This window comes from Tyto alba, unplaced genomic scaffold (assembly GCF_018691265.1).
Source record: "Tyto alba isolate M040663 unplaced genomic scaffold, T.alba_DEE_v4.0 Super-Scaffold_1000006, whole genome shotgun sequence".
NCBI lineage: Eukaryota > Metazoa > Chordata > Aves > Strigiformes > Tytonidae > Tyto > Tyto alba.
This window is the reverse complement of record NW_024881272.1, coordinates 2488913-2610808: the sequence shown is the minus strand read 5'-3', so window position 1 is coordinate 2610808 and position 121896 is coordinate 2488913. Positions and strand designations below refer to the sequence as shown.

General features: G+C 39.0%; 4 protein-coding genes across 7 annotated transcripts; 2 read left to right on the top strand and 2 right to left on the bottom strand.

The window, feature by feature from the left end:
- The first annotated feature begins 4943 nt into the window (after positions 1–4943).
- PRG4 (proteoglycan 4) lies at positions 4944–24292 on the top strand. Its single transcript, XM_042805757.1, has 12 exons — positions 4944–5037; positions 7364–7486; positions 9813–9932; positions 13493–13612; positions 15568–18476; positions 18525–19257; positions 20348–20434; positions 20716–20855; positions 21675–21831; positions 22650–22829; positions 23034–23159; positions 24189–24292. The coding sequence occupies exons 1-12, from the start codon at positions 4944–4946 to the stop codon at positions 24290–24292; spliced, it is 4893 nt and encodes a 1630-aa protein (XP_042661691.1).
- A 38-nt stretch (positions 24293–24330) lies between these two features.
- Positions 24331–65634, bottom strand: TPR (translocated promoter region, nuclear basket protein). 2 transcript variants are annotated; one of them, XM_042806098.1, is made up of 51 exons: positions 65449–65634; positions 63618–63722; positions 63095–63168; positions 61656–61752; positions 61194–61297; positions 60399–60563; positions 59584–59676; positions 59381–59461; positions 57822–57909; positions 57165–57305; positions 56090–56181; positions 55091–55288; positions 54455–54562; positions 53710–53936; positions 52856–53019; positions 52346–52485; positions 52115–52263; positions 51681–51843; positions 51264–51398; positions 50427–50567; positions 50088–50256; positions 49435–49601; positions 48320–48472; positions 47457–47573; positions 46168–46371; positions 45894–46078; positions 45318–45465; positions 44785–44922; positions 43951–44082; positions 43557–43687; positions 42975–43185; positions 42491–42637; positions 41875–42073; positions 40992–41197; positions 40208–40269; positions 39084–39292; positions 38500–38772; positions 37526–37674; positions 36575–36658; positions 34443–34643; positions 32994–33125; positions 32370–32460; positions 31719–31903; positions 30801–30869; positions 29524–29618; positions 29072–29178; positions 28207–28302; positions 27838–27994; positions 26137–26255; positions 25510–25608; positions 24331–24533 (listed from the first exon to the last, which is right to left on the bottom strand). In XM_042806098.1, the coding sequence occupies exons 1-51, from the start codon at positions 65597–65599 to the stop codon at positions 24478–24480; spliced, it is 7107 nt and encodes a 2368-aa protein (XP_042662032.1). In that variant the 5' UTR covers positions 65600–65634; the 3' UTR covers positions 24331–24477. The 2 variants fall into 2 exon arrangements, with proteins under 2 accessions (XP_042662032.1, XP_042662039.1); XM_042806105.1 differs by having other exon boundaries at positions 29524–29615.
- A 143-nt stretch (positions 65635–65777) lies between these two features.
- On the top strand, positions 65778–83450 carry ODR4 (odr-4 GPCR localization factor homolog). Of its 3 annotated transcripts, none has more exons than XM_032995172.2 (14): positions 65778–66207; positions 66963–67097; positions 67536–67664; positions 68051–68146; positions 69275–69381; positions 70103–70139; positions 70442–70450; positions 71074–71169; positions 71691–71756; positions 73116–73244; positions 73869–73959; positions 75606–75791; positions 80967–81059; positions 82257–83450. In XM_032995172.2, the coding sequence occupies exons 2-14, from the start codon at positions 66999–67001 to the stop codon at positions 82322–82324; spliced, it is 1206 nt and encodes a 401-aa protein (XP_032851063.1). In that variant the 5' UTR covers positions 65778–66207; positions 66963–66998; the 3' UTR covers positions 82325–83450. The 3 variants fall into 3 exon arrangements, with proteins under 3 accessions (XP_032851063.1, XP_032851062.1, XP_032851061.1); XM_032995170.2 differs by having other exon boundaries at positions 65779–66207; positions 70310–70450; XM_032995171.2 differs by lacking the exons at positions 80967–81059; positions 82257–83450 and adding an exon at positions 80002–80858 and having other exon boundaries at positions 70310–70450.
- A 3767-nt stretch (positions 83451–87217) lies between these two features.
- On the bottom strand, positions 87218–107458 carry PDC (phosducin). Its single transcript, XM_032995174.2, has 4 exons — positions 107323–107458; positions 91050–91133; positions 89150–89310; positions 87218–88480 (listed from the first exon to the last, which is right to left on the bottom strand). The coding sequence occupies exons 2-4, from the start codon at positions 91108–91110 to the stop codon at positions 87953–87955; spliced, it is 750 nt and encodes a 249-aa protein (XP_032851065.1). The 5' UTR covers positions 91111–91133; positions 107323–107458; the 3' UTR covers positions 87218–87952.
- Positions 107459–121896: the final 14438 nt, after the last annotated feature.

Genomic DNA, 121896 nt, shown 5'->3' with positions numbered 1-121896 from the left:
ATGAATATTTCTGCCAGACATTCTACGAAAGATTTTCCCCTGTAACTTTCTGTCACTAAAATTCTGCCCTGTTGTATGAATCAGAGCACTCATTCAACACAAAATGAGATTCCAGCCTAGTTCAAATAAGTCCATGCTCTACCTCTGGGAAATTGTTAGGACACACTGAGAATTACTGTGATAGCTATAAAGTGATGGTCTTAGGTCCAGCACTTCAGAGGAAGAGTAACATCTGCAGCTGTACTGAGTTTAAAGGCTTTTCTGGAATAAAAATATTTCCCTTACTGATTTTGGTAGTACTATAAAAACACAAACAGATTCTGTCTTTCATCTCCCACCTATTAGTATGGGCTTATCTCTTATCTCCGTGAAGACAAATAATTTCTAAGTCATATCTTTCCCTCTACTTACTTTTAAACAATTTTCTCAGCTTTTTAGGAATTGGAAAAGCAGTAAGTCTGTATTTACATCAACTGGATGATGCATGTGACCATCTAACCCTTATTACAGCAGCTTGTTACAAAAGAATTAATTGCAATACTACTGCTACCCATACTACTCATAAATTACAGAAAAGCAATGGTATTAATATTCGTGTTTTAAAAGTCAGCATATTTAAGTGTTCTTCAAAGTTAACTTTTTTTTTTGCTATAATCAAATAAAATATGCCAATAAAAAGTAGCCAGTTCTGGCATGGAAGAAAGTGATTGATTGTGGAAGGCAATAGAGGGAAGTGTCCTTCGATCACTTATCAGATGTCCCAAAAGAATTCATTGTAATCCCATGCCCTTCCTGTATTCCTTTTACCTCCTCTACGTCATTCTCCTTCCTTGCTCTGCCAAGACCATAAGACTGAAAGTCTGCCAGTCCCTCCTGCAAGAGCAAAAGTTTTCTGTGTTTTTTCATAATTTTTATTAGCAACTCATTTAATGAGACTTCCAACACTGTTACTTACCTTTCAATTAAATTCCTTCTATGATTTCTTCTAGGTACACTAATTGGTGAGTGTGTAGCAGAGCAATACTATTCTAAATACATGTTCTTTTGTTTTCTGTTCACTTTCTTCACTCTCACTCAGCTCAGTTTCTCTATATAACTTTTGCTGAGACACCCCAGCTGCTCTTACAGTCAACTGAATTCTCACAAGGATTCAAATCACTTCAGATGTAACTTAGTTTTTATATGAAAATTACATGATAATTTGAGGATACTGATGGGTTAACAATGGGGATCAATGATGGGACTGAAAAAGCAGTAGGGCATCTGTCAGATCAGACCCAGATTAAAACAAAAACTGTTTTCTTGGATTTCACTGGCTTACATTTTCCATGTGATCTCCATGAACACATCCCAAAACCACTATCATAAATGTGACTGTTTGATGAGCGTCTGAAAAAGCCAAGACCTGAAAAGGCATAAGAATACATCTGAGTCATGGGCATTGACATAAGGAATCCATTAATCCATAAATAAAAGATAACAACAATAGTGCTGTAACTGTGATGATCTCAGTATATAAGCAAAGCAGGGTTTGTAGGAAAGGCCTTTTTTTTTTTTTTTCCTTTTTTTAAAAATTACAATCAACTAATGAAGTCAGAAAATACAGGTGAGGTTTTGGATACACATGACAAGACTCAGTGAAGGGTTTACACTGCCTGAAACCCTTGCCAGTTGCTATCTAACTGAAGCAATGATGTATCAGATAAAAAATAATGTTATCTCTTTCCAATTGGAGTGGCTAACCACAGTATTAGGTCCCATACATTGCTCCAAGATGAAGAAAAATGGTGGTGAGGCCATGTATTTTTATTTACTCATCAGGAATACGAGTCCTGTTTCCCTAAATGCAGTAGAAATGAAAATAAGGAAATGAAACATTTTGTACTTTCCCTTTTTTTCATACCTCCAAGCCCATTTCAGATGGAGCTCAACCTAAAAATGATTGAGATGTGTCCCCACTTCACCCTCCCCTACCCACGCAGCTCCTTGCTTGCTGTTTCACTGTTACTCTTATGGCCCTTTTCACTGGCACACAAACCTTTGCATAACAATAGCAAGTAAATTCTGCCCATCATGAGTGCCCTGGCTGTGTCCATATTTGAGCATATTTCTTACCTCCTCCCAGAAATCATAACAAGAATTTCAAGCAGGATTTCAAAGTCCAGCTCTGAAAATAAAGGGAAGAGCAGAAGCTGGTCAGGATACAAACCCCACCCCACTGCTGTCTAATCACTCACTGCGAAGTGCCTGTACTTCAATGCAACTGAGACACTACAGTTTAACGGTGTCTCAAAGTGCCTTTTACATCCTGCCAATACACTGATGGAATTATTATCATCATTCAAACTTCGCAACTTCATGTCACCTCTGATGATCCAAAAACTTAATTCATAAGAGAAATGAAACAATATAACCCTACCAAAATGAACATAGCTTTAACACATAATAAATGTAGCAGCCAATCATGACTACCCGTATTTTCAAGTTGTGTATGTACCTAATTGTCTTCATATGACTTAATTGAATACTGGCATGTTAATAGAAGCATGATAATAATTTTGATCTTCTGTTACTTTTTATTTACTACTTTATGTAAATATTTTTCCACTGGCTAGGTAGCTAGTCAGTATTAACTGGAACGCACAGCTGTACTGGATATGAAACGATGGAAGAGTCAACAAGCCTCCTCCATATCACGGATATGAATTCAATGAAGTACTCAGTAAATGTTTTGCTTGATCAAATTGTAAATTATTTAAGTTATGAGGATTTTAGTACTTTTCTAGAAAACCTGTCTCATCATGCTGATCCTCTTTATCTACCCTAATAACTACTTTTTCCCTAGGCTTTAAATATCCATACACAGGTACCTTTCTTCTCAAACCAGAGAGTTTCTTTATCAAGCTTATACTCGGCTCCACTAAAGACAGAACTGAAGTTCTTGTTGTAAAACAGGTAATATATATTTCCTTCTGTGCATTGCTTCAAATAAACTCCATAAAAACCTCAGAGCCTCGAGTGCCCTTTTCCACAAAGTAGAGTAATAACTACCTGATAAGTAGGTTGGCAGTGGGCAGAGAACCTTGAACAGCAAATCAACACTATGTAAGTGCTCCCACTTAACACTTGTCTAAATAGCTCTATAAGCCTCTGCAATATTATATGTGTTCCTAGAGCAATGAAAAAAAACCACTTTCATTGACTGGAATCAATTAATTGAAGGGTGGGTGTGATATGAAAGCAATTAGAAGCATCCATAATGCAGAAAGATTGAATGAAACTGCCTCTATGGTCACAATACAGAAATTAGAAAGAAACCCTAGCATAAAAATACTAAAGCTGCATAACCATTGAACTAAGTGAGGAAAAAATTCAAGCACATGTCTAAACCTGCTCCTTTTCAGACGTGTCTACATTATTTTCCTTAAGAGACTCAAGATCATTTTAAGTGCTTTCCTCAGTTGGGAACAATGCATATTATACCATTTTTTTTTTTTATTTTGGGATAACAGAATTACTTTGGGATTCAATTAATATCACAAGATGGAAGTATCAGAATTCCCTGGCCTTCAGGATAGTTTCTGAATAAAAAATCCTTCCCAAACCCTGAGAGTCAGGACCATTAAAAGTTTCAGTGGGAACCTCCTTTAGCTCTGAGAGTTACAAATAACCATTTCCAGTATCCTGAATCTGAAACCAATAAACATGAAGACCATTGAAACAATTTAGGTCTCTCATTCTTTTTTGATGCTTTACGTATAATATATTTAGTACATTTGTGATTTGACTAAATTCTTTGCTTTCTAGCCAATACCTTGGCACAATTTCCATTAATTTCAGGGAAAACTACTATATATTCAGTGCAGAACTGGTGAATTACTTATGACTGTATGAATCAGATCTCAAAACTTTTGGGAGAAGATACACCATCAGTAGCAGATAATACTGCATAATTTTAGGCTACTGTCACCTAAGCTACATTTGACAAGAAAGAAAAATATTCAGCATTTGCCTATAATGATTTTTTTATTGCTATGCAATAATATCTAATGACTTCCAGATGCATTCAGGACAATTTGTTCATTTCACTCAGTAATCAAAATGTGTTTTGACTAGTAAGTCCCTATTTAGTTTTTTCTGTAATCATTTTTCTTAATGGGAGTATTTTCCAGATGTTGTGTTAGTCTAGTCATCTGGGATCTCTCCCAACTCATGTGGAAAGTTTGCTGTCATAAGCTGTCATTGGCGGTTTTGTTTAACAAGCTGTCTAATTAGTTAACCCCAGCATAGTTACAAAGCAATATATAAGGCATCTGAAACATCCCTGAGAGCAGACATATTCTTTATTAGGTAAGTGTTGTACCTATCTCTACTCAGAGCATTTTGATCAAAGTGCTGTTCTTCAAAAGGAAAATTATGAACTGGAACAGAAAACCCAGATAAGTTTTCCTTTTGAAAGAAGATTTATTTTTATCCTACATTTCCATTTGACATATTTAAACATTAATATTTCAATGATAGATTATGGTTTATAAAATTATGTTGTTTAAAAACTAATGTTTTGACAGTATTTTTTTTTTTACTTTACATTTATAAGTATTATAACCTTAGAAACTGTTGTACTGAAGTGCATCCATGTTAAAAAGAAAAGACTGTGACTGTAGTTTTCACATAATAGATTCTGCAAAAAATTACTTCAGTTATTTGTTAATAACGAAATTTCTTACTCTTACTACAAAATTTAACAGCTAATCAACTAAAAGCCAAGAAAGAATTTATGAAGCAATTCTAAATTAAAAATTTGTCCTTGAATAATTTTAGTATTAATTTTATGTTATTAAACTAGTATTATGTATAAAGCTATACACTGCAATTTTTTTGAAATTATGAACTGCTTAATTGAATTGCCTGTAGTGATGTGAGATTATTTCTTTTTAGGGATGATGTCGTATCTGAAAGTAATGATCATAAGGAACACACTTTGCATATCCCTGGTGATCCTTTCACTGTCCTTGGTTCAAGAAGTGTCTTCTGCAGGTACTGTAACAGATAAAGACGAAGGGAGGGTGTCTAGGATAGCTGACAAATACTAAGAATGCTTCAAATGCATCTTCATAAAAATACCAAGTTCTAGAACTTTATATTTATTCAGACAGGCATTATGATTCAGTTTTATCATCAATTAATATCTTCATAAATATTTTTTAGTACAGCATGATCCTCTTTTTTGAGGAATAATATATAAATATGAATATAATGCAAAATACCTGTGAAAGTACTTTTTCTGTAGACATATTCTACAGATCCTGTTGCCCTCAGGCTGACATATTTAACCTTAGTGATTTGCAGTATGATTCAAGGAAGAAACTAAAATTACAATATCCACATAATTTGGTTAGAAATATTTATACACAATATGCTTGGGGAAAGGAATGTCTGTACTGTGATAAGTGCTCTGCCATTAAATGCACTGTCATTACCAGTACCAAGGGAATTATTTGTCTAATACTATAGATTTTTATTTACTCTCAAAGCTCTGTAATAGATTTCTAACTAAAGTAGCACGGTGATGAAGAAACTGAAGAACTTGCAGCCTGGCAAGTCTTGTGCTATTAAATTGTTATAGTGATAACATTGTGTTTCACTTGCTGGTAGAAAACAATTCATTACTATTTGACAGTAGAAGACATAACACTTGCATTTCTGAGCGGCTCATCGGGGCACAGCAGATGTCAGGTTTGACCTACAGGGCAGAGCAGCCTGGCACTGCACTCTCTAGAGCTGCTGAAAGCCTTCCCACTATTTCCAGCAAAAGTCAAGACTCTTACCAACAACAACTCGAATAGTTTAGGAATTTTCCTTAGAAATAACTTCTTAACCTACAAGTCATAAACTTTAAACAAATAAATGAATGAAAAATGTTACTTTTTGGACTTATTTTCTTCCCATAAGATGGATGCAATATATTGGGCACGTATCCATAAAGGAAGATGTTAATTTATCTTTTCAACTCCAGTATTAAGAGTCCATTAACTTAGGTCCATTAACTTCTCCATTTATTCCCTTGTCCCGCTTCATTATTTGTAAAGAAGTGGTAACAAACACTATACCTACCTGCTGAAAATCACAATATATGTAATTATTTGTTATCCCAGGGTCTTCCTTCATACACACACACATGGAGTGTGTGCTGTTAGAAATTGTCTTTGCTGTTGTGTTGTGTTACATGTTATTTCTTGTTATTTTCTTGTTGTTGCTCAATGTTTCAGCTGATTATCTTAACTCTGTTTTAGCTTGCTGATTGTTCAGCTTCTTTGTTTGTATTTAGGGATGCTTCACTTGTGGTCCTACATGTTTCATTTCCCGAAGAAGCTGTTAGCGTGTTACATTAGTAGAGATTTCACATAGGAAGGAGAATTGTTGCAGGGTGAATATCTGATCTGGGAGTAGAAGTTAACCGCTGCCAAGCTTGAATGCTTGCAGTTTGAAAGCAGACCTCCCAATGTCTTGCTTACCACCTGTAATCTGCAGCATTTATTATTATCTAGCATTTTCCAATGCTACAGCAGTTTAGCAGTAAAGCCATTGTGGGATGAGCTTTTATGTTAGTCTGCTAATAAGTAATCTCCTAATTAGTAAACAGAATGTACTTTATAGAAGATTTCAGGACTAGATCCCAACTGTTCCTAGTCTCATATTTGATACTAAATTCCTCTCTGACCTCAGGGAAAAAAATAATGTAGACAGCAGGCAGATTTTGAAAACTTCCAATAAAAATGGCTCCAGGGACCTGTATTCATTATGACAGTGCTCACCAGTTTGCAAATTAAACTGATTTTATTTGGTTATTATGAAGAACATCACCAAAAGTAAAAATCAGACAGACCTAATGGGTCTGTCAGGTACAGTTGTGCAGATGCACATCTATAACCATATGTAGGGTGAATTAAGATGGAGAATAAATCTGCAAAACAATATAGTACCTGGCTGACATACTGCCTAAGTTAAATCTGCACGGGCTAGTTTGAATGCCATAACTGCTGTGGTTGTACTTCTGAATCAGGCCTCAGAGCTTCATTAATATTCAGGAGAAACAGGCTACTTTAGCCTCAGCAGAACACCCCTCTAATTTGAGCGGGTGCTGCTGCTAGTCCTCTGGCTGGCTCAGAGCAAACCTCTGATCCGCAGACCTTCAGGAGGGGTTTCACTGGGCCCACAGTTTCTGCAATAATGAGTGAAAAAATGGCATTCTGTAGGGAAAAAAAAAAAAAAAAAAAGATAAATCTCACTACTTTGCCATTCAGCATTTCCTTATATACCATTTTGGTTTGGCAATGTTTACACCAGTGTTGTGTGATTTTAGATTTATCAAGCTGTACAGGGAGATGTGGGGAAGGGTATTCTAGAGAGCATGACTGCCACTGTGATTTTAACTGTCAACACTACATGGAGTGCTGCCCTGACTTCAAGAAATTCTGCACAGTGGGTAAGTTCCCAAACACAGCCAGTTCCTATCGACAAGACTTCCCCCACCCCATTTGCTCCAACTCCCTACCACACCAGTGTCTCTCCTCTGAACGCTTATATGTCTCTCTCAGTTTGCTGCATCCTTGTTCTCCTCTCATACATGTATTGTTCTCCCCCTCAAAACCTCAGTGATAACCTCTTGCGACCCATTCAAAGAAAATTGCGTATCCAAGGTTAACACTGAGAAAAGGATTTTGCTTTTCAGAAGAGCAGAAGTAGGCAAGAGGGGGTGAAACAATTTTCCTGCTACTTGTTTTCTTGTCCTTAAATGCATTTGTACTGTATCTGTTTGTCTCTTCTACAAAAAAATGGTAAAAGCAAATTCAGGGTTTTCCAGGAAGAAATTCTGGGACATTCCAACTCAATTATAAGAACTCTGGAAGCTGTAGGGTCTAATCCAAAGTCAGAGGGTGTCCTTCCATGGATAGAAATTGACTCTGGATCAGAACCATGTCCAGAGTTTGATGGAAAAGATTGTTGGATGAGTATTATTTTTTATGCTTTATTTGTATGCAAAACTGTATAGTGTAAATAAATACAGGTATTTCAAACTCTTCTACTGAGAGTTAAAAAATATTTTCTTATAAATCACCAATGTCAAAAATATCAGTGATCTGGATAACTGCAGTTTGTTACATGACACTGTAGTTCCAGTAAGGTTACAGGTGTAAGGTAAGACTTCTTAGATCCAGCAACACAGGCCAAGTGTTGCTCAAAATGCAAACACAGCACTCCCCAAAATGTTAATTCTGCTGCTCTAACACGCACACTGGAAACACTTGCACTTCAGTCTTCCCCATCCTGATTTTGATTTGTGAGGGGACGTCAACATTTTTCAAAACTAAAAGTATATACTGAGACATTTTAATTATGTAGGCTATTTATTTATTGTGGGCCATATTCAGTTATTCTGGCATCTACATAACATTAAATAAATTTTTTAAGGCTAGACGAAGTCTATCCTACCCTAGATCACTGAATTCAGGCAAGCACAATAGGTGCCACTGTTAAAGCATGCAGGCAGTCTGACGAAGGACTGTGGCCCAGCTAGCATGTGACCAATGCTGACTAAATTAGAGAAATGCCAGACATTGGTTTATGAGTAAACACTGCCCTAATGTCATAAAATAAAAATAATTCTCACATGTGAATGTGGCACGAATCCACTGGCATCGACTCACTTCACATCTACATTGGCCAAGATGTTCATAATCTGCCTATAAAGTAATCCTGATTTTGCTAGATAGTGATTTAATTATAAAATATGATTTTATGCCCTGCATGACACAAAGACAATGACTTCAAAAGAGACTTATGTACAGAAAAGATACAGGACAAGAATAACACACCATATGGCAAATTCTGGAAATACCAAATGATAGCTAATTGTTGGCTTAATTCTGTGAGATGCTAAGCATCCTCCAGAAATATCCACTTCAGGTCTAACATAATCACTTCAGTTTAACTGTTGACTAACTACCTATTAAAGGTACTACTGAATGTTAATAAATGTAAATGTGATGTGAATGTTCAGGGTCAAATTTTGTTCTTGAAAAATACAGCAAACATATTTTGCTGAAGTCTCCAATAGCTGTGCATGCACTTTCCAGAACAATTTGGTCATTATTTGATATGAAACAGAAGTGTTTCTGTAGTGACTGAAGTTGTCAGAAGTTAACCAATAATGAAATATTACAAGCATGTGGTTATTAATCATGTCAAAACATGGTAGATACTCCTTGAGTACTAATAATTAAAAAACTGTATTAAATAGACTAGGATAACTTTTCAGAAATAGTTACTCTGTGTAACTGTTAACTCATTTACACAATGAAGTTGCAGTATTTGCCCAGAGACATCAGGTGGACCTTTAGGCAAATTACTTTTCAGAAATGCTTTGGTAGACACATCACTCCTGATACAAAGTGGTACATTGATGAATACCTTTTGAAAACCCAACCCAGAATTTAAATAGCATTCTTGACACAACTGCTATTTCATTAAGGAAACCAAAACCTTCTATGATGGGACCTAGCTAAAGTGAATGCTTTAACTGTAAGTTCTAAATGGTCTCAATATACTGCAATGGCAAAATACAGCTCTGGTTGTATGGCCTGATCTAAAACATGCAATTACACAAACAAGTTCTAGATCAGACCAGAATAACCACCTGATTTTGTGAAGCTGTTCTTTACATCAGCTTAAGCAAATGACTTCACTATAGAGAGGTCCCAGCATTAAATGTGAGCTAGCCAAAAATACTAATGCTCTTGTGCCTTATGCAGAAGTCTCCTGCAGAGGACGTTGCTTTGAAATCTTTGAAAGAGGAAGAGAGTGTGACTGTGATGCAGACTGTGAAAGATATGGCAAATGCTGCCCAGACTACACGGAACACTGTAAAGAGGGTAAGAAATTTCTTTGTCACTGTATTTTTCCTGGATATATTTAAACAGAGATACTTTGCATTATCATAAAACATTCACTGTGCAAGCTTCTTAGGACACAAGAAGTTAACTACTAGACAAAAGAAACCAAAACAAGAATAACAGAAATCTGATTAACAGAAATCTGATTTTAAAAATAAAATGGCCATTTTCTCAAGCATGAACAGCTTCTTGACACATACAGGTAGATACACCGAAAGCCATCACCAAGAGATGAATTCTGAGGATAAAGTTTTATTTTGTGTTAGCCTCTTTTGGTACTAGCCATACTCTAATTTACTATCAGAATTGTCACCCAGATTAATATTTGTGTAAGGCCAGGTTTTGCATGTGCACTTCCACTTATGCTACTTAAGTTACATCAGCAATAGAATTCAAGGACAGAAGCTTGGGAGAATTGTTGTGGTTTGAGCCTGGTCGGCAGCCAACCATTGCAGCCGGTCACCCACCCTTCCCCCACCAACATGGGAATGGGGGAGGGAATTGGAAGAGTAAATAAAGGGAGACTCGCAGGCTGAGATAGGCACAGTTTAATAATGGTAATAAAATAAAAACAATGACAGTAATAGAAAAAAAATATAAACAGGCAAGCCACAATGTAATTGCTCACCACCCGCTGACCAATCCCCAGCCTGTTCCCGGCCAGCGACCCCGAGATACCAAGATCCCGCAATCGCAATCCCGGAAGCGAGAGAGCTCCTTCCCAACCACCCCTCCTCTATACAGTGAGCATGACGTGCCATGACATGGAATGTTTCATTGGCCAATTTGGGTCTGGTGCTCTGGCAGTGCTCCCTCCCTGCCTCCTGTGCACCTGCGCACGGGCAGAACATGGGGAATCGTAGAGCCCTTGAAATCTCAACAACAGCTGAAAACATCAGTATGCTATCAGCATTCTTCTCATACCAAACCCAAAGCTAAATCCAAAACACAGCACTATTCTAGTTCCCAAAAAGGAATATTAACTCTATTTCAGCCCAAACCAGGACAAGAACGAAAGACACATTGCAATAGAAATCCTAGTTCATCTTACAAAAAAAGTAGTAATGAAGGAAGGTCCAACTTTCTTAAACTTGCCACCCATCCAAAAGTGGAGAATATCTACTCCGTGCCTTGGGATAACACTACTTAAAGCTCCAGACTACTTGCTTTGGGTTACTGCCATCACTGGCAGCATATAGAGACAGATGTCCTACATCCTCCCCCACCTCAAATCCAAGATGGGAAGAGAAGTCCAACACAGAAACCCAACCTCTGGGGCATGTGGGAGGAACTGCAGGATCTGCCTGGTTAGAAGTGGTTACACATTCACACTGCAGCAAGAGGAATTTCAAGAAAATGCACATTTAACCTTTAGGCTGTGTTGTGGTTTGAGCTGGGTTGGCAACCCCTATAGCCCCCTCCCCTGCTACCAAAAAACCCCACCACTCACTCAAACCCCGGACAGGCTGCAAATTCAGTTCAGGGGAGAATTACACTGACCCACAGTCACTTTTGTTTATTTTGTCCTTCACTGCAGAACCTGATAGGCTTTTGTTAGTTGAGCACAAGGGCACAGATCTGGAGGTACAGTTTCACCTTCATGTAGCTTTCATAACACTATCGATTGAATTCTAGTCTAGAAAACACTGACAGATTATGTATAGTTTCATCCTGTCCTTAATTTTTCTGATACTTGTGGACCTAAATTCATTTCTGTGAACACACTTGGCAAATATAACTTGGCACTGAGTTGCTGCATTCACAGACCAGACAACCTGCAAGGCAGCCAACTTCCAAAGCGTGCAGTTTAACAAACAAGATGAGTTATGGATTATCATTTGGTTCACTTTACCAACCACTCCCAGTCCCCAAGTGCTGGTATAACAGCTTGGGTTTGCCACTCCGTTCCACAATAATTTATACTGAAATAGACTCTGTATTCAGCAATTTTTGACTCTATGTCTAGAGGAGGATAAATATCTTGGAAGTATCTTGGGGTGAACTTGCTGCTTCCTCTTGCTGCTGAGTTTAGCATGCATGAACACTTACAAGAGTTAGTTAGCCATTTCACTTGCTCTTCAGTTCAAATATAAAGAAAAGTTAACCAACTGCTCATAATTTTAGAGAGTTTCTTCTAGTATTTTAGTTACTTAGATTTGATATTAGTTTTTGTCAAAAAAACCCAACAAAAAAATCCCCAGAACCCATCCTACCACTGTACTCAGTATTTTAGTTTTTTGTTATGTGTAAGTAACTGAGCAACCTGTTAAACCTCTTGGAATAATTGTGCTGTTTATGCATCTTCTGAACACTTTGTTCTGTACAGTGAAGCTAAGTTTGCGATGTATATCAAGAGATCATTTTTACCTTTCTTATCCTCCAGAAGCCCTATATCCCTGAATACACACACACGCACAGGTAAGGACTGATCAAACATTCCACACACACCCCCCACCACTACTGACTCTTCTGAAAGGTGACTCACCTCCCAAAGTGATTTTATTCAACAATTACAATTACTCTCTCTTTCTCAATAAAAGCATCAGAATATAATCCAACCCCCAACCTTACTTACTTTGAGTACTAGCTTGCTATGAAAGTAAATCCTTTGATACCACGGTCATCATCTTATGAGACAAAAACACTGCTCTTTTGTAAAAAGCTGATTACACATACTTATGGCACCTACTGGGTCCTTCAGTTGGATCAAAGATTTCTGCAGGTTCCCTGAGCTCCATCATGCTTTTTTCACAACTAACAAGATCCTTTTACAAGGCTATGTTGATGGGAAAAGAGGGTCTTACTTCCAATTGTACAGTCTGACCCAAGAATGAATTAAAAAGTATCTTCTGGCTCTTACTGGATGCAAGTGAAATTCCATGCAATCTTCAGAGTTGGAAAAGCTGAACAGAAACTTCTAGTTTCACCTAAAACTTAGCCTGCTGGAAGTTAGCTTAATACTTAGATCTTGTGTTGTTTCTTTGGTCCCTGTCTACTTTGTCACTCCTGTCTTTTTCAAGGAAACTATTGCTTTTAAGATGTCTCCCCAAAATGATCACTTATGTAGAATTATCATGTCTGAAGAACTACAATATAACTAAAACTTCAGGGGATTATGAAAGTAAATGCTTGGCTAATATGATAGCTCTCAGAGATCCATTATAGTGAGTTAGTCCCAAGTCATCTGTAGTCAGAAGAACGAGATGACAAAAAAATTAGACAAATTTTCAGAACATAGAACTCCACTCAGAATTAATCTTTTTCCCACCTCAAAATTGCCATTAGCAAAGAATGCCTCACCTCCAGCTTCTGGGAAAAACACTTCTCCCATCTGTGATGAAACACTTGGGGATGCAAAGGATATATTTGCTCTTTTTCCCTTGAATAATATTGTAAAAAATCTTACAGGTAGCAAGAAGTGTAGATTTATATGGAAGATGGTAACTGAAATTTTGCAATCACTTTCTTCTTATACAGATGACACCAAGCACCTATAAAGAAAAATACTCCCAATTCACAGATTATTTTATTTCTTTCAGCACATGCAGAAAAGCCATCACCAAAGACTCCTCCAGCAAACAAACCAACATCTAAAAGGTCATCCAAAAATGAGGAAAAGAAGCCAGAGGAAGTAACGCAGCCCCATGAAGTTATGGAAGGTAGGAAAGTATACGAATGAAACAGGATGGGTGTTACCTGAAGGAAACATTAAAGACCATTTTCCTGCTTTGAAAATAGAAAGCTGATGCGAGACATTACCAGACAGTTACCAAGCTTGGAACCGCTCAGTTTATAAACTAATTACCTCACCTAGACCTCAGGATACTGATTTTGGAGAGTACACTTAGCACAGATGTTGGAGGGTGGCGATGTCTCCTGTGTCTACACTGGATTTTCACACGTATCTTCCAAAAATATGTTACACACCGGTGTCAGTTTTGGACAATGTCCATTGCTGGAACAGGAAGGGTGTTGTATTTTGGGACAGTGATGAATTGGCAGGAACAAGACAGGAAAATCTCCTAGCAGGTTTCTCTAGCTTTAATCAATCCAGGACTCATGCAGCTTCAGAAAACACATAATCTATTTTATCTCAATGGAAAATACTTTGCTTTCATGTGTTCTTTGTTATTCTGTTCCAGCATTTTAAGTGATAATTCAGGAGATCATTTTGAAGTTGAAAATTGAAGTAACAAGAATGAAATGAGACTAGAAGTCAATTTTGGCCAATATTTTAACCCTTACTTACAAAAAAAAAAAAAAAAAAAAAGAAAAAAGAGTACTTAATTTTCTGCTGTGGCAATTTCCTATTACAGAAAAATCAATATAGTGGGTTAAGGGAAACAAAATTAAGGAAATTCAAATAACCATCAACAGAACCCTACTTGGCTTATGGCATTTCAAACAAACTGGATGGCGGGAAAACCTATTCTGTAAAAATCTGCTCATACTGCACCTTTTCTACTATACATTTACACAGGGATTATTTCTCACACTGCAGTATTACAAGTTCTTTCAGTCTGCTGGGAGAGTCACTGCATCAGTGCCACTAACAGTCACCAGACGGTGACCATCAACAATAGCTCAGATCTTTTTATATTTTTAGATTTATAGAAAATCTGAACAACAACGTCACAAAACACATGATGCTGCACTTGATTTTCTTCAGGTTTTGAAGAAACAAATGCCAATTCAGTTGTACTGGAACAGGGCAACACAGCAGGGATCATAGAATTAAAAAAAAAAAAAACCACCACAGGACATATGTGAAAACAGAACTAAATTGCAAAACTTCAGAGAGATAACACTTAGTAAGAGATTAAAATGCAGAAGCATTTGCTGTTACTTTTTACTAAATATAGGTTTATTAACAATTTGACTCAGGTCAATGTAATTATATATACAAGTAAAGAGAGTCTTAAAGCCATAAATCACAAAGAGAAAAACCATTCAAGATGTAAAGATACAGTAGGAAATGCTGTCAGGTGTCTGCATTCAGAAAGTTTATTTTCCTCCCATTTTCCTACCTCTCTCCTTCAAGTCCAGGCCATTGGTGCAGGTTATGTTATAATTAAGGTCAGAGGAATAAATCTAAAGAACAAACTGAGAAGTGTCTCATCAGAAGGACTATATTTTATAGTGTGGTTCCCCTTCCATGAAAAAGGGTGGAAATACCAATTGGCCTCACCTTCAAACACCAAAGTAAAATATGCCATGCTGTACTCAGAGTTGCAGTAAGTTAGCCAAAAGGTTTACTTAAAATTTAGATGAGCTGCTGCAAAGTCCCACGCAGAAAAAAGGAATTCAAATTTAACCCACTTCAGGTTAGTTTTCCTCTTCTAAATGGTTTATCTTTTGACAGGTACCTAAGTCCATAAAGTGGCATTTATCAATTTATGTCAGGTTTCACATAACTTTTTTTTTCTCCTGTTTAAATAAATGTATCAACAATTTCAAGCTAATTAAGTGCAATCTTACAAAGAAAGCATTTAGAGCAAAGATCATAAAACCAACTTGCTATTCAAAAGATAAACAGCTATTTCTAATCTGCATTGTAATTTAATATACAGTGGCAATGAAATTCCAGTATCTTAATATATATTTGTTCCCATAGATAATGGCAGCGAACTGGAAAACAAAGTGACCAGTCCTGCTCCAACTACAAAACACTCTGACACAAAAACAACAACCAAAGCAACTACATCTGGTCCAAAACCAAGTTTACCAACTATGATGAGTACTACCACAGAAGCAACAACTACCAAAGAGACCACTACGGCTGAGAAAGAGACCCCTGCAACAACATCATCACCAACAACCAAGGCAGAATCTCCCACCACCCCCAAACCTGAAGACACAACCCCAGAGGCACCAACGACCAAGCCAAACTCTCCCACCACCCCCAAACCTGAAGACACAACCCCAGAGGCACCAACAACCAAGCCAGAGTCTCCCACCACCCCCAAACCCGAAGACACAACCCCAGAGGCACCAACAACCAAGGCTGAATCTCCCACCACCCCCAAACCTGAAGACACAACCCCAGAGGCCACAGAGGCACCAACAACCAAGCCAGAGTCTCCCACCACCCCCAAACCTGAAGACACGACCCCAGAGGCACCAACAACCAAGGCTGAATCTCCCACCACCCCCAAACCTGAAGACACAACCCCAGAGGCCACAGAGGCACCAACGACTGAAGCAGAGTCTCCCACCAGCCCCAAATCTGAAGACACAACCCCAGAGGCCACAGAGGCACCAACAACCAAGGCTGAATCTCCCACCACCCCCAAACCTGAAGACACAACCCCAGAGGCCACAGAGGCACCAACGACCAAGCCTGACTCTCCCACCACCCCCAAACCTGAAGACACAACCCCAGAGGCCACAGAGGCACCAACGACCAAGCCAAACTCTCCCACCACCCCCAAACCTGAAGACACAACCCCAGAGGCCACAGAGGCACCAATGACTGAATCAGACTCTCCCACGATGCCTATGGTTGAAGATATGACCCCTGAGGCCACGGAGGAAGCAATAACTGAAGCAGACTCTCCCACCACCCCCAAACCTGAAGACACAACCCCAGAGGCCACAGAGGCACCAACGACTGAAGCAGAGTCTCCCACCAGCCCCAAATCTGAAGACACAGCCCCAGAGGCCACAGAGGCACCAACGACTGAAGCAGAGACTCCCACCAGCCCCAAATCTGAAGACACAAACCCAGAGGCCACAGAGGCACCAACGACCAAGCCAGACTCTCCCACCACCCCTAAACCTGAAGACACAACCCCAGAGGCCACAGAGGCACCAACGACCAAGCCAGAGTCTCCCACCACCCCCAAACCTGAAGACACAACCCCAGAGGCCACAGAGGCACCAACAACTGAAGCAGAGTCTCCCACCACACCTGAACCTGAAGACACAACTCCAGAGGCCACAGAGGCACAAACAACCAAGCCAGAGTCTCCCACCACCCCCAAACCTGAAGACACGACCCCAGAGGCACCAACAACCAAGGCTGAATCTCCCACCACCCCCAAACCTGAAGACACAACCCCAGAGACCACAGAGGCACCAACAACCAAGGCTGAATCTCCCACCACCCCCAAACCTGAAGACACAACCCCAGAGGCCACAGAGGCACCAATGACCAAGGAAGACTCTCCAACCACCCCCAAACCTGAAGACACAACCCCAGAGGCCACAGAGGCACCAACAACCAAGCCTGACTCTCCCACCACCCCCAAACCTGAAGACACAACCCCAGAGGCACCAACAACCAAGGCTGAATCTCCCACCACCCCCAAACCTGAAGACACAACCCCAGAGGCCACAGAGGCAACAATGACCGAGGAAGACTCTCCAACCACCCCCAAACCTGAAGACACAACCCCAGAGGCCACAGAGGCACCGACAACCAAGCCAGACTCTCCCACCACCCCCAAACCTGAAGACACAACCCCAGAGGCCACAGAGGCACCAACAACCAAGCCAGAGTCTCCCACCACCCCCAAACCTGAAGACACAACCCCAGAGGCACCAACAACCAAGGCTGAATCTCCCACCACCCCCAAACCTGAAGACACAACCCCAGAGGCACCAACAACCAAGCCAGACTCTCCCACCACCCCCAAACCTGAAGATACAACCCCAGAGGCACCAACAACCAAGACTGACTCTCCCACCACCCCCAAACCTGAAGACACAACCCCAGAGGCACCAACAACCAAGACTGACTCTCCCACCACCCCCAAACCTGAAGACACAACCCCAGAGGCACCAACAACCAAGGCTGAATCTCCCACCACCCCCAAACCTGAAGACACAACCCCAGAGGCACCAACAACCAAGGCTGCATCTCCCACCACCCCCAAACCTGAAGATACAACCCCAGAGGCACCGACAACCAAGCCAGAGTCTCCTACCACCCCCAAACCTGAAGACACAACCCCAGAGGCACCAACAACCAAGGCTGACTCTCCTACTACCCCTAAAGTGGAGGAGACAGAAGCAGAATCTCCCACCACCCCTATGGTCAAAGGGCCTACCCCTGAGGCTGACACCGCTGCCATACGAAAAACAACACCTATTGAACCAACAACTACTGTCCCTGGATTAGTAACAACTGCTAAGAAAGACACAACCACTCAAAGCAGTGAGCCAGTCACAAGAAGTAGGAAGGAAACACCCATACCTGAAGCTGACACTATGGTTAGTGAAACAACAGCAGAAGAGAAAATCACAACTCCTGTATCCAAAGAGGCAACCAGCACAACTGCAAAAGACACGACTACCGCAGTACAAAGGATAGTGGTGACAGAAGCTAGTACTACCGAGATTGTAACAACAGCTGACAAAAGAGACAAAACAACAGCTAAAGCCATTATGACTCCTATAACCAAAGAAACAACTAAAATAGAAACAACCACAGTGAACAAAGTGATAACGACACCCAAGAAAGACAAAACTACTGTGCTTAAAGACATTTTAACAGCAACAAGCAGGAAAGACACAACTACTGTAAATGCAGTGATAACAGCTAAACCAGATGACTCTCCCAAAGGTAAGGATGATATTCCAAATACAACTCCTACAACCAAGCCAGCTGTCACTACAGCAGCTGAATCAGAAGCAACTACTACAGACAAAAAGAGTGAAACAACAGCTCCAGAAAAAGAAACTACCCCAGCTAAACAAGACAAGACTCCCATACCGAAAGAGACTTTAACAGCTAAAAAAGAAAGCCCCGTGGGAATAGCAACTGTAACAACAGCAGCCACAACAGCTATAACTTCCTCCACCAAGCCCACTGTGTTGACAGCTGCCAAACCAGATTCAACTCCTAAGCCCAGGGAAATTTTAACAACAAATAAAAAAGACACAACTATGGAAAGTAAGCTGGCTGTAACAGCAGCAGCTAAAGAGAGCACAAGTACTACTTGTGTTGTAGAGACAACAACAGCTGGTAAAAAAGAGGTAACGACCATCAAGGAAACTAGCATCACACCTGAAAAAGAAATGGAAGATGCCATTGAAAAGGTCACTCATATTGACAAAGGAGGGGAAACTACAGTTACCAAAGAGACCACTACAAGAGATAAAAAAGACACAATAGAAGAAATGTTTATTGTTTCCAATGGGACATCCAAGCCAACCATACATTTTCAGGAGGTTACTGACACAAGAGATGAGCCTCATCCAGCTGACCCTGGAACTCTGCCAGTAAAAGAAGAGCCTGAGATCAACAACAAGCCTTTAATACAACCTGCAGACTTGCCAATTTTAACTGGAGAGACACAAGGTAATTGCATTCCAGTAGGTACAAAAGCACCAATAACTCCACTAGAGAGCACAACAAAACATGTGAGCAAATGACACGTAAGACCTTTCTATATTGTGTCACAAGAACATGGCACTCCTGTCCCAGTGGTCAGCCATAACCATGGTGCTACAGCTACCAGCCTCCTGAATACTGATATCTCAGTTTTCAGGTGTGGTGTTAATGAAATTCTCCACGTAGTTTAGAGCGTGATCTTATTTCAGTAATTGATACTGCTGAAAAACATTTGTTGTAAATACTGTAGAAGATGAAAACAGGAAAAAGTCAAGGAAAAAGAAGATAAATTTCTAAGTCCCATGAAAATTTTGCTAGGGAGTCAGGCTGAATATCCAGTTACTCATACCTAACCTGGGATTCTGTAGTCACACACAAAAAATATCACATAAGAGACAACTCTTTTTCTTGCATTACTCTTTCCTCCATGTTTTTTGCCACACTTTTCACGTCCTCACTATCTGTTTTATTCAGATATAGCCTGCAGGTTCTTGGGCATTTTGTTCAATCATATATTGACAGACATTCTGGAGGGGATAAAAAAGGATTTTTCACAGAAATTACTTGGGTATTTGTGCAAAACGGATTCATCCTTCCTTTATATTTAAGTGAAAGTAAATGTAAAGTATTTTTTAAGAAATAAGGAGGGGGAAGGGAACCCACTAGAGCAGCTTGGAGAAACATCAAGTAAACATCCCAGAACATGAATAAATTAAATGCGGGATGTAGCATACAATGCATTTATAGGTCTTTTTCTGAATTACGGGTACTTTGGTAAGCAATGAGCAAAGATATCCATACCTAGTCATGTAAACGGCTGGTCTGGCACTCCTGGGAGCAGAACATGACAGCCAACCTTTCCAAGAATATGTCTCAAATGAGTAACTAAACCCTTTGCAGGACAAGTGCCAGGCGGAGGCCTGAGTGGCAGAGGGCCTTGAACGTCACCCAGCACAAGCGATCACATTTAACAGCCACAGTGCTACTGGCACCGGGCTGGGGAGGTAACGCAATTTGTGTTGAACGTTAAGCAAACCTGAGCCACTGTGTTTTTCAGCAAAGAAGGACGAGAAGGACCTGTGCAGCGGGAAGCCGGCGGACGGCATGGTGGCCCTGCCGAATGGCACCCTGGCTGTCTTCCGAGGTAGGCCAGCCCTGGCCCTCCTCCTCCTCCTCTTCCTCCTCCTCTGCCTCCTCCTCATCCTCCTCCTCTTCAAACCCGACCACCCGACTCCCTCCAACGCTCCGAGGCCCTCACGAACGGTGCAAGGCGGGAGCCACCTTGCCCCCTCAGCCGCACCCTGAGGGCAGGAGCGAGGGAAGAGGGGAGGGGGGAGGTCCTCCTTTCCAGCACCTTTCCCCCTGAGTCTGTCTGTCTGTCTGTCGGCCCACCCACGTTTCACCGTCTCTCCTCCCGCCGCTCAGGTCACTACTACTGGCTGCTGAACGGCAGGAGCCCGCCGACCACCAGCCCCCGCCAGATCAGCGACGGCTGGGGCATCCCGTCCCCCATCGACGCCGTCTTCTCCAGGTGCAACTGCGATGGCAAGACCTTCTTCGTCAAGGTGGGGAGCGAGCGTGGGAGGCAGCCGGGAGGGCACGGGGGCTTTATGAAAAAAAGGGTGCGGGTTTTGAAATGCAGCCCCGCAGAAGTGGAGCCTTGCGTTGCACTGGGGCCATGTTTTACGGAACAAATGGCGTTTTCAAACAGTGTGGTGGGTTTAAAACTCTGTGGGTGAAGTTAAGTGTCTCTTCCCCGCCCACTCCTCGTCTGCCTTGCAAGGGTACTTATCAGGAAAAACCTCAATTCAGTGTTTTTCCCCCTGTAATTGGCTAGGAGACAAAGCATTGACAGAATAACTGATCATTGAGTAACTTTTACTTATGAGCCACACTTCAAAAAAAATTCAACTCTTTAAAATATAAGTATTTTATCATGTCTTTCCCTTGCCCAAATATGGCCTAAATTTGTTCCTAATACATTTCCCTTCCTGAAAGATGATAACAAAATGCACACGCTTCATTAAAGACATTATACAATTTTTTCCCAATTAATCATTCAGTCCTGGAATTCAAGTGGTTTCTCCTAACTGTGAAAATTTAGAGATGTAGAAAGCAAACTGCCTTGTTCACTAACCACTCTTAACAGTTCGTTTCTAAGACACTCTACCTTTACTCAAAGGCATTGTTAAAAGACTGCTGAAAGCATTTTATGAAGTTGTAATATTTTTTTCCTGTTTTTAATGTATGTAGAAGTGGTTCCAGTCAGTTTTACAATACAGTTATCAAAATGCTAGGGTTATGATTATTTTTCAAGTCTGTGCTGAAGCTCAATTACCAAGAATGAATTTCCTCTAAAGTTCCTTTTTTCTTTAAATCATCAGGGTCCCCTATACTGGCGTTTCACTAACGGTGTTATGGATAAAGGCTATCCCAAACCTCTTGCGAATGGATTTGCAGGGCTAAGTGGGAAAATAGTAGCAACCCTCCCCGTGGCAAGATACAACAACAGACCAGAATCTGTTTATTTTATCAAAAAAGGTATGTCTCCTATTTCATAAGTTCACAGATGATCAAAAGGTGCTTGAATTGCCTTAGGAATAAAACAACCTTCTTGACTGAAAGATGCATTTCTTTCAAAAATAGAAACACAAGTGATGTCAGAGGGTGCTAGGTGGTCAAAAAGTAGCCTGAAGCTTTAAAAATTTGTGTTAGTAGTTACAGATCTTTAAGTGCATTTTAAAATAGAAAGGACTGTAAGGGGCAGAATCCAGCAGCGTAGCAGACAAGCATTAAGTTTTATCTGGTGGTAGACCTATTTTAGTCTCAAGTTAATTAGAGAAGGGTAGGTAGGTAGTTCATAACTACATATGGAAATCTCCCTATTTCATATTTTAAATTAATTTCCTCACTTTATGAATGATGTACTGCCACCATAAGAATTGTTACCCAAATTTAAAAAGCAGAGGCTAACAAATTGCAAATCCTTTCCTGGACACTAGCCCTCTTCTCACGCAGCCTAAAATGACGCTCTCACCCTCTCCTTGATAAAGAGGAACGATGGCAGCAAAAGCAGATCCCCTGGACGTGTGCGTAGTACTGTAACTGTAACGAGCCTGCAGAAGGTATCACTACATCTAAAAGCATGTTGGATTTAGAGAGCAAGGCTTTTTTACATCTCAAAATGTAGGAACAGATAGAAAAAGCTGAAGGCTGCCAGAGTTGTAGATGTATTAAAATGATGCTATTGATTTCCTGGGTGTAACACGGGTATCAATGAAGTTTTCTTTTCTCATTGAGCTGGTGGTTTGGTGATGACTTTAGGGTTATTTTAACCAAATGAAACAAATGTGTTTCAGATGGCAACATGCAACAGTACGTGTACAGACAAGAACCAGCCAAGAAGTGTCAAAGGAGAACCCACGTTACCATAAGATACCCAGTTTATGTCCCAAGACTTGTAATAAGGAGACGCTTTCAACGTGCAGTAAGAATGCCAACCATTATTCAGACTGTCAGAATCAACCCATATCCATCTGGTAACTTATGTTTATTAAATTTCTTTTATACAACTGTTTCAATCATAATAGTTTCTGAAACACAACATTCTGTTCCATTTTTTTTTTTTTTAAATAAAGTACTTTTTAATCCAGTAGATCCCGCTTGCTGTAAATTATACAAGCAAATACCTTACAGCAGACACACCGCAATACCTGCTAATTTAAGTTTTCTTTTGCTTGCAGGAGTTTTGCGTAAGGAAATCAAAATGACTGCCTACTGGAAAGGGCTCCCAAAAGTTATTCATTCGACTATCTCACTACCCAACTACAATAAGCCAGATGGCTATGATTATTACGCCTTCTCTTACAGTAAGTGAGAGCTAATGCAAGTTCCTACCTATCGATCTATCTATCTCAAGACACTAGCGGGTAGGGAAGAAAGTAGTCCATGTTATCTCGCAGCTTTCCAAAGCATGAGGTTACTGCTTGTGGTTCTGCAAGACTAATTTTAAGCACTACTGAAAAGTCCTGAGAATTAAAGTGTTGCCTGTAATTGAGATGATTCTATTTAAAAAAAAAAAAAAAAAAAAAATCAAGTTACAGGACAACTAGCAGCAAGAAGGTACAATGATTCCAACTAGCCAGTTGCTGAATGCATTGCCATGAGTTCAGGCTTATAAAGCGACAAAAAACCTGACACTTAAATGCAGTATTACATTAGTGATAGACTGAAATCCTTGGACCACTATACAGATAGCTTTTTCATCGGCTTCCATGGAACTACGTTTCTGACAAAACAGAAAAGGGTGGGACATGAACCATTTTGCTTCACGGGAAAAAAAATTATTATTCCAGATTTGGTAGATCCTTTCCCTCTAGCCAGGATCATGTAAAAGCGTTCCTCAGAATTTTTTGGATTATTCAGAAAAAAAAAAACCAACGCTCTAGGAACTAGCTATACCCAAACACAGGATACTCAAGTAAGTCTCTGCCAGTATGATCTAATTCCTAACCTTAACAGAGACCAACTCACACTTGGGGACCACAGAGTTCCTGCTTTTGTAGTCAGTGTGGGATTGCTTTATTTCCAGCTTGTTTGATTTCCAATTTCTTAAAACTATTCTGTGTTCTAGCAGTATGAGAGTATTCCTCCCTCATCCCTCTTCTTGGGACATATTTATTAGCAGTACTCTAAAATTTAGCTAAACACAAAGGACATGTAAAAAATTGAGGACAAAAATTCATTGTTATACCCTCTGAACTCCATCTATTTAATGTGGAATGAAAAACCTGTTATTCACGTCTAAATGAAATTAAAAGGAAGGCTTTAACTTCAAGATCCTTTCTGTGTACTAAATGTAGTTTCTGGAATTTAATTCTGACATGTCTTCATTTCAGACCGGTACTACAGCTTGGATGTTGGCAAAAGAATAGCAAGACCTGTTACCGCTCTCACAGGGAAGACTGTATCCAAAGATTGGTACAACTGTCCTAGCAAGTGATGCACAGCAGAGGGGTTTAAAAAAAGATGCCATTTGGATGTTGACATTTTGTCTAATTTTATTAATAAAGACATTGAAATGTGTGCACACAAATCTAAGTATAAAATGCAGCTTTAAGCTCTGGCTTCATTACACTAAAGCAACCACAGGCAAACTGGCACTTCCGTATACACAGCTGTAATTCCTTAACTAATATTCCCTCTGTTCAGTCCTCCTCTGCCTCCCATTGCATGAGTTACACCTGCATTGGGAAAGAAAACAAATGCATTAATATCAATCCTTTTCACCCTTTTAATCAACCACTGGTACATGTTCATCCTTCGGTAAGGAATTGCTACTGCAGTGGAGCACTTCCTTTCTCATAAAATTCTGGCTCCCCCCACCCCCCAGAGCCCCGTGGTACAGACACATCGCCCTTCTGCCCTTTACAAGGGTGGTGGTCACCTGTGATCCCAGCAGTGCCCAAAGACCATTCTCACCGTGCCTGAAACCACTTAGTCCCTCCCTTGAGTTATTAAAGAAATGATGATAGACTGGAAAGAAAATATATCAAAGGTCCACCTCCTCACGTTGTTTTTTTTAATTTTCCCCCCTTTAAAATACCAGATACCTATATTTCAATGCTGGTATCAAGTCTTCTACAACGTTAAAATAATGCCAAACCAAACACAATTAATTTAAGGATTTTTCTTAATACAGAAGTTGCAAGCAATAGTATATTGGTGTGATTTAAGTCTATATTGCATTACAAAAATCTGTAATACTTCCACAAACTTTTTGTGTTGATTTTTTTTTTTAAATCAGTGTAAGACATACTCATATAATAACTGGAACCCTTAATGTACCAAAAGGGAAACTGATATGTAACGTTAAAAACAAAGATTTCTAAACTTACTCCTAATGTTATTTTTTTAAATCTTCTTTTAAAACTTTGTGACAGTTATGACTTACTGCTATTTACCTCCATTGGTAAGAACCAAGTGCCACATAAGAAGGAAGTTTGCCTATCTAAAAAATGCTCAGACTAACATATTAAAACAAAACTAGAGATCTCTTAGGGTAACATACTGAAAGCTAGGGCGGGGATGCTGTATTATTCAGTGTCTTACAAGCAAACACAGACATACAAAGTAGTACATCTTACATGGTCCCCACAGGAAGAAAGTACTAAAAACTTTTTCAAACAAGTCTGAATTTGAGCAACCACAAACACTCACCCCTCTGTCTGTTGAACTGACGACCACGAACACCAGTTCTTAATGTTGGTGGCTGAAGTCTGACACGTCGGAATGGCTTAGGCTGATTACTGCTTGTGTCTGTGAGGAAGTGGAAATGCAGGAAAACATGTCTGTGTCTACTACAGTTTCTCACTGCTAACGTTTACATGATTTGGTATGCATTACGCTCTTGAATTTACTTTAAAATTATGAAGGTGCATCCTTATTTCACTGACATCTTCTCTGATATAAATAAAAGCCTCAAAAAAAGTTTAGGACTTGTTTCATCACCTATGCTATAATTCAGTGATTTACTTACTGTTGACGATTTAATTGAATGAAAAAGTATTTTAAAATCTGACATCAAACATAACAGTGGATAGAATCACCAAAGTATGAATAACTTTTGCTACTTGAAGCATTTTCTTACTACAGCCTGTTCTAGTTACTGCAGTCCAAGTAACAATTGTTTGCCATTAAGACTACAGGCATGAAAACAAGACAGAACTCCTAGAGCAAGATCACAAGATACTGCATATCTTGGCTATCAGCAGTGCATGATGCTGGCCCAGTTCCCACCCTTAATGAAATGGTACAAAACAACTGCTTCCAGCAATTAACCCATACCTGCAGATGAACTAGAAGGAGGATCTTGACTAGTTGAAGGAAGATCTGATTCATCAGATGCCTGAACAGATTCTTCTTCTTGCTGGCTATCAATTTCTAGGCCTGCTTCTGAAGTAATTCTACAAGACAAGGAGGGGGAAGAAAAACATGTTGGTGTATTCACGTAGTTTCAAAAAGCTCAGGAAAACAAGCATCATCCTGGAACAGAAAGATTCATATGCAAGTGTCTTTCCCCAGAAATTCTCATCAGTTTTATTCTATTTTGTCACATCCCCCCTGTCTCAATCGTGAGAGATTTATCTGGCTTTTAGAAAAACAACAATGCAACTTCCTTGACATGCAGCCCAACTCCAGGTGCTTATTCAACATACTAATCGTCTCACAGAGAAGGTCACAAAAACTATTTAATAATGATGACTGAAAAACCTAACATGGTGGTGTGTATGTTTAGACAGGGGAAGAACGGAGGGACCACACTGACGGGCTATACCTAAAGATCACTCACTGGTGCAATACCTAAGTTATTTGGACTCCGTTTTCAAAAGATAAAAAGCAAAAAGCAGCTGGAAAAAGCCCCAAACATCCAATTTAGTTTAAATGCAGCTCGCTTTTTGGTATACATTTTCTTTTCCTTGATTAGTATATAAGAACTGTTAGAACATAATAACTAAAACTCATAAACTGTGGGAACTATCTGTTCTCTACTAGCAACAGATTGCCTTGCTCTGCTATCAAGCAAAAAGCCTGTTCCAAACTACAGGTTGATCTGTGAACCACTTAGTTCCTCTATGGATATACATCCAAGTCACTAAAGATTAGATGGTTTTGTCAGAAACAAGTAAGAGACCTTAGTATCAGAATAGCCATCCTATGCTCTGTCTACTCACTGGCAGACTATTTCAGTCCAAGCTGGTGCTGCATCAAGAAAACTGTGTGGCATATTTAACTTGCAGCAGTAACATTTAATTTTCTTATGACCAAACCTCCTACCTCCTGCAATCAGTAGGTAAAAGTTTACCTAAATTGTGAACTACACACCATTTATTATTCTGCAACCAATAAAAACCAAAAGTGAAATACAGCATTAAATGACAACTTTTTAGATTTGGCATGTATTTGACTATAATACAAAATATAGCAATTTTTATAAATATTAAAAATTGCACTTGCAAAGTGGAAGACAAAATCATTTGTCTATCAAACTCTTAAGAACTTATTATTCCTCTCCCTTGTGATTCATCATTTGTACTTGCACTGCCTTCACTGAATGACTTTGTTATATATGCTTGCCTCATAACAAGGAGTGATGTTCTCTATTAACAAACAGGACTGCTTTAGCCTTTATTCTGCAAACCCCAGTCCTTCAAACTGGGGCCTTTACCATCAGTAGGACTACTGCAGAGCCCTCTGCATTCTGAAAAAAATACAGAAATTGTGTGGTGTTTTTTTTTGTTTTGTGTTTTTGTTGTTGTTGTTTTTTTTTTCTGACTTTTATATCAGCTTTGTTAAATCAGAAGAAAATCTCTGGGTTTAGACAAGATCAGATTGTACTACTTCACAGTATCACTACCTCCTGGTTTGAACTGTCCTTCCTGCCTGAACAGGTTAAATTGAAAAGGAATCACAGGCATACTTGGATGAAAATAAATCATTAAAACTAACATGACATCAAGTCTTAGTGACACAAAAAACTCAGTTTACCCTTCAGATTCTGCCTCTGCAAAAACTTCATCCCCATCATCACCCGCTCCAGCCTCTGTAGTGGTGGAGAGATTGCCAGTAGATGTCGTAACCATCGGCACAGACTGAGAAGCGTGCTCTGAAGCGTCCGCTGATGCACTTTCAGTAAAAACTGTCACTGTACAGGAAATGCAGTTTAATAAACATTGAGTTCGTTTAAGTTTCCTACAGGAAATCTATGGAAATCTATGGAAATCTGAGGCAGGTTGGGGAAAGGGCTACTGGAATACTCCTGACGTAGCAACAAGCACCAAAACAATAATCTAATTCTTTTCTGGGAAGTCAAGGTTCGCAGCCTTTACTTCGGCCTGCAAATTCCTTGCCACTTACCTGGTGCTGCTACTTGTAAAGGTGTTGTGGGAACGCTACGACCACCTGATTCTTCCTCATGAGCAAGGAAAAGTGGGGTTTCATACATTCCTAAACCTGCAACACAAAGTTTCAGTGGCAATTAAAACAGCCAGCTAAGAAACAGATTAACTCCTGTCTTCCCTCTGTACACTTGATGAAATCCAGCAAGTTGTGTTTGAATGTGGAAATTTTTGCTATTTTAAGTTGTTTTGACTTACTGTCAGAACTAATTATAATTTATTGAAAGGTAAAACCTTGATGAAAGTATTACTACTTGTTTTGCTTTCATCCTTATGCCATTATTTTGCTGTGAGCTTTCTTCAAAGACTAGTGTACTGTTCCATGCTGCCAGGGATGAAGGGCAACGGGACTGATTCAGGACAACAAAGACCATAGACAAACTGCCTGCCCATCTCGTAGCAGGTAAGGGTACACCCCAAAGGTTTCTTTGCATTTGCTGTTTTCTCCTATTGTTTTACTACAGGAAAGCTACAATCAACAGTAAAATTAAAGGTCATTCCTTCAATATTTAATTTCTCCTTCCATGAAGTATCTTGACCCAGCAGGCAATTTGTCCTACATAAAGTTTCAGCTTCTCTGGTTCACAAGCCTGTTGCTCCTACCAACAGAAACATTGTCCTTTTTAAACCACATTAAAAGTAGAAATGTAGCAGCTTGAAAGAAAAAAATTTTTACTTTCTGTTAGTCTCTCTCTGCTGACAATTATTTAAGTCACAGATTTCCACACTTCAACAACCACCTGAAACAGAATTGAATTTTACTGACTGTATTATTTGTTTTTCACTGTAGCAACTACAGAAAAGGAAGTACAGAAATGGTTTACCTCCTTGTGATGCAAGCTGACCAAGATCAGAGTGACTTGAGCTAGTTTGTGGCATATCTTCAGGGGGTCCAAATCTGAATCTAGGAACTCCAGCTACCTGGGGGGAACTATTGAAATAAACATTTAAGGAACTCTGCAATTTTTCCAATGATCACGGAAGGGGCAGAAGCAGGGAAGGAAATTAAATAGAACCACCTCTTTTTTTTTTTTTTTCTTAATCTTTTCTTAAATCAGTAAATTGCAATACGTTGGAGATTATCTGCCTCCTAATTAGCTGGTAAACTTTATGTCACACAGTTCAAACAATGGTTATTTATTTGGAGATGCAGTCATCTATCATACTACTTAGCACATTTTAGAATGTTACTCCAATCACAAGTTAATTTCATTTGAATTTATTTTCATTCCACTGAAAACCAGAAAGAAATAGATGCCTTTTTACATCTACTTACTGAATGGCTTCTGCAAACCCATCCGTACGATGTGGAACTACAAGAGTTGGTGTGCTTGGGACTGTTCTGTCCTCATCATCAAAGAAGTGTTGCTGCTGGGAAAACAAAAAGAGACTGGTATGAGAGCCTACAATGTACGTCCAGTTTCTATCAAGCCAAGTTAAAGGTTGGTTTGCTTTTCCCATATAGTTCAGTAAAACAAAGGCAGATTTAGCTCTAACAAAACTCTTCTCTAATTTCAGACATCTAAATCTCAGCTGGTTATACAGATTGCCTTTACAGGCAACCAAACCAAAACAAACCCCATACACTTGCAGGGGTGCCATCTTTCAAAGGATTTTCTACCCATCTTTCAAAGGATTTTGAGACATCTATGGTAGGAGGATCTCACGGAAAAGTGCCATACCTCCCTGTGGACTACAAAGGAATCTCAGGGTCACTCATTCATAAATAGATAGGAATCACCTGTCTTAATCTGGATTGCTGTGAAGTACCTAGCATATGGGATTTTCAAAGTGAATCAAATCGTCTGTTCCCTTTAGACTTGTGTCCTTTGTTCCTGCATTGCCTACAAAGCCAGAAACCTCAGCTCCCTCTTCCCTTGCCCTTCATGAGGCATTCTCTTCATCTCCCTGTCCCCCTCTCCTATCTTTCAAACCTTTCTCTCCAAAGTACCCATAAGGTCCCTCCCATGTGCTCAGTTACTGTCCAGGCATAAAGCTGTAGGTACTGAGGCCCGTTCCATGCAGAAATTGCATGACAGATACATGCAAGCCAAGCAGAATCAAAACATCTGAGCTGGTGCCTTTATTCTCAGAAAAGATACTGTTTTAGTCAGTCAGTCTCTCCCCTCCCTCACTGAACCTGCATTCCTTCTGTTGAAATTGAATAAAGGGTTCAAAATTAGCCGAGGAAGACGGACAGAAAGCAATCAATCAGCCTTGTTCCTTTAGGATGAGGATGAAAACATTTTGTTATGTTTTCCAGTAACATACCTACTTTAAAAGACTAATTCTAAACCCAAGTAATTAAAACTGCCTTAGACTAAACCAATTAAACTTATTTAAAAAACCTTTAACTTCCTGGGAGTCTTCTAGTATTTGACTTCCATTAATACATAAATTTTCAGGACTAGGATATTTTCTGCAAGACCACAGAAACCATCCCACCCCTGAAGTCAGTAGCTAGGCTTCTTTAAAAAAAAAAAAAAAAAAAAAAAAAAAGTTATGAGTATTCCCTTAATGCAGGTTTTTACTAGTAGACTTTCATATACTTACCATCCCACCTATACCAGGAGTTAGCTGAAGTCCACGCCCCACTGACTGTCTTCGAGTCATCTGGATTCTCTTTATAGTAAAGAAAAAATGAAGCAGTGTGAATGCTTTCCTGGAATTCTAATAACATACGATTGTGCAGTCAGAGCAGAGGATAGTGGCTAAATGATTAGAGTGTAACAGTTACGTATCAGCATACAACACTGCTCAGTATAGCATCACACCCTCAGAAAGAACAGACCATGACAGCAGCTACTCCACATCTTGAATCTACTGCTGGTCTAACCATGAAAGAGAATCATGGAGGTTTAAGTTCTGGGTAAGTGACATTACTGTTTTATTCAACTTCCTACTGAGGACAGAAAACTTGAACACAGAAATATTGTGGCCTCAAGCGTCAGAACAAGTTAACGGTAAAGGGTAATTTCAGTCAGGATCATTTTGCAAAAGTCACATTGTGACATTTTCAGTTACAAAATCTGTAGGTCTGTATCAAAGCATAAATCATGGGTCAGGCACTGGCTGTGAAAGGTTTAACTTAGAAAACTAATGGCAACATTCCTTTGCCCAATCTACACTGGGGCAGAGACTAGTAAAAACCCCCTCCCGATTTCTCTGAGTTACAACCAGTTCAAGAACAGCTTTTGTAGTGGAAATATCAGCACTCACTGACTGAAACAACACTAGTATAATAATTTCAAGACACAAATCCATCATGAGCACCTTATGGCTTTTAGTGGTCCCTGTCCAGCCATAATCTGCAGGACAAGACTTGTTAAGTCAGTTTACTCAGCTACCATTTTCAAGATGCTAAATAGATGTCATCTATTTTTACACTAGACAGAGTATTTAGGTTTTATTTAGAAGAAATCATACAGTAACTTTTAAAAAGTCTTCTGAAGCACTGGAGATAGCATATACCTGTACTGGTGGACCCAGTTCTTGAGGAGGAGCATGAATAGTTAGTCGTGGGGGCAGTGGATGTGGTGGTCTGCGTGGTGACTGTGGGGGCCGAGGGCCCTGTCTCTCTGAGGCAGATGATGGCTGCTGTTCTCTTGAACTTTCATGAGGAAAAGTGGACTCTGCAGCACTTGTACTCCCTTCTCCTAAAACATACAGAAGTATAGAGGAGTAAACCCATGTCCTCCAAACTGAGTTGAGAACATGAAGGTAAGTCTTCAAATCCTGCTACTGCACTAACAGACATTTTTACCCTTTGAAGAATGTGGACAGCTCAGTACTGTTATCTAAAATCTCTTAAAAGAGGGCTTGTGCCAGCTATGTCAACACCAGCAACAAAACAAACTATTGATTATTCAAGAGCTGATTTAGAGATTAATCTGAGACATCAGCAGCAGTTTCCATAGCAACCAGAGATTGCAGGGGTTTCAAAGGAATGTAGAAAAACTCCAGAAAAGAACACCTCAAAAGAATCTGCATTTCAGGTTAAAATGCTCTTTAGCACTTCACCTTATAGTCTTACTTTTAGGTGCATATTTCAACACATGCAAAACAGCTTCTACATTTTCCCCTCTTACAGACACAGACTGAAGAAACATGGAATAACCATACCACTGTTTTGAGAATCTGCTGCCCTCTGGTTGCTTTCACCTCCTCCCATGCTTTCCTCAGTTTCTGTTCCAGGATCTGTACCATCAGCACCCTAAAAAATCCACACAAACATAATATGACTTAGCACCAAACAACTTCTAGGCTGTAAAGAGAACAAAAAAGCAGTACAAAAATATTCAGAAAGTAAAAAAAAATGAAAATTTTATAATATTTCTGTAAATATCTACAAAGCCATGTAAACTTATATAATTGTATGAAATTTCAGAAGTTTTGCGTATCTGTACATGCACAAAGTGTGAACAACGTAGCCATTATCACTTAATAAAAGACAATGACATATCCAGCCTTTGAAGAAACTGCCTTACTAGGCTTTGCAACTACAGTATTTTTTACTGGCTCCTGTACTTTGTACTTTCATTCAGTCCTCAAACATTCAAAGTTGATTTTTCATGTGAAAACACCCGTTATAACAAAAATTACTATCACCTACTAGCAGCCTCAATTTTCTGGGATGAATTCATACTAAGATTTTCTCTTTCAAGTATTCAAATCTGTGCAGATCCATTACAACACCAATTTATTCCAAGAAATTTAACAGGCTATTAAAAAAGGTACAAATCTCACCTCAGCATCATCTGCTTCATATCCATCATTACCATCAGCACTACCAGTTCCTTCATTGCTGTCATCACCTTCATCTCCCATCCCTGTGTCTTCATCATCATCCTCGTCTTCCTCTTCCTCATCCTCATAGTCCTATGAAAAGACCAAAAAAAAGCCTTAAGAAAGTGCAGAAAAGGTAGTGAAATAATTTCAAATCTTGAAGTGGTACACTTTGTGGTACACAGACTACCTCTACCTGTGGATCTCTTTCTGAAGATGGTCAGCATTTATTACCTACAGAGTACATTTATGTGTCTTTTCGATTGCTGCGTAGGTTGACCTTGGCTGGCTGCCAGACGCCCACCCAGCCACTTCCTCACTCCCTCTTCAAGGAGTAACAAGGGTAGAAAATGAAACAGAAAGCTTGAGAGTCAAGACAAAGGCAGGCAGATCACTTACCCATTACCATTACAGGAAAAACAGACTCAGCTCAGGGAAAATTAATTCAATTTATTGCCAATTAAAAAAGGAGTTGGATGGTGAGAAAAAGACAAAAACTAAAACACCTTACCCCCACCCCCTTCTTCCTAGGCTCAACTTCACTCTCTCATTCACAACTCCTCTTCCCCCTCTCCCACCCCAAGCAGGACAGAGGGGACAAGGAATGTGGGGTTGTGGTCAGTCCTTAACAGTTGCTCTAAACTACACTCCTTCCTCCTCACACTCCTCCCCCTGCTCGTGGGGCCCTCTCCTCAGACTACTCCTTCAAGAACTACTTCGGCAGTGGGTCCTTCCCACTGAGGGGCTGCCATCCCTCAGGATAAACCTGCTCCTGCATTGGCTCCTCTCCATGGGCCACAGCTCCTGGCAGCAGAGCCTACCCCCTCCATGGGCTGTAGCTTCCTTCAGGGAATATCCTCCTCCCCACAGGCTTCAGGGAAATACCTGCCCCATTGTGGTCTCTTAAATGGGCTACAAGGAATATCTGATCCGATGCCTGAAGCACCTCCTTTCCCTCATTCTCCTTTGACCTTGACATTCACAGGATTGTTCCTCGCTTTTTTTTTTTTCCCCCCCTTCCTCACACTAACACTGCCATGCAGCATTTTGCCCCTCCTTATCTGTGTTTTCACCAGCTGATGAGCTCAGCTGTGTCCTGCAGTGGGGCCACTGAGGAGCCAGCTGTAACAGGTTGTGTCTGGCACGGGGTAGCCCCCAGCCTCTCCTCAGAGGCCACCCTTGTATGTTGAATAGTCACAGATAATCTAGAGGCACTGTGGAATTTTATGACTTCAAAAAAAAAAAAAAAAATCAAGCTGAATTGGCAAGTGTCTTTAAAACACCAGAAGCTCAGGCTACATAAATATAGACTATACAGTCAAAAATATTTTAATTAAGTTAGTCCTGCCAGGTGAGCAGGACAAAATAATAAAGTAGTTCATAAATAAAGTAATTCCATGATATACATACTTCCTGCTCGCCTTCATTTTCTTCATCATCATCGTCTTCATCATCACTATCAATTACAATGACATCATCTCTCTTGGACTGACCATCCTGAGATGAAGTAGTATTTTGTTGATCTGACTGAAGAGGTCCAAGATCTATTGGGATAGACTGGGAAGTTTCTTCACTATCCTCCATGGGAGTGTACTCTCCCTGTGTAACACCCTGTAAAAGATAAAATTACCAGAACAGACAAAATGAAATGCAGCATATACAGTTCTTAAAATGTTCTTCAGCAAATTGTCCATTATTTAAGAGCTTTCAGTTTCCACTCCCAGCTCTCAACCTCAATGAAGTGGAGGCTTGCTGTACAACACAGGTACAAGTGTTTTGTCCTTCACTTCCAAAACTGAATTGTTATGGGAGTCATCATCAGGAATACTGTATTCATATATTATGCATGTGAATGCATATCCATAAAAAGCTGCTGTCTAAATGTTACCCATCTATTTCAAATATCCAAGGAGCTATCCCCAACACCTGCACAATAAGCAAATACAGATACAGGGAGCATTGCTGGCAGCTGAGGCAGCACTCCGCCCTTACCTCACATCCAGCCAGAGCAACTGCCTGGTTACTTAGAGGGGCACTCGCTAAGCACCACCAACACCGCAGTTACTGTCAGTGCACAAGACTGGTGATGGGACAAGAGGAGAAACAAACTCTGATGCTTAAAGGAGAAACACTAGTTACCACTGCTTCTTAATAACTAATCAAGATAGGAGAGGATAAAAGAGAATGATACAGATTATTGTCTGCTATCAACTACAGACAACTAATAGCCTCCCCAGTCTCAAGGAACAACCATCTCTCTTTTAAGCATGAACTCTGAGCTGCTGTTCTAGGGTTCTTTTGGTCTGGAGGAATAATAATGCAATTCACATGACAGCCAGGCACAGAACTAGCAAATAGTTCTCTTTCCATTCAGCACATATGTACATTCAGAGTACGTATGTATATTCAAAACATTTGAACTAAATCTGACAAATATGACCGGAAGGGTTCAGAAAAGAACTGCATCAGGAAAATTCCTCTGCAACCTTTGATTTATTTAGCTATCTATTAAAAAAACAATCAACCAACCAAAAAAAAAAAAAAAAACAACAAAAAACCCACCTGTGACTACCACATACATTTTGTAGCGCTCAAGATTTTGGTTTAGGTATGATAACTTAGGTTCTGTTATTTTCTGAGCAACATGTCATTTTAATGTTGCAAATGGTTGTCCAGCAGCAGAATTCATATAACTGCACTGAGTACTAGAACTGCTAATTAAAGAACATTTAAAGATACTTGAAGAATAGAAAGCAGACAGCTGGGATTTAATGGGGAGATAAGTGTTTGTCATACCTTTTAAATATATAAAGGATACAAGAAGAAAAATGCCTAAAGACTCAGTACACACATATTCCATACCTCAATATGAGATTTTACCAAGTTAGTGAATTACCATAACACTCTTCCTTGTTTCTGAGGTAAAAGGAGATTAAATTCATGGTTTTCACTTATATTTGGCTTTCCTAACACAGCTACAATGGGCATTTTATATAACTGGAACAAAACCAACTTTTCTTCCTCTGTTTACTCACATGACTGATCTAACACTACTCTTGCTCATGGATTTGTCAAATCTTTCTTTAAGAAAGCCAGAAAGCAAAAGAGAAGTACTCCAAAGGGGTAAGTGAAGAACTGAAAACTCCAACTCCATTTTAAGACTGCTTCATTTAAACTCTACATCTCAGTTTCACTATATAAAACTGGGGTTAAGGATACCAGGATTTCTAAAACAATGCATGGAATGACAGTTCAAACTTGCAAAGCTTCATTAACATTCTGAATGTTATTTATATCCAACATCTTCAGTTCTGACAGGTCCACCTTTTGTAGAGTGCAATAAAAATTGAGTATCTATCCTTGAACATTGCAAATCTAATCTTTAAAAAGTTGTAAATGGTTTCCACTGGAAACCTGCAGGATCTGATTTGAGATTTCACTTCTAAAAATACTGAGAGGCTTTTTTAGGAAAAAAAAAAAAAAAACCCAAATAAAACTATTTCTGCTGTAATTAAAATTTTTTTCTTTTCAAATATGCTTACTTCTCCAATTGAGTCTTGTGAGTCTTGATTGTATGTTTGAGTTTCTACCTCACCATCAGTACTTTCTTCTGCTGTCACTTCCTCCTGAAAGAACACATATTTTTATTTTTAAAACACATCATTAGCCATAAAGTTTGGTCCTTTAACATGTTTGAGATTTTTTTTACATTAAAAAAAAAAAATAAAAAATCATCTTTTCCCACAAAGATCATGGGCAACATTTTGTTTCCCTTTTACTATTATTTCTTAGCTCTGCTTTTATCCAGCATCTCATTTCTCTGCCCTGAACACACACAGTTTCCCCATTCCAGTCCACTAGACTTCAGTTATCTTTTCAGGACCAAATAAGAACCCTCAAGGTTTCCTATTCCACCTCCATCCTCTCAGTTAATTAAGTGATAATGTTTTTTACACAATCTTGCCCTTTTCTGTTATACAACATCCCTCTCATACAGCGTTAATAAAACATCTTTGACTTCCTTAACATTATTCATGAGTTGCCTGCTGCGAGGTTCTGTCTCAAGTTCGTTCCTTTTTTGCAGGTCATCCCAATTCCCTCACATCAATATTTCACATGTATCTCCTGTAAGTTTTTCCATGCAACTCATCTTTGCTTCCTTGGCATCTCCTCAGGTACACTGTATTTTATTCCAATAACTGTAGATAATGATCTTCCAGACCACACTGAAAAATGTTTTAACTTCTCCCTCCTCAATGCTAGGATATGGCCCTCTCTCTTCCATCCTACAGTTCACCAAGATTTGCATCATTCATTGCAACTGATAGAACCGCTGCCTTTTAACAATACCCAAACATAATTGCTTCCTCCTTGATAGATTAAAAAGACACATTAAGAATTAACTGACTTGCTCTGAAGTAATATACTTGCTCTTCCCATTAAAATCTTCCAAAGGGACAGATTAAGTACTAGCATTTTATGTTTTTGCAAACCTCAGGTCCAACTCTCTGTATGCTTTTCAGTTTCTTTGGAAGAGGTACATCCACTGTTTCCTCGGAAATTTGGTCTGAGTTTTCCACAGTGTTATCCTCCTCTTCCTCTCGTGGACGTTTAGACAGCGAAGAACTTGGGGTAGCTGAAACTTAAAAAAGCCTCTCAGTTATTTTCAGAACAACAAATGCACAAAACAGAAAAATCAAAACGTTTGGTATTTCACTCTGGAAGATCGCCCCTTTTTCTGCATTGAATGATAACGAACAGAATCAGAATCACCTTCTGTTGTTTCCTAGGACATGAAAACATCAGCCCCTTTTGTTACAAGTCTTATGCTTTTGGACCTATATTCAAAACCTAACTGACCCCAAGTGTATGCTTCAGGGTACAACTGAAATATTTTTTCCAACATCTTTGCTTCTGACAAGCACACCTAAAAGTTTAACAGATTATCAGCTGGGAAAAAAAAAAAAAGCAGTTTACTAAAGTGTATTTTGGGGAATAAACTTTCTACACCAAAATCTACACTATGCAGAGCAGAGAGATGTGCAACAGTGTATCACACTGAGTAGCTTTAGAGTTCTTCTCTGTATTTTATATTCCAGCCTAAGTAGCTTACTCATGACTCCTAAAATTAACATTGCTCCAACAATACCATGGAAACAGAGGCAGCTAAGTTTAATGTATTAAACCCCAGTGCTGCTCTGCATAGATAAACAAACATGTGAGTGTTTATTTTCTACTTTAAGGAACGCAGTGATAACAGCATTTCAGAGGTACTATTTCTGAAGGGTCAAGAAAAGAGCCTAACTCGGAAGTTTGTGAAACGTACAATAAACTACAGGGAGGTAAAAAAAAAAAAAAAAAAAAAAGCAAATTCTTTCGCTGAAGTTAGGCCTGGCTTGACAAGGGTCCAAATGAAGCTATGTAAAAGGAATTAGTCAAAAAGGTAGGCCTATAAAATAAAACCAACCTGTGCCAAACACTGCTGTAGAAGTGGAGGGCCTCTCTATTTGAGAGCTCTGTACAACTTCTACAATGGGAGGGGATGGCTCCTGGTTAGCAGGCTCAATCTGCGGATGGCTTTGCTGAGTGGGCTGCACAAAAGCGGTCGCTTGCGTCTGCTGCTGAACAGTCAAGATGGGCTGAGAGAGAGATGTCTGAACATTGGGACTGGTGGAACGCACAGACCCACTAGTGCTTCCAAAGACTGGAACATGCTCCACAGGTCCTTCTGATTGCATAGCTGAAAGGCAAACAGTAGCACATTCAACTGTCTTCTTATTACCCAGCAGAGTTCACATTCTCCATTTTAGAATGCCCTGAATAAGCAGATTTAATGTTTTGCAGATTGAATTAGCATTGCTTACACCCATCTTCAGTTAAGGAATCATGAACTTTGTTGCAACAGAAGTGGTCATAAAAGTGCAATAATTGAAAGGGATGCAGGGACAGTAAACTATTTGAAGTACTTTCAAACTAACAATTACTGAAATGCTACCTTTGCTTTGAAATCTATGTTTACTGTAGATCCTTATACTGTACTAAAACACTCACCTTCCTGAGTCTCCACCTGTGTTGTAGGCATAACTGTGGCTGTTGGAGTAGTGGTAGGATTAGTGACTGTAGCAGGAGTAACCATTGGACGGATACTGGCTCGTGGAGTAGACTTATTCCCAGCTATTGCAGCAGCAGTCACTTTACTTGGAGTTGACACAACAGGAGTTGGCTTAATATTTGCTGTTGGTGGATCTGAAGTGCTAGCACTGAAAAACAGGATATTGGTTTCATCATGGTAGCACAGAAAGCAGATTTTAAAAATACCAAATGTAAATATATTATCATAGCCAGAAATATTAATTTTTAAAGGTATAAAATTTGAAAGCCTAACAAGAGCATAACGAATTGTCTTCCAAAATTTGTTTAAAGAAAAAATAGAGACCCACTATGCCATCAGTAGCATTTTGTCCAGCTTAGAGGTTTGACAGGTTCCTTCAAAGGTAATCAATTAGAAATCTGTAAGCAGGTCAAAAGCAGCAGTGCGTAGCTCATCCTATGAGCTGTGCTGGGTCTTTACTACAGTGAGTAATACATCTTACATTAAAACTGATTCACTCAATACAGAGTGACATCAACTCTTGGTTGAGACAAGAATCAGACAAATTTTAAGAGGCATTTTTGAAAGCCTTGCTTTCAAAAGGATGCCATCATAAAACCTGAAAGGGGGTTTGTTACCTCAGCTTAGTAATATAGTAATATTTCTCATTTTAGAGCTTAGTCATTTGACTATTTTATCTGCTGTTTGAGTTACCATCTACTTAGTCCTTCGGTCATGTTTGAGATTCTTGCACAAGCAAGATATCCCCTCAAAACCAAAAAGGTTAAAGATAACAATCAAAACTGTACAGCTTCAAGAATCTTGAGGTCTGAAAGCACTTTAAAACTATTTTATGTTTCCCAGATACCATGTTCCTGGTGGTTAATACAGTAATTTAACACCTTAAAAGCTTAATGACTAAATGTAGCTGAGAAAACAGAAGGAACATATTATGTCAATCAGTATCTTCAAAGAAAAATTGTGAAAAAACAATGGTTTATTAAAAAGAACAACAACCAGATGAAGGCAAAACCAGAAAACACCAACCATAGACTGTGCAAAAACCCCAAACCCTTCAACTCACATTCCTCTTTCACCTGAAGCTGGCGTAGACTTGAGTGAGATTTGCCTCTGCTGTTCTGGGACCTATTAAGTAAGAAAAAGGACCATTCCATGTAAATATGAAACTGAGCAAATAGTTTGGTAAAATACTTCAGCAGACAGATCTCTTTACTAATAATAGTTTCTCTAACAGATTTGCCAGCACTCCCAGTCAGACTTCATGATTATTGCAACAAATCATACCAGTCACACCAAGCATGTAAACCAATTCAGTAATTTCTCAGGTATTTTCTGAAGATATTGAGACAATAGCACCTAGACCCCGTTATGCTGAATGCATGGATAAAAATACAAAAATAGAGAGCATAGTGCAAACAGCCCATTGGCTAATTCACAGTGAATGATGTAACTGTAGCACTGAGAATTCTGACTATGGCAGGAAATAAGTTTTAAATTAAATTCTGAATCTTCACTAAAGCCAACTTGTATATTTCCAAAACCAGGGGACAGTGGAACTTGAATAGTGCACACAGTTTGTTCAGCTCATTGATGTTATTTTTCCTTTTTTTTTTTTTTTTTTTTTTTTTTTTTCCTTTTTCAAAGTGTAGGAGTCCTATGATGAGAATTTCCATCTGCTATTTAGGATGTTTAGAGAAAACACCTTCATGTAAAGTGGTCAAGTATTAACTGCTGCACACACACACCACGTTGGACAGCGGTGCTCTTACAGCCTGCCGCTGTTCTCATTCAGTCAGGACCCACGCGAGCCATTTCCCCTCACACAGCTAGCTGAAAGGACTTTGTACCTTGTTTGTAGACTCGGGTGGCTCATCTCGCTGTTCGTGGTGTCGCTCTTGCTGCTCTCTGAGCTCTCTTTCCAGGCGGCAGATTCGACCTTCATACTGTGATTTGAGTGCACTCATCCGCACCTCCAATTCAGTTTTCTGCTCTTCTAATGAGCTGCTCTTTTGTTTCCACTCTTCGTTCTCTTTTGTTAGCTGTTCTTTTGTACCTAATTGAACAGGAAAGAATTCAGTCTTGCCACTGTAAAGCTGCCTACTAAATCTCTGCATGCTGAATACCAGGCTGTTTTAATAGGTTGAAGTATTTTGAAATCTTAAACATGTTATGCTAAAAAAGGAGCTCTTAGAGGTAATTTTAACTTTCACATGCTGTTTTTCTATTTAATTGCAATTAAATAAAATTAAATTAAAAATATAAAAATCCGTAATATAGAAATAAAAAATTAAATAAAGAAGTAGTCATAAAAGAACAAGATGCTTTCAGCAAGCTCTTACACCATCATTCCTCTCAACATCAATTAAAATTAGAGAGGGCAGTATGTTTCGCACCTGTACATTTAGGGAAGGCAACAGGGAAGTGGTGAATTACCTGAGTTTTTAGTAGGGTCAATCTGCTTTAATCAACAGAATGATAAAAAAATGGGGGGTTATCACGTTGGCTGGCCAAAACTACTCAAAACTTTTTTTTATTTCCACTGTACAGCTAGTTATATGTTTTTATCATCTCCCGAAGGAATTAAAATTTAAGTTTTAGAACAGTAACTGTAACATCTCATCTAGAAAAAAGTTTTAAGGAGTATCCTGTCTAAACGTTTTTCCATAGCAATCATCAAAACATCCAAACAGCAGGTAACACCTTCATGATAGTAAAAAAATACTATAGTACCAGCTAGCTGTGCAATTTTCTGCTTGGCCGCAAGCAAGGTCTTCCTGGTTTTCTCTTCCTTCTCAGTGATCTGTTGCCTGAGTTGTTCTTCCTGCGTAGTCTTCTCTTGCAGATCTTGATGAAAACGAGCAAGTTCTGATTGTAGCTGTGTTATCTGCTCCTGAAGATTTCTAACTTCAGCTTCCTTTTCTGCTATAGTCTAGAGAGAGAGAGATTACAACTATTGGCCACAACCAGCTACTTTCGCAACTATATAGCCTAACAGGCTCTAGAGGACCTAGTACGAGCTGGCCACTGCATTAAGGTTAAAAGGCTTCTAATCAACAACAGGGGAGTCCAGTCCTCTCTAAATGCAATAATCGAGAGAACAGGATTCTCCTTTCCACTTACTTATTCCAAGAAACAGTCTGAGACACACCTAGACACAGGATTTAAACCGAGTTTAAGGTCCCTCTTTCCCAACAAGGTAGAGCCAAAAACAGGTCACTTCACATACTTCTGTGCATACACAGGCACACAGAAACACCCTCACATTCTTCAGTTCTGCGTTTACGACTGCAGTTGAGTACAGTACTCAAATTGTTCACTGTTCCTACCTCGTTCACTCTGTTCTTACCTTTTGTAAACTTTCAACCTGAGTCTCCAAAGTCTTCGTCTTCACTTCAGCTTGACTGAGAGTCTCTTTCAGCTCTTGTACTTCCTGGACAGAAACTTGTTCTTCTTGTTGTTCTACAAAAGACTGAGTTGATGCTTCTGCAACCATCTGAAATATACGAAGTGGTGTCAGGGTAAAGGGTACTATCTGATTAGACTGTCAATACTTTCACAAGTTGCTTTTGCATGCAAATTGTTTATTTAAAACGTTCTGGGCAAAACCCAAGAATTCTAATAAATGTTAAAGTTCTGTTAAAGAATACTGCAAAACAGTTTGCACTATCAGCAGAATAAATGATCTTCTGCTTTTCTCTTCACAGGTAAGTATTCAGATAGTATTATACTAAGGGAACGTGAAGATCATTAGCTACATTATACCTCACTAGATGAAAACATACTTTTTTTTTAATGCCCTTTTTCTTTGTTTGCAATGAAATTCTATCTACCTTATCATGCTGTGCTTTTAGCTCCTCATATTGAGTCTTGTATCTGCGCCCAATTTTCTTGACCTGTGTTATAGTTTTCACTTTTTCCTGTATGTCAGCCACTTTAGCATCTAGTTCTTTCTGCAAAGTATCCTTTTCCGTTCGTATTTTAGTTACTTCATCCTTCAGGCTCTGAACAAGATTCTGGCTTGTAGTCAAGGATGCGGTAGTTCTAAGTAACAAGAGATTGGAGGAAGATACAAATGAGATGTTTGAAATAATCAATACATTTTAATATTGCTCATTTGTGCAGTATCACAGGCATTGTCTGTAGTGAATTATGTTTTCTGGGATTCTGCAATAAAAATGAGTGTTTGTAGACTACAAATTATTCTACAACATATCTGTGTAGAGTAAGTTCAGCTAAAAGACAGCTTCCAAACCAATTCTGACTTGGTTTTACCTGCATATTATCAAGCTACCATAGGAATACCAAAGGTTTTATAGTTACATGGAGACAGTTAAGAAAATACACTTCCAGATATGGCTATTTGAAATATTTTGCTTTGCAAAAAACTTGTTACTGATTGACTTATACCACACCTGGCTATTTCTGCTTTAAGCCTGCCTGTTTCTTCACTCATTTGTTGTATACGCTTCGTGTTTGCCTCCTTCTCTGAAAGCAGCTTCCGATACTCTTCGAGATCAGTGTCCTTCTGTTGACTCAATAAATGCTGAAAGGTTGAGAAAAGTTTCCATTTTCATAAGATGATTATACGGTTATATCCAGAAAAATGTTTCTGAACTAGAGGTACTGATTTTGCATTTTGATTTGGAATGCCTATGAATTAGAACAGCCTATTCTGAAGCTGCAGAAACAATGCTTTTTAATTTAAATATTCTTATTTTGTTGGGGTTTTTTTAAGAAAACTTTGAACTTTTTTAGTTGCCTTCCCCCACGTGCCCAACATCTTCCCTGGAAACATGCATTCCTCACCTGAGTCCGGGCTTTCCAGCGTTTAACATCTTCTTCCAACAGCTTTTTCTCTGCCTGCAACATTCCACTTTTCTCACTCAGTTCAGCATTAGACTCTTGTAGAGGTAGAATGTCTGCCTCAAGCTTGCGTACCTGAAAAAACACAACTGGGGATTAAACTCTCTGGACCTTATGAGACAATTGAATAGAATATGGTAGGCCTTGAACAATGACAGTGAGAGGGACAGAGAAAGCAAAATCAACACCCTCAAGAAGACATGACATAGCCTCTTTTTAACTCTGCCTTTCAGTGGCCAGCCGGGGGCTGGGAAAAGGATGGGGAGCAAGAGCAGGCAATGGTCCTACAGGGAGAGAAAAAAAAATATACATACAACTTCACAATCTTAGGTTCTCACTCCTTCTGCTTTGGTAAAGGAAACAGATTATTAATTACATGTTAGAAGCCAAGCAACACTGCACTGGATTCCATTAAAATAACTGGTGTGCATAAATGGGAAGAGGCAGTATCTCCCTTTTAAATTCTTAATAAAGCTGTGATCTGCTTTACAGGTACTCCTGTGCCATTTTTCATTTATCTGTCGATAGTATCTGTGTTACTGGTATACCTCTAGCCAAGGATAAATGCTGATCTTCAGTTTCATTTACGTGAAACTGAACTTTAAACTTCGCAATGCGCTAGGTGGACCAACATCTTCTAAAATTCTTTCCTCATTTGTATGATGTAAAGAAATAATCACAATCTAAATCATATATTTCTTGTAATTAGCAATGGTTCATCCACACACTAACTCATCAGCTTGACTATGAAAAATTTACGTGAGCTTCAGGACTAACCTTCGCTTGAATTTGTTGTAGCTCTTGTTCTAGCCTCTCCTTCTCTTCTCTTAGCATCTTGTTGGTTTCTATCAGTACGTTCATGGTCTCAGTTTTCTTCATTAATTCTTCATGCTGTGCAATGGTTTTTGCTGTTACCTTTTGAGAAGATTTAACTTAGTCATTTGTTTTGTTTGCACATGCATATATAGTTACCTGGATCTGGCATAACACCATCTTGAAAAGCTATCATGGCATTCATTATCTCACACGTAGATTCAAAACAAGTAAATATCACTTAAGAAATAGGAGATGGAAAAAAAAAATGAGATAAATTGTCTTTATTTTGTCTATTTATGCGATTTTGGAATTGTCGTGCTACTTCCCAGAACTCAGAACAAGATTCTCCATTTGGGTATGTAGCAACCATGGTTTAAAAGCTCCCGATTATTCTAAAACTTCATTTTTGGGCCCAGGCAGCAAAGACAAAGACTAGAACATAAGACAACAGCCCTCTACTTACTGAAATCATAAGCACTAGTATCCAACCATACCTGCACCTTCTCTCTCTCAGCATTGAGACTGTCCTGCAGCTCCTGGAGTTCTCTTTCCAGGTGCTCCACTCTCTGACGATAACGCAAACTCTCCACCTGGGCCACCTCAAATCTAGTTTCTGCAATCTCCTTTTCTCGACGTATAAATCTGCAGTAAGAAAATGAACAAAACATCACGTCAATGAAAATGCAAGACAAAGCATTTTAAGTTGAAGCATCATATATCTGAAGGTCTACTGAGTATAGAAATCAATTCAGAAAGATCAAAAAGAAAATCCTAGGTAAAAATTTTTGAAAACCTACATAAACCGCCTCAAAGAAAACCACTGTGAGGAAAAAAATCAACTCTATGAGACCTTCTGGCCAATCACACTTGCTAAAATCTGATTTAGCTTGCTGTCATAATTTTTCCTAGGAGGAATCTCCTCTATTAGTTGCTGATGCAGTACAGCCACCTCCTACATAGCAAAAAAGTGCTTAAATTTCATACGTTATCCTTCAAATATAAATACAGAACTATTTAATTTGGCAACTATTTTATAACCACTGAGAGAAGGAGTCCAGAGCTAAATTTACCTAAGAATTTCTAAGATTTGTTCCTGAGATTTGCCTTCCTCATTGAGAGAAACATTCACTGCAGTTGGCATGGCTTCTTTCATTGAAGTCACCATCTTATCACTCAGACTTTCCAACTGTTCATGTAACAATCGATTTTGTTTTTCCAAATCTTCACAGCGGGATGCAAGTTTTGAAGCTTCATCCTACAACAAAATTGTTCAATGGCTGTGAATTATGTGGCTGAATTTCTATTAACTGAAAACAACCACTGAAACCATAAAAACAATCATACCTTGATCATTCTCTCTCTCTCTTCCCAGGAGGCTTTGCACTCTAACAATTCAGACTCAGCTTTCTGAGCAGCTTCCTCTAGCTGCTGCCTGACTGCTGTATTCTTGGCAACTTGGTCTTTAATAGCCTGTAATGCTTCAACATCAGCAGCATGTAGCATTAATTCCCGTTCGTATTTATTCTGAGCTTCAGAAGCCATCTTTGCCTGCAAAAAATATAAATGAATATTCCGTTACCTTTGTACATATCAAACATATAATATTAAAGAGATTCTCCAATTCTAGACAAAATCAGTAACCACTAATCAGAAAGAAAATCACTGGCCAAAACCTCTGTCATTCTCAAGTACAAAAAAAGTTGGTAAGCTTAGAACGGTTCCCATAAAGATGTTATTATTTTTAAGAAAAATTAGAATTTGGAATAATTGTGAGAGGCTAGCAGGAGGACACACTCTCTATAGTTACTCTACAATCAAACCTCTTGCTCTAGGTTCTGCAAGAAGAACAGGCAGGTATTGGTCTACAAACACCCACTGGTTGCTTCTACATATGAATGGGCAAAGATATTTACTGCATGAGGTTTAAAAGCTAAGGACAGACTGTGGTCATAGGATTAGCTGAAAAAAATGGAAATGCCCACCTACTAAATTTTGGGTTGTATTAAACAACAGCCAAAAGTTTTTTTACATTCTTTACATCAATCAGTGTTGCTGGAATTCTCATCTGCAGAAAAGTACATCCCCTTTAAGAACACTTGGTAACAAGACAATCTTATCAGGTGCTGCTAAATATCATATTGCCCCACAGTTTAAAGCGACAACAATTGTGTTTCGGGTTAGAAAGGTATTTCTCCTGTTGCCTTGTTGCAAGAGTTCCATTTTCTATTTTGCTCCCCCCCTCAAGAGACTGAGGTAGCAATTAATTAAAACCAGTTAACTACATTGCCCAGTCATTTTTTTTACATAACGAAACAGACCTTAGAAACAGTAGCCTGTTGCATCTTCTGTTGTTTTCTTAAACATGACACAAACTGTGCTTGAAGCACAACATTATATTAAAAGTCAGTTTAGTTGATATTACCACAACTTTTGATTAGGTAGGAAAATGAAGCATTACATAATCAGCTGCTCACAAAATAGAGAAAGTGTTCTTACAGCACTTTTCTTGCCTCCATGAGTCTCTCATTAGCAGCACTATCTTTAAAAATGTTTTCAGTTCAACTGCAAAACAATGAAAAGCTAACACTAAGTTTACTACCTCTAGCTAAAATTGGCAAATACTACAAACATACTTGTTCCTGGCAGTCCCGTCTGGCTTGTTGTTCGTTATTTAGAGCTGTGCTGGCTCTCTGAAGAGCTTCCTGAACTTCTGATTGCACGGTTGACAGACTCTTCTTTAGTTCTGACAGCTACGGTGATGGGGGAACAACAAAAATACAAAACAAGAACAAAACCAAGACTAAATAGAAAAGTATTTATAGAGTATTGAACACAGCAAGGCTTGATTGTAGAGATTCATGAATAATGTAGAACCAAACGGTGGGTGGCTTGGGGTTTTTTTGCTTGTTTGTTGGGTTTGGGTTTTTTTATACTAATTTTAACCTAAAGAGAAATACTTCCAAGATTTTGACTTCTTATTTTACAGCGCTGTTTCCTGGTAAAAATATATTAACTGTTCTTTCAGAGTTGGGCCTACAGTAGCTCCTGTTGCAGTCATCTTATTTCTTTCAACCCCAGTAGGAGCCCAAATACAAACCAGACAAATAAGGGCACAGACCACCCCAGTTTTAAAAGACATGCAGGCTCCAAATGTGGTTTTGGCTCACGTTTCAAAAAAGATTTTCTGAAACCTTTCTCTAAGGCTTTTACTCATGTTTTTCTGCAAGTTGTGTTTTCTGCAAGTTGTGTTCAAAGTTCAGGAAGATGGTGACAGCTTTAAATACACAATCACCCTAACAAAGCGATAAGGTTAATGTATTACTCATGTCTGGAAACCTCTCACGAATTTAGTTAGTCTTTTGTACATCCTAAAAGATTTAGCTTTGGACACTAATATACTGTGAAAACAAACTGAAGCTCACGGAATTATGTAAAAGCACATTCTTGTGGACTCTCTAGAGGGGAGTTAAAGGAGGGGGAGGCATTTAGGGCATACTTGTTGTTCCATATTCTCCAGAGCTTTACGCTTTTCCTCTTGCAGTTCTTGCTTTTCTTTCTCTGACTCCATCAACTTCTTTTCAAGCTGTGCTTGATATTCTGAGGACTCCTTCAGACGAGCTTCAACTGTTGCACGAACCTCTTCTGTCACCTTCATTAAAGTCCATAAGAGATCAATTTATCTTCCTTTACATACAGTATTCTGATGTGAAACTAGTATTTTGTTAACAATTTAAAGCCAGAATAGGTATTCTCAGCATCTCATTTAGAACAACACTGAAAACGTGGAGAATCACAAATAGCAGTGAATTTTTTTTTTCCCCCTTCAAAGCTGCAATACCTCAAGAAATACACCTAATAAATGTTTTAGGTGACTGCACTCAAATGTGCAGTTGCCAGCATATCTTTTTGTTACACACTAGCATCGGCAATGTTGTTAAACCGTACCAAGCCATGATTAAGTTTTCACAGTGACAGAACGCAGACAGGCAGAGAAGTTGGATACTGGACAAAGAGCACTCTCATCTACCGATGCTGAAGTTACTTCAGTAGAAAATGAGAATTCTGTTTCCCCAGTATATCTTACTTTGATATGCTGAAGATCCTGGAAGAATAGGTTTTAGTCACTGTTAACACGGTGGAGTGTATTGCAGATCAGAAAGTTGTTCTTAAGCTTTTCACATGAATACCACATACAGTGTTCTTTTGCATCAGTGAAGACCTTATTAATGCAGAAGGTGTGAATTTAACTGCTTTTGATTGAGAGCTAATTAATATTGTTCATCATTGACCACAGGGTTATAAGGAAGAGTTTTTAAAAGTCAATTGCCCTCTTTCAAAGGAAGACATTGGCAGAATGCAGCTTTGAGTCAAATTTACTATTCAATATTTTAAGAATATGCTGCAAAAAGGTTTAATATTTCCACGATTGTAAGTGCTTTTAATAAAATTGTCTGAAATATGATCTTACTACAGTTTATTATAATGCCTTCTTAACTAACTTCAGCTGCTTTGTTATCCCTCCCATAATCCTATAGTACGTACTGCAGTACAAAAAAAAAATCTTTCATTTTGTTTCTGGTTTTGCTCTAATAAACAACGGTAACTACTCACTTGTTTTTCCTTATTAAGGGATTCCTCTAAACTAAGAACCATGGCTCTGTACTGTTCCACATTACTAGAACTAGTCTTGAGTCTTTCTCTCAGGTCATTAACTTGTTCGTCAGCTTGTCTTAGTCGACTTACAAGATCATCCACATCTTCATTTGCACTAGGCTGACCTATAATATTAGAACACACTCATTAACTGATGAAGTTTAATGCAGTTTTTTAAAATCACTGTTCTGTTGAAAACTGAAGTCTTTTTAGTATAACAATATGCAAAAAACAATCACCCTCACAAAGCTTCCATAAATAAAGTTGTCAGCCCTAGCCAAAATAGCAGCTTGCAAGAAACACTGTTGATACACACAAAAAAAGTTGGCTATGTAAAAATTAGAAACCTAATAGACTTAAGTTTATTCAAATAAAAATAAACAGGATCCTTTAATAAATTTTGCTTTATTTTTCCCCTTTATCAAAGCTTGCTTGGACATTCATTTTACTTTAACAACCAGTTATCATTTGTTTGAATATGTGATTGTAATAATGAAGAGGTTTATTATTTAGTGTAATGTCCTCCTAATTATAAGTTATTATGAATTTTACCATTTTTCAGACAGCAGTGCTTAACATAAAGAGAAATTCAACACAGAAAAACATTTTACCTTTTCCTGGAACCCTCTGTGATGACTGAGATGCTAGCTGAGCCTCTGTATTGTTAAGCTGCTGTTTCAACATCACAGTTTCTTTCTGGGCATTCTTTAAAAGTTCCTTTGTGTTAATGTGACGGTTTGTCTCAGTCTCGAGTTGCCTCTTAAGATCCAGGATATGAACCTCAAAACACAAGGTTTTTAAACTTGTAATTATTCACAAACAGCACAAAGGCCAAATATGTTTATAAAATTCACACATTAAAAACAATGCACTATAAGCTGGCAGAAGCCATGCCACTGCAGCTTTATTTTCACTAAAACAAAGTTTAGCATATTTATAATTATACTTACCTCTTGATTTTTGGTAAGGGAATGTCTTTGTTCCACCTCACTTTCTAGTTTCTTCTTCAGCTGAGATATTTCACGCTCTAGCTTTTCTATCTGATTATTGAGTCTTTGTTTTGTTTCCGTCTCAGACCTCTCCAGTATTCCCTGATAAAAAGAACATAATGCACTATGCTTACAATACACTTTAATAATTTTCTTCTGAATTACTGCAGCGCTTCATACAAAGTTGTCACATTACTTCTCCCATCCACAACATAATTACAACAAAATGAAAGATTTTTGAATAATATTGATACAATAGGTGCTATTAGAAGAAAATTTATTACCCATCCAGTCTAATTCCAGGGATTAAAAAAATCCCTAAAAAAGTTCTACTACAGAAACAGAATTCAGTCACATGATAAAATGTGCAACCTTAAATATTTATAGCCTAAGAACATACCCTACAATAGAAGACATAAGAGTAGGTATACCTTAAAATAGCAGCAGAATAATCTAAGACCGGCTCTGGTAAATTTTGCTATCAAAAAAATTAACATACAGATTTTTTCCCTTCACTTTGTTTCATGTGTTTTGTTTCCATTTCAATGTGAAAACCCTTCTCATCAACTCAAAATTCTCACGATTTTCCCCAGGTAAATAACAGTATCATCATTTAGGATAGGAATGAAAAACTTGCTTAAACAAGTTGTTCAAGTATTTTATGTTTAGTGTCTATTTGTAACAAAAAAAATCCACTTTAAGACCCAATCCCATGATTCTTTTATTCAATTTCCATGGGTATTTACTGAAAACTCGTAGAGACAGACCATACTTGGAAATAAGAATAATACCACATACCTGAATAGTTCGCAAATTAGTAAGCAGCAAGTTCTGTCCTCTTTGTTCAACTAATAAAGACTCACGTTGCTGAGTCAGACGCACATCTGACATCTTCAAGATATCTTTCTCCTTTTTTAAGTTTTCTGCTCTCACCTATAAAAGACAGAAAATAAGAACTGTTATCAATCCCGAAACTGTCCATTAATTGTAATATTTTTATGATCATTTAATACTATATTAAAAAAAGTAAGAACAGTAAGAATGCGACTGTGACAAATGTATGCACCAAATAAACATGCACACAAACTTCTACAAATTGAAGAGATGATACACTCAAAAAGCCACACATTCAAGTTCCAACAGCTTTCAAGATAATATGAAAACCTCTTGTGCTAGCTTGGAATAGCTAGCAGTATAACACACTGTATTACTGACCTCTGCCACTGCCAGTTTTTCATTAGCTCCCCTCAGGTCTTGAGTCATAGTGTTAATTATCTGCTCTTGCTTCTGAGTTGTTGCTGTGAGTTTCTGGGTTCTTTCATGCAGAGATGTTATTTCTCGACGATAGCCTTCAACATTGTCCTGCAGCATTTCATAACTTCACATGGAACAACAAAGCAAAGTATGCGTTTGCCACATTAAACCGAGTTTAACTGCAAGAGGTGTATGAACATGGCTATGAGTTTCATATTCTTGTGTGTCAGTTTTCACATATGTGGCACCCTCACACTGTCCTTTGTATTTAACCGGAGAGACAATACTCAACTTTAACTTGCAACTCCTCGGAAGCAAACAATATCAAGCAGTCAACATGATTCTATTGAAAAAGAACGCATATGTAAGGCAGTGAAATTAAATGGCTGGTTTACCGTTTGGAGGCAAACTCCAGCTGTGTGGATATCTTTGCATTTTGTGACCTCAAGTCTGTGACCTGCTCCTGAAGCTTTTCATTTTGTTCGTTCAGCAACTTGTCATTTTCTGCCTTTTCTTTTTTATAGTTCTCAAAAACTTCCTGCAACTACAAAGAACAGACATTAAAGTGCTTACAAGAGTAAAAAGAAATAGTGATAGCTTTCTACTGTGTTTATTGAAAAACATACCTGCTTAAGTGCAGCCTTAGCCTCCACAGTCTCCACTGACTCAGTTATAGACACTGGAGCAGGAGTTGACATGGCTTGAGGTAAACTTGGGCGCTTTGGAGTAGATGTAAGAGAAATATCCTCTGGTACTATACCTGAAGCTGAAAAAAGATGACGGGGATTTTCAAGGCAAGCAGAAGATCATGTAACCACACTGAAATATGTCTAAACCCAATACTGTATAGCCAGGAAAGTCCTGGGCTCTCCTAAGCAACTCATCCTGTATACCTACAATATGCTACCAGAACACACTGTCACCACTACATGTCAGTCATAATGTATCAAGTTATTACAGTGTAGAAAATAAAATCACATGTCTAAGTCCAAATTCATGGCTTTTCCAGTGAGTAAGGTTAAAAGTTAAATACCAGATTAACAGAAGTTACTAGTACCATTATAGCACCATTACTGAAAACTCGTAACAAATGACAATTATATTTTTTTTCAGTTGTGCAGAAATGTGAAGCTTACCTTGCAAAGGAATGATAGCTCCTGTGGTCTGTGCCAACAATATGCGGAACATATCACGCTGACGAACTATAGACTCAACAAGCTGCAACTGATGATGGCGTGATTCACGCAGTTTTTCTAGTTCGTTGAGAGCTTCCTCAAGCTGACTCTGAAGCTTGGAAATTCTGAAAACAATAACAGGTTTTCAGTAACATATAAAGCGAGGCATACCAAGGTGACACAACCCCTACATTTTGTCACAAGTTTTTCAGTGTACATTTACTATATCTTTGAAAAGTTAAGCACCACTGAGAATTTTGAGCAAACTTACAGGAAGATAGGCTTTTGGGCTTGCCATTTTCTAGATGACAAAGAAAGTAGGCCTCTTCCATGAAAAGCAGAACAGAGGCAATTCTGTTCATGTGAGTAACTTCAAATAACAGTCAGTAGCATGAGCAGAGAATCAGACTAAGAACTTTAAATACAGAATTACATTATCTGTGGGCTTTAGAGCCAAGTGAACTAGATATGCACCTATTCAATTTTTTGTTCAGCTAATGGGAATGAAAACTTATTTTTTGAGAAACAGCTTTTTTGTGTTAAATCTTACTCACTAAAAGACTGACAATTATTTTTACTTTCAATTTTTGAGAGGATCTATAAGATACATAGCTATAAAGCCATTTTAACCTAAACCCGAAGACAACGCTGCTCAAAAACTTGCCTTTACGAGTTACACATCTGCCCATGAGTGTATGCGTACTTACATATGCACAGAACTAATAACAATCAGGAGCAAAAAACTGAAAAGTGTTTGAATAAATCCCTGTCACTTTTTCGTGTAAACAGTTTACAAGAAGGGGCAGATAACTTACTTCGATGATGTTGTTTCTTGCTCCTCTTTTTCTCTAGCCTCTCCAAGCTCCCGAAGAGCCACCAAGAGGCGCTGATTCTGTTGCTGAAGTTCTTCAATATTTCTGTAAGAGACTAGATGTTGAGATATCACTTCAGAAGAGCTACTGATGTCAGCAGAGCTCACTTCTTCATCACGAATCACATGATTGCCTCTAGCTTCTTCAAGTTCCATTAAAAGCACACGAATCTGCAAGAGAACATTCTAGTGTAAGACTTGCACGTAGACTCAAAAGTTCGCTCTGAAAAACAATACACTGAAGTACTTGGAATTGAAATCTTTTTTCCTTCAATATACAAACTATTACCATCAATAAATCATTGTAAAATAATTACATTATAGAAAGTCTGACAAAACGAAACCACATCACGATCAGTAGTAGATAATCTGTGCTCAGTTCTGCAAACACACGACACTCCAATCAAAGTTTATATACAAATATATATATATGAGTTTTCCATGTCAGATGTTTAACTATTATCCTAAAGCAGCATCACTTTTATCCAGCTAAAGTTATTCCAGTTGTGTAAGCAGAAACGTAAAATACCATGTTCTTCTAAAGAAGCTTTTAACATCACTAAGGCTCTTATGACAACCAAAGTCTACACAACTGTGGCTGAACACAACTTTCATGTAAACTTCAGAAACACAGCAGTGTATTAATAAATTGCAAACAGTACACTTAACGATAGCAACATTTATTCTACCTGCTGTGAAAGATCTTTTACTTGTATTTCCAGTCTCTGGTTTTCTCTTTCAAGCAGAGAGGCATGCTTATTGGCTTTATCGGTATCGTCCTGCAATCGTTGGATTTCCTGCAAGCATGTAAACATTAAGAAACACATAGTCATTCCACTCAGATACATTCCTTTGCAGAGAGATAATGTCACGTAGAGACATGCCTTGTGAATCAAACTGTGCTTTACTACTTTAAAGTTACGCTCCAAAAGGTTAAACTCCTCATACTTGGGAATCAAAAGCCATGCTCTTTCATGCTGTATTAGTATATTAAAATTAATGGGAAGTGAGCACCAAAGTCCAGTTTTATTTATTTGGGCAGACAAATACTAATTGTTTATGAAGAATTCTACTCTCTCAGAAAATCAGAGATTGTAAGTCACCATAATTAATTTAGCCTTTACTATAAAAAACTCTGAAAAATGTTGGTTCTGTAAAACACTTTGCACAGTCCAATAAATCAGAAAATAGAAAGTTCAACATATATTTTCCCACAGTAGAAGTTAACTAAAAGGTCCATTTTATACATTAAAAGCCATTAAGATTAAGGAATTAAAAATAATTTTTTTTCCATAATTTTACATGCTCTCTTATTTTATACTGACCTTCATAGCTTGTTCAAGCTTTGCAGATAGACTAGCAACAGCTTTCTGGGAACGCTCAAATTCTTCACGCTGACGTTTTAAGATTGGTGCTTTGGCTTCTACTTCCTGCACTATTTCATCCAAATATTTATTGATTCTCTTATTCTCCAGCTTTTCCAAAAGCAACTGATCCTGAGTTTCTACATATGCATTGTACAGCTGCAACAAAAGGTTTTGTGGTTTGTTTATTTGTTTGTTTTTGATACAACTGGACAGACCTCTTAAAAGAGAACCACTGGTAATTATACAACTCATACCTTAAGGCAGTATAATCCTTATACAACTCTGTAGTAGTTAAATCAGAGAAACAAGTTGTACTTTGAAAACCATGTGTTTTTAGGACTCATACCATGGCAAAGCAGTTACCGCTACTAATTTAACAATAGCAAATTTCTATCATGCAAACATATGTAATATAAGAATTCTATGTAAAAGGGACAAATCCTAAGCAAATTTAAGACAATGGAAATACCAAAACTAAAGAACGCAGCAAGCACAGAATGAAGTAATTTAATGGCTAGACAGAATGATCAATAACAAACAAAATGAAAATACAAATTGCCTAAGTAGAAGTGTAAAAAACACTGTAATAGGTACCATTATGTTAATTTTTTCTGCAAGTATAAGCCAAATGCACAGTTAAGCAAAAAACCCCGGAAAAGCTCCTGCCAAAAACGCATACAGAAAATAAGTTAACGTACACAAAACCCCCATATTTCAGAAAAAATAACTTAAAAACCCTACAAATGTTTTGATCTACTAAAGAAAAACTGTCAGGTATGGTGAAAAAAATTCCAATAACTTAGCTTGTAAGTCTGCCTCAAACACACAAAAAGATTTCATCAGCTTCAGTCAGGCATTACACCAAATCCAGTGAATGAAGTCTGCACCCTTTTGCTACTGGGTTATCTCTGTTGGTATTTCAAAGGCCTTGAAATTTGAGAGTTTCTTCTCACTTACCTCAGTTAATTTCATTCCAGGCTTGACTACTTTAGCTACTGCTGCAGCAGTGGGAGACATAGCTGCCAGCTCCTCCTCAGACAATATGGCTCCTGAAGACATAATCCCACCAATTAACATTAAAAAGCTGCAATAATTCCCATCAGAAATATCCTTTATTAATATAAAGAATGTCTTCATACATCTATGCGCTTTCTAACTACTGTATTTTAAATGACTATTTTAAGCCCTTAAAATTACTGGTTTAAGAGCTTTCTGTAATCTGTACTCAACATATACATGTGCAAGTGACTGGTATTATATACAGTATTCCATGTCATACACTATCAACATCTCTGACCAGATTAATTTGAAATGCTGAAAAGCTTTTGCTATTACTTTTAAAATTTAGATCATTTCTGAACATAAGCAATTGAAATAGCTGGAGCAAAGCTTAATCTGATTTCTTAGAAAACTGCCAGAGGTTTAGAGTGGCAGAGCACTGGTTTACTTGCATTAAATTAACACAGGGATACAACAAATATACTTCATGCCTCTCTATTCCTTCCTGCTCTGTTTTCTCTTTCCTTTAGGAATTACTTATATGTAGCAAACTAATTTTCAACAAAGAAAGACAGAACTAGAACAGAGAATATTGAGCAAGATTTAATGTTAAACAGACATTTAAGGACAGAGGTTTGTTTTCTGTTGTCATCCCCCCCCTTTTTTTTTTTTTAAGAGGAAATTAAGAAGTTTATCATGCCTACTTCCCTCTCCAGAAAACCATTAAAAGCATGATGATTCAGCTTTAAGGAAATGTTTCCTCTCCACTTTCTTCGAAAAAGTAAGTCAGATTAACAAAACTTCAAAACACATTTGGATGGAAATGCATTTTCTTGTGTGTGGGAGGGGAAAAAGTATGTATTTTCCTATATATATACACATGAAAAAGCTTCTAAAATTCATTATTAGAAATGATCAAAGATGAATTAAGATTAATGCACTTACTTCCTACAGAAATTCAGCATAGTATTTTCATGCAAGACGACTGAAAGGCTGAGGCTTTATGTATTTTGGTCCCCAGTGTTATCCCTACCTTTGCGCTTTGTAGCAGACAGTAGATCATTAGCATTCTCCAGCTCCTTCTCCAGTTTACTGATCTTTTCTCTCAGTTCTTTTTCCATTACAGCTTTTGACTCTTCCACTTCAGCCAAATGCTCCTGGGTTGCTTTATTAGCTAAAATCAAAATCAGACAAGCAGTTTGCTGTCTTGTGGTTGTTTATATTTCTCTCTTTTAAAAAGACCAAAATCTGCATATGTACTTTAAATTTTACTTTATATGCAGAAGCTCATGCTGATAAGAAAACTCAGTAGCACAACAGAAGCATGAAATGCTGTCTATCACCTTTGCTTAGAGGGGGCTAAAATATGAACTGTCCTTTTATCAGTGAAAAGGAATCTAAAACATGAAACTAAAATGAAGATTTATCTTGCAAAATTAGATCCTCTCATCAAAATCTAAAGTAAAATTCCAGGTATATTTGAAAATAGTTCCCCCGCCCCTCCCTGCCCCAAGTAAATTCACTTAGCAGGGTAAAAATTTTTGTTACAAAGTGCCTGATGTTTCCCTATCCCAAAAGCCTAACGAAGTTCCTTTCATAAATGCTCAACACCTATTTTTCAATGCATCAAGGTAGTTACAAAGGAGAGCAACTGTTCTGTTCCGTTTCCCATTTTTCACTCTCAGCTTACCTTCACCTGCTTCCTTCAGGAGTTTGTGCAGCTCTTCCACTGCTCCTGTGAGTTCATTGCTCTTTGCCTCTGAGTCATCAGCAGCACTCTAGGTGAAAGCATTTAACTTTTTAGTACATAGCAACTATAAAGTTCAAACTGACAAAAAATAATGAACACGCAGGTTTTTTTTGAGTAAAATGCTTAAAGATTCACCCAAACTGGACAATTTTCCTTCCGCTTGGATTAAGTCTCCCTTCAATGCAAACTGCCCCTCTGAGCGTAAGAAGTGTCAGACACTGATCTAATATGACAAATCCAAATGAAATGTTTATGCACCTTAGCTGCTTTATAGCTGGTGCTGGCTTTGTTCCTTCTCTTCACTAAATAAAATTTGGAGAAATTCTGAGTACTCAATTTTGATTATTCTGAAAAATTTGGTATTTTTAGGGCATCTTATGTAAACAGTTTATGTTTCTTTGCTTCCAGTTAAGAGATCTCATAAGTGCAAGACTGTACAATACTTTAGCAATTCTGCAAGTCCATTAGAGATAACTGAAATAAAGTTGATTCAACTTTTGCGAATCAGCAAAGACTCAGAGCAGGCTCCCATAGGAGGGCACTTACTCTTTATGCTTTTAATATCAGGTCAGACAGATATGCCAGCAATTGTAAGTACATCGCAACCCCTACATTAAGTAGAATACAAGCCTTTAAGCCCCTATAAATCAGTGATTCTATAATAAAAACATGAATTAATAGTAGTTAAAAAAAAAATACAACAAACCACCAACCAAAACAAAACCATATTAAAAGGTAAATGGTAATGAATAATGTTCCAGAAAAGTTAGCTGTTGACTTGCTGTTCAACTAAAGGGACATCAGTTTACAGCTAATCAAAGTATTAATGTAAAACTCAGAATTAAGCAGGGTAAAATGTTTATGTGGGTATCTATGCTAGAAAACTCAGGAAACAGAACTCGTTAACCTGTGAATCTGATACGAGTAAACTAAAGAGCAATCAGCTGTCCTCTACAGCTGACTTTGCCTTAGTCAATACATTACAGGATACTTTTCACTCTTTGAGCTAACAAAACAAACAAAAATTACTTGTTTAGATGGTGCTTTTTGACACAATACATAACATTCAGCTGTGTCTTAATTAGATCACTAACACTTGCAGTGTTATTTGAAATTAACTTCTACCAACCCAACTCAGAAAAAACTCTTGCACAGCCATATTTTACATACAAACTTTACCTCCCAATACAACATCCTAAGACGTAACCACATTCATACAACATGAAGCCTCAAAACAGTGAGCATAAAATTACTATTTTAACCCCAGTTATGCTTCATCTGCAAAACAATCCAAGCAGTGTAAGATTTGAAATGCTGCCTAAGACAGCAGCAAAACCAGTATTCTGGAGGTTTCACAATGTTTTGCAATGGAAGTTAGCCTTCCCTGCATCTACACTTTGTGAGGAAAAAAAAAACAAACTGGCCTGCATTACATTTAATGTGAAGATTCGGCCCTAAGTAATATTAATACACACTTATAACAGATGCAGTAAACTCACCTTATACAAATTGGATAATTTTATGTGGGCATTCAGTTCATTGTGGAATCTTTCCTCCATACTAGCTTGCTGTTCTTTTCCCTAGGAAATTAAAGAACAGAGAGGGTGAGGAAACACTCCACTAGTTCTATTTTACACATTTTGTTTTTTCATTTGTAGAAGCAACTGTAACACTATTTTGTATATACTTCAAGTTGTCTTACCTCCTTCAGTTTACTCAAAAGGTCTTCCACATGCTTCTGAAGATTTTCATTTGACTGTTTTAAGCCATTTACCTGTTCCTCCATTCTGGAAACCTGTTCAAAGAAGAAATGAGAAGACCATGCATAAATTTGTCTTTCCAGTCCAGTTTATTTTGGAAAATACCCATCTCATTGGTTTTTACTTTAAAAAAACCCGAAAGTTCCAGGAAGAGCATAAATGGTGACATTTTCTAACAGTCTTTGTTCCTAAGCATTCAGCTAAATGAAAAAGTGAGTCCCCAAATTGCTCCAATTATGCATAAACAAATAAACCTACAAGCCTCAGTGGAGCTAAGTGCCACAGAAAACCCAACCAATTGCCACAGTTGTTAAAGAAACTCCTCAGGTACCCAAACAGAAGCTCAGTGAAGCTGTGTGTTTTCATAATATGGCCATTGTATTTTTGTGCAGGAAAAGAAAAATAAACCCACCCCACTCTGTAAAGAATGTTAAGTCAGTTCCTTCTGCCCCTTCCCCTTACTAAGAACTGTATTCCCATATATTTTAATAGCATTATACCATTGTATAGTTTTGCTATCAGCAACTCCAAAATTTCTAGCTTATAATTAAAATCTTTGACTTTTCTATTCCAGATAACGGTAACTATACATATTCCTTAAAAATCACAAGTTAAAATAAAGAACACCTCCTTATTAATTGCAAAACATACTTTTTAAACTTGAATACAGTTATTAAAATACTTGGGTTTGTTTAGTACAGTTAATCAGGAGGCATAGCTTATAAGAAAGGGCAAAAGGACTCAGCAATTACACTACCTCCTCCTTCTTGTTCTCCAGATTACATTTAAGCTCCAAAATTTCATTGCCTTTCTCCCTGGCAGTATGTAGAAGTTCATCCGTTTTGGCTTTTAACTCAGCATTCAGCCATGTGTTTTGACTCTGTAGTAGTTCTTTTTCTTGCTCCAACCTTTTCTCCCGATACTAAAAAGAAAGTTGCACAGTGTAATTGTACAGGTTCCACAGAAAGTAAAGAAGATGCAAAAATGTACTGTAATTTGATAAATAGCACCAAATAACAGGCAGTGTTTCTTATTACATTGGTATTACTTACTTACCAGTTTCAAAATACAAGAACTTCTTGAAACTTGAGTTAGTTTTCTCAAAGTTTACATTAGCTTGGAACATTAACTAGATTAATATCTAGTTATAGGAAATAAATAATCAATTTTTTTTTTCCTTCTTTTTTCTCCTCTCAGCTTTTTACAAAGTTTACTCTGCCCACAGAGAAATGGTACGGGTACACAAATAATTATTTTTCTCCTTTCTACCTACCTTCATGGACCAGAGTCCTTCTTCCTAGTGGGTAGGAGCAGCCACCATGGCCAGCAGTGAGGCTTGGACATGCTTGCCTAACTTCATGCCCCCTTGCCTTCTAAAAATATATGTCTCACTTCCAGTCACAGCCACCAATTTTATAATAAAATCATTTGTTATAAATAACAGGAGTATACTCGACCTACTTTCAGAGTCAATAATGACAAAATGATGATTACATCACATGTAAGCAACTGCTTATTAAAACATTAACCATGCAGATAAAGTACTACTCACCTTCATGGAAACATCTGACGTTTGAAGTTCATCCAACTTTAACTGAAGTTTCACCTTTTCTGTGTTTGCTTCTGTAAGCTTTTCATGTAAGCGTTTAACATCCTCTGGAGGAGGGAAATCAGTGTTAAAAAAAGCTAATTGTACAAGTTTTAATTACTCAGCTTTATTGAATTGTAAAGAATGAGAACAGGCAAGATATAATGTATGTAACTGAATATTGTGTGATAAGATACTGTAAAATGTATTTTTTTATATTAAAAAAACAAGCAAATCACTGTGTTCTTCTGCAATTAGCATGTAATTTCCTGCCTTGTTTCCTTTTCTTTAAATACCGTTTCCAACTAATCCATTATTTGGTGCTATCTAAACAAACTGGATACTCCATACCAGTTCAATTTTTCAAGCATGTCTTTTATTTAGCAAAATCATGCAAATATTTTGTTAATATGTTCTTGGCTGTACCGTTTAAATGTTCAACTTCCTGAGATTGTCTTTCACTTGTTCGAACCAAATCTCTCTTTTCAGCTTCCAGTTCTTCTTTTTCTCTACTTAAATGGCTCTGAAAAAGAATTGCATAAGAGCAGTAAAGAAATGCGATCAGCTTTCTGTAACACTTTGTAGTCACTATTTACACTTACCAACACAGAGAATCATGCTAAACCACAGCAAGTTACCCCAGTGAACTGAAAACTGGAAAAATAGGCTTTTATAGTGGGAAGCTGAATCAGTCTAATGAAAGTACGACTGCTCCCATTTTTTCTATCATGCTGTACATAATTCAAACAAATGCAGGTTAATGAACCTTTCTTCTAGTGTCCAAAAGCCAACACATTTCAATTAATGTTTCCCTCCCACCCCCCCCCCCCCAAATCACTCTGATACTAACATCCAGCTGTCCCTTTGTGCTTAAGTGCAAAATGCCACTATCACAAGATTAGGCAGCAAATGTGAGAGAAGTATCACACAGCTTTCAAGACCAGCATACTGAATAGGTAGTTTTTGTGACTTTGCTTTTCAACTGGCATAGAGAGGTCCAGACAGCCACAAGACTCCCTCTGGTTCTAGCTGTATTTGAATGAAGATTAGAATGAATATTGTGGAACTTCGAGCAGATGAAACAAACTGAAGGCCTAACAGAAACCGAAAACAAGCAACATGACCTATTCAAAACTGCATCTGATGTTAATATTCTTTGAAAGACAGCTTTGACAGTTAAGACTTCACTGAAACATTTTATTTTGTTCACAGAGTAACCAGGGAATGAACACATGCAAAAAAATCAATATAAAAATCAAATCATTTATAGGCTATGGTACTGCCTCTGCCTTCTAAGGTGTCAATACAAGCCACTCCAGTTAGGGTCAGGTAAACCTCTCTGGGGAAACAATCAGATCCGTCTTCTCATTGTGGACAAATCTATCTAATAATAATATTTCACTTCCTGCTCCAAAATTACTGTTCTGATGGATTAGTCAGCTGAAGTGACTCATCCTACAACCCCATGACTTTTGAGTGTCGTGCAGTGAAAACTGTGCCAGTGTGTGAGAAAGGATGGGGGGAAAAAAAAAGAACTCTTCATACCTTTGTTCCGTTTTTGAAGTTTGGCTTAAAGTCACTTCAAATCAGGTCTCAGCTAGAATGAAACAATCTACCCAAACTGAAGTAAAAGCATCTTCTCTGACATATGTTCACCTGTAATTTAGTTTGCTAAAACACCAGCATTTACTCAAAAAGCCACACAGTTTTCCTGTACACATGGCCATACAGACACCTAAATATGTACATCAATACATACTTGTACTGACACTGATACAGTCCAGTTTGGAAACTGATTGCATTCTTTGCTGCAATGAGACAACTAAACCAAAGGCTTTCAAGGTATCATCAAGTTTTTCCAGTACCTGAATGGCTGCATTACGATCCTGAGCAGCTTCAAGTTCTTTATTTTTCTCATTCAGTGACTTTAACTGTTCATCTGTCGGATAAGAAGAAACAGTAGTGAGGGATCTCCACTGTCATGTAATGACAGAATTCACTCTCCAAACGCAATTAAGCCAAAATTTCCCTTGAAAACATTAAAAAAAAATAAAAAAAAAAAAGGAAGAATTCAAGACTTCCTTATGGACTAGGTAGTATTGTGGCAAACTAAAGAAATCCTTCGAGCAGAGGCATTTATTGTGAAGATCAATATATAATCCACTGTACTACTACTACTATAAAAATCAGAAAGCAAAGGTGTTTTTTCCATTAGAACAAAAATTTAATTAAAAAAAAAGCCGACATGAAGAGAAAAGCAAAACACCTCTCTTGTAGAAATACCAAGTATAGTTGATGGATGGATTTTCAACTCCTGTTTAAAACTTTCAGCATTGGACTAAAGAATGAATAACCTGTCCAGTCTTAAGAATGTGCAGTTATACTTACGAATTTTTTTAAGCTCCTCACGGAGAGTTTGACATTCTTGTGTCTCATTTACAAGTCTCTCCTGACTCTGAGCCAGACGCTTTTCTACCTCAAAGTACTGTTGTTCTGCAAAATAACAACATTATCTCAATTGTACCTAATAAACTTTTGTTTTTCTTTCTCACCTTTATCAAGTATCCTTACTAATGGCCATCTTTATTAAAGAACAGTATTTGTAGAGAAAATACCTAAAAATAGTAAGACTACAATAGAATTTGAAAAAAAATAAAGTATTTTTGAAGGCAAAAAGATGCATTTCCACATTGTATTAACATTGTCTAAAATATTTTTTAGTATGCAAACTGATATGCTTCCAAAAATGATCCATAAAATAAGAGCCCAATTAACTTTAATAGTTCTTTTACATTTTTGATGTAGGTAGAGCATGTTTTATCAGCACAATTACGCAGTGTGGTCTCAACAACTTAAAATTTCTTTTACCTATAGCATATTTCTATGTACATACAATAAAATCCACATAATCCTAGGTATAAAGGGATTTGATTCAGAAAATTTTTAATGAACACTTCCTAAAATACGGTCTTACGTATTTTATTTATTATATGCTGCATATCCCATAGCACTGAAAAAAATAATTAGACCTAAATTTTAGTTATCTGGAAACAGCAACTATGTCATAGAGCTTAACTGTAAAATATTTAGTAAAAGCAGAACTAATTTCACTCTCAGTCATAGCAGGTTTGTAGTGAAGTACTGAGGGATTTTTATTTATCTTTTGCTTCCTATCATATCTTATAATTTCAAATAAGGCTGCCCCTCCAGCCATATACGAGAAGAATGGACCTCAAAGAGACTAACCTGCTAAAATCTGTGGGTTAATTTAATTTACACTACACCTTATTAATTTATTTTAGCAAGATTTTTATCAGGAAAGAGATGGAAAGTTTAAAGGAAAGGTGGAAGTAAAGTTTATATCAAAAGTACATCACCTACCCGATAAATTAACTCATATTCACAACCCTGCCCAGTGCTTACACTCACCTACACTCTTCTCTCATTTCTACTTCAGTGCTCTACTGGTATTATTTTTCTGTGATCAAGTAATCTCCAAATCAATATAAACACACTGATTCTATGAGGAACATTTTCCAGAAAGGTTATGGTCTTCAACATGGAATTTAACAGAAAAAGTATAAACCTAAGGCTATTTGAGAGTTGGGTAAACAAATCATTATTTCTCTTCCACAAAAGAGGATCAAAGCAGATTGAAGCTATCAACGCTTGTGAAAAATGTGATGAAAAGCTCTTCTTTGAGCCCATTTTGAACGCAGTTTTAAGCCTTACTAGTCCTCTGCGAAAAAAAAATCAGACTCCTCTTGCCAAGCAAAAGTGAGAGAAAAACCCCTATCAGGCCCCAACTGAAGGGACCTTCCCCCGCCGACCGACACCCCACCTCAGGGCCCCTGCCCTGGCAGGGTCTCACACCCCCCCTCACAGGTGCCAGGCCACCTCCTGAAAGCGTTTGGAAGGCAACGACGACCCCTCAGCCCCAGTCCTGCTTCCCTGACTGCTCTCACCAGAGGGAACAACGACATTGCCGCTCACTAAGGGCGCATCGGAGGGATTTGGGGGGGGGGCGGAGGGGGGCACCCAGCCCGGCCCCAGCCGAGATGCCAGCCTGCTGCCTCTGCCTGGAGGGACGAGGGGACGCGCGGCTCAGCCCCTGGGCTGCGTAGCCGCCTCCACAGGGAGCACCCAAGGGCCTGCCCCGTTCCCGCTGCCCCCTCACCCCCATTCCCGTCCTCCCAGCCTCCCCCTTCCTTAGACTCACCGCTGTCCACCTTGAAGCGCTCATGCCTGGCTCGCAGCCCATCGATCTCGCTCTGCTGATCGGCTAGGAAGCGCTCCAGCTTCCCCTGCACAAGCTTGGGCAGCTTGGAAAGCTCGGCCCGCTCCAGGACCTGCTGCAGCACGGCCGCCATCTTGGCAGCAACGACTGCGCCTTCCGGCCGAGCCGCCACCGGCCGCGGCGCGCGCCACGGCGCAGGCGCCAAAATGGCGCGGGTGGGCTGGCCCCCGAGGCACTATGGGAAGTGTAGTTCCCCAGGCAGAGGACGGGGCGCCTCCGAGCCCTTCCGTTTCCGGTAAGGCGGCTCTTTCTGCCATGTTGGGTGAGGCTGGAGTTGCTACTTATTGCGTGAAAGCCATTGAAATCGGGACAGGAGGCTCGCAGGTTTCGTCCCGAAGCTCGCCGCGGGGCCGCTCGCCCCTCCAAGGCGCGCTGTGCGCCCGAGAGGCGCCGGAGGCAGCGTTACTGCTCCCGCCACTCACAGCATGGCGGCTCTGGCGAGGCGCTGTCTTTGTAGGCTCCGCTTTCCCGCGCTCGGGGCTGGGTTGATGTGCGTCATCCCGCCGTGCCGGTGACGGAGCTGGAGCTGTGGGACACCTCAGCGCTCGGCTGAGGGGGCGGCGGGCGCCTGGGCACCCGGGTACCCGCTCCCTCAGGGCAGTGCGGAGAGCGCCGGGGGAGCTGCGTGGGAGCCACCGCCGAGCTGTGGGTGCAGGCGGGGCAGAGTTGCTTTTGGCCTAGGTGAGGTGGGGGGGGGGCTGAGGGGAGGTGGGTGACAGCCTTGCCCCGTTGCAGAGCTTCAGCTCCGCCGTTCCTGTGGCAGTTTTCTCCCGCAGGTGCTTTTGCGGGGACTCGGAGTGCCCTTTGCTTCCTCATCGTGTGCCCTTTCGCTTCAGCTTTTTCGTAGTTAATTCTTTGTGAAAGTCCTCAATGCATGAAGCAGTTTTCAAAATAGGTCTGCGTGGAAGGAAAGACTTGTCTGTCAGTCCCCATGTCCGTATGGCTACTGATGGGAGGTGTAAAGATGGCCTTTTGGATAGTCCACAGATGCTGTACTTTTAATGCATTAGGAAATGGAATGAAAATTGTTAATGGCATGTTTAACTACATGTGTGGAATTTAGCATATCCCTCAAAGAGGACTGTGAATGCAAAAAATGCACACTTCACATTCTGGCCTCTGATGAAGCATGATGCAGCAATGTACTGTTGCTTGGAGACACATTATCCTAGCATTTACTTGCATGACTTGCCACATCATTTCAGTGGCAGGTATTTAAATAGTTTTCTGTCAAATAAGGGTCACATACCTCTTACTGTAGTATGGAGACTTATGTTTTTCCCTTAAAAAAACAAGCTGGAGGATTGTAAAGCTACATTAGCTAACCTTTGTTGACAAAGTATTAATCTAGTAGGGATCTTTGTGTGAGACTTATTTTCACGTAACTGCTATAGTATATATACTTTTTTGGACTTTATACTTTATTTGTTTTATAGGTTGGAACTACAATACTTGGTCTTAAGCCTACAGTAATGGGTAGAACTTACTTTGTTGAGGAAGCTATTGGGCAGTATCTTTCAGACATCAGCACAAAACTAAAGCCTTATGTCACTGGCCTGTTAATAGGGCAGGTAAGTGTGTAATATCTGAAATCTTTTCCATTCATGTTAATAGGGGAAAAACCCCTTGTCCTTAATGATTTGGAATTAGTAGTCTATTAACATTACAATGAGCTTTTATAAAGCAGGAGGCTGGTATTATGAACAGAGGGAACTTTTGTAAAGGGTGTGCAGTGTCAACCAACTACTCGAGTCTTTTAAAATTGTTTTGTGAAAGATATGACACACAGAAAAGAAATGAAAATCATAAAGGTAAAATTTATCACTAAACAAGGCTTTAAGGCAAAGGCAAAAAAAAATTGTGAAGGAGTTATTTTTTTTAACAGATTATTATAGAGTTTAACAGTACCGAGTGTAAAGCAGCCCTTACATTTACTATATTATGCAGTATTTTCTCAGACTGGATATCAATCTCATGGTATATTTGCTTACATTGTTTTTTTCTGAAAGTCTTCCCCACAAAGAGACTACATAATTCGGGCTGTTCGAACGCCTCCAAAGGAAGAGCAGAAGGATGACATCAGTCCTTCAAAACTGGCATCCATTGATGAAGAATGGATAACTACACATGCCAGTCAGGTAGCACAATATGAGTTAGTGGAGGGGGGTAGGGGGAAGAGAAAGGAAATAAGATTGACAAAACCTGTCTCGTCACTTGTGTAATCTCAAGCCTTTTTCTCAATGTAAAAGAACCTTCCTAACCGTGCTAAACACAGATATTTTAAACCAAGATACCTGTATTGTTTTTGAGGTTTATGATGAAATAGATACCTGATAGGACTGAAGTGAGAAAATTTGCAAGATGTGTTCCTATGTTTCAAAGGAACCTATAGGTGAAAATCAATCTTGCTTATTTCATTTTTCTCTTGATGCATACTTGTCTTATTAGAAATGTTTGTTATATCCAGCTACATGGTTTCTATGTCTCATACTCCTATTAATAAATGTTCATTTTTATGTTTAAGGTTTCTAGAATGCTTCCTGGAGGCTTACTAATTCTTGGTGTATTTATTATTGCAACTCCAGAACTGTCAAAAGACAGTCAGAATGCTTTGCGCAAGGTAAGTAGACTACCTGGTGGAAAAAGGAATACCTTTAGGTGTGTAGTTGAGTGATTCTATATCATTGACTTGAGTATATATGGTTGTTTTCTTGCTTTATTTCTAAAAGCAGAAATGTTCTGGTTTGATGTGTGGTTTTGAGACTGAAACCTCAGAAATCCCTGTCCTATGGAACTGTACCACAGCTTGTATTTGCTAACTTTTTGTTTCTTGTGATGTTTGTTACAGCAATAGTAGGTATTACTGTATTTACTGAAGGTGAACATTCTGGCTTAACGGAAACATCTTCAGAGTTTATATTAAGATACATTCTTGTGACACATTTGTTAGCGATGGTAGGATGTTAGCTTTTTTTTTCTGAATGAATTGTTCAGATTAGGGATGTTTACAATAGTGAAAGATCTATAGCTCTGATTCCTTTAAAAGGAATATCATGTATAGAGCTGGCAGTATTTGACTTAGGTGTGTGGGGTTATATTTAAAAGCTATTTAGAACATACTACTGTCCGATAGACTTAAAATGCGTTTTTGTTACAATTTTGGAGCATCTAGTGCCACATTTAGTTTCTGTTCTGTAGATGCAGGTTCATTTTACTGTTTTCATAGGGTAATCATGAGTAGATTTTGAAGCCTAAGGTCCAAGGTTCAGTTTTGGCAGTGCAATGCAGTTACATCTCAGTTGTGATTACTGAAACTAGCAGTCAACAAAAAAAGGTGAGCTGTGTCCATGTGATTAGTGATTGCTGAATTAAAATTTGTTTTTTTTTTTAATTAGTAGCTATTTTGCACAGCTATCTTTCCTGATCCTCACCTGATAGGCATAAAGCTGTAATATTTTTGTAAGGAGAAAAGCATACAAGTTGAATATGTGAACATGTGTTGCTTGGTTCAGTTTATAAGGAAACTGAATTAAGATTTCATGAGCAACATCTGCTTTGGAATAGTTGCCTATGAATCTTTGTTGAATGTTCTTTTAACATGACATTTGGTGACACGTAAGCTGTATTTGCCATTTATGCATAATTATGATATCACTTGGACTTAGAACTTCAGTGCAAGACTGTTTTCCAGAAATTATAATGCCTTATTTTTGTGGAAAAAATCCATAGTACTTTTTTTCATCTTTAGCTAATCTTCTCAGTGGAAAAGTCCTTGACTAAAAGAAGGCTCTGGAAACCTGCTGAGGAAGAGGTCTCGGACAGAGCAGCTCTTCAAATCTGTTCTGCTACGAAGAAGTATCCTTTATGAGCAAGCTTTATTGATTGAGACTGCTACCCACAACCTCTTTGCTCTAGTTACTTCTGAATGAATGATAAATTGGGAGGAGGAAGTTGTTGTGAGTTGAGATCAGTAAGTTGAAATTATGAAGGTTTCTGATTAGCTACGAGTAAGACTACTGACACTCTTATCCTTGCAAAATTTCCATCATTTCTTACCGCTGTGTTTGTCTGTGTGGTGGCACCAAATTATGCCTTCCCCAGTCAGTTTTGATTTGCATAAATTGAAGAAAATATCTAAAATACTGTATAGTTTCTTGAGCTTGCTGCTACCAGCAATTACTTACATGAAAGTGGGGAGGTAGTGGGTATGTGGGATCTGTACTAGTGCTGCAGAAGAATTCTTGGTCTGTTGATAATGAGATAATACAAGGAGAGAAATCAACGTTTTTCCTTAGAGAGGTGAGAGAGATGAGTACAAATAGCAAATCGGTGCATTGGTGGTTCTCTCTGTGAATATCTATTGATCTTAATATATTTGTAAGAGGTGGGACAGCATCACTATGATAGTTGGAGTTTACAGTCAAATGTTTTTCCACTTTTTTACACTAATGAAAGGTGAGAAATTTCTTCAGAGCATAAACTAGCTCAACAAAGCAGTTAAGGACCAAATTAATTGCAAATCGTTCTTACTTGGTTTTTTTGCTTTTCACTGGATCTTTTTCTTTAAGTAGCAAAGAGTAGTTTGCCGAACCTATGATGTCCAAGATCCAAAGGTAAGCTCATCATCCTCTGCATTATATACAGCTTCTAATGCATTACAAATAATGTTTCAAATAAAGAAAAATCTTTATTTGAGTTATAAGGTGTTTTGTATAGATGCTTTATTGCTGTGGTTTGTTTGTTTTTGTTTTTTTTTTTTTTTTTTTTTTTTTCCTGCTTTCAGAGTTCAGCTAAGCCAGCAGATTGGAAATATCAGAGTGCTCTGTCTGCTTCCTGGTTAGCTTTAGACTGCACAGTAAATGTTAATATTCACATTCCACTTCTTGCTACTTCACCAAACCATGACTTGGAGAAGAATACCAAGGTAACTAACCAGCTACAACAGTTCTGTAGTTGGTCTCTACACTACTTTTTCTGTTGAAAATAAAATGAGAAAGATGTGAATAGTGTGAATAGAGGAGTAGGAATGATCAGCAGAGAGTTTTGGGGAGTTATTCCTCTTTTAAATGTAATTTGAAGTTACTGTGAAGCGTTCATAGTTTAAAAATGTGGCTAACTTTTCTGCTATGCTTAGTGTTGGCAGTTTCCTTTGCTCAAAATTATTTAGCAATCGTCATAAGTATTCCAACTAAAGTCTTCTCTGTTTCACATAGTGAAAGGTTACATCCAATGAGAACAGGGGCATGGGGTGCTTTTAATATGAATTGACTTGCAGTAGGCTGCCCTCAGTACAAAAACTAAATCCCTGGGGTAGCACTTCAGGATTTTTAAATGCTTTTTTCTTAAGGGATATATTCTGAACATGCTGGTTTTAAGATTTAGTTATGGAAAAACATATAGACAGATTTTTCAGAAACTTTTAAGCTTTCTCGGAGTATCTGTTCAAATGTGTGTTTTTAGAATTTTAGTATAATACTGTCCAACTCTTTTAGTGAAATCATCTTTCCTCTTCCTTAAGAGACTTTTGTATTTGCACTTTTTTTAAAGAATGGGTTAAATCGATGGTCAAAACAGATAGAAGACAGTGTTTTCCTGATCAATGGACAAGTTAAAGATGATCATACAGAATTATTGGAAGGGCAGGTGAGTACTGAACAACAGGGAATTGAACCCTAATAGATGTATAGTTACAACCCCCAGTGTGATAAAGCATTGACTGAGATATCTTCTGTACAATATTTGTTGATCTAATTAGCCTATATGTCAGGTAACTAATATGCAGGACTGCTTGTGTTCCCATCTTCATTGCTGCAGATTGCCTCTTCTTCCTCTGGCAATGTGAACACAATTATAATATATGAAATCTGACTAAAAACTTTTCTATATTTTGCCTCATTAAAGAAGATGAGTGAGGTGTGAATGTAGGTGATGAGATTTCTAAGACCTACTTATGTCTAAATATTTAACAGAGCAAAAACATCTTGTTCATCTGATGAATTAATTTCTCCTTTTGGTTTTGTAATTATATTCTCATGGCTGTTTTCTGTGGGCCATTTTTCTCCTTAAAAGCTATAAACTGGGGCACATTCTATACCGTAGTGAGGAGACTGATTCAGGGAGATTTTTTTTCCTGTTTCATAACACAAGGAATTTTTTTCCCTCAGAAAAAGTTAAGAGGAAATACTCAGACCAGCACTCAGTTTTCTGATGTCAAAGTTCTGACACAGCTGGTAAGTATTTAGTGGTTTGTAAAGTTTAGCCTCTGTTATAAAATAGAATAAAACATGAAATAATGTTCTGAATTACTGTCTAGAAATACACCTTACTTAATCCTAAAACTGTTTTTCACCCCATGGATATTGACTGTGAAACTGGTTGTGGACAGATCTGCATATTTCATGTCTTTAGAAGTTCTTGTGGAGTGATAACTATTCTAAAGATATTTCATCTCTTTAGAAATTCTTGTGAAGTTGTTGAAGAATTGCACAGTATAGCTGCAAGGAAAAAATTTGGTTATAGAAATTAAGTCCTGCAAATTAATTCATTTGATAATAGGATACCTGTGTATACCTACGTACCTTGATTTCAAGGTGACTTTTCATCAATCTGAAGTTCAGAATCACCCCCCACACTTCAACTTGCCTTGACTACATTTATTTGAATGCATTTGTCAGAAGCTCAGTCACTAGTTCTGGATTAAGGTACAGATGCTGTGAGCTGAATCATCATCTGGAGCTGTTGGGTCTGTGACAGGAGTTTCCTCTCTACCAGAGTTATGCTTACTTGAACCCTGAATTAGATGCCCCAGTTTAGGTCATAAAGTCCAAACGTATCCAGGCATTGTTTTGTAGGCTACTTACACAGCCCAGCCCATCCTTTTTTTGTTCAGGTAGGTCCTGAATTCAATAAAGTAATGTTTAGAAATGTATAAATGCCATTTTAAAGACTTCATGAGTATCTCAGCTTCTTTTGTTACATTATTCCAGCGGTTAATTGCCTCAGAGAAAGGAAAGCTTTTTATTTTGGCAGAGGTAGTTTCTGCAGTTCATGTGAAAGTTATCCATCCTTGTGTTTCCATGTGTTGTCTTAGAGTGCCTCATCCAGCACACTCATTGTTTTGGTAATTAGGCAACAGTTTGATACAGTTCTAAATGTGGCCACATTTATAGTCAAGTGCTGACTGGTGGGATAACTCTCAGGACACCATAGCATATTCTTCCTATATAGTAAACATACAAACTTAATTGTTTTGGGGAAAAAAAAAATCTTGTATTTCTAGATTACAATACTAATGTTAGCCACAAGCCACTTGCCTAAAAAGTTTCAAAAATCTTATAGACACAAATATTTAAATTGCAAGAAATGGAACATCTGGAAAAGTAAATACCTTTTCCATAATGGAAAAGGAGAGAGATTTTCAGTCTTAACTAACAAAACTAGATAAATAAAAATTAGAATTCTGAATTATGAGGGAAAACAGGTTATATGTAAACATCTTATGGTACCCTATTAATTTTCTAGTTCTGTTTATTACTCATGCTGCAAGTGACTAGATAACAAAATAAAACTGAAACATGTTTATTTTTCAGTCCCAGGGTTCAAGTCATAGATCAACAGCTACAGTCCAGGTCTGCAGTGGTTCCATAAATCTCAAAGGTGCTGTGAAGTGCAGAGCCTACATACATAACAACAAGCCGAAAGTTAAAGAAGCTATTCAGGTAGTGAAAAGGTGGTTAGTTCATCAGAAGCATTTTTTTGAAATACATGAAATTTGTCATACTGTTTTTTGCCAAAATGACATGGTCATCTGGTAGCAAGATGTTCATGCCCTTGCACATAGAGATTTTTTAGAAACCATCTGTGTGTGTGATGGATTCAGTTCCTTTTTCACTCTTAGAGATTTAAAATTTCTAAATTAATTATTTAATTTAAAATTAAGAAAAGGTTACAGACTATGTATGCATAGAAAATACAGATATACTTGCTCAGTGATTTTTTTTTTCTTTTTTTTTTTTTTTTCTTTTTCCCCTTACTAAATCAATGCCATGTGATTATTTTTCTATTTACTAGTAATGTCTAGAAGTTGTCAGTTCTCACTCTAACAATACTAACGTTTTCCTTAGCTTTTCATTTTTGTTTTGTTGGTTTTTGATTTTAATTCTTTTGATGTTAGCCTCTCTATATTGGACTTTTAATATTCTCTTTAGAGTTTTTATTTTCTGGAAAAATTCTTCTTTCAACATGGGTTAAGCCCTATGAGGGACTTCTTCTGTTGTTTCTTACTAGTCAAAAGCTTTGTAAATGGCTTTTCTATTACTGATGTTTTTGCTTTGTCCTTGCAGGCTTTGAAAAGAGACATAATAAACACATTGAGTGATCGTTCCGAAATATTATTTGAAGATCTCATTATGAATGAAGGACCTCACAAAAAAAGTAGGAAATCAGAGGAAAAAAACAGCTTACATCTGCAGTGATTTTTGGTTCTTGTAGAAGATTCTGCAGGGGTACTGAAGTTCCAGTTTGGTTAGCACAGAATAAAAGGGAAATAGCATAATTTCTGTTTGGCAGCCTTGACTATTTCTTAAATCATAAGAATTTTTGTCAAGTTCATATATGTTCTTTGGCATCACAGTTTTCACACAAAGTTTATGTTCACTTCTCTTGATCACAAAATGCAATTTTGGCTTCTTTCTCACCGATCAGAAATTTTGTCACTTTAAAAAAAATGTTAAAAATTTGTGATTTTTAAATTGAAACTCCTGTCACTGGAGTTCTAACTGTAACTTACACATTTTAAATTTGTGGAGTTTTTTAAATCAATGTGTGATACTCCTATTAATATTGAATTATGCTAAAACTTGGTAAGATTAAAAGAATGAACTGGACATGGCCTTCCATGTTCTAACATCACCTGTGTTACGAATCCTGGTGGACATGAGCTCTGCAGTTCAGTAGTTCATCTCCATTAAATTAATATGTTGTTGTATGTGGCGATTATGATGTGAAGAAGTATCCTGATTATTTTTTTGTAATTAACTATACAAATATATAATTTCTCTTGTCCCTGCCTCCTGGAATTACTTTTCTTCATCAAATACTATTTTGCAGGCTTCATGTCTTTTAAAGAAGTAGATCTTATTTCAGCACCATGAGTAATTGCTGGATTGCATTAGCTTAAATATAACAGAGCACCATGCAGTGGCCAGAACATAATGCACATTGATCTAATGAAAATAAAACTTCCTATCATGATTATATTAAAAACTAAGGGGATATATGCTGAGACCAGATCTCCTAGCTCATGCTGGGTGATTCTTTAAACTTCCTGGCGTCTGTAAAGTAACGTATCACATTATCTTCTTGTTGTGTTATTTTGTTTGGTTTTGTTTTGGTTTGGTTTGTTTTTTTTTTAAGCCAAATATTATTAGTTAATTTAAATATCAATTTGAAGATCTTACATGAAGGAAAGCCTTTTAAAAGATACTCTATTGGGTACTGATTTGGGAAAAAATAGACAAGAAATGGAAACAGGTTGGTGTAAGGAAGAACTATTCATGTTTGGAATTGCCATTTACTTTAGGCTAACATGGTTGGTTTTGGTGTTAGCCAACTTACCCAACCTGCGTGATTTCAACTTTAAATTGCATGCAGTTTTCAGTTTCCCCTTTAGGTGGCACCCGTACTTTGTGGATTTATGGCATAAAGCCGCCAAATGTTTGCAATCCTTTGTGGTGGTGAAATAGTGTGCTGTTCTGTGTACACTCTTATCTGCAGTCTTTCCCAGAGTCCTTTTGCTAGTCATTCTAAAACTGAAAAAAGGTCTGTTTAACATTTTATGATCTGTTTTGGAGCTGTCTTAGGTATTTCTGGGGAGACTAAGAACATAAATCAGTGTAATAGCAGCCAAAACTTGCATAAAACAGTAATAGCTAAATAAGCCATGCCTGAAAACAGGATCTTTAGATGGAAAACTTGAGCAGTTCTTTTGCAATAGCTTTATCTTATGGTCAGAGATTAATGAGGACTCTTATCATAACTGGCAAGGCTTTTATCTGGATGGTATTTTTCCTCTCTTTCAGATTTTGAGAGGGAATATCATGTCTTGCCTCAAAGACTGTTTGTCCCTGTTGCTGGATCCAGCGTGATGCTCAGTGATTATAAGTTTGGTGATGAGGCTGCTGGAGAAATTCAGGAACGTTTTGTTGAGATGTTGGATCAGTCTGTGCAAGCTGAAGATATCCATATAGCAGAGGAAATGAGCACAGGTAAATACAGTATCCGAGAACCAGCATAGACTGCATCACAGGTTATGAAAATGTTGACTAATGGCATAGGCCAGTTTTATCTAGATAAAGATATGCTTAACGTTGGCTTACTTCATATCAAGCTCTAAAGGTTTATATCAATCTAATTACAGTTTAAATATATTTGTGAAAAGTGGTAAGGGTTCTTGCAGTTTTTATATTTGACTTGTAACAGATCTCTCTCCTCAGATATTTTGCTGTTTCACTGCATTATCTGCGCAACCATGGCTTCAGCTCACAAACTACAGTAGATAAATAAATATATGGTTGAACAAGGTTTGCATACATTACTCTGCACATAAATTAAAGGTGATCCTGTACTGGCAAACTGTAAGAAAAACCTTTTGTAAGAAAAACCTGTACAGCTTTATATTCTGGTTACTTAAATCGTAGTTCAACTTCGCTGGTTTCAGAGCTCAGTAGTTCTGATGCTACTGAGGAAAAGTTAGAATAAGTTGAGAACTTTAGTCTAATCTACTGTTTTTTCACTAAATATTAAAAAATACATGTGTAGTCTAATGTGTGTTTCAGGAAGATCTTGTGCTAAAACCTGACTCTTTCAAAATTACAAACTACCTTTCTTTGTTCCGAGTTTTTTAATTTATGTATCAAATGTAGTGCCCAAAACTGAAGTTTTGTGATTCACCTGAAATGGAAAGAAAATTGAGAGAGCTTTTAATTTTCTACTGAGTGTTTTGTAAGTTTATAATCTGATTATGAGACTGTTCTATTCCTTATAATACAGATATTTTGCTATAATCTAGTTACTGACTTCTTTTTTCTGGGTATTGCTGGTTTACACTGTTTACTGTTGGTTGGGTTTTTTTGTTTGTTTGTTGGGTTTTTGTTTGTTTTGTTTGTTTGTGTTGTTTTGGTTTTGTTATTTTTTTTCCCCCAATGACTTTGATTTCAATGTAGGAGTCAGATCTGTAGTTTAAATGCATCTAATAATATGTCCTGTGATCTTATGGAAGAGATTTATTTTCTTTCATTTTTTTCTCCCATCAGTGTGAATATGACCCACAGGTTACAGTTTTATAATAGAAATTAAAAAAAATAACACTAATTCTCAGATAAGAACTTTGGACACTTTATGTTGAGATTTAGGGACAAAAATTGGAAAATGTAGCCATGAGCTTGCTGTGTAGGGCGAACTGTGATTACTAATATTCTGCTTGACCTACTTATTTACTTGGAGGGTTTTTTGAGTTTCAATTTCAGAGCTAACCATAAATTCTTATGTCTTTCTAAGTTAGTCAGTTTTTCCCAGGTTTTAACTAAACCTATTAGCAGTGAATCTGACTCATTATCTTGAAGTAAAAGATGTACACAGCTCAAGAACCTCAAAAACAGGAAAGCCAATAAAAATCTCTCTTGCATTATAAGAGTAACTTTAATAATCTTAAATCTAATTATTACTGAGCTTTAAGGAATTAGTGTAACTTAGGGAAGTAAATTAATATTGTTGTAGCAGTGGAAATAGGTGTGGGAGGGAGAGAGATGATTCAGTGTAGCTTTATTGCTTATGTAAAGATGTATGATCTGGTGGTAGGAAGAAAGCACAATCAGACTAATAGCAATGCCCCATAAAGATCTGATGCCATTAATATGTGCATATTGGTGTCCAGGTAGCTCTCAAAATGAGTTTGTGTGTTCTTGTAGCTTGCCAGTTATAGAGTGTGGGATTTATTCTCTGGTTTAAACAAACAAACAAACAAAAAAGGTAAATTAAAGTAAGTGCATAGCAGAGGAAAGGGGAAAAAAACAGAGGATTTTGGAAAAAACTGAGGGACTGGCCTTGGCCAAGTAAAAACCATACAGTTTGTCTTATAGAGCGAGTTCTTTTAATGGCGATGATAGTAATAATGCTATCAGCAGAACGCTGTTCAATTCTGATAATTACTGTTATGGTGTTATTAACTTGTCATTTATTTATACACTTTTATTAATGCCAGGAAGACCGTTTTAGAAATTAGACTTGTTAACTGTATAAGGAAAGTGTCCCGTGTTGTAAAGAAAATCATTAATTTTGCAGTTTGATTTTTATTGGTACTTCGGTATGAAGTGTCTAAGTATTGCTGTAAACATGGTTTTGTGACATAGTGAGAGCTTGGGGTTCCCTTGTGGAAAGACTTTTTTAATGCATCATTCCAATTTGGGTAGCATTTGTTTCTCAAAGCTTAATGCTACCTTTATTAGTAATAGTCTATATTCAGAAATAGTGTAAAAAATTGGTTTGTATTGAATATTGACATCAGCCTTTCTGCTTGTATCATGATTCCTGTGGTCTTAGGCACCAACCTTGAAGTGACTGGAAATGCTATCCATAGTGAAGTTCTGGGGAAAGTTTACTGGTAAAAAGAATTGTTTAAAATTGAAGAACACGAGCAGGCTTTTTTTGTTGTAGTTTTTGCTCTTTAAAATATATACTTGAGAAGAAGAGGATCTAATCAGTATAGCTAAAAGTTTTACTTTTTTAAGCAGCTTTTAGTCAAAACATATGAAATAAAGGGATTTTGAGGTCAGTTTTATGTGCTTACTTAATACGGCCTCTGCTGCCGTCTCCTACAGTTTTATTCTCTTGATGCCTTGTACAGCTCTCCGGTGAGATCACTACTGGGTCATGCTTTAAAACTCTTACATGGAAAATAGAAAGTAAAAACTGACCTATTTATAATTGAAATATATAAATAGCTCTAACACTGTAGTTCCAAGGTATTTAGTGCTTTAACACAAGCAATTGAAAGCTTTGCATTTATGATTGGCTTTACTAAATCCCTGCTCCTCCTGGGGGTGGGGGGTGGTGTTAAATAACCTGAGTGGATAAATATAAATAAGACTTCAGTAGTGGTAATCACTTCCCCATCTTTGTTAGTAAATTGAGAAATTAATGAAGAGGTAAGGATTCATATAGTAGGTACTAGAAAACATCTGATTTTGAAAACTCCTTGTGTGATTTATACTACAGCTGCTTCATATGGAAGTCTTCCGTAACATCGTGGCATAAATGCCAAGTAGCTCAGGGGTGTTTATTGTTTTTTTCTTTTTTTTCCTCTTTCTCCTTCCACCCCCCTCCCTGCAAGCAAGCATTGCTGCCTTGATGTGCAGCTTCAGAAGTTACCTTTAGAAAAGTGCAATGGTTCTTCTGAAGGTACGAAGAAACATAAAGTTAGAGGGCACAAACTCCTACTTGCTCATCAGAACTAAGGCAGAAAGAAACCTGCTGGTTCTAGACTTCAAAGGTGACCTGAGAAAGGTGGTCAGCTTCTCTAAGAGTGATAGGTTATTTCAGAGAATTGAAAATTCTCTTGTAGATTGGAGAGAATGAGGCGCTCTTATGTGCTAGTTAAGGTACTTACTTAAAAAGTTATCTTGCAGCAATTAATAATTCATTTACTCTAGTTGAAGATTTCTGCTTGCATTTTAGGCAGATGAGGGTATGTTTTCCTTTGCACATAAAAAAAGAATGGTAAAACTACAGCCTCATTGTGGACCAGTGGGCTTCAGCTACATTTGATAATTTCTCTTCAGAATAGCACCTCTTGCATAGAAATTTTGTGTCCTTATTTTTATTATACATTTTTGTGCAGCTTGCAGGGATATCTCAAAGCAGTGTTTATGCTTTCTGAATGCATGTGTATATCTATATCTTGCTATCCGGTTACGTTTCATATCAGACAGGAATTGTTCTGCTGTAGTACATCCTAGACAAAGCCAGTGGGTTCAAGGATAAAAATGGGTAAAGAAGGTCCTAAATGTCTAGTTTGAGTGCTTTTGTGTAACAACAGATCTTATGCAAGTTTGACTTCAGATTTTGAAGGCAATCATGCATATGACTCAGATGGCAGAAACAACCTTTCTGATCACACATCTAGATTATACGTTTCCCCCACAGCTAATGATACGATAGAGAAAGTACTTTTCCATGAATCATTTTCATATGAGTCATACAAGGGATGTGCCTTATTGCTCAACTATATAATTTGTAATTTATAGGTGATTGACAACCCCAATCTAGAAATGAGAGACCTGTTTTTATTTAAATCAGTATTCCATGGGCTGTTAAAACTTGATATCTGGTACTGCTGTGGGTTTTTCTTTATCTCCTGAACAAGAACAATCTGTAAGGTTTTTTTCTTATCTCAGCCTGCCTGTTCTGTTCTTTCTGCAGCCAGATCTCACTGCAATAGCACAAGCACTTGACTTGTCCAGAAGATGTCTGAAGTAGTAGCTACTGAACTGTAATCAGAACTTTTGACAAGAGATGCCTTAGCAAGCTATTCCCAGGGAACAGATTGCAAATTGAAGACCTTGGGTCCACCACCATCAAGTAGCCTTATCACTGAAGTGTGTAGTCCAAAGAACGCTTGCTCTGTGTGCTGAACAGGTTCATCTAGAGGACTCAAGATTAATCTCACTCTTTTTCTCCTCCCTCTCTCTAACAAGCTGTATATAGCCAAGTGATTAGGGAAATCTTTGGAAAGGAAATGCCTATATGTATGAATACCATCAGTCTGGAAGTAGAGACAAGCTCTTTCACATCCTGGCTGTGCAGTCGAAGGATTTTGTAATGGTTCCAAAGGGAAATGTGTCCCATGGCCTACTCTGAAAGTGTATTCTTTAGGAATCTTCAAAAAGAAATTTCTGTCCTTATCAAAAAAACATTTATGGTTATTTGGTAGGAAAATGTTTCTGGGCTCACTTGTTTAGTGACAGTGGGTTTCACCTGTAGCCTAAACTCTGGACAGATGGCTTTGAACAGAAAACTTTGGTCTTGGAAGGTCGTTAATGGTTCATTTTGGTGGTTCAATTCTCCCCGGTAGTCAGGTTCTCCCCAGATTATGTAAAGAGGGTTGGATATGTTACTCTGGAACCAGGGTGAGGAAAATTAGTTTTGGAAGATGAACTCCTTCCCAAATGTATTTTTTTTTTCTCTATTTTACTCTTCCAGCCATATAGAACAGTTCAGTGCTATGCTGTTTTTACTGTACCATTTCTACTGCAATAAACTGTTTTTTCTACCGTAAATGTACTTTGTAAAGTTGATATGACGTTCTTGGCCTTTTGCATTAATTCAACTGTAAAACATGACTGTTAGCTTTTTGGTTTTTACTTCTTCACTTCATTTCCATGCAGTTGATATTTGTCCAGTTACTGACAACACGGATGACACACAACAGAAACAACTGACAAAAGCAACATTGCTGTTGAAACTTCAACAAAATATGGGTATGTTACTTCCCCAATTTTTGTTATGGCCGTCCAGAAACTGCATGGGCCCTTTCAGTATTGTTAGCATCTGCAGCATTATTCATAAACTGGTGAGATTAATACAGTCCTTTTCTAAAAGGAGTTGCCATTTCATTATTGTAGGTGCAAGGTCTTTCTGGGGAGGAAAGAACCACAGCCTGTTGTTGGAACAAAAATGGTGTCTGCATTTGTTCAGCCTACAAGTCAATACAAAAGGCTCGTGTAGCTTTATTTCTTTTTTGGAGAGCCACCACTTCTATAATTCTGTACTTTTTTTTTTAAAAAAAGAAAACCAACACACACACAGTTGTATGGCTTTGTCAAGTAGGCATCCATAAATGGGCTAGTGACTCACTAATCTTCTGAAGGTGACAAATACATATGTGCTTGGGTGCTAATTGTCAGCCTTGGTAATTCAGGAAACACCAGCCACAGAGCTCTCCTTTCAAATAACTTCTCCAGGATACTCCTTTGTCCAGCTCTCATATATCTGTCTGCACTTAGTACAGTTCTCTTTGCTGTGTGTTTTGACTGTCTTTCTGTATTAAAATACAGTTAGGCTTTAGTCAACAAAACAGTAACTTGTTTTCTGTTAATGCTTGGAAGTTGAACATGGTAACTGGAAGATTAAAGAGTAGTAGCAGTAAATACGTGTTTACTCTGGATGTAAAAAATGTTTTCCTTTGAATCATCACTCACTTTGTGTTTTTTGTGTCATCTTCTCAACTTCATCAGTAACACGCATGTTAATGAATAGGAAGATGACTGTTGTGCTACAAAGAGACTTACAGAGTAGATGTAATGGCACACAGAAAAGAAAAAACTGACTAGCTTTTATTTCCCAAAGCTTAAAATTTTTGTTAATTTTCCTAGTCTGATTCCTAGAGTTAAGCAGTAATGCAGAGAATGTGGCCAAGGTACTACCAAAATATTCAGTCAACTGGATTTCTGGAGGGATCGTACTCCAATTAGAAATGTTATGTGTAGCTTTTACAATTTATTTATCTGATATCATAGCTTTAGATTTAGGCTTAGCAGTGGTAGGTAGTTTTTGGGGTGGCTCTTATTGTTTGTCCTCCTGCTTGTCATTCACCCTGACCCTGCCTTCCACACCCTAGCTGCTGCTGACTGTGCTGCTCTAGCTACTCACTGAATGCATTTCCTTTGTTATTTTAGGTGTGGTAATAGCAGCTGCCGTTGCAGTCTTTGCATCGATCTTCTCTTTCAATTACTTCAGTGATTAAACTCAAGCAACCGGAGCTTCATGGAAGTATTGGCCAGTAACAAGATGGAAACATCTGGGCTTAACATATTAGGAATTAAGAATTGTTGCCTAAGTATCACTGGTTAGATGTGCAATATAAATTGTAATGATAGGTTCAGTTACTTTGTTCCAGCATGCATTTACTGTATCGAGTAGAAGGTGAATCAAGCTTACAGGAAACTCACCCTGTTGCTCTGTATGAACAAATGATAGTATTGTTTTCTAGAAAGATCCCTTAAACAAATGCAGAACCTTCATTTTCTTCCTGTGTGCTGTTTTAATGCACGGTGCTACTACTGGTGGTTTTCAGACTACTGGTAAGACTAGCATAGTTACCTGGTGTGACAATTCTTGCTTTAAGGGTTCCTTTGCAAAGAGAATTCTCATCTCATTAATTTGGGAAAAATTAGACTGAATGAAGCCAGCAGTTCACCGTATGCATTGTTTTAGATAATACTGGTTAACTAGCATAATAGGTATACAAATAGTTTCTAGTAGTTTCAAGACTTAGACCAGTGCAGCCTGTAAATGCCTTAGTTCAAGACCTGGAGAACTCAGAAATCAATAAAATGCATAGAATTTTTGAGATGTGTGGATGTCCTCTTTTACTCAGTGACTCTTGATGAGGATTTCTCTGTCCAGCTCTGATTCAGTCATTGTTTCCTTGGAATATTAACTATTTCAGCAACAGCTCCATCTAGGCAGCCCGTGTGGATTATATTGTAGACACACGCAAGTTGTCAAAATTGTTTGCTAATCAGGATTTTTAGATTACAAACAGATAGCTTTCCATTGTGAGAGATTCTCCTTGGTATGGTAGGCGATAACATTAGTGTTTACTTGCCATGAGGAGAGTGGAAGGAGAGAAGAATTCTAGTAAGGTTAGTAAAGATAATTTGTATATAAAATGTGATGTTTACTTGGATCTGAACTACAACAGAAAAGAATTCCAGATTTTAGGCTATTTTAATACTACTGCAAATTTCTTTTTTGTATAAAGGCACTGAAACACTAGGAAAAAATATAAACACTTTGGTTCTAAAGCATAATCAAGAATGTACTGGGATACTTTGAATAAAAGGCAACTATGAGAAAGATGTCTTAAATACTGTTGCCTCATCTGTGTATTCTGTTTTTAGATGTTTGGAAAAAGAGCTGCTTTTAGTACTGTAATTATGTTTTGGAACACAGTGTTGATCTTTTGTGCTCAGTATTGCTCAAGTAGGGCTTCTCGTTGGAGAGTGAATGTTGTAACGGAGGCAGTGTTTTCAGCTGCTGCGTGCTTTATAGATGCATGTTATTCTGTGCAAAGGGGTGGAACCAGTAGGCAAGGTGGCATTGTGCAGAAGCAGTTGCTTCTGGGGGATGTTGAGTGCTATCCAAAAAACAAGATGAATTTTGTAACATGCTTCAAAATAATATAGTTGGTTTAAAAATTGCTTTGCTAAAGTTTCTATTAGGAAGAAGAGCAGGGGAGTAATGAGAAGAAAGAAGTATGTGTTCTGTCTCTTTGTCTCCTTTTTTTCCTATTGTTTGTTTGTTTGTTTGTTTGGTTTTTTTGGGGGGGTGGGGGTGGGGAGGGAGGTTATGCTTTTGGAAGTAAAGTGCAAAACAGTTATTCTGTAGTTGCCTGCTACTCGAAACTCAGCCATAGAAGTAAAGTGCAACACCTGAGATGCTAAATGTCCTACACCAGAGAAGAAAATTGTCATGAAACACTTTTCCACTAGTTCTTGTTTAGCTCCTATGATGTAAAAAGTAGAGCTTGTTTGGAGGTATTATTCCATGGATCCCCTAGCAAAGAGGAAAAACCTCTCTTTTTCTTCCCTCCCTGCAAGATTATTCAGTGTTTAGTAAATGATCCTTTTCTTTATGATGTTACTACAGACTGTCAAATTAATCCTTCAGCTTATAACTAACTAGGTACCAATGATCTGTGGAAGTCTAATTTTCCAATTTGAGGTTGGAAGAAGGCAAAGAAAAACGTTGCTTTGGATGAGATTTCTGCTTTAATACAGGAGACTTCATCTGTGCAATAAAATAATTTAACGCTGTCAAAGAAAAAAGTTGAGTAATTTGACTTGTATCAACAGATTGAACCTTCCAGTCATCCTGCCATGAGGAAATAGTGGATGTAGAAGAAAGCAGGTTCTTGCTTGTCTAAGAATCACAGAACTAACCAAGAGGGGATTTCATCGTCATCTTTCTTCCCACCCTTTTTGTACTGTTAGACACTGATAATGTAAGAAAATGTGTTCTTACAGAAAACCAAAAAGGTGTGTGTAAGAAAAAAGGAAAGCAACCCTTTCAAAGTCTGTTTCTTGACTACTGCTTAAGTTTTGCTCAGGTTTCATATAGGTTTATCCTTTTCCTGCTACCTATATAATCTGAAGCTTTCAGTTTGTGAAAACTCCATTGTGACTGAAACTGGACTTTGAACTTTGTTAACTCGTATCCATGACTGCAGATATATTTTTATTTTAATATGTAAGAGTCTAGAGGGACTTCCACATCTGAAGATCTGACTCTTTTAAGTGTAGTTCTCAAGTTGATGTTACAGAGTAATTTTACAGAAAGCTTACTTTCTGTGTTCCGTAGTTTTAAAATGTGGTTTTATAAAGCCTCAGTGGCCTTGAACAATGAGGTTTATAATCCCTCGCATCTGAGGGGTAGCATTCAGCATGCTGATGACAGATGTGCATCTACTAGAGCTTCAGTGCTTAGTTTGATCAGCAGTGACACCACTGGTAATTAGTTCCCCCCTCCATTTTTGTCTGCATCAGGCTGGTTGGAGACACTCAAGGTCTCTGACTTGGAGTCAAAAGGAAGAGTAATTAGCTGAGGGCAGCAGGAAAGCTGCTTCCGTGTTCTTATTGAAACATTTACTTTTTGTTATTCAAGAATATTTGTACAGTAGTATGCTCTTTGAGTCAAGTCTCACTTTTTGTTTTAAGGTTTATGGGGTTTTTTTCTGCAGAAATATGGATGACTGCTGTGATCAGAGCTTTATTTGCAACTTCATTAGTCATGTGCTTTGTTGAGGCTTGACGTCACACATATTTTTTTTCTTATTTTTTTTTAAATTACAGGTTGAAAGAAATCCTGCTTAAGCATGCTTAATTTCTCTTAACTTGGAGTGTTAGCTTATTTCTTAAAACTAGCTATAAATGTAGTTTCTGTGGTGGTTATTGTTTGTTAGGTTTTTTTTTTTTGCTTTCAGCCTGGTTTCTCAAAGAATTGAAACTTACATGATCAGGCTTCTGATGTGCAGCATAGTAGCTTTTGAACTAAGTTTGATAAAGGGTAAAAGTTCTCAAGAATATTAAATTCCCACCAGTTACACGAAGATTTTCTGGTGTGTAGAGGACAGAAATTTTTCATGTTGCTTCTTTAAGACATCTCGCCAAAAATGTAAGACAAATACTGTCCCACTACTCAGGTAACTGGTTATTTTTGCAATAGATAGAAGACAATTCATTATTTTCTAAATAATCTGTTATAAGGTCATCAGATTTTCATAACGGCATCTGTATCTGCAAATGATATCTTTCTGAAGAGTCAACCTGCTGATGCAAATGAAATGTTAAGATGAAGGTGATTTTAGCTGAGGGGTAAACATCACGCTTGAGTAAGGGGAAAAAGGACTGCTGTAAGGGAAAAGCTGTATTCCACCTGAAGTTCCATCAGAGAAACTTACGATAGCCTTGCATTCAGAAATTTACAACACAGAAATCATAGCACTTCGGAAAGATTCTGTTTGAATTCGTGGTGGAATAAAATCATGAATTGTTTTACAGGTCAAAGAAGATTGTATGTTGTTAAGAGATGATAAGGAACTTCATTCCTATTGCTTAGTGTTCAAGAGGTGAGGTGTCTAGGGCTTTGTTAAAATATTAATCCATGTCAATACAATATTAGATGTAGAAATTCAGTAGTGTTTTGATAGTCCCTAAAACTGGACAAACAAGACAATTTTTTGTTTGGTTGGTTTTTGGCCATTATTTAAAACGAGGCATCAGTTGTGTTTAAATGATTTTGTTTGAAAGGGTATCTCATGACTCCTTCAGTAATGTTTTGCAGGGTTTTATTTCCCAAATCTTTTTGAATAGAATTATTTTGTTGTGCTGATCTGTTGGAAAGTAGTGTAACTTTCAGCTACTCCTGTAAATTATCCATGCGAATGGAAAATGGAGGAAAAAAATGTGTTTAAAAGAGTGGTAAGAACTTGCTTTTAATGTGTGGGTTATAGTGCTGTGGCAACAGTTCCTTGGTCCTGGCCACTTAATTCTGAATTATTGCTGATCCACACGCAGAATTTCATAGGGTGACATTTCCTTGGTGGGATCCTGACCCAAAGCAAAACTGAAAGCTCCCACTCCAAAGTGAATGAAATGTGAAGCTGTCAAATCAAATTAAAACTGGCGAGTCACACAAGTATAAAAATAATCTTTAACATTTTGATAATCTGAAATGTTAGCAAAATTGTGTGCGGTTAAGATATAGATGTTTCTGTCCTCAGAGTAAGATACAGATATTTCTATCCTCAGAGTAGAATTCAGCCTTCAGCTTTGCTAGTGTGCAATAGTCATTGAAATGTTTCTAATGTTTTGTTGTCTTGTACCAGAACTGGAGGAGGTGGATTTTTTAGACCTACGGAGAGAGAGAGAGAGAGAGAGAGAGAGAGGAAGGTTTAGAAGTGAGTTTACCCTGTGTCTTCCTCTCAGACGGATTGTTAAATTGTAGTTCTCAGCAACATCCCTTTAGCAAAACTTAAAACTTTGAGTTTAGTAAATGTCTCATGAGTGCTTACTATTTCACGTGTTCAAGGTTAAGGTTCTGTACTACCAATATATTTCACACTTACAATGGCAGGTTTTGAGAGCTGTAAAGCTTTATTTGGAGCTATTACATAAGCACAACATACTTTTTCAGTAACTTGCAGACATTTTCAATATTACTGTTGAAAATAGGGAGCAACAGTGAACTGAAATTAGCTGATAATGTGTTTGTGTTCCCTGGTTGGATGACAAACTTATAGAAGCGCTGAGCTACCCTCTGTATTTCCATTAATATTGAAAGTTAAATACGGAAGCCTGAAATAATGTCCTAGATACTTAAGCCATGTAGGAATGCAAGGACTTTGAGCTCTTTGTACTTAAAGCTGCTGGATGAAGTCTTGTTCCTACTGAAGTTGGTACAAGTGGATCTGAGGAGCCAGGGCTTGCCATAGTGCCGGAGCACAGAGATGACTGTGTATGCAGCGGGATGGATCAGTCCTGTTCCTGTTGAAATTAAGTTCTTCTTGTGCTTCATGGAGACAGGCATGGGCCCTCAATTTTTATTTTTTTTTCCTGAATTTCTTACAGATCACCAGTTTCGTCTCCTATTCTTCCTACTTCTTGCAGCTAGCACAGAAATAAATATGTACAGGACTGCCATTTGTATGTGTTCTAAGTAAGATTCACATACTAACAGTTAAGCAATTTTTGTATATGTGTATCTCACAGATAAGTTAGCAAAGACTTCTCTAAATGAGATGGGTGTTCCTGAGATTGATTTACAACATACTGAAGGGGAAAGGGAGACAGTGAGGACTATGGCTCTCTAATTATTCAACATCTTGCTCATCCGTGTTGCCATTTTCCAGTGCTGGAAGCTCCCTTTCAGGTAGCAGCCCATACTCATTTAGGAAAGACTCCACATCCACAGCAAAAAACTCTTCATTGAATTGTTCAGAAATGCTAATGAAATTGCTCAGAAGCTCCCCACCCTTATAGACAAGCAGAGTGGGAAGCACTTCACTTGAGAAGCGGTCTCCAGCCCCCGTGTCGGAGGCCTTGATCTTGCAGAACTTCACGGCGGCATACTCGGCCGCCAGGCAGGTCAAGCTGCTGTTGAGAGCATCGCAGCCCTTGATGCCGTCTTCATAAATGTGGACAATGATGGTGGTGGTTTTGTGTTCTTTCTCGATGGTTTCCAGGAACTGCTCCCCATTCTGCAGCTCACACAGATAACCGTATTTCGGCCCAAAGCTCAGCCTCTGGTGCATATCCTGCATGCAGCGTTTGCGGTATTTTTGTAGGCAACTTTCATCTTCTTGCTCATCCTGAATTAATTCATACTCCTGCATGCTCATCTGTGAATATTGAGAGAATGTATTAAGAAGTGGTAATCTGTTGGTACTGAAACAGGAGGAGACTAAGTTGTTTAAGGAACATCGCATCGAAAGCTTAGCCAGAGGAGCTGTCCCTTCCTGCAGTGACTCTGGAAGGTCTCTTTGAGACACGGGTGGTGATCCTGTCTCAACACTTGCGTGTCAACTTGATGCTATTGAAGACAGTTGCCATATTTGGCAAAAATGTCTGGATCTTTCAGAGTTGGTGGGAATTTTGCCAGTGACTGTAGTGGGGTCAGAGTTTAATTCTGGTGGGGTTTGGGTCCCCTCCGCTTTCAGAAGCGGTAAATAGTAATGAGTGACGTTCAGACTCACAGCTCTATCCTGGCTAGTAGGTCTTTAAATATGTTAAAAATTTTCCATTGCCTTAACCAAGGATAGAGCTTTGAGTCAGGGAAGGGAGGAAGAAAGGTCAAACTCCATGTTGTGTGATACGTTGTTGTGAAATATATTGCTTATTTTACTGACGTTAGACTGCTTGAGAGAGGACTAGATAGATGGTTGCATGTGCATTTGTTTTGTCTATATTGTGTGAGCTCTGCTAAGTTGCAAAGGAATTGAGTCTGGCAAATTCAGGATTTTCTATCCTATAACCAATGTTTTATATAGAATCAAAATTAATTTTCTTACCTTACGGCAGAATCTCTCTCTGTTTTCTTGATCATCTTTACTGAAAGATCTGTGTGGTGAAGACATCTGTCTAAGAATTTCTTTCTTGCTCAAGGATAAGGAATCTCTGTCTTCGCTTTCTAATTTGAACTTCCTCCAGTCATTGATCACACCTTTGGGCCCTAAGAGAGATGAAGATAGATGAGAAACTGGCTGCAACAAAAACCTGTGTTAAGAAGTTTCTGCTCTTTGGTGGTTTGTCCTTCTGTGCTGCCCCTCTTCCTTCCAGAGCGCTCTCCAGGAGTGCTGAAAACCAGAGCTCTGGGACCAATGTGTTATTTTAGCCTCCAAAAAAACAGAGGTTTTTCTCTAACCTGGATCATTTTGGTGGTCTGGTTCCTATCAGGATCCTGTAAAAGGATTTTGGTGAACTACATGAGTAGTTAACAAGGATGAGGGGTCAGAACCTGTTAAAGCTGACATGTTGGCCAAAGTTCGTGTTTCATAGAAGTGTATTTGCATTTCTCTATAGATAGTATATTTAAGTACATTACATGCATAAGGACTTACAGTAAAACTAAGACTACAGGACACGTGAGATTTTTTAAATTTTTTTTTAAACCCATACCCATTCCACTGATCGAGTAACCTGTAAGGCAAATGCTATGATAATTCTGATTGTAATGCAGATCTTGGTCTTTGGAGCTGGTTTATTAAAGCAATTTAAAATTTGGAATTGGGGGAGGGGGGGGATTAATTTCAAAATTCCAGTGGTGTTTCTCAAAATGAAACGTTTTAATCTGCATCTTAGATTATAAATCAAAACCAAGGAATATTCTAGTGTTTTCAGAGGTGAATCTTATTTCTATGGAAAATTTAGAAAAAGCTAGGTAAGCAGGTCTCCCTCTCAGAGATGAAGTGTTGCTAGTTGCCAAGACTTTGCTTTGGATTAAATTTCAACATCTTGAAGTGCTAAAGGCACTACACCTCTTGGTGGGAAGGGAAGGTGACCTAATCTTTTGCAAACAAGATTCCAAAGCAGGAATTGGCCTGAACCTCTTGACATAGCAATAACAGTATAGTAGCCTCATTTCCAAAACTATTTGGAAGCCTAGGTGTGGATGCAGTGCCCTACATCTGGGTCTCTCAAAAAATATGCATATAATAATCTTAGCCAACAGCAGCAAGGCTGCTCAGGAAAAACCTCAGAAAGAGTTATTGCAAGAGCTACATTGATTATAGCACAAAGAACCCCTTGGAGCAGAGGGAGGAATGATTGCCATATAGTTACATGTTGGTGGGGTGGGGTGAAGTGATACCTATCTGCAGAGCTGAATACAATGTCAGTACTCATAAAAATCATGGTGGTTGAGTGCTGGATTAAAAAGAATTGTGATTCTAAGCAAGGAAGCCTTTAAATGCTGTGCTGTATCTGCCAGAAGGATTTATAGGTTCACTGTTAGCGCTGAATGTTCCTTCTATAAGAATGAAAAAATAATTCAGCCTTTATAGTGAAACCTTATCACCTAATTCTAGCGTGTGAGTGTGGTTTTTGTTGCTGTTTTGTTTTCTTCTCTCTTCCCCAGAGGAAGAAAGACTGTTGTTCATGGCTGAAGCGATAAATCAGCAAGAGCTGCACTGGGCCATAGCTGTCGGTGGCTTCTTCAGGTGTCTTCTATGTTTGCCATTTGCTTCAGGTATGAGGAGGATTGGCACAAAGATCAGTTTGGTGTTACCTGCCCTTCTGTGAGGGGTGTCACTTACTCCAAAATACATTCTCATTGGCTTTGAAGTCTATATTTCCATGCAAGGGGTTGGCAAGCCAACTGGATCTGCTCAACTTCTGGGCTTCCCCAGTGAACAAGGACAGCTTAGCTTATTTTTAGAAAAAAAAAAAAAAAAAGGCAGTTAGTTTTCTTGCCTGTGTGTGTCGCCTCTCCTTCAAAATCTTCTTCAAAGCTGATATTGACATTTTCTTCCATTTTGGTGGCTGGAGTAGGATATGCTGCAAGTTCAAAAAGGAGAACAGTTAATAAGATAGAAAAGGAATAAGCCTACAACAGGTACAGTGCACTATGTAATTTCCTGCAGCTGTTAGGTATCTGAAGATCAAACTACACATGATAATTGTAGAGCTTCTCATTGTCTCATAAAAAGCAGTTAGGATATATGTCAGTCTCTTTAAAAAGATATCTGGCCAGATTCTTACTGAAAGTGCCTAGGTGAGAGTTTCTTCATTATGCTGTTCCTTCTCAGTCATTGAAGAATATTGGGAAAATGGTGTGAAATAGTAGCTGTAAGATTTTCTGCTATGGGAATGTGTAGTGAGTAATTTTTTATTTTTTTTTTTTTAATCCCCCTTGGAATCAGGAACCTCTTCATTTTCCAAGTGCTGTAAGTATTTATTTTTAAGGGTTGCTTGAACTGCTCATTTCTCTTAAAGAACATGGAGCCAAGTATTTGAACCTGTTGGGCAAGAGACCTCTGAACATCCTGGGGCTAGACTGCTTGTACTGGTTGGGCTGTGTTTGTTACAAAACAGAAAAAATCATGGGGGGTTATGAATCAAAATCGCTTTCTTGTTCCACCCGTTCTGTAAATAAGGCAGCCCCAGGAGCCAGATGGCAGTTGCAGGGCACTGCAATACAGCAGTACTCAAGCCATACTGGTTTTATCTTTGACAGTGGAGTTTTTGAGGGGTGAAGTAGAACCGCTGCGCGAGGCTTCCCTTCGCGCATCCCCACCGACGGGATGAGCCCGGCCCGGTGGTGCCAGCGCATCACAGAGCCGCGGCGTGTGGCCAGAGCATCGAGCTCTCAAGGTCAGGCTGAGGTGCTGCTGCTTCCCGAAAGTCACAGTCAGTGTTCCTGGGGTCCTGCAGCTTTCTTGAGAAGATCAGTTGCCTGTTTGAGGAGGATATACTAGGGGAGGAAAGCACCCATCCTTCGTGTGCATTTTTACTACGCTGCTGGTAGATATCTACATAGCCCTCTGCATGAGCTCTGCCACCACACAGTATCGAGTCTTTGCTCATGTTGCACATCAGTCACAAGTTTCCTTTTCAGTCAAAAACGGTAATTCTAATGTGATAAAGTATCACTGTCCCTGGGAGTCTTAAGGCAGATGATGTGAGTGCTTCCCATTTAGTCTAGACTAGTTTTTGGCTGTTCAGGTGTTGAGGTAAACTTTATTTGACTTCACAATAAATCCCATCTTGAAGCAAATGCTAAGATGCTGTTATGCCATGAATGCCATATTTAAAAGCTGCTGGTTAAACTAGGGTGATGTTAGTGCTGTAGCATATATACACAGGAGGAAGTGCACCTTCCTTTTTACATACTAATGTCAAGGGATAAAGTGGAATAACGGCTAAGCAAGACACAAGGAATCGGATTCTTGTGTGCACTGGGACTAAAGCCAATTAGTAAATGTGCAAATAAATTGTTCCATACATGTACTTGTGGCAATTAATTAAAACTTGTGGGAAGCACTGCAAATAAGTTTGGAAGAAAAGCAGGTAATGAATTATACTTTAATAGTATAAATTCTTTCTGTAGATAGATCCGTAGATAGACTGTTGTCAGCGCATGGACCCAGATTACTGGATCAATTGCTGTTCAATCAATTCTGAAATAGAAATATGGAGCTAATTCCTTCTCACGTAGGCAAGACTAAAAATCTTTTCCATGTCAGGGATGGACATCTACATGGAAATGCCTTGAGTGTCATTCCTGTGACTTACATGGACATCTACAAAAATCTCTTCTGTCTGCTGATGCTGAGGATTTTCTTTGTTCCATGAAGAAAGAGGGGGTTTTATTCTTGGTATGCTTTGCTGTTCATAGCTTTTAGCCCTGAAAGGCACTAAAAATACAGGATGTGAAACTTCAGCGGTCTGTTACAGGCTCAAACCAGAAAATTGACCACGCTTTTGGTGAAAGATTAAAGCTGGGAACGGATTGCTTAACAAATGAAAGCTCTGTAAAGTTTGTTACCGATCTGTTGTACCCAATAAATCTGAAAAGATTAGGTGAATCATAACAGCACGGAAAGCTGCGTTTCACCATTCTTCTGCAGCACGGCATGAAGGACCTGGAAGTGGGGATCTCCTAACGCTTAATCCTGGCCCTGCAACTGAGTCAGACTGTGAGCCTGGGGCAAGTCATGCAAACCGTTTTCCTTTCCACTCGGTGGAGTTCTAAATATTTATCATTCTTCTCTTGGTGCGGTGAGAATCAGGCCGTCTAAGCCAGGTGTTTCCCAATTAGGCACCTGAGGACAAGGGCACATGAACATGTAAGTGCAAGGTGATCCGTGGTAAGCTTGGTCATAGGATGAGCTGGCTCCCCTGTAGTGCATACTCCTCCTTTCAAGAAAGCACAGTGGAAAGAGGTGTAAGCTATTGTGTTCAGTGTGTGGGCAAAAATGGGCAGTCACCAGGGTAGGAAATTCTCCCACATTCTTGTGAAGGGTTTTGATCTTTTTTTTTTTTATTGCCGGTTGGGGTTTTTTCAGGTGGTGAGGTGGTGTTCTTTTATGTCCTGGGCAAGAAGCATTTCCCAAAGAAAAAATGACGTTCCTAATACTTGGAGAAACGTGGGCGCTACCAGCTCTGGAGCATGTGCAAGTGCGTCCATGAGGAAATGTCAGTGCGTAATGCTGAGACTCTAAAGCAGGCAGTGTCCCGGCGCCGTTTGTCGTGACCCGTCGCATGGTGTCTTCGATCTAAAGTTGCCACCTCCCCGGCTTTGGGGGAGCCGGGCGGTGGGCCAGCGAGGGCCGTCCTGGGCCGCACCGCAGCTCTGCCGGGGCCGCTGCGCTTCGCAGCCCCGCCGACAGCCTGCGGCGCTCCCGCCCGCGCCCCCCAGCTGCAAGGGGGGCCGAATTAGTTGGCTGGCAGTGTGCTGTCTTTTAGAAATGCGCTGAGGTCGCCTACGAACACGACCCCCTTGGACCCGCCTTCAGCCTGAGAGCGTCGCGGAGCGCAGAGGTCGCTGCGTGGGGGTGGTCGCCTTTGGTAGCGGTGGGCTTGCGTGCTGGAGAACGTGCGTCCCTGGCCACTGCAGCCATCTCTTTTAGAATCGTTACTGCTTTCAATCTGATTTTGACAGATTTTTTTTTTTTTTTTTTTTTTTTTCCCCCCATGTAAACATGCAGTCTCACAATCCCACTAAATACTTCCTCGGAGTAAGAGCACACGATGAGAGCAGAGTATCCAGAGAGGGTAGTCGAGTCAAACAGCAGTGCAGGATGATGTGCACTGACGGTAAAGTGGCGATAAAGGTCATCATTAAAGCTACTTGTGTCTGCTAATTCTAAGGAAGTACCAACAGACCTTGCATTGCTACTGATCTCACATTTTCCCTTTGCACCATTTCAACAGCATGTGTTGCGCCAGATGAACAGTAATCTTTGTGGGGGGAAAACAATTGCTGATTTGGAAGATATCTTGCATTTTTGTTAGCTTTTGTCATTGGTTTTGACAACTGAAAGTGGCTCCTGATGTTTTTGTTTAAAAAGTGCTAATGGGGAGAAAAAAAATCTGCCTTATCAGGTCTGCAGATCATCAATGTATTAGACTATATTTTGTAATGCATATGGTGGCTTCACATACATATTTGAAGAGACTGATCATTCTATAACTTCTTTACTTTCCTGTCTTTGTGTCAGTCTTTTTGCGTGAGGAAAGCAAAAATTACAATCTCTTCATAGAGGAGATTTGAGACCTTTCTGTGTCACAAAAATCACTTCTTCAGCAAGAAAAAAAGCCCAAACTCTAAGTATATGCCTGAAGCTATTTTTTTTTTTTTTTTTTTTTTTTTTTAAATTTAATTTCAGTGATCTTTGGATCTGTTGTAGCTTGTGAATAGCAATTCCTGTTACTGATGCTCATCCTTCTGTTGTCATTACACCAGATGGGCCAGCCTTACTACAGGGTGGAAATGACCATTTAATAAAGTGTTTCCTTTTTATCCTATACGAAAGAATGCTTTCTACTTAGTAACAAATATTTTGTGCCTTTGGCCTACACAGAGTTTTCTGTTTACTCAAAATTACAATTGGGGTTTTTTTGCTATTTTCTCTTATGCATATTGAATTTCTGAGGTAGCTCAGGAAGAAAGCACTGTACGTGTATTTGTAATGAAGGCTTATTTAATCTCTGTAATATATTGCAGCTGTAAATACAATAGTGTCTTCTAGTGGTAAATTATAGTTACGGAAGACAGGGAAATTAAGAAAAAATAAATCTCTCCTCAAACTGCAGAAGGCAAGATACGTTCTGTAAAGGACAAGACCAATAAGTAATGCTTGCTTTCTACATTAAGAGTTTTTACTACTAGTCCAATAAGTAAACATGAGAAATATTTTTCTCAAGATATAAACATGCTCTAGACACAAATTTGCTGCTCTCCATATGTGCAAATCCTGCCAAAAGTCCTGTTCTGTGTTTGGGTTTATGGAAGGCTGTAAATCATCAGCATGCTGCTAATCCCCAGCAACCAGTGGGATGTTGCCTATGAACTGGGAAGTGTGACATTTGGGGGACTCATGGAAGAATGAATAATAAAAAATCTTCGGCGAGATGTGATTGCATATTTGTGTTTCAAGCTACGTGTGGGTAGTTGGTCCACTGGTATGTGTGTCCGGAGTGTCCCTGTGGCTCTTGGGAAATGTGCCTGAATTTTAACAGCACTTCCCTCTGCCTTTTTTTTCTGGTTTCCATTCCCTTCCTTGTTTATTCTTGTCCCCTTTGTCAAATGATATCGGCCACCACACTTACCCGGTGGATGGGCAGCTGCTTAAGCAAGCCGAGAGAAGGAGCAGCTATGGATTTAAACCTGAGCTGGTCACTGAGATTTGGGGAAATCGGGTAAAATTACATGGAACTGGAAGGAGGCATCCTTCACCCCTACCTAGGCAGGGGAAATGTCCCAGTCTAGCAGAACTGAGCGAGTCCTTGGTGTCGGCCTGTCCTGGGAGGGTAGGCATCCTCCTGTGCTAGCAGCACTGGCGGCTTTCCAAGGGACCTAATCCAGAGTTCATCAATGGCATTGGAGCCTTCTCAGTCACCTCAGTGCGCTGCAGCGTGGGATCTACAGGGACTGTTGGACGTGTATTTGCGCGATTTGCATGGTTAGGGTGTGCGTCAGCACCGGCTGTGATCTGTTTCATAGCTACTATACAAAGCGCTACGTTCCCCCCAGACTACTCTTTTTTTCATGCCACATTCTGTGTGTTGTGTAGTTCTTGCTGTTAGACAAAATGCATGTTTTCTGAATGAGAGACTGGGCAGGGTGCTGGAGCACATCAGTATCATATGAACCAAGTGCTTTTCAGCTGTTTCCTTTTGAAAAAAAAAAAAAAATAAAAGAGGGGGAGCAAAAGCACTATCCATCCTTGGTCATGTATGCATTTTGATTTGCAAGAGGCATTAGCATCATTGCATAAGCAAAATCAGTGTCAGGGCTGGAGGTGAGAATCTCGGAGCTGTTGGCAGAGCGTTGTGGAGGGAGCCGAAAGCCGTAAGCACCTTTAGAGATCTGCTCCCGGCGACGGCTGTCGGGCGCCAAGCCAGAGGGCTGCTCGGGGAAAACACGGGGTTCCTGCGGCTCCCTTGGCCTTCAGGGACAGTCGGGTCCCTTCCGTGGAGGTGGGTAGACACAGATTTAGGAGCCAGCCTGGAGAGCCACAGCCGCCCGCCTTGACCGCTTGCACCAGTGTTGTGTTACCACGACGTGCAAAGACAGGCTTGGTATACGGATAAATGGAAATTTCCTGGGCTTACCTAAAGGGAAAACGTGGTGTATCATGTAGTGAGTAGATCGCTGTGCGTGGGGAAAAAAGCATAATTTCAAAACGCCAGAGCGGGACTTTATTTGCTTAAAGTAGAGGTCATACGATAAGAAGAAAATATGAACCAGGATGGGTTGACGTAGAGAGGTGTCAGCTTCGCTGCAGGTCGCTATTCCGGGTGAGAGGGTTAAGGGATTGGATTATTCGCTCTATCCGCTTTAGGAGAGTTACGCTGTTCTTTATCTGTGAGATGGAAATGTTTTAAATAGATGCGGTCCAATGTTTCATTTATCCTTAAGGCTTCACCACCATTTAGGAAGTTCCCTATGTGACTACACCTGGCTTCAACATTGTGTTAGGTTAAAAATCACAGGAATAAAAAAAATTTCCCTTTTTCTTCTTCCTTTTTTTTTTTTTTGGTTTTTTTTTTTTTTTTAGTCTTTCAAAATTTGGCCTATAGTGATGCACCAGAAATTATTCATGTTTTATGGATTGTGCGTTTATTTCTGGATTTCACTCTGAAATGGGAAATTGGCTCAATGTCTTTCACATCTATCAGCTTTGCTTCTACTACAATATCACTACCTTTTGTATGGAAAGGCAGAATGCAGATATTTTAAGACAGGACTTGTGCTAGTATTTCAGAAAAAGTGTTAGTTAACATTAATAATGTCAAATTCCAATTTTCATTTACCAAAATTTTTTATTTGAAAAATTGTAATTTTGTGTATTAAGTGGTGAATGTCTTTTGAAACTCAGGATTAGAATTTTTGGAGCACGTTACATATTTCTTGGAGCGATTACATAGTTGCTACTATTGTGATGAAGTCTTTTTTTTTTTTTTTTTTTTTTTGGTCAGGAAACCTGTAATTCATTTCTCTTCTTTTTAAAAAAACTTGGGTATATCAAGTGGGGGGGAAGATGAGCATGGTTGGTTGGTTGCTAAGAAAATGTCTATTCGAAGTGAAAGCAGAACAGCCAATGTTTTCAAATGCAGATATTTAAGGGCATGAACCTCAATTCATGTTTAACCTCAGTGCCTGGCTGGAATTGTCAGATGGATTGAGCATTTCACCATGGTACTCTGAAAGTCAGGACAGCGTTTTCAGTTGATGTTTAAGTACATATTTAATTTCTGAACTCTAAGTAAACATCTGTATGCCTGCTAGAACTGACATGTCCTTCAGAGTTTTAGTTGGAGTTAATTACTGTAATTAGCAAACGTATAATGAATGGCAGAAGCCCAGGGGACAGGTTTTTTTATTTTTTTTTCCAAGCTCCAAAGATGTTTGGCAGTGCATATAATCCCTATAATTTGTCAAAAATCACTTATGTCGGAGCTGTAACTCTAGCAGTGACTGGAGACAGGCACTTAGAGAGATTGATGGCCAGCATTTTATGGAAAAGGAAAGAAACAAATCTGGTGTGAGGTTAATTAAAGATCTAGAAGTAGTAGCAGTACACTGCATGAACTTTGAACAGACTCTTACTGCTCCTTTCCATCAAAAAAAAAAAAAAAAAGGTGTCTGCAGCAGGGGGCTGGGAGGAATCAAAACTTGTGAAGTTGGGAGAACATCCACTGTCTGTTTTGGGGCAGGACTTGACCAAGAATGCCTCCTAAGGCTCTAGGTATGCAAAAAAGTGCGCACACAAAACAGTTGGCAAAATAGCTTTGACTCAGAAATTATAATATTTAATTCTAGTGGGGGTGGTTGTTTTTTGTTTTGGTTTTTTTTTTTCTTAGCTTTGTTGAAGTTTTTTTTTTCAAATGTGTACTTATAACTGTAGAAGTAAATCAGTAGAAATTCTTGCTTTTGCTTTCTTCATATCTACACTTTTATCATTATCTGTAAAAGGCAGGCTTGATCTAGCTGACAGACTCCCTGTAAATGCAGGGTGTGCCTAGGCAGTCTTTCACATTTAAGAGAATTAAGCGATTTTAAAAGGAAAAAAAAAAAAAGTTGTTCATGACAGCTTTCGAATTTGTGTATTCTTCATTCCTGGCTTTCTCTGAGTATTATCATGCATCCTCTAAGATGCATGAAGATTTTGTTTGCTGCTTTCCCATCATTTGAAAAATTATATTGTCTTGCAATTCTGACTCTTAGCACTGAATTAGTACCTGTGTCTCCCGCTGGACCTATTCACCCCAGTTGGAGAGAGTGCAAGCTAGGGCAGCTAGGCAAGCTAGAGCAGTGGTTCTTGACAGGGAGGAGTATTTATTAACTTCTTGGCAGTTTAATTAGATTTATATATGTCTTGCAGTGGTGTTTCAAGAGTAAGGTGAGTCAGGGCAAACCAAATAAGACTGTGCTATGGTAAGGAAAGGGGCATCAATGAAGGAGGTATCTTCAATCTGTTCTTTCAAGAATTTCGTGTGTCTTCCAGCCTGCTGCCCTGGAGCTGCTCCCGTGGGGCTGGCAGAGCCGAGCAGACAGGGCTCGCCTGTGACCCCCACGTCCTTGCTGTTCTTCTGGTCCCTCTCTCGCCCTTCTGGCAAAGCGGCCTGCAGCTCCACCAAAGCACGTCTCTGTGTTTTAGAAGAGTCGAGAGTCAGTTGTTCACATCATCTTGTTATGGGCATTTAACTTCAGGTGCCAACAGTGCGAAACTGTTTTTTCCTCAACTTTATCTTGTCAGCGCGTGGGGGCAAGCCCTCCGGGTGGCTTTGCAGAGAATGAGCCTGTACTGTCTGTTTCAGCAGGAGAGACTAGCTAGACAGGCAGGTGTGAGTCTCCCTTCTCCTGGCTGTCACACTATCAACTGGATATTCATTCTGTGTTAATAGCTTTCAGCCACTCTATTAATATGGGAAGAGCCACTGCTTAAAGGTGGGATGGTTCTACAGTTCTGTGGTCTCTCCTCCCAACTGATGTTTCTTACACGTGCAGAATTGTGACTTAAAAAAGGTTTGTCTTCTCTCCTGACACTAATACAATAGCTAAGTGTGCAGCTATTGGATGCAGAATTGTTTTCCCTTTACAGAGCAGAAAGTGAGACTTGATAGTTTGGGGGATCAATTTCCTCATTTATCCTAAATGGGAAGATCCAGTTGTAAAAGTGGTGTATCGGTATTTGTCAAAAAGCAGCAAAGACACTGTGAGGTGGGTGCAGGCAATCTCGAGTCAGGTCAGTATATCCAAATTAGAAGAAAAAAATGTCCTCTGCTAAACTGTAAAGCTGTTGCCAGCTGGATGTGTTACAACAGAATGGTGGGTTTTTTGTTTTTTTTTTTTTTCACTGGACCATTTGCCTACAAATGCGGTAACCGTTTATAAAGTAACTGATTAAATGGGGGATGTCCAAGTCCCATTCCAACCAGCTGCACCTTCACAGTGCGCGCTGCAGGGTTGCCTGGCCCCCTTGCTTCCAATATCAGAAATAAAGTCATTTCCACTGTATGATCCTGACATTCCTGTGGCAACTACAACGGCATGAAGTAAAAGCAATAGTAGGAATGTGTTCCTCATGTTCCGGTTATTAATCAGAAGATGAAAGCCAAAGCAGAGAGTATCTTGTGGCCACAGAGAGCCCTGGAGGGCTGTAGCTCCTGCAGTGGTTACGTCAGGTCTGTGGCCTCCTTGTTTATCCCTTTCCTGCACAGATCTTTTATACCATTGGTGTCATTCCAGAGGTTTCATGTTTTTCTTTGGTTCCTGTGATTGGCTCTTAATTATAAATGGTGAACTTTCACCAGCTAAGTTGTAAACATCTTTACGCGTGGCTTGTAAAACTGCATAAAATTAGAATTAATGTTTTTGCTTCCTTTGCAGACTAATACTAAGCAAATGGGGACTGCAGTTATGCAGCAACTGAGGCATTTACACAAGATCCTCTGAATGTGTAATTAAATGTCAGAATTTAGAGAAAAGGCTGATGGCTTAAAGCACATGCTTTTTCCTATCCTGCTCCAAAAACTAGCTCAGATAAACAGCTTAGTATACCCTTTCCCTGGGACTTGCTTTTATTTATATAGAAACTGGAGTGCAAATTCTGGGCCAGTCTTTCTGTGTAGAGTTGGTTGTTTCTCAGACTCCTCCACAGGGACCACCGTGGCTCTACCCTGAAAATAATTCCAAATATTTTAGCCTTCCCCATGGTCAGGCTACAGTTGTACCACCCCATAAGAAGCCAGCCCAGCTGCAGCCATCTAAGAGTCATCATTTCATGAAGGCTTCTGACATTCATCTAAGCAGAAGAAAAGAGCATCAGCAGAAAAGGGCTTGTTGTAGCAAGCAGCAGGAGGTACCAGGAAGCTTAGTTGCTTAGGGGAAAGTGAGGGGAAAAAAGGGAAAGGGAAAATGAAGCGAACAAAATGATCTTATCGGAAAAGATCTTACTGTAAAAGCCTCTGATTCGTTTCATCCGCTTTGTATGTGTACACTGGCACGATCTGCACACCAGTGCGGTGCTTGAATGCCAGTTTACCTCCTAGGGACAGAATTTGGAGCAAAGCCCAGGCGAAGCATTACTATCACCTGCATCATGTGAAAATGCTCATGCAAAACCCAAGAAATAACAGTATCACAGATACTGCTGTCCTGGGTATGGGCAAAGATGAATTCCTTTGGTTCTGCTGTGCTAATCTTAGGGGTGAATGAAAAATAAACTCAACAGCATGAGTTTCTAGTGAATAAAAAGGGATATGAGTGGTAAGTGTCTGAATATAATGTTCCTTGTGTTGTAGGAAGTTGCTGCAGGATTTAGGTACCTTCTGCAAAGCGTCAGAGCAGCCCCGTCTCGATGCTGCTGTGGCTGATGTGGTAAAATAATCCAGGTCCTGACCTCTCCTCTGAAGCTTTGCAGCAGCTGGCCATAGGATCAGGAGGAGTAAGAACAAGAGATACTGAAGGTGTCCTGATAATGGTTTTTCTCCTCCTTCCAGATTTGTTTATGCGTCAGAGTGTAATGTTTGGCTAAACCTGAGCCGCTGCAGGAACATGACTGCAGCTGTGGAAGTAGCTGCAGCAGACACGGAGGGTGGATGGAGTAGCAGCCATATGCAGTGTGCTATATTTAGGAAAGGAGAGGAATTCAGTGAGCGTTAGAAGTAATGAAATCTGATTTTTCTTCTAATGATTTTGGCGTCTGAACTCTTTTTGCTGTGGCTTCAGCACTTAAAGGGTCTTGATTTGTGGACTCTTCACTGTTAAAGAACAAGATATGAATGCATACAAGAGCACTCAGGCTCCCTTTGGGGGAATTAGGCTCAGATGCAAAACCAGAGAGCATCATAAATCAGAGAAAAAATATGCTATTTCAGATTATCACGATGTCAGTTGTTTGGATTTACATGACAAATGACTGTTACCGCATTAACTGTCCCAATAGAACAGCTCAAATGTGAATCCGTTTGTAAGAGCCTTATTTATTGATGTGTTCCAACAAGCTCTCTAAAAAAAAAATCAAATTAGAGTTCATTTAACTATTTAACAGCCGATAAACACTAGGTTGGTCTGTATGACAGGAAGTCTATGTTAATCCCTATATTTTAAATATTTTAGGAGTCATGGATGACACATCAATATACATACTAAACAGAAGAGTATCATAAAATTCTAAAGTCCTAAAATGATTGCTACTGTATTTAAAATAAATAGCCACTTTCTAAAATGATTTAGGAAGTTATCTAAGTAAGCTCTGAATAAATGCATTCTAGTGTGCTGTTTACCGTAGGCTGTGGATTCCTGATATCACCAGGACAACTTGGTTCAGTGGCCTGAAACCCTTTTGGGACAAACTACAGAACTTGACTAATCTTGAGAAGATGCAGGCATGGATAATGGGAACAAAAATTTGCATTCATTGGGAGAGATGGTCTCCTGAAAAGCAAAGAGTGCCTGGAGGTGGCTGTGACGTGGGCACTGAGGAAGTCCCGGAGGTCTAACGGCACTAGTGTAGGCATCAGATGGTCAGTGGCTGGCATGTTTCCTCATGTGACGGAGCCTCGCTTCTCCTAACTCTTTCTGAGGGTTTACTTCAACCTGGTTTGGCTTAAGGCTTAGCAAGGTTATTTTTAGCTAGGCTGTGTTTTCAAATGTACCTCTTGCTTGTGACCAAATGCGATATGTAACAAAATAAACCTGGACAGCATCCAACACCTCAGCAGAATTGAGGTCTCCCCATGACCAGTTTTGCATGTCATTGAGGGCTCAAAAGACACCACCACAGAACTTAATGGTCAACAGCACTGATAGGCTTGGATTTAACTCAAAACTGTCAGTGAAGGCACTTCATTATTGTGTGCTTTCAAAGAGGTGAGATCCAAGTCTTTATCTCATGATTTCTTTCAAAACAGTCTCAGTTTGCTTTAAGAATTTAAAAGGCCTTCCTTAAGTGATCTCTGAGAAGAGGAATAGCTACTATCCTCACTGCTTTAAGCCTAGACAGTATCCCTGCTGGAAGGAGAAATGGAAAGGCATGGTTAGCTTTGGGTACTGCTGGAAGCAGCTATTTTAGTAGGATTCCAGCAATTATGAAGGATAGGACTCAGTACCGCAATTATTTTATGTGATACTTTGTGTCAAAATAACAAGACTTTATTATAGCATGCTTTCGTCTCAAATGAAGATAAAATATTTAATTCCATTCAAAGCAACTCTCCTTAAGATATTGCATAAATGGAATAATTTACAAATATTTTAATTATAATGCCATATTATAAATGACTGTTATAGAAACAAATTTAATTTCAAGCTGACGTTTGAATTTAATGTTTACAAAACAAAGATATTGCCTTTGTGGAAGTCCTCATCAAAACTGAAACAATTCCAAAAAAAAAAAAAAATAATCAGTGAAATAGTTTTTGTTAAAAAGAGCTTTGGTAACACCTTTTCACCCGGCTCTGTGCAAGACCTGTGAGCCAGCAGCCTTGTACGAGGCCGAGAAAGACCAAGAACTGAATCTGCCAGCCAGCGTGATGGGGTTAGGCTGGAGTCGCTGCTGCTGTTACAGCCCACAGAGCCTTGTTCGGGTGGCTGGCTTAGGGAACAAGAGTGGTGATTTGGAAATTTCTTGGAGGGGCTTAGGCCACGTGAAGATTTGTAATGCAGCAGGTGCTTTCGTCAGAGCGGCTGAGACGGCTCAGTAAAGCCTAGCTTAGCTCTCTTGGCAGAAGCCACCGTCCCCGCAACCTTGCCATCCCTCCTTCTGATGGAATGCAGTGGGAAAAACTATATAGCCTTCTCTCAGTGCAACTGCTTGCATTTTCCTTCTTTCTCTTCTATTATCTGTGGCTGTTGGAGTGGAAAGGATCCTAAGTCGTCAAATACAGTTTCTTGTTTTGGCAGGCAAATACGTGGAGCTATTTTTCAGACTTATCATACTACTTCTACTTGTTGTTGCCCTCATCTTACATGTCTGTCAAAAATGAAAATGCAAGTGAAGAATTAAAATGTTTCATTTCAGCTTAAAAAAAAAAAAAAAAAAAAAAAAAGAATTAATACAAGCGGTGACATTAATTCACAAAATCTTTCCCTTAAAATAGTTGGAAGGGATTTTGTTGTTTTGTTTTGATTTTTATTCCTTTAACATGAAAGTGCTATTCACCTAATTTCGGCCAACTCTACTCATACCTGATACTGGGTAGACCCCATTCATCTCTTCCATTTTATGTTCTTCTACTCATAGTTCTTTGGTATCTTCCTTCCAGTAAGCAGCAGAACAGGAACTGCTCTGTACTTGGGTACTGATTGTAAAAATTGCTCTACAACTTTCTTTTTAACTCTGTATGCGTTGAGCATTTGAGGTAAAATCTGTGGTGTATGCTGGTCACGATACTGGATATGTTCTCTGTGTTGATTTATAGCATGTTCCAGCTTACATTTAAATCGGTGAGAAACATTTCACCATATTGGGACTCAAATGAAATCTTTGCGCTCATTCAAGGAATTCAGAATCAATCTTATAATTCAGTCTAACGGTGGTTAGCCATATGCCTTTAAATGAAGCCTATTATATAGCACTGAAAGCTAGTTACTGGACTCTCCAGCTGAGTTCACTGCATCTTTTGCCCTGTTAAACATATTAAATCATGGAGCCGACCTAATTTTTCTTTCCTCTCCTTGCTGACCAGTGTGTGACCAGACTGCTGTACAGTCTCTGGAGTGTTTTCTGTCCAGAGGTGGCTTGTGGAATATGGGTTTGTTATTCTGGTTTTATACAGCTGGGTATCTGAAAGTAGTCTAAGAAGGCAATAGGTCTAAACAGTGAGATGGAAATTTAAAGGTGGTAAAGGTTTTTCATATGTTCTTGTGTCTTCTGCATTTAAAACTATTCTGAAGTTGCATAGCTTTTGCATATAGTGAGAATCAGAGCCTCCTATAACTGCAGTTAGTTGCACAACTGATCTGACTGATACCTGTAATCCAGCCTAGTGCAATATTTATTGAAAATTATTTCCCCACTGAGGTGGGGCTACTGGTTGTACCAGACTCTTTTTTTCTGAATCAGTGCTCTCTATGCTCTTGTTTTTTGAATGGCTGGAAAGGGGCAGGGATGTCCTTTAATAATGTAATTCACCCAGGAAAAACTATGCAGTTGAGATGAGGATGTGAACAGTTGGCATCATGAGTATTTTGAAAACGTAAAATACCCGTAGGTTTTTTGCACTTTTCAAATTAGGAATAAGGGAACCCTGTGATGCCTTCAAGATATCCATTGTTACTAGTGATGAATTCCCTTTGTCACTGGAAGCCAGTAGTTGCATATGCTGGTTTATATCAATCCTCTTTAGCTAGGAGATTTGCTCTCATGTTGTATTATTTTGATTATTATCTTTCATTCCCTAATGCATTTCCTCATGATTTTAGCTGTGCTGTAATTAGAATTGCTAGGATTAGACATTAATATTTATAACAGAGATAATTTTAAAATCCCATTCTGAAATAGGATGAAGTATTCACATATAATTCTGACAATCAGGTATATATCAGCTGCAGAAGAGTGACTTTATGTTCAAACTGTTCCCTCCTGTCAAAAAAATTTCAAGTGCTTGCAGGAAATTAGTAAAGCTGTTGATTGTGAAGATCATGCTTGGGTAAACAGGTTGGAAGCAAGAATCCAAAATGTAATTTTGCCTTGAGGTTTCTTGACAACTTAGACCTGTACATTTCACAACATGCTCATCTTCTGGGGATCTCAGCTGTAGAAAGCAATCTCTCCGTATCAAAAAATGGGGGTTTAGTGGACATTACATGTACTAAATTTTCTTGGTTTGCTCATGTTATGGTTGTTTTCTAAGGACTGACATAAAGATACAAATTACGGCTGTTCTTATGCCCACTGCCAAATCCAAATCTGAGTACAAATGACAAAGACGTGCCACTGAGAACAGCAGAATACTGAGAGGGAAGCAAAGCAGTCTCTGCATCTCTGCTGAGCTGGGGACCTGGTGATTTTTTCCATTCCTGTCAATGGCAGATTGCCCTCAAAGTAGGTAAGCTCACCAGCTAGACGGGGGCATTGTCTTTTCATGTAACGCGTCATTTAGTTACATACTTGCAACCTGCCTAAAATTAATGCTGTCACACCAGCTACATGGCAAAATTTCTTGTCCAGTACATTTGATTCATTATTCTTTCACACCAATGTTTATAGTTTTGCAAGAAAAAAGATTCTGAGCCTGAAATTAGACACCTGGGCAAGAAGGATTTATTCTAAAGTTAGGATCTAGAGTTTCCTGGGGGCCCTGAGAATGATGGGGCCAGACATAAACAAGTTGGGGGGATTATCGCAGACATATGAGCCTTCTGCTCACCCTTTGCCAGAGCACAGAACTCCATCCCACTACAGGCAGAAGAAATGGCCTGTTTATATTCTCTTGCAAATTCTTATATACAGGATAATATTCAAAGATAGGTTGCAAAAGAGCAGAAATGCCATTTTGAATTAAATCAATGACAAAATCAAATAAAGAGAGATAGGATTCCGTGCAAGGAATGTAAAAGCTCTGTTAAATTAGACATAGGTGTTGCCTCTGATAGTCTGGGCACATACTGTCAGCAGTTCAGGGGTCAGATTTCTAATATGCTTCCTCTTCCCCAAAATGACTCCATCTGGAGTGAAGCACCGCTTACTATCCATGCTAGAGCAAAACCTCTATTTATGTAAAGCACAAATATTGACAGCTTTCATAGCTTGTTATTCTCAACTTAATCTAAACAGCCTGCCAAATTCATAACTGGAAATCTGGCATTAGTTTTTATCTCAACAGCTACTTTTTAGCCTGATGCCAAAGGTGAGGTTCTTCTGAGAGACCATATCAGTTAATAAGTCTATCTGTTAGAACATTTAATACACCGCTAATAGATTTTAACAGCTGTGGTCATCTTTGAAAAACCGTATTTTATTCCCCTACTCGAATAAAACTTGAAAGACAATCAACATAGAAATCACTCTACCTGAGAGGTTCAGTTGCTCAGCTTCACTTTTTCAAAGCGCTGACAAACGTCTTCGGTGGTTTCCAGGAGAGGAGCTGGGTTACAACTGACAGCAGACAGACCTGGCCTCAGATTTACACTTCTGTGTAATGATGACCCTTGCAGAAGTAGCTTTGGACAGGTAATAGGATTATCATAAGGGAATTAGAAAATTCTGTTCCTTAGTTTGAGCCAATGAAGTTGCAGACTGGATAGAGGTTTAAAGGATTCAGTGCATAGATATAATTGGGAAAGGGAGAAAAACAACTGAGCCTGAAGAAGAGATACAGATGGCACCTTGGTATTGCAGAGCAAGGTGTATTAAAAATGCTGAAGATACACAGACGGATTATAAGCATGGTATAAGTACCTGTTACTGTATGCAGGAAAGCTACCCTTATAACCCTGATGGCCTTTTAAATATTTCTGAATTGTGATACGACTTCTGGTTGTAAAAAGGATAAAACTACTCATGGAAATGTTGCTAATATTTACATAAATCACCCGGTCATATCTAGCTACTCATTAATTTTAAAAATTAAATACTTACGGAGTGCAAATGAAAAAAAGGGGGGAGAGAATTTTATTTTATGGGAAACTATAAATGTCTTATGTGGCATTAAGAAAAATTAAATTCAGAGTAGCTCTAAATGGAAGACTTGTATTTAAACACCTGCAGCTGTGACTCTTACATGTAGTTGGATGCTTTGTGACCAAGAAGGTCCCATCTCTCACTGCGCTGTTGGTCAGATGAGCTTAAGGATGGTGGATCTGTGGAAATAGTGACAAGTAATGAATGCCAAGAGGTGGGGAAGGGACGGGGACCCTGGCTTTGGTGTCCATGTCCGTGCATCTCTTGCTGGGGCAATGTGGAAATAACCTGAGTGCAGAGAGGTACCCAACCTGAGAGTCCTCCTCCCCTCCAGCCTGTGTGTCACTTTGGTCGTGCAGCCAAGGAGAACTGGGAACCACTGCCACCAACGTGCCAGGGGATGGTGGGAACTGCTGTGCCTGAAGCTGTTTGCTCTCTCTCATGGCATGTTTCTTTTGGAGTTCTTCCTCTCTACTCGGACCCTGAATTAGCTGGTGGGTTTATCCCGCTATAAGTTTCATAATGTTTGCTGGGATAGAGCTAATCCAAAAAATTAGTGTGAACTTCATTCCTTTTATGGTCTGCACAGTTTCAGTCCATCGTTAGCCTTCAGCTCATTCAAAGTGCTTATGCAGCAGTGACGGAGATAGTTTATTGTTGCACCAGGATCAGCAACATTGGCCCAGTTGAACAAACCATATATGTGAGTGCAATGTGAGGGTTACTGCCCTGTGCATATGGTGAACAAGACTTGCAGGGTGTCAAGAGCTTTTGGAAGCCTGACTCTGAAGGGGCTGCCGGAGTGGCTGTCTGGTAGCTTAGGTTAACTGAGGTCTTGTGTAATTTGTGACTAATATTAGTGATAAAGTAATGACCAGCTTTCAGTCAGCTGCCAGTCCTGCTTTCATCCACCCAGCAGTGACCCCTGATAAAACTGAAAGCTCACCAGAGGTCTGAGTCCTCGTTAATACCAACCTTCATTAAGCTGCATCCTCCTGAGCCCAGAAAGTCTGGCACAAGGAAGACGACCCCTTTTCACAGTGGAGGAGGATTGGGTTAGGGAATATTTAAACAAATTGGATGTAATCAAGTCCGTAGGACATGGGGTGTGCCCACGAATGCTGAGGGAGCTGGCCCATGTCATCGCGAGGCCACTGTCGCACTTGGCACTGGAGAGGCACATCTGGAGTGCTGTGTCCAGTCATGGACTACCCAGTACAGGAGAGACATGGGCTTACTGAAGGAAGTCCAGTGAAGAGCCACGAAGATGAGTAAGGGACTGGAGCATCTGTTGTATGAAGACAGGCCAAAAGAGCTGGGCATGCTCATCCTGGAGAAGAGAAAGCTCAAGGGGGATCTTATCAATGTTTATGAATATCAGATGGGTGGGTATAAAGAGGAGAGAGACAGAATCTGGGCAGTGGTAGCCAGTGCCAGGACAAGAGGCAATGGACACAAACTGAAACATAGGAAATTCCTATGAACTTAAGAAAATGATTTTTTTTACTGTGAAGATGGTTGAATGTTGGCAAAGGAGAAATTATGGAGCCTCCATCTTTGGAGGCACTCAAACCCAACTGGTCAGTCCTGGGCACCCTGCTCTAGCTGACCCTGCTTGAGCAGGGGGGGTTGGACCTGGACCACCTCCAGAGATGACTCCAACCTCAGCTATTCTGTGATTAATTAAGTGTAACAGTTGTTTAAGGAACAGTTTCAAATTACTGAAAGATGTGGTCACTGTTTCCTTAGAAATAAGATTGTAGAGAAGAGCAACAAGTAGGTTTTCCCTTGTATCAATAAACTCAATTTCTTATTAAAGGCTGGCTCATCCTTAGAAATAGCACTGTAAATGTGTTGGAGACCTGCCAAAATCCTTCACTACGATTATTGCCGCAGAAGACAAAGCTACGCATTATTGTAAGTTTTTCTACATCTCAAAATTTAAATTGTAGACGACTAACGCAGTGGATGTATATCTTGTGTAGGTGCCAAGTGGAGAACGCAGGAACATTGCCCAGGAGGAAATGCCCTCATGCTGGGGCTCCTAACTTAGGTTTGATGGGATATTATCCTGGTAACAACAGCACCAGGAGTAGGGGTCACAGCTGTCAAACATTGTGCCCCAGTTTTTTAAAAAATCGCAATTTTGAGAAGCTGAAATGACATTTCCTTTTAAAATTAGACATTCCAGTTAAGTGACATAATTTCCCCAACTTCTAACGTTTATGTAGAAGTCTGTATACATTTGTTCTTTGTTTGTTTGCTTGGTTTTGTTTCCTGCTTGATTACGTCTCTATTTGCTAAGCCTGCCCTGAGCTATTTCCTACCTGACATGCACTACCTGTCAGAGATTTCAGGTGCTTCATTTCTTTCACTTCTTTATGCAATTTTGAAATGTCTTTTATGAGATAGTTGTTCATTTTTAATGGAAGTTCCTATTAAATTGGGAAGCTCACTTAGCTCTTTTCCAGAGGACAAACCAAGAAATTTCATACTGTATGAAAACATGTCATTTTGATGTTTTCAGACAGCATCATGTAGGCAGAATTCAATTTAGCAATGAAGTAGCTGATGGAGCTTTTCCAGGTCCTCAACAGGAGGAGGACACATATAGGAAAGAGGGCAAGAAGGGAATTTCTAAATATAAACTTGTCAACTTGCAGTTCTTTGAAGAGAGAGGGTCACATTAGATTTGAGACTGCTTTGTATTTGAATATCATCGCTTCTAAATGTTTAACCACCTACTTTTATCTGTTTCATCCCTTTTTACAACTTCAGACTGTGGTCATTGATTTCCTTCTCTGTGACAGCATTAGTTTAGTGCAAGGCCTGGATATGGCTTAACTCCATCACTTTCTAACTTTTCCCTACTGCATGTCACAGGAGCATAAAAAACAGAAAATTCCAAGTATGCCTTACGGAGATAGCCTTTTAAATTAGCACAGCCAAAAAGCTTTGTGAGGCCTAAAAATACCGTTTGAAAAAATTTACAGTCTTCTGCAACTGGCAAGTTTTCTTAAACTTGTTGGTTTTCTCTTTTTTCTTTTTATTTTTTTTTTCTCACTTTTGATGAGATATCACTTCTACAGTTTTAGATTAAAACATGCCCTTAATGTCTTTAATTTAAAATAACATTTTCTCTGCTATCAAGCTGTTATATATGTGCCAGGATTTCAGAAAAATATCTACTTAAGAAATTGATAGTTTTATATCTAATGATGAAGAATTTGTACTTGCAGGAATATTTACAAACTTGCCGTTGTTCATCATTGGCTTAAAAATCCCTTTGTTGCAAAAAGGTGGATTAAATCTTGGCATGGAAACTGATCCTAAACCAATTAGGAAAACTCTCTTTGTTTGCATCCTTGTCATTAACTTAAGGAAGATTAAAATAAAGAGCAGGAAGAGAAGCAATGTGTTTCCCGTGTCCTGTTCACCACGGAGGTGCAGTGTCATGTCCTATTGCAGTTCTGAGGCAGAGCAAACCTTAAAATTTTGGTCTGTTTAGTTATTTTTTCAATGCCTCCTGCATCTGGACCGTAGTACTGAAGGTGCTGGGGAATTGCCCAGCTCTGCCTGTCCTCACGCTGTCAGGGTGAGACCTGTCCCATCTTCCCACTGCCCAGCCATGCGCTGCCGTTTCATATTTTTGCATTTTGTGTCGTAGTTTGTGCCGTGGTTTTTCTCCCAGTGTGGCCTGAGTCTCCGTTGCCCAGAGAGCTATGGTTCTGCACCCGCTGGCAGGGCCCCGTCTTTGAAGAGGGATGAGGAGAAGCCGTGCTCCCCACGGGCCATCTTCCAGCACCGTGACAGCTGCTGCTTCATCCTGGTTGCCCGTCCTTCCATACTTCGTGTGACCCCGGGGCCGGGGCCGGACCACCATCACAGCCTTGGCCAGGAGGAGCTCAAATGTTGGCGTGCCGTGGGAACGCCTGTGGTTCCTCGTCGTCCCGGGGGCTCAGGACCACCTGCAGTGCACGAGGTTCAAGCACTGGGGGGGTGCTTTTGTGAGTCATTCCCTTGGTATTCGTAGTGCTTTGCATGTTGAATTAAGTCTGTTTACAGGCAAAATCTGTTCCACTGAAGGATGACACAAACTTGATGAAAGCTATTTTGGTGAGGGATGTAACTGCTTCTGAAACTCATCACTGCATCCAGAGAAAGGAGCTTTATCCTTATCCATACCCTACTTCAGTGTAATGACTTTGTCTTACAGAGAGGTTCACAAAGCTTTTTGAATTTTTTTTTGCGTGCATGTTTGGCCATTCTTTAGTATTCTGTTTTGCACCATTAGATATTGCCCATAGAGGTCGGTGTTTGCCTTTGAAAAGGAGAGCTGTATGCCTGAAGCACTGTAATATCTGTCGAGTAACATGCAGCTGGCTTTCATATCTGCTTGTACCCATTTCCCTCGGTTAATAAGGCTACACTGATCTCTTTTGAGGCTCTAAAGATGTAACTGAGAAGGAAAATGTTAGTATGTATTTTGGTACATCATTAGGTTGTGCTATCTTTAACGTGTTTTAAAAGATCAAAGATGGTATTTAAAGAAAACCCAACAACTTGACATTTCATAAAATGCTTGCACATCTAAAAGAGGAATGGAGGATAATTTGGAGTGAGAACCGTGTCTGTGGTTTTCATCTGACATAAATTTTATGCAGTCATTTTCTGACTGAAAACATAAAAAGTTTTCAGTGATCTATTTGTAGAACGAAACCTTCCCTCTTTAACCTGAGACCTATCTACCATTATTTGTCAAAGGTAGTAACAGTTGTGGCTGTATGAGAGTAATTACGTGAACTAGTTGCCTGAGATTATGGAAGGTGCTCTGGGAAATCAAGTCTGTAGAGTGGTTTTGAGTGAGCGCTGTGTGAGGAAATATAAAAGCAGTCACTCAAAAAACAATGTCTGCAGGTTGTATTTTGTAAGGACTGTCTTCTCAGATGTTCTTTATATGAACTGTAGCTAGTGTTACCTGAACACATTTAAAAAATATTACTTTGAATTATTTTCTGTATACTTTCACATGGAAAATGAAGAAAGAATCGTGTGGATTGCACCATGCTTAGTTATCGTCTCAGCTATATTTGTAAACTACCCCTAGGTTGTGTGCATTGCAGTTTACTTAACCATCTAAATGCTTTTTAAAGAGAAATGTTAAACTAGTTGGATAAAAATCTTAGATTATCATATCAAGACCTGGAAACTTTGTTTACTAAAATAAGTGTTCCTTAGCTTCATTGGGTGTGACAGTTAGAAATTATTTTGAGCAATATGCCTGGCTGCAAAATAGTCTGAATTCCTGTGTTTCATGCCTGTTGATTAAAAAAAAAAAAACAAACACCTCCCCCCCTGCCCCCCCCCCCCCCCAAAAAAAAAATAAACTACCATTAATAGTTCTGAATGTTCCTTTAATTCAGTTGGCCTAATCCCTCTTTGAAGAGTGACCATTTTTCTACAAAAATAAAAATTGATTTAATTTAATATTACTTACTATTCCATTTATTGTGAAGTTTATTTGAACAATAGATTATTAATGAAATGTTTACAGAAAGCATGGTGTAACTAATACTTCTGGAAATCTATTGGTGGAAATGTTCAGCTGAAAGTGCTTATATATCTGTTTTGTTTTGATATTCTTTCCCTTCTTAAAAAGTGTTTTCCCTCTTTCAGTGTCTTGGCAGCGGGGTGAGGGGTTCTGATAGTGTTTAAATACTCTTTTTGCACCCAGGTGTGTGTGTCCTAACTTGATTTTTGAAAATTAAGTGCATAGGATGATATGATGCATGACTTCCTCAATTTACATGTAAGCAAATGAAGATCACTTCTTTTCAGATTTTCTTCTTTCAGATCTGTAGCCAGAAGGGAGCACTCTTACCTAAGGCATGGTGATGTTCCCCTCACCCTTAGTTTCTGCTGGCTTGGTGTATGTAGGCAGCAAATTCTTTCACCAGAACAATGGGTAAAGGGTGAGGCTGGGAACTGTTCAACGACACACTTGCAGTCCCTATACTAATTTGTTGCCACGTAATAAGACTTTTCTGTCTCTTTTATTACCGGTGGTAGCCTTTGCTTGCTAAAATTGAATGGCAATTCAGAGTAAGATGAAGCAATGCTCCTACTGCTTTATTGTAGGTATTTGTCATATATGTTTTTCCAAAACAGTGATATATGTCCATCGTATCGCCACTCCTCAATATGATCACAGAGTGGTTTGGGTTGGAAGAGACCTTAAAGATCATCTAGTTCCACCCTTCCTGCCATGGGCAGGGACATCTTTCACTAGAGCAGTTTGCTCAAAGCCCTGTCGAACCTGATCTTGAACACTTAGAGGGAGGAGCCAGCCACAACTTCTCTGGGTGACTTCTCCCAGTTCCTCACCACCCTCACAGTTAAGAACTTCTTCCTAATATCTAATCTAAACCTACCCTCTTTCAGCTTAAAACCATTACCCCTTTTTCTGTCACTACAGGCCCTGGTAAAAATCTCTCTCCATCTTTCTTCTAAGCCCCCTTTAATTCTTGGAAGGCTGCAGTAAGGTGTCCCCAGAGCCTTCTCTTCTCCAGGCTGAACAAAGTCAACTCTCTCGGCCTTTCTTTATGGGGGAGGTGTGCCAGCCCTCTGACCATTTTCATGGTCTCCTTCTCGTACTGGGGGCCCCTGAGCTGGCCCCAGCACTGCAGGGGGGTCTCCCCAGAGCGGAGCAGAGGGGGAGAATCCCCTCCCTGGCCCTGCTGCCCCCCCTGCTCTGGCTGCAGCCCAGGGCACGGGTGGCTTTCTGGGCTGCCAGCGCACATTTGCCAGCTTATGTCCAATTTGCCACCCACCAGTATCCCCAAGTCCTCCTCTGCAGGGCTGCTCTCACTCCCTTCACACCCCAGCCTGTACTGACATTAGGGGATTGCCCTGTCCCATGTGCAGGACCTTGCGCTTGGCCTTGTTGAACTTCATGAGGTTTGCATGGTCCCAGTCCTCCACCTGTCAGGGTCCCTCTGGGTGACATCCCTTCCCTCTAGTGAATCGGCTGCACCACTCGAGTTGGTGTCACTCACAGACTCGCTGAGGGTGCACTCAATTCCAATATGTTGTTGATGAAGTTATTAAATAGTACTGATCCCAGTATGGACCTTTGAGGGACGCCGCTTGTTACTGGTTTCCATTTGGACATTGAGCCATTGGCCTCATCCAAAGAGGTGAGGTCATTCAGCCAATTCTTTATCCATCAAATAGTCCATCCATCAAACCCATATATCTCTAATTTAGAGAGAAGGAAGTTGTGTGGGCCCATGTCAAAGGCCTTGCAGAAGTCAAGATAGGTCACATCAGTTCCTATTTCTTTATCCAGCTCAGTCACTTCACTGTAAAAGACCATCAGATTAGTCAGGCTCAATTTGCTCTTGATGAAGCCACGTTGGCTGTCTCTAATCTCCTCCTTGCCTTCTATGTTCCTTGACATACCTTCCAGAAGGATTGGTTCCATGATCTTACTGGACACAGAGGTGAGGCTGAGTGGTCAGTAGTTCCCAGAGTTCTCCTTGTTACCCTTTTTAAAAATGGGAGGGATGTTTCTCCTTCTCTAGTCACTGGGGACTTTGACTGCCATGACTTTTCTAATATGATGGAGAGTGACTTAGTGACTACATCTGCCAGCCCCCTCAGGACCCTGGGGTGCACCTTACTGGGTTCCATGGACTTGTGTATGTTCAGGTTCCCCAGATGGTCTTGAACTTGATCAAGATGGTGTCATCTAGGATGTTACCAACTTGAGAGTCCCACTGCGCTTGCTATCGGCTAGGTGTAAAGGATGCGTTACAGAAGTCTGTTGTGAACGTGTGTAACATGATTGAAATATTTCGTCAGAGAAAAGGGTCGGGTTCAAAACTGAATCAAGTAAACTGACTCGTTAGTCATCCCAAAAAAGCTTTCAGCAGTCAAGTGCGGACAGCTTACATGTGTTTGTTTTCCTTCCAAGGGCTTAGTCAGAGCTCCACACATGGTTCAGTGAAGGCTTTAAAAGCAAATAGGAAGTTTTCCCCTAACAGAGTCCAGACAGTGCAGGTAATCTCCCGCGGCTATTGATTTACCACATAGATGATTGTTAAAATGACAGCTGCAGGCAGTAGGTGGATGCCTGAATGCAGGATGTCACAGTTCCTGGTGCAAACACTTTGTTGCCTAGAACAGGCTGCCTGGCTCCCCTTGCTGTGGACGATGTCTCCAACAATCAGAGTACATGTGGGTCGTACGGTAGAGAGCCACACTGGCTGAACGGTGCGTCACCCGCTGAGCAAGGCCAGTGAGACTCCAGAATAGGCCTTTTGGACCTCTATCCTGTTTGCCTGTTTTGAAGAAAACCCAAACACACTGCTCCTAACAGCGGGAGAAGTGCGGTGCACTTCTTAAGTCCTTAAGCTCCTTCTCAGATTTCTCTCCAATGGCCAGCTGCTCCTCTAAAGTTTATTTAAAGTTGAATGTCATGGGCAGCGATGAAACTCTAATTGCCCGTGATAACTTTGTGGTTTTTTGCAGTTTCTTGAGGGCATCTTTTTGGCAGATCTTCGGAGAATATACCACAAGGATGTCAGACTGCATGCTCTCTGCATGCAGGGGCTGGGCGGGAGCTGCATGTACAAGGGCTATTGGTTATAACACGGAGAGAATAAATGATTATAAAACCAGGGGGAAGGGGGGAAAAAAAAAGCAGAGGTGGCTGGGGTAGACATACAAAGGAGATAGGCAGTTATTCATAGGTCCTGATATAATACTTGACGTCATAAAGTGATGCAGATCCAAGCCTGCCTGATGAATTTGAAGAAAAATGGGGAAATAAACTGGAAATACACACAGGTATTTAATCAGCATGTAATCACAGAAACATATCTGGAAGGAATCCTTCATTGGTCATCAGGTCCACTCCCCTGCGTCATGGAAGAGTTTAATTATACTAAGCTGCTCCTCCTCAAATGGAGGCCAAGTAGTCATTATGTCCAGAGAAGATGTTTCTTGGCAGCTTGCTGCACTGTCCATGTCTTAGAAACAAAAGCACTGCAACGTAATGTTGTTAAACTCTGGAAAATGACAGTAAAAAATGGCATAATTTGGGCTCCATGGTTACTGCTTCTCAGTAACTTCAACCTAAGTATTTTCAGTGGATAAGTAAACTTGTAATTCTGTTTCCTGAACAGGAGTCCTGGAAAACATCCTCTGGGAGTTGAAATTCTGTGCTTTTTCTGTCTTAGCTTTTTACTAATTTTTAAATGTTATGGCAAATGCCAGGCATTTTTCTGTGTGCTTAAGTTCTCTGCTTCTGGACTACGAAATTAGTGCAGATTGAGTGGATGTTATAAACACTGGCCGTGAATCATACTTTCCAAATGATGTTTTTCTATATCTTTTCAGGGTCATACTGATCAATTTATATATTACATTCAACAGAAGCAAGTGTTTTAAGCTCTTTTCCCTCCCCACTATTACCAAAAGAGAGGACTTAGAGCATAAAGACCTTAAAAAGGAAAGCAAAGTGCACTGGTTTATCAATTAATTTTTCATTGTCTTGACAGAGAAGAACTTAAACCCAAAACATCTTAAGAAAGGTAATTTTTAAAAAAAAAAATCTGTTTTTTGATACACTCATGAATAGACAGGGATTGCCTCAAAATGCTTTTAAACTTGTTTGAGTCACCTAAGCTTTCTTAGCAATAAGAATACCATTTAATGATGCTTCTGGGCTAGTGATGGCTGATTGATTTACAGCATTTCTTGGACATTTTGTGAAATGACATTAAAAGAAAATCAACACTTTCATCTGCAAATTGTTGGCTCTTTTCCTCTAGGACTCAATTTTCTAGTTAGAGGTTTTTAAAAAGCAGTCGTAGGGTGCTGTCCCTACCAACCGTAGAGTAGAAAATAAAGGCATATCTACCCAGACAATAACATCTCTAGATTTGCTCAGAACAGGTAAGTTTGAACCTGCTCAGATTTACTTGGGCACAAGGTTATGCTCGAGTCCTTTGCATTGTATGGTGAAAGAAAAGAGTTTGCATCTCTCCTTATCTGTCAGCCACACTGTGAGTGGGGTTCAGAGATCACCCCGTGGCAAGGCACCGGGGGAGTCTGTGGGAGCAAGCAGAGTTCGTCTGAGTTTGAATAGACCAAAATGGGTAGTTGAAGAGAGGGTGTTTTGCACACAGAGCATGAAATTTATGTTAGTGCTTTATTACATATACCTTTTACAAATATTTCTGTGGCTTCAGGCTGACTATATTTTCCTCTGAGCCGTATTTGTCTCATGCTGGTGAAGAGATAGGACTTGGGATGATGGAACCGTTAAGATAGAGAGATGAGAAGCATTATGTGCTGCTTATGAGACATATTTGAAAAGACATGCTCAGTAGTCACCGGGTCTAAGTTAGTCTGGGTTACAACTTACACCAGCTCGCAGACTGATCCAATGCTGACCGTTGTCAAGGATGTTTTTGCACCCTTGGTTGGTGACAACCATCCTGCTAAAAAGTGATTTGTGACACCAGCAAATCAGACTTCAGTCTTAGGTTTTACAAATACTTTCCTATGTGAATTGTGAAAAAAACAATATAAAATACATTATATAAAATATAAAAAAAAATATGTAATGGAAGATGTAGTAAAGATGAAGAAAAACATATTTTTTTTTCTGCGTAAAAGCTGGGGAAGAAGAGAGGATTTTCACGGGTATGTTACTGAACCTAAGCAGTGTTGTAAAATAAGAATCGCTAGGCCTGACATTGACTTGCACTTGTTCATTTTACGCTAAACTGAATTTAAGTCTTCCGTCTTGAAGCTGCAAGTGGATTAGTGCTGTGCTGTGGTATTACAGGACGTCTACAGCTCTCTCAACTGCAGACAATCACACGAGAGGCTCAACTACTATGAAGACTGCGCAAGTCATTTATTGTAATCTTGGTAATGTGTTAATGATAATCTTCTGCTTACATCAACAAGCTCTTATCTTGTTTTGCTTAGGTAACCTTTCCCTCCTTGCAAAAGAAAATTTTTTTTTTTTTTTTAGATTCTTAGTTATCACCTCTGTCTTAAGCCAGGTGCTTAAGACCTTCTATAGGTGTTGAGGTCAACCATACCAGTTTCTCCTGCAAGACTGAGGTTTAAACGTAGTTGTGGCTCAAGACAAGATAGTACAAAGACAGTCTGGAATAAGACGATGTGCTAACTTTGCTTTCTAAGGGTAAAGAACATGAGGTTCCATGCTATAAACTTAAGCTTCAAGCATGTTTCCTGTATTTATGTTCAATTTTCCCTTCCTGTAGCACATCAGTGTCCAAATTCCCATTCTTGTACCTTCCAAGGGAGCTCTTGGCATCTATTAAGTTTTGACATAATGACAGAGCTGGAGAAGGAGGAAAGACTTGGCTGATAGCCTTTACATTAGCACCTAGTCATCTGTAGCCTTTTCTGAGGACTTGGTTTAATGTTACTATGATGGCAACTCCTGAATTCTTAGTCTGGTCTCACTATCTGACTGTGCTCAGTATCCCATCAGACTTCTGCTGCTACTCTAGGCAGCAGGACCCAGACATCTCCAATTTGTGCTATCTTTGTTGCAGCAGACAAAATCATTTTCAAGTTCTAGTTGCTGCATTTTGGCTGTGCTCTTTTCAAAGTGAAAATTTCTTATGGACTTTCTTGGGGTGAATTGTGTCTCATCAGAGTGACTGTCTTTTGGCTAGCTTTTCTCCCCTTCACAAGGGTCTTGAATAATTCTTTTACTAACCCCTTTTCATGGATATGCAACATTTCCTCTTTTCTTAAAAACTATAGGGTAAATTTGTATTAGGAGAAGACAATTTGGGGAATTTATTCATGAAATGTTGGAGCACGAGATTCAGTTCAATTAGAATGAGGAATTGGCACAAAAATCAGATGTGCTAGATGTTATCTTGTGTAAATGTATTGCTTTTAATCTGAGAGAAAAGGAGGTGAGATATAGATAAATTTTGTTTTGGGAATTCGAAGTGCGTGGTTCATGGTAGAGAGTGACACTAAGGTTTCGATCAGTCCAAGCAATCTCAGCATAGTCTTTGGCTTTGCTCAGGTACCGCTAAAACAATGGGCTAACTGAGTTTATTTGGCTCACTGGTATGTCAGATTCACAAACTTAAAAAGATATGAACGGGCTATAAATAGTCCTCTGGCCTTTTCTGATTTCTTTGGGTATATTACCTCATTTGACTTTCGAAAGAGTTCCTTTGTTGAACCTGCCAATCATTGCCTGAGGAGGAGGATTCTTGCCTAGTCTGGCATGGTGTTAATGGCACTGAGCCCAACACCGCTATAATCTGGCAGATTCCAAATTTTAAGGGAAAGAGATTGCTTTCTCTGTGTCCTGAGGCTTTCACTTTCTCTGTTATTTGAATTAATGCATTTCTTAAATCATACTTGTGTTGGCTCCCATTCTTGCCAGATATATGTGATGTTAACACGTCTGTGCTGAAGGCATTTTCCTTTTTCCATAAACGTCTAAGGATCTGGTTTGGATCTTTTCTATACCAACACTGCAGCCTAATCAAATTTATGTCTTCCAATATTGCAGTTCTAAAAACTTCTATGTAAAATAACACAAAACTAGCTACTTTATTTTCAGTAGCTGTGGAGGACACTTACAGCAGTTAGCTTTTCCACATGAGGATTAATGTTTGTGAACATCTCTCACAAAGTTTTATTTCCTGAACAGTGGGAACAGTGGGAGTGGCACACTCCTCTGCTCAGAAATCCTCCCCTAAGCCATTGCAGCAGGCTTTGTTCAGCTGCAGAATATATCAAGATATTTTGTTTAGATGAATGGTTACATGCTGGACCCAAGGAGAGACAATGATTTGAAATAAATTTCTGAACATTTCACAGAATCATAGAATGGTTTGGGTTGGGAGGGACCTTACAGATCTCCTAGTTCCTGCCATGGGCAGGAATACCTTGGTTACCTAACTTATTTAAAAATCTGAGGTCATGCATATCAAGCATGTTTTACAGATTTTTATAAATGGACCTGTCTATATCTGACCTGTCAATATTCTAACACGACTTTCTGAAGAGGTTGTAGAAATGCATCTTGGAATCAGTCTTGGCACTATTTCTTTTATCAATTGCGTTACAGTGCATCCAGGGAAATGTTGAGAAATATTGCTGTGTTCGTTACCATTTTATCAGTCGTGATTGATTGGCTAATCACCCTGAGTATTTCAATCTCAGCTTCTCTTCCACAAAAAAGATGTTCACTACCCAGCAGGAGGGAAAGGGTCTGGAGGGCTTTACTTTTCATATGTGCTTATAGCTTTTCTGCTTATATTTCTGTGGATCCAATCTTGGATTCAGGATCCAAGCCAGGCTGGATCAGAATTCTGGACCTTTTGCCCAAAGAACTTAAAAATAGACAAGGCAGAAGGACAGACACAGTCAAGACTCTCGTTTAGCTTGGAGTAGGATCCCCAAGTGTGATGGTATCATCTATTTTGGCAACTTTTCATCTGACACTGGCTTGCTCAGGAAAAGTTGGACCCCTGCCCACCTCAAGATTTAGATGTTAAAAGGAGTTACCTTTTAAAATTTCTGTGCTGTGTATGATCTATGTAGCTGTTGTGTGTTGTTTATAAGTCAAGAACCTGAAGCGTATGACACAAGCGATAGGAATTTGCTTGTAAAATGACAATCTGTTTAGGACATACCAAAGAATATAAGATGTGTGTGTAATATTGGTGCTGAGCACCTATTGAAATCCACTAATCTCACCACCTAATTCCCTTAGCCTCCTTTGAGAAATCCCAGTGTACGTAATCGAATGGATGAATTAAAAGTTCGTCATCAGCCGCTAGATGAGAGGAATGTGCTTAACACTTCACATAATTGATCTCTTATAATAAATAGTAATTCATGAGGTACAGCTGAACTTCAGAGTATCCTAAGTAAAGTGA

Excerpts from the sequence above, each read along its gene's own strand:
- TPR (XM_042806098.1), bottom strand. The coding sequence starts at position 65,599 with ATGGCGGCCGTGCTGCAGCAGGTCCTGGAGCGGGCCGAGCTTTCCAAG. Across the intron at positions 57,910-59,380 it reads AATTATCCAATTTGTATAAG|AGTGCTGCTGATGACTCAGA; the intron begins GTGAGTTTACTG and ends GCTTTCACCTAG. Across the intron at positions 51,844-52,114 it reads CTGGAGTTTGCCTCCAAACG|TTATGAAATGCTGCAGGACA; the intron begins GTAAACCAGCCA and ends TTCCATGTGAAG.
- PRG4 (XM_042805757.1), top strand. The coding sequence starts at position 4,944 with ATGTCGTATCTGAAAGTAATGATCATAAGGAACACACTTTGCATATCC. Across the intron at positions 7,487-9,812 it reads CAAGAAATTCTGCACAGTGG|AAGTCTCCTGCAGAGGACGT; the intron begins GTAAGTTCCCAA and ends TGCCTTATGCAG. Across the intron at positions 21,832-22,649 it reads TGTTTATTTTATCAAAAAAG|ATGGCAACATGCAACAGTAC; the intron begins GTATGTCTCCTA and ends AATGTGTTTCAG.
- ODR4 (XM_032995170.2), top strand. The coding sequence starts at position 66,999 with ATGGGTAGAACTTACTTTGTTGAGGAAGCTATTGGGCAGTATCTTTCA. Across the intron at positions 67,665-68,050 it reads TAACTACACATGCCAGTCAG|GTTTCTAGAATGCTTCCTGG; the intron begins GTAGCACAATAT and ends TTTATGTTTAAG. Across the intron at positions 71,757-73,115 it reads TCAAAGTTCTGACACAGCTG|TCCCAGGGTTCAAGTCATAG; the intron begins GTAAGTATTTAG and ends TTTATTTTTCAG.
- PDC (XM_032995174.2), bottom strand. The coding sequence starts at position 91,110 with ATGGAAGAAAATGTCAATATCAGCTTTGAAGAAGATTTTGAAGGAGAG. Across the intron at positions 89,311-91,049 it reads AGGAGAGGCGACACACACAG|GGCCCAAAGGTGTGATCAAT; the intron begins GCAAGAAAACTA and ends CATCTCTCTTAG. Across the intron at positions 88,481-89,149 it reads GAGAGAGATTCTGCCGTAAG|ATGAGCATGCAGGAGTATGA; the intron begins GTAAGAAAATTA and ends CAATATTCACAG.